This window comes from Strix uralensis, chromosome 2 (assembly GCF_047716275.1).
Source record: "Strix uralensis isolate ZFMK-TIS-50842 chromosome 2, bStrUra1, whole genome shotgun sequence".
NCBI lineage: Eukaryota > Metazoa > Chordata > Aves > Strigiformes > Strigidae > Strix > Strix uralensis.
The window spans coordinates 4,472,106-4,583,924 of NC_133973.1; the positions used below are offsets into that span (position 1 = coordinate 4,472,106).

Here is a 111,819-nt window from a genome sequence, read left to right on the forward strand (position 1 = left end):
GATCTCATGGGAGAGCTCATGGATCTCTCTTCAGCTGTGTCCAAGTACCAAGTGGTTCCATAAAACATTAGAGCTATTGCAGTTGTCACTTATTTCTCACAAGATATTTGCAAGGATGGCTACCAAGGATATATATATATATAGTCTTTTGATGCTTGCTTCTGACTTGTGAAGGGCTGTAAAAACACAGAGGTCCCATCACCCTTCCCAAGTCCATTATTCATGTGGCTGGTTTTTGCACCAGCAGATGAAGAACACCGAGCACAAGCACCTGCGCCTTTGCCAGAGACTTACTCAAGGCTCCAGTAACAGGAATCATGACTTTTGGCAGACTTGTACTGCAATGGCTGAGGGACAGGAAGGTGAGAGGCATTCCTTTTCTGCTGTGCTCCTTAGCCTCAGCCCCTCTCAGTTCATCACAGGCCAATTAATATATATGTCTGTGCTTGACTTTGCTCAGTCTTAATAAAACTGAATGTGTAAAAATCCAGCCCAAGGAAATGCAACAATCTCCCCACTTTTCATGTTATCCAGTGTCTTGCAGAGTAGCCAACGCCTACACTTCTCTTTCCAAATGAAATCCCAAGCCAAATAAAAAGAAAGTAGATCCAACCCAAACCACTGGATTTTCCCCATGCAATGTAATTAAATGAAAACATTAATTTCCTCTCTTTTTCTAGTCAGTACATTCTTCTTATGCCCATGCCAAACAGCAGTCAAAAAATCCTTATATTTATATTTATGTCCTTCCAACCTGCCCATGCTCTCTAAAGTTCAAGTATCTTGTACCAGTGAGTCATTCATCCGCCCTTTTGAGAGAATAATAGAAATTCTTTAAAGCTGCGTTGTTTTCGGCACAACGGCATTCCGATGCGATCTAAGAATCACCGAGGGGAACAGGTTTGTCTAGAAAAAAAGTTTTCCTCATGTGATGGGCACCCTACCAATCACACAGCACTTTCCTCAAGCAACCTGGGCTCTTTAAAGCCCAGCAGAGGTGGGAGAAAGGGACTTTTTCGGCTTTGAAGGTGGGTCGGGATTTCTATTGGGAAGCATCACAAGAAGGGAAGGGTGAGTGCCTTGCTTTGGTCATCGTCTTCCTCTTAATGAGGCGTGTGAGCAATAAGTGTCTGTTAGGAGAAAAGGAAGCTTTTACGTTTAATGTTTTCATTTTAGTCCCTGGGCTGTGTTTAGTATGTGAGAGTCTGGTACCTGGATAAGGTTAACTGCAGAAGATTATTAAGTATTTCATTTTTCTTACCTCAAGCTGTGTCTTCTCTATGGCTGTTTTAATTTGTTTCATATTTTTTCTCCTAAAGACTGGGGAGAAGGGAATGGGAAAATTAGATCTGTTGCAAATATATTTGGGTGTAAAAAAAAAAAATAATAAATTTTTGCAGAGAAAGATGAATCTTGTAATTCCCACTCACTTGTTAAAATAGGAAAGGCAAAAAAGCCCCCTCTTGTTTTGGCTGTGCTGAACTAATGAGGGAGAGAGGAAAAACCTACCTCCCAGCTCTATTTCCGAGGTAATTATGCTTGATGATGATTTACCAGCCACTCCACGGTTCACACAGGCTTCATTTCATAGCAATCTCTCTTGAAAGGAAACTTAATTAGTCTCTGACCCCTGCTTGATGCTGAGCTTTGTTTTTGCTTTATTTTTCTCCCCTGGTAGCACAAAAGGACTGTCTGGATCTTCCTTTTCTGAGTGTGCTTGACTCCTGGCGCACAAGCTGTTCTCTATCAGAGGCAGCTGCATTCCGTGGCCGGTGGAGCGATGGGGAAAGTCCGGCAGGGCAGGAGGAGTATGTGGTTTTGTGTGTGCTGGAGGTGTTTGCTTTAAAATAAGTCAACAAATGATGAATTGACACTTGGCTTCTTACAGCAGAGTCCAAGTGAGTCATCAATAACGTATTTAATTGTATCCTCTTAAAAACCATCTAACTCTGAAGATGTCCCAAGCACTTGGATACTTCTTTTTAAACCCCTTAGGGGCTAAATTTTCCACTAAAACCAATTGGAAAAAAAAAAAAAAAAAGTAGGTTTATGGCCGTCTGGCCCCTCAAGTCTCGATGCATCAGACCCTACAGCAGGTCAGGGTGTGGGCAGGTCTGTGGCTCACGGAGGCTTCCCGCGGCACAGCACCTCCAGCAGCAGTTCCGCCCTGCTGGCTTCCCTCCGGCAGCGCCCCAGCCCAGGCATCTCGCTCCTGCCTGTAGAGACACGCTCTCCAGCCAGGGCTGGGTGAGCATGGCGGGCAGGAGGTGCGATGCCTGGGCTTCTGCACTGGGGGCAGGTACGGGCAAGGAGCGGGTTTCTGCCGTTGAATGGCTGGGTTTGTTTAGTTGCGCTTGAGTGGTGCGGAGCCCTTCAGCCAAGGCGTCTGAAGGCTGCAGAGCCCATGAACAATAAAACAAATGCACCTCTTGTCTCTGCCTCCTTACACCAGGAGATGAGAATGCAACACGCTGCACAGGAATGCTGAAGCAAGACGGGTAGAAAGGGTTGAGGTGAAGCCCCTGTAAGCCCCACTGCCACACTGAGAGGCCTCCAAAAGTAGGATGTAGAAACAAATTATGTTCATGGGGGTGGTTTTGGACATTCCTTGGTCAGAGTGCTGTGACTCCACCATGACAACTGGCACAAAACACAAGGCAATCAAAATGGGACCCCCTTCTGCATAGGGCAACGCCAAACCTATTCTTACCCATTGGCTTTTTTGGCGAGAGATGGAGTAGGACTAGGCTAAGCAGAGGACATTAATCTGTAAGGCTACTGAAATCGTGTCCCAGTCTATAGAAAGAGGGTGTGGAGGCTTCGAAAGATCAACCAGCTCAATGTGTGTGAGGGATGCACAACAGGGACTGAATCCTGCTTGAATCCAGGTGTTGCTGTGAGCAGGGCTTCCTTTGAAAGCTTGCATGCGGTTGTCACCTAAAATACAAGGGCAGAAGCCAGCCTCTGCAGAAAGGAGTTTGCTTTTCAGCTCCCACAGTTGTGCTGCAGGTCTCATGGAGCCACTGTGAGTAGAGGAAGGGAGGAGAGGTCAGGAAAGATCCAAGGGCATGGAAATAATAGAACTGTCTGCAACTTGCGGAGGAACAGGGGGAGGCAGGGCTACCATTGCTCCCAGGCTTTGACAGGCTTAGCTGGACCCCAATAAGTGCCAGGAGTGTTTTGGGGGTGTGAGGGGAGAGGAGAGGGGAGAAGTTGCGGTCTCAGTTGTGACCAGGGTGTAAGGAAGAGGAAGAAGGATGCGCTTCAAGGGGGATGTAGGCTTTTGTAGTACAAGGGGAGCAACAGATGCATTTTCAAAGCTACTTGGAGCATGGAGCAAAGTCTATGGTAGTGATAATTGAATACTGGGGATATAGATGGCTCACAGCTAAATTGCCAGGTGACCGGAATGTGCTGAGGAACCCCAGGTCCATGCAAGCTCAAGGCCCTGACTGCCTTCTCATGCGGAGATTTTGGATAATGGTTGCAGCTGAAGCCCTGGTTTCCTCAGGGATTTCCCTGAAGCCCCAGGAAACTGTATTTGGGGCATAAAATTAAACCAGCCTGCAAGGAAGGCTCTTCTACCTCCAAACTGAGTTGTGTCCACGGGCAGGACTTGCTGGCACCTGTCTCTCTAGGCGCTGGGAGGAGGACTGCCCACCTGTGTCACACCCGAGGGCCGTTCTGAGTCATACCTGCATGCAGTTTGCCTTGGGCAAGCCGGCTAAGGTTTGCCTCCTGACTCTGTAGTCATGCGCCAGCGCCAAGTGCCACACAAGCTGCTCTTGCTCAAGGGCAGCTTTCTTCCGAGGCGGGAGGAGCAGGCAGCAGGTGGAAGGCCCCAGATCTCCTGCGGCTTCTCCTCTGGGCCATGTTGGGGGGTCGGCTCCCCAGCTGCCCAGCTGTTGTTACGGCCTTGGAGCACCTCCTCAGTCTCTCACACCCCCTCACATCTCTCATGCGTGATGCTGATACTGGACCCTCAACCATGGAAAAGGGACCAGGCAAGGTATTCCCACGCATGGCACAGGGGAATGAAGTGGATGCTGAGAAACAGACTCTGGTGCCAATCTCTTGGAGGCAGAGGGAGAATTCATATTAATACAGCAACGTCATTACAGTGTTTAGTTTTAGATCTACAGTAAAGGCTCTTCCTTGCTTTTCCTCTTCCTGGTCTCTCTGCTTCCCCCTGCCCTGCAATCCCATTGGACTTATGTAAGGGAGAGGTTACCTAGAAGCTTGACACTGTCCAGATGATATCTGTGTGGTGGTCACTGTGTCTAGCTTTCCTCCCAGCTATGGTAGCCTAGGAGGTGGGCTTGCCCCAGGAGAAGAGGTTTGCTTTCTCAGACTGGTGTGACTGCAGTAATACCTGCCCAAGGAGAGGCAAGAGTGAGACAGCTGGTGGGGAGGCAAGTGCATGGGCTGGGTAGGCAGCCCATGTACAAGGTGTGAGTGCTGTCATTACACTGCAGGGGGGTCTGAAGGAGGGAAAGGGAGGGAGAAAAAGGTTTCTGCAATGTTAAGGAAAGGGTTGTGACTTTGTTAATCACACTTGGTGTGATCTGTTGTGCTAGCCACATGGCACACTCAACCCTGCTATCTACATGGCAGCTGCTTTTCCATGTAGTAGTCAGAGTTCATGTGCTTGCGTTTGAGCAGGGAAGATCTCCTTGCTTTTTGGACTGCCCCCTGATTTGTGATGTCTCTTAGATGGCAATAACTAAAGGCTTTTCAAAAATCTCTGGAGTTTGCAGCACAAAAATCCATGAGCCAGGCAGTGGTCTCTCCAGCTTTCAGATGAGTAGAGGACCAGTGTCTGTCTCAGCTTTGGCAGACTCTGCAGTGTTGTACTGTAGACAACATATGGCCGAACATTGTCCAGACCCAGATTTGACCTGCAAGGCAGTTTTATGTGGTCCTCTGGGCATGATGGCTGGTCAACAAGTTTGGCAGGGACAGAGTTTCAAGTTGACCTCTTGAGCCTGCCATTTACAAATAGAGAGCCATACAGCTTCAAGTGTATTGGGTAGCCTCCAAACACTTCTCCAGGAATAAAAATGGCTTCTCACCTTGGAAACAATGGCCATCCCCGCTCATGCTATCATGGGAAAATATTTATGTGCTCTGCTGCTGGTATGATGGTGAGAGCACTGGAGATCCTCAAATCAATGCAGAAAGGGTGGTAGGAAATTCTGGTTTTCCCTCTGTCACTGTTGGAAGTCCTGCCTACCCTAAAATGGCAGCTGCTGAGGAGGCTGAAAGTGGCATTGTTAGAGAGGTCCCACGATGCTCTGTTCCTTTCATTGACAGCTGTGTCTGGACTTATTTTCCAACAGCTTCTCTGAAGAATCCCAGAGTCAGTAACCCCAGCAAGAGAAGGCACTAGTGCAGGTACTCTGGCAGAAGAGGGGTGTTCAAGCTGCTTTTCCTATTGTCTGCTCAAGTTGAGCCAGCTTCAGCCTCTCTTTCACAGCTTATATTTTCTTAACCACCCAGCAAACGCAGCTGTCTCAAGGTTGGGGATTTTTTCCTCCCCCTCTCCATGCACACACGTGCTGTCCCTTTGAAAGAAGGACTTGGTTGGTGCTGGCATCTGGGCTTGTTTCTCCAAGAAGTCTCACACCTCTGACTAGTGCCTTTATGCCGCTCTCTCTGGAAGGGGATGAATTCGACACGGGGTGCCGGGCCCCAGCCTGCAGGATATAACGCTCTCAGGAATTTGGTGGGAATGCTACTTGGCCTGGTTCCCACAAGCCAGCTGCAGCCTGAGCTGCTCCCTCCTTTCCTTACACCTGACTGGGAATGGGGGGCCCAGCTCCACTTCCCGGCATGGGTGGGAGATGGGGCTATCCTTAGCAAGGTGCTGCCAAGACGTGTGCCGCAGCCACGTGTGTGGGATACAGCTAAACCGCTGTGGTTATCAGTTTGGTCACGTGGCAGTGCTGGCCAAAATGAAACAACCACCAGGGTGGATAGCATACACTGGGGTAAAACTGTCACCTTTGGAAGAGGAGCGAGGTGAGGGCATTGAACTCATCCCCTTCTGACCTGGGTGTAGCTGGTGTTTCTAGCCAGGTGGAAGTGCAACACCATGAGCTGAGGCTTGCATGGGTACTGTTGTGATGACGAAAACCCTACCCAAAAGGGAGCCAAAGACACTGGCTGCCCCCAGAGTCGTCCCAATCTTCTGTAGCTCAAGTATCGGGGAGAGTTTGAGTTACCAGGTTCACACCCAGGGAAGTTTCTCCTCTGAAACTACTATGAAGCAAAGGGTGGGAGGTGTACAGCCAGGCTGGCAAGTTCTGTCTATCCTTCTCCTCAAGGTTCATTTCTGTTTCTGAGTGAAGCCTATTGTACTGGTCTAACTGAAGACTGTCTTTGTTTTTTCCCAGATTGCATGAAGAATTAAAGATGGCAAAAAGTGATGATGGCATACGCATCTTGCAGGGTCTATTAGTCTTTGGAAATGTGGTCATTGGGGTAAGTGAAGTGAGACAAGTATGGGTGGAGGCTTCCTTCCAGTATGACACTTCCTAAAACAGTAGTTCCCATCCATGAAATCCCTCTTCACGTGTGAAGTCCACACATAAATAAACCAGTAAAGCATGAGAGGAGCGGTAAAGGAGAGCTGCGCTAGCTGATCAGTTGGGTGGGGAGGGGACAGCAAGGGACAGCAGGGACTGATCCACAAGACCAACATGAGTTCTAGGGGAACAGCCCTTTCTGCTGACCAGCATCTTTCCAGTCCCCTCCCTCCATATAGTGATGGGAGAGGTTCTGTTAATTCTTTCTTAACATCCTCAAGTCCTAGGCCTGACCTCTCAGGTCTAGGCTGGGTGAGTTTTGCCTGCAATTCTTCTGTGAAGGCACAAAACAAGAGATTGTAGACTCTGGCAGAGGAGGAGTTGAGTAGCTCCTGTTCGGTGGGAAGTTGAATGAAAGGCAAGTGGTCTCTGTCTTTTTCTGTCTCTGCTATTTCTTTGGGGAAGCTTGATCTAATGGATTTCCCAAACTTGTGCTTCTCAGATGTGCGGCATTGCCCTGACAGCAGAGTGCATCTTCTTTGTGTCCGATCCCCATGGTCTCTACCCTCTGCTGGAAGCTACAGAAAATGATGACATCTATGCTGCTGCCTGGATTGGCATCTTTGTTGGCTTTGCACTCTTTGCTCTGTCTATACTTGGTATCGTCGGAGTCATTAAGTCCAACAGGACCTTGCTGCTGGTGGTAAGTGTAGCAAAGTTTGCCTACCGATTACTGCCAACCTGAAAAAATGCTGCCTTAGTTTCCCTGCTCACCTTGGTAATCATCCACTGAGCAAAGACAGCTTTTATTAGTGATAAGGAGCCAAAGGTTCTTCTTGATTGTGTTTGTGGTGTCCCACAAGGTGAATCCTGTAAGTACACATGCATGAGAAGCTCCCAAACCAGGTTGAAGGAATTAATGGTGATGGCCACAATGGAGGTTTAAGCTGACTGGCTTGACCCTGACCTTGTCCTGAAGCAATGCAGAAGCACTTGTGCAATCAGATGTAGCTGGGATGTGTTTTACATCCTTGTTTCTCCCCACCCCTTACTGCCTTTCAGCTGTCATATACTATTCAGTTTAGGAGCTGATAAGTAATGACTTCTGTACAAGGCATTAGTATGTGTTAGTATACCAAATATGGGTGCAATTGAGATCATTAGACATCAGCAGGCAGGCAGAAATTACAGGGGTGGGGGCAGAGAGCTTTGGATAAGCCAAGGATAATGTTAACATGTGAACAAATGTCTGTACAATTTCTTACTTAGTCTTTTAGATTGGCAGTGACGAAACTTAATTGGTGCTTGCATTATGAAGGGTAGAGCCAAAAACTCTAGAATCAGCTCTCTCTTGGATTAATGTGGGATGGCAGGGTGTCTGTTTTAAACAAGAGACACTTAGAGATCTGAACTCTTGTGCCAGGGAATGTGCCAGCAAACAGCTGACGGAAGAGAATTCCCTTAACTCTGAATTTTGGTGTCTTGGCTGAAACCCAAGGCTGTAGTATAGGAGATAAGAGAGGGTACAAGTGGCAGAAGCTAGAGTAAGAAGGAAACAAACTCCTTGAATCTGAGAAGAACATTATAAAATGTAGGAGGAGAAATAGAGACATGAGAATTCAGAAGGGAATATGGGAAAGGTTAAAGGGATTGTGCTGAGAAGGGAAGAGAAACAGTGAAATAGACCATGAGAGGTGATCCTCAGGATCTGTTTTCATGAAGGATCTTTGCTCACAAAGTAGAAGTGCTGAGGAAATCTGATGATGCAAAATCAGGAGGATCTGAACAACACCCTAAATTACACCTTCTGTTTCCCCAAAGTACAAGCTCTCCTGCTAGGAGTGAACAGTTTCTTGCTTAAAAGCTTATAGGTGGCAAGTGGAGGTGGAAGGAAAAGACATGTCACAAGCATAAGTTGCCAATGAGATGCAACTAAGAAAAGGGCAAATGTTACTCTCGGACATATCAGGCGAAGTGTTTTCCATAGAGGCAGGGTGGTATTAATGCCATGAGGTTCTGATGAAATCTTGTCTGGGAGATGGAGAACAATTCCAGTCATACATCTTCGAGAAAACAGATTGCAAACTGAAACAAGAATAGGGAAGGGCTACATGAAAGTTCAGGGGCATGGAGAGGACTGAGGAGACTAGGATAGCCCGGACTCCTTTGCCTTGAGTAGGGTTTCAGGCTTAATGTTGGAAAAACTGCTTAACTGTTTCTCCAAGAACTAACTCTGCTGTCTGTCTCCCACAGTATATTATTTTGATGCTGATCACTTATGCATTTGAAATGGCTTCTTGCATCACGGCAGCAACTCACCGAGACTTCGTGAGTATTTCTTTCCTCATGTATTCTTGAAACTGCGCTGGGAAACATTGCAGTCCTAGGGCACAAGGTGGTCCTGTTGGGTGTAGTAAATGGCCTGTGTGGTGGTGCAGTGTAAACTCAAAGGACTACTGCTGAGCTAGAATAAGAGCCCACAAGGAAAGTCTCCCATGTAATTATTCTAAACAAGGAAATAACTTTGTTCTTTTTAACATAGTTTTGTTATTTTTAACATTTTTAAATGTTTACAACCTTATAGTTAAGGAAATAAGTGTGAGTTAACTGAATCATCAATACAGTGTTTAGTCTTTCAGCTACGGAGTGATTAATCTATCACACATGCAGAAGACAAATCTTCAGCATTGCCCCAGGCAGTGTTACTAGTGAGGGAAAGATTACGTGGGTTATTGGAGATATTGGTAGGGAGGGAAATGACTTGTGGCACTTTAGTTCTAACCCACATATCAAATGTAACCCATAGCTTCTGCACATCCCCTGTGATCTGACATCTGGTAGAGCCTGCTTAGAGTTGTGCTCAAGATCTACATCTTTGTTGCTCCCGCTCTTCAAATCCTGCTCTTTATTTTCCTGTGTGTAAAACTGGGGGAGAAGCAGCATTCCTGTTCTCCATCAAGACTGTGAAACAAGCAAATAAACCTGCCCCACACAACGCTATATTTGCTTTACATGGGCACTTATTTACATAGTTCCTACATTCTTCTCTGTTGCTTTACATGGGCACTTATTTACATAGTGCCTGCATTCTCCCCTGTTGCTTTACATGGCCACTTATTTACATAGTTCCTGCATTCTTCTCTGTTTTTTCCCTGTAGTTCACTCCGAATCTCTTCCTGAAGCAAATGCTAGAGAGGTATCAGAAGTCAGAGCCAGACAATAACAATGACAAATGGATGACTGAAGGGGTCACAAAGACTTGGGATAAACTCATGCTTCAGGTAATAACTCTGAAAACTCTCACTAATTACTAAATGGTCTGCAGCCCTGGAATTTCAAGTCCTGCTTGGGGCGGCTTGGTAATAAAGAGGATGGCATCTGCCTTGAACCTTAGAGAAAGTCCTGCCACACTCCCCATTTTGCTCATTTATCAGATAGCAGACTGTCAAAGGCAAGCACTTCAAAAATCTCTCCCATAAATCTGTGGTTAATGCCTAACCAGCCATGTGCAGGGTCCAGCCATGTGCAGGGCTGTGACCTGGGCCCATAAAGACCATCCCCTTCTCTCTCCCCACAGAACCAGTGCTGTGGGGTACGGGGCCCCTCCGACTGGCAGGAGTACATGTCCGCCTTCCGCATCACACACAATGACGCCGACTTCCCTTGGCCTCACAATTGCTGTGTCATGGATGCCCGAGGATCTCCCGTCAACCTCGATGGCTGCAAGCTTGGGGTCCCCGGCTACTATAACAGCAACGTAAGATGCTCTCCAATTTTTCCAGTTAACATATGTTGGTCAAAAGCACCTTCCTGGAAGGAAAGGAAACAGTGAATAGCCTTTCTCCTCCACTGTAAGCTACAGGTGTTCAAAAGGTTTCTGGGGGAGAAACAATGCCTGTAGGGTCCTGGCCATGAGCTGAACACAGGATAGGTTGTAATAAAGGTTTTTCTGATGGAGAGAGAACTATTAAGAAAACTCTCCCAATGCCACCAGTAAGAAGTGACATCTCCAACATGTAGATGAACAGTAGCTAAATCAAACAGCCCAAAGATGGGTGCATACGAGTGAGTGAGTCAGCAGTTCTCCTCAAGGTCAAACTTTTCAGTAGACCAGCTTGTCCTGTTCAAACAGATTGACGGGTCATGAACATCAACTTCTGCACTAGCAAGCATTTCTAGAAGGTTTTCAAGCTTCCAAATTTGCCCGCAGCTTCTTGATTCTGGAGATCAATTCTGTGTTGGCTGTGTCTGGTTATATTTGTATACTTGGCAAGTGGATGGCACAGGAATTTGTCCTTGAAGTGTCTGAGATGGGTCTACTTTGTATTTGGAGCTAGAAACAGGTAGGCTATCTGCAAGTTGTCAATAAGTAGCATAGCTCTGGCTTCTTGAGACCCTGTGAGCTACTCAAATTGCAATAGGAGAGGAGCATGCCACCTCAGTGTCTCTCAGAGGTGGATAAGCTTGTTGCCTTGAGGTACAAGCTCAAAGCTGGTATTGATTCATTCATGGATGTCTTACAGGGTTGTTATGACGCTATTTCTGGACCAATGAACACACATGCCTGGGGTGTTGCCTGGTTTGGTTTTGCCATCCTCTGCTGGACTGTAAGTACTTAATATTTGCCTTTGTTTCCTCTTCTCTTTTCTTGCTATTCCACACCCAGTTGGGTGGAGGTGGATGACAGAACTGATGCATTTAAAATGTCTGTAGATTATAGTTATTCATTTGTCACCCATCTGCCTGTAGCCTGTCCCAGTAACAGGACTACATTTACAAGTTCCCCTCATTTCTGGCTTCCACAGGTGAGGAACTAGATGGCCTTCCAGCTTGCTGTGGCCAGCTGCCATCTCAGCAATACAACACAGCAAACACAGCTTGCAGATACTTGTTTGTGAAGGGTATTGAATCATCTAAACTGTAATCATGACAGATAATTCAGTTTCTAGTTCAAAGACTTTGTATGAGTGTTTTAAGCACTCAGGGTTCAGCAGCTTCATGACAGATAATCCCCAGCGAGCTGAGTGATCCAAGTCAAATAGTCATGGCTGCACGTATCTTCTTTCTTCACTGTGAAGCTTCCGTGCAGATAAAAAGCTTTAAGCTTCCCCTGCCTGAACAGCCTTTGCTTATCAAGAACTTCTGTTGCTCTCTCCTACCAGTAGGACTAAATGGGGCTGAGGAAGAGGTGGGGATAAGGAAAAGGGGAGCAGAGAAACTTAGTATTCTTGTCGTTTCAGTTCTGCGTCCTCCTTGGTACCATGTTCTACTGGAGCAGAACTGAATACTGAAGGCCCGGTGTCCTCAGCGCTGTCCTGAAGCAGTGTGTGAAACTGCATTCGTTTGTTTCCTGCTCGATTCTCTTCGTGCCATGGAGGATTTGAAGTTTTCCCACTACCTCTCCCATATATACTTTTGCCTCTCCAAAAACTTGACACACAGAGCTGATGACTCCAGGAAAGAATCTTCTTGTCCTTACTTTGTCCCTTGTTCTGCAGCCTTAATTGCCTCCTAGCTGAGGCACATCCTTCTTTTGCTGTGCAAGAAATCCTTGGAGCATAAGTTAAAAAGTGATCTGATTTGTTCTGTGATGACATCAGAAAATGTCCATATAAACTTGCTCCAGAAAAATCTCTCTCTAAAACTAGGCTGAATGTAAATCGTAATACTAAAGCCTCCAACAAGGGCTATGTGGGCAAAACTCTAACCTCCTGTGACCAATAAAGATGGATGCTGCAAGGGAGAAGACTGCAGATCTCTCTAATATATTTTATTGTTCAACATCTGTTCCTGGTCTCTGTCACCCCTTGCCTTAGAACAAGGCAGATTTTCTAAGAGTTTAAGTGTGTCGGCAATAAAGACATGTCACAGATAAAATGTCTGTTGCTAGTCAAGCCCAATAAAAGGCTAGCTCACTCCTCAGCAATACGCTGCCTATATTCAAGCCTGCCTCCTGTCACTGATGAAACTACCGCATGTGCTCCTACCTTCAGAAGTGCCAGTCCAGGAAAAGCTCCACTTCCTAACAAGCAACTCCTTCAAAAAGCTGTTATGTACTTCACACAAGATTTCACACATCTACGGGCTAGAATTTGTGCAGAATACGAGGGGTCCTGTGCAGTAGTTGGCTTTGCAAAAGTGGCTGTCCCACGCCCCTAGATTACCATGCTTCTTGCTTCAGCTACCTGTCACGTCCCCTCTGTCCTTCCCCTTCCCCATCCCCGCATCATGTAGGATGAAAGGCAAATAATGGCAACAAGCAGCTCTTCTGAAAAATGCAAGCAAGGAGCTAACTGAACCAAATCCAGTCCTTGCATCAGCAGTTACGGTTCTCACTCAGTTCAATAGAGGCTGTTTACTTTGGCCCAGGCTGATCTGGTGTCTTTCCTAGTGAACACTTCAGTAGTTACATGTGTCGTGTGAAATATGCTCCTGTATAGAGTGTTTTAAGGTGAAGCCTCTTCCTAAGGTGTACTGGTTCAGGTCCTGACAATTGCCAGCTGCCTTGATGCTTTGTTTTTGTATATTCACCAAAATACTAATTAAAAAGAAGTGGAAGTGAAATTTTTTTGTTGTTCAAGATTGCGTGTTTGAGAAGGGGAAATGATAAAGGTCTGTATCTGGGACATCTGGGGCAGTGCAAAAGCAGACTTTAAAGTCCTGTAACCCCATCCTCAGGATCAGAGTGCAAGTACCATGATGCACGGTGCTACAGAAACTCTGTAGCTGAATAGTCCCTTGCTAGGGTGCTGGGGGAGAGAAGCAGGCAGCTATGAGGGCGAACAGCTTGAGGAAGAAACAGGTCCCTGCAACACAGAAGGGCTTTTCTGTATGAGTGTGCCTTCAGAAAGGAAAATCCCCATGGATCAGACACTCTACTGATTCAGTGGGGTGGTGACGTCTTGGAGACCCTGGACTCTCAGCAATTTCCACAAGAAAATTAGTCTTCAGCACTTTTTTTGTGAGACTTGAGGCATGGATAGACCATGCGGACCGTGTATGTCAGTGGTCTGGGTTTGTTTTTGAAATGGGGTGGAGTTTGGTGGTAGGGGGTTTTTTGTGTCTATGTTGCTGAAACCTACAGTAATACCTAAATCTAAAGAACTCTAAAGAGAATTAGTGTCTGCCTAAGTTGGGCAGCAACAGCAAAGGCTGGGTTCTCTGCTACTTGCCATGAATGGTAAATCCCTGCCAACTGTAACATCAGAGAGGAGACAATTGGGGGAGGAAGGACAGTGCAGGCACACAGCCTCTGTCCTCGCTTGGCCAAACCCCTCCAGTGACCCCTCAGTCACAGCAGCCTTTGTGGATAGCTGCACTCCTGTGTAAAGGTCTCCTGCTCAGAGTTCTTTCTGAAATTCAAGTAGCTCTGCAAATGGGTGAAACACCTGGCTATGGGACTTCCTAGTGACTAGCAAGGCCTTCTGCATATGGATGTGGCTGGAGATATGGCCTGGAGAAAACTTTAGGACCAAAGAAGCAGATAATGTCAAATATTATTCTCCTCCTCTGGTCTTTTGCTTCAGACCCAGAGGTCTCTTCCTTCCTGCTTCATCTAAATGTGGTGTGATTATAGCACTGTGCTCAATATAGGGAAAATGCTGCAGGATTTTGCAGGAGAAGAACTGAGACTACTCTGAATAGACTAGTGCAGTATTAACTGCTCCAACCAGTTGCGAATGATACCACTGACCTATTGCATAAATGGCAGCTTAAGCCAATTAAGTTTGGGTTCTTCAAATTTGCTTTCTGTTTCTTAAACCTTTCCCTCACATTGCACTTCATGATTTATGTTTTAAAAAAATAAAAGCTGTGATGAATGAACGATCCAGGCAATGGTGGATCTATGCAGAAGCACCAAGCATGCCACAACGCAACCAGAAAAACCCAGCTTTGTCCACCTAAAATAAGGAGGAAGAAGACTGGACTGATGGCAGAATGACGTTGAGCAGGCTTGTGAAAAATCCTGCACAGCTTTTTCTGGTTTTTCAGCTTCTGAATGTTGATTCCAATCTCTGCAAGTTCCCTACCTGGGATGCCAGGGGAGGGTGAGGAAGGGATGGAGTCTGTGACAGGAATGGTGGTGAACTGGTTTATGTGTTGGCTGAGGCTCGTAAAGAAATCCTGGTCATTCTCAGCTGTTCGGTTGCTGCCTGAAGGTATGGATGTATGCGGTCTTCAGAGCAGGCAATATGCATACGTGCATGAAAACTGCTGGACTACAACAGTATGAAGAAAAAAAAATTCTCCAGATGGAAGCTGTGTGGTTTGTTTGCAGATTTACTCTGTGTATTTCCTCTCTGCAGGTGTGAATATTCACAGTTCTCTCCTGGCAAAAAAAAAAAAAAAGCGTGCTTCATTTCTCCCATGGAGAAATACCAACCACATTTTTAGATTATTAATTTATTGTCAAATTCCCAGCTCTGAGAAATCAGAGTCTCGCTGAGAAACATCCTCTGTTCATGCCTGACAGAGCAACGTGGCCTCCAAGCCAACAAGAATCCCAAATCCTCAGCTGCTCCCCTCCCGTACACACACGGAATCACAGAATCACAGAATCATTCAGGTTGGAAAAGACCCTTGGGATCATCGAGTCCAACCATCAGCCCTACTTTACAAAGTTCTCCCAAACAAACATTCTCACACAAACGTAACCTGATGTCTTTCACACTGTTGAATGCTTATGGCGGGCAGTACTGAAGGTCTCTGTTCCTTCAGGCAATGGGGCAAAGCGGGGCTGCCTCTTGTAATTTGTACCTTGCCCCCATTTTCCCAAAAAGCTTTCCTACCCCTTCCTCCTTTCCCGTCACTTCTTCTCCTGCATGAGATCTCTTTGCACAGACTCTCTCAGGCACTATTTCTCCTACCTTGCTGGTTCATACACAACATACAATGCCCACTATGTGCCGTGCTTGCATCTGGCTACCCTGCAAAAACCAGCAACCAAGCTGTCGGTGGCGTTCGGTGTCCTCTGACTCAGAAGATTTATTCCCCATCCTGCTCACTGCCCTGGCATCTTAGTTTTTCACATTCCTTACAACAGAGACTTGTGCCAAGCAAATGTTTATTGGGACCAAGTATGACCTAAAACTAGCTCATAAATGAAGCGTCCTTCTCCCATCCCTTGGCAGCCCTGCCCTCTTTGGCAACTGGGGAAAGCCTCTGCAACGTGTGGTATGCTGGGAACCTCCTGCAAGAACTCTCTCTGTAATCTCAGTCATCTATCTTTAGGAGATCTTGCTGCGTGAGGAGTTGAGGATGACTGCTGAGGGTTTATCCTCAACAGGAAAAAAAGGTGAGGATGTTTCTGGCTGTGTTAGCTTGCACGCGAGGTGAAATTCCAGCATAGACAAGGTCATCTGCAGTTCTTGCACACTCACTAGTTGAGATAAACTCTGCAAGAGAGCTAAGCGATGAGCAGTGAGCTGCTCTGGCTGCTCAGGGCTGTTACTGACTGTGAGTGAACGCAGGACGGAAAACCTTCCCTCTCTCTATTTTTTCTGAGGCGACACTCACCTTTAGCAGAGTGCTGTGGCTGGCACAGAGGCTGGAGAAGGTAAAGGCAAGCCACTTCAAATAACCCCTGAAAATAAGCAGCCTACTCTTTTTACATCTCTCTTCTGCCTCCACTGTCTGTCCCTCAAAGTTTAAAGCAAATTATCTCACAGTACAAGAAAAGGTGAGCACTTATTTTTTCTGATCTAAACTTCTTCCTGACTCTTATGAAGGAGGAGGGAAAGAAGGAGGGACTTAAATGATAGAGAGCTGTGTGCTCCCTGTAGCAGTTGTCCTATGGGAGAAAACAGGTCCAGTTTTAAGATATATCTGGATCCAAATTGCATCACATAATTCCTATGAATTTTCTAGGTTTGAAAAATGTAGTTCATCTCGCACTGCCATTTACAAATAAGACATGAGAAAATAGGTTACCCGGTTCTATTATGGAATGAACCAAATGTTCTTAATACTCATGCTCTAGCTAACTTTGGGGGCGTCAGGACTTGGCCAGGTCTAAACTTCACAGTTCCTGTTCATTTCTAAATCTTAACTCTGAAACTGTTCATCCTTTACCCTTGTGGTGAGACATGTTCTTTGAGAAGTTTATTCTGCTCAGATGGAAAATTAACTCAGAGATCTCACTACCTTTCTCCACCTTGGCCACTATGATCCTCTTCTTTTTGCTGTTGTTGATGTCTTGTGCCAGCTTGGCCTAAGTCTCCCCCACTGGGCTAAATTTCCTTCCGTGCACTACCTGCCTTCCCTTTGCTGCCAGTTGACCTTTAGCTCCATCCACTGGGATACCAGCTACACATGTTCTGTGTCCCACAGCTGCTAGACTCTTGTGTTGCAAGGAGGATGCATGAGACACTGGTATCAAGTGCTCTTTGGTGCTGGGTTAGATTGTTTTCCGGTTAACAGTCAGTTTGGGAATTTGCTTGATCCTGCTTTTGGCTTAGCTGAAAGTATCCAAGAGGTAGCTGGTGCTTCCAATACAACCTACACAGATGTTTGTCCTGAGTCAGACTTGCAAACTCGTAGTGATGGGAAAGTGAGCAAAAGGAATTGATTGGAATTGTGTCAAGCACTTCCACATGTTTGAGCACTCTGATTTAGGTCACGGTGCTGCGTGGAGCATGACTAGGTCTGCAGTGTGCCTTTTGCTTGATTTTTATAACCATGGGAATGCTGGGGGGCAGTTTGAGATTCTCCTCTTGTCTTATGGCCAAGTCATTGCTAGACTCTGTGGCACAAAGAATGCAAAAATACTGTTTCTCGAACAGCACTAATGACTGGCTATGGCTAACAACAATTACAGAGGTCAACAGACATGGTTTTCTCTCCCACATTGTGTGCCAGTTGCCATGGTAAGCAGGAAGCACAGCCCAGGCATTTTCCTAAAGGGAAATTGAAGTCATGAAGGAGGTAGGAAAGGGAGTCAAGCCCTGAATTCAGCTGCTGAGTAGGAAAAAAAAGGTATTTCATTTAACCTAATGATTCGTCTGTTTTTTGGGGAGAACAAAGAGCAGGCTGAACTGCAGGTTTGCCTACTGGGGCTACAACCACAAGAACCCCTCTCAGGTTTTTTTTTCCCCCGAGGGTAGAATAACGGACGGATACTAATAATATTCACTTCCACACTACAGCTCAGAGACTGGATCAATGAGGGCACTGCAGGAATCCAGAGAACCAGGAAACTTAATTCATATTTTTTTTAAGTTCTTGCTTGTCCTTTACAAATCAACAGAAGTGCACGCACAATGCACCAGAGGCTTCGTAATAATTTCTCTTGTTCCAGCTTGTCTTCCACTCTACAAGCATTGGGATCCCCAAGTATTTCTGTACTCTGCTCTGCGTTGCTCTACATTATCACAGGCAAGGCAGAATTCTGCAGGAGATGGGATAAATGGGAGGATGTGGTTGTGCATCACTGAAACTTCAGCCTGGAAGAACTAAAAATGGTAAGAAAAAAGATGAATTTTACCCTTGGAAATTTTAAAGCATTTCAGATAATGGTAATTCTACAGAAGTCTCCAAGCCCTCGCTTCATTTTCAGAGCTGCAGAGCGGCTGCAGCCTTCATAACCTCCCATCAGAAAACTGTGTGAACAGGCCCTAACCTTCATCCCCATAGTCAAAACTCAAACACAACTTAGTGCCCTGACCACTCACACAACAAAAGAAGGCCTCAAACTCCATGTCAGAGGAAGACAAATGCATTTGCACTTCATTCATAAACCAAATCCAGGAAAAAGAAAATGTTTCAAAACATCACTAGGGCACAGGTCTGTTTTTATAAAAACTCCAGTTTAATCTCATGGCTGAGACCTGGCAAAACATCTTTTTTTGGTTTTTTGGGGGGTTTTTTTGTGGCTGTTGGGTTTTTTTCTTTTTTTAAAGCAATAAGGCACAAAGGCAGGCAAGTCCACACGGAGATCAAAGCTTAACAAAAATACAATCCATCAGAGCTAGCAGGAGAAATAATCACAAACCAGGGCCAGTGGGATGGGGACAGTCCTTTTCACAGTGTCTGACTTCCAGCCCTTCCCTTGACCTGGCAGCAAATAGTATTTCAAAGGGGACCAGTCCCTGCAAGAACAAGATCTAAGGTCTGGGCTGCTGCATGGAGCCCTCAGGAAGCACTTGCCTCCTGCCATCCTTCCTTTCCAGGGCTGTTAAAGTCCAGCTCCATCTCCAGTTGAACTCAGTGGCAAGCTTTCCATTCCTTACTTGGAGCAGAATTAGTTATCACCAAGGCTTTACATTGATTAGGAGCAAGCAAAAACTAAACCAAATTGGGATCAGCTACAGCTTCTTCCCCACCCCTAGAGATTTACTTTTTTTATAGAGATGGAGAGAAGAAAAAGGGACAACTGAAAAACCTGGGCATGCTTGAAGGGTACTATATGCTCCAGTAGATTGTTTGCATTTTCAAGGACCGAGGAGAAGCTTGTGGTAGAAAACTAAATCAGTCCTTGCGCTCTGGTCTCCCCATATCTCATCTCTTCTCTCCCAGGACATGATCTGGCTCAGGAAAGCAGATTCAGACCTTCTGCCCACCACAGATTATCCAGAACTCATTAACTTCTCCATGGGCAAAAAGCCAGTTGATCTCACACCCTCGGTGCTACATAAATTGCAGCAGAAAACAGTTCCATGCATCAGCCCAAGTTTCACAGATGTGCAGGATTCTATTTAGGCAATTCCTTCATTTTAATTACATTTCCTTTTTAATATATTTATATAGAATGTTCTTTTATATATATATATAAATTTAACACAATATTCACCACTACAGGCATTTCAGAATTCATAAAGAAAGAAAAAAGTTTGATTGCACCATTTGGACTCTGGCTGAGGGAAAATGTTGCAGGGCTTTATGGATGCTCTCTAATACAGACCTAAGTTCCTCTGAAGCTCTAAAGGTGAAAAAAGAAGTGCTTCAGTCTTTCTGAAGTGATAGCATTGGATGGACAGCCCAGAGGAATGTGGTTTATAAGGTGAAATATAATCCTCATTTCTGTTTACTCTGCCGCCAAGAAGGCAGCTCCCACATGAGCTAACATTATCCATGTCCCTCCTTTCCATCAGAGGATTCCCATCTTTGCCAGCCCAACCATTTCACTCTGAGCTACACTTGACAGAAGCTGCACAAAACCCCTGACTACATGGGAATAATAAATGAAATTTAGTCACTTGTCTCCCATTGGTAAAAGTCCACAAGCAACACATGCTGGTGATACCATATCAAGACTGAGACTAGGGCCATCTGCAAACTTGGGAATGGCCTTTACACTCTTCACAGTCTCAGGAGAATCAACATGTACTGCAGGGTCCCTAAAACCATCTTTGCAGAGCTGCAAATGGTGTGTGACAGTCTATTTAGGAAGGTCCTTTCCATAACGCCAAGAGTGACTGACTCAGCTCTCCTGTACACAAAACTTCAAATTCTGGGCCAGACCCATGTCTCATAAATCTGGTCTATCCTTCTCCATAATGCTTCACACACACAAAAATGAACAAAGCCAAAAAACCAAGAAAAAATAACCAAAATCCCTTTTTAAAGTCTCTAGTGTTGCAGGGTTGTGCTGGAGGGCAGGAGTTTGGTACCCTCAATGTACCACTGCAAAACCCTGAACTTCTGAAGTGCTTCCAGTCTCAGACTCAATCTGCTACTGCAGGGTGGCAGAGGACAACCTAAGGGCTCTGAATGACATCAGGACATCAGCTGACCTCAGGAATGGATTAGTAAAGTTGGATCTCAGAAAGCTCCAACCACACAGTGAGCACCGTTCGATGGGAGATGGCTTCTGTCTTCTGGCTCTGTCCAACTATCAAGCTCCGGTCCTTGAAGCTGACTGCAACTAGCAGTATCAACATGGATCTATCATCAAGCATTACCAACTCTGCAGGAGTCTGAGTCTGGAGCTGGGAATGGTGACTCCTATGCAGTGGTGCACTTTGCAACTAAGCAAGCACTCTTAGCTCTTAGCAGGATCTGGGGCTTTATCTCAGCGCTCTTGATACAAGCCCACTTGGGACCATAAAGCAATAGTGATGCGCCTGCATTAAGCCCACTTGGCTAGGCTCTTGGAAGTTTGATACATCAGCTGAAGGCTGGAGATTAAACTGTAGATAGAGATGGGATCGAGCTACAAAATAGAGATGTCATTACAGAATCTCTGCTTAATTAAAATCCAGGACCTGGATCTGAGTTCAAATTCTGAAACACCCTTAAAAAGTATAGTCTGGATACAGATTTTAGCTGAGGCTGATCTTTAATATTAAAGTAAAGATTTCTAATAATTTTCTCTTTCAGGAGTTTCACCACTTATGCCAAAAGCGCTATTACTTACTGGAACGCTGTTAAGAGTTGAGACAGTGTATTATATACAAATTGCCAGACCTCATTTCTTGCTCATAGATCATCTTATATGAGAATAAGGAGGGGAAAAAAATAAAAGGAACAGTTTTAAGGTGCCAAGGTTTCATCACATTTTCTTTTTCTTTTGATACATTACTTCGTGAGCTTCTCTGGCTCCATTCCAGATGCCTTGGCAGTCAAAACTTCTAGGAACTGAGAGAATATAAATCCCTGTCCAAAGTAAACTGTTTTGTTGACGCCAAAAAAACCTAGGCATCATTTCCACAATTTTTACTTTCTCTAAAGCCTTACCACAATACCTTGTATCGCACCTTCCCAAGTCATTTGCCATTAACCCAGCCATGGTGGTTAAAAGCTTTCGCATGAGGCAGTAAAAAAGGCATTTGGGTGCCATGTAAATGCAGTGCAGAGCTGTGCTAACTATGAGGAGCACGGAGGACTGGCAATCCCCTAGTTTTATTGGGAGGCCCAACAGGCATCTTGTGGTCTGGGAGGAGGATAATACAATTGTCATGAAGCTGCATGTTCTGGACTTGCCATCCACAGCTTGCCCAGGAAAAGCATAGACTGACATCTCTGAGAGAACATGGACCCAAACAAGAACTCCAGGGTCTTGTCTGGTTTAATATTCTCCTTCAACAAAACTGACAGCACAGACCTAGTTCTCTGCTCTGTTCTCTCTTATAGGGCATTATGCACAAATGAGGAGTACAATGGGGAGGATCAAAGACTGCAACTGGTGACAGGGAAAGGCCCTCTTGGTTTTTCATGCTCCCTTTGGATATGGCAGGAGAAAATTCTGCTGAAGATACATTCCTTGCCTTTGTGGGCCCAGAACTTCTCAAAAGTACTCTGGCATCTCTCCCCTTTAGCAATCAAAGAGTGCAGAGAAAGCACCATACAGGCTCTGGGCCCTCCAGCCACAATGACACTAATGGAGTGACACATTCAGTACAGACCAGGAGCTCATGGATTGAGTTTGCTAACAATTTGAAAATGCCAGTAAAAAAAAGTCAGAAAAAAAAGCCCTAAACATACATCCATTGGGAAATTCTGACTGACACTCCTTGCGGTGGCTATAGCACTTCCTACCAGATGCTTAGCTACTGCTTAAACTATAGCCCATAATAACCATCCGAGGGCCTACAGACTCAGACATCTCCGTGAATGATGGCCCCTGCAAGCACCATTACAAGGACAATCTCAGTGCTGGCAGCAACACCTGTGTTCCCGTCTCCTCCGTAGTCACTAGTGACACTTAAATTGCAGAGAGAGCACAGGCTGTACCTGACTTGGCAATCGCCCACAGTCACATACCCGGCAATAGATGAGCCTGTGGTGAATGTAGAGTTAGAGGCTTTATAAAGGAAGCTTTAATTCTATTCCCACAGCAGCTGTTGCTTATATGAACGTGTATTTGCCTGTAACAATAACGGCCCTTCAGGAGAGAGTTTAATTCACTTCAAATCCACCTCTCAGGATATTGTTCATGATCTGTTCTGCAGTCCCACAAATCATCCTCTTTACCACACTCTTAATCAATCTGAAAGCACTGAGGGCCAGGGAGGTGACAACCAGCCATGCTCTCAAAGAAACAGTGTAAAATCAGAAGCAGAGGAAGTTTAAAGGAAGAAGAAGCACCTGGGGACATGCCACACAGTGGCAATGAAAGACCAAGGGTCAAAGATATGTCAGTCAGGGTGCAAGAGGACAATAGCCCAAGGACGTGCAGATCAGAAGATCCTCTTGTTTTTCTCTGCTGTTGGCAGTGTGGAGCACAGCTGGAGATAGTTTCAGAGGTGTCATCTGGCTTTAAGCAATGATGAAAATAGTTGATACTGGCCTTTGCTGTGAACTTATCTTTGCTTTCATTGACACCAGCCTGAGAAGTCTCTACCACTGGACAGCCAGCCGCACACTCATTCCCCAGCCACACAGATCTTGTCTGCCCAAGGAAGGTGTGGCTGAGCACAATAAAACTCACAAGCAGGAATTGGAAGATTAAAAGAAAAACTAGGCGTTTCCTGTCCAGCTACTTTCATTCCAGCTCTTGCACATGCTGGAAAGAGCACATCTTTGATGCAAGGACAGAGCGGGAGGCAGCGCCTTCAGGTTGTACGTTTGTCACTGGAACATCCTTGGATGTCTCACAACCTGCATGACTTGCTCAAGCCAGCTTCGCCTTCCTCTTCAGCTATCCCCAGCCTCCTGCACTGTTTATTTGCACTGTCTAAATCAGACAACAGAGATAGATAGGCATGGTCCTTTACTGGTGTCTGGAAAACAATGAAAGAAGGTCCCAAACATCTGGACTTACCTCCTCAGCAGATACTGTGCCCCTGCACCCTGGGCTGCAGTGCTTTGGAACAGTGTTTCCTCCCAGCCCTATTTTCTAATTATACCAAGATTTATTTTTCCTTTTTTCCATAGGGAGGATGAGACTTTCACAAGGCTTGTTAGACAATAAGTATGAGGAAATGCAAGTTCCTTGGTACTGGCTTACAAAAAAAAAAAAAAAAGCAGACTGTGAGGGACTAGGTAGGGGTAAGAAAGGGAAGGAAAAGCAAGACAAAAAGACTATGACCCTCCGTAGCAAAATGCTTTTCAGGAAACCGTAAAGAATTCGGGTCCATCTTGCACAAAATAGTTATAACAACAGAGGCAGTATAACAACAATGGCAACAGAGTTGGTCTCGGACACTCCCATCCCATCCACCATGGAAAAAGAGTAAGAGAAGCAGTTGCTATTCAATCTGCCTCCCGCTTCGTCCATCCAGAATCACAGAGCGCCTCTGGGGCTGGTAAAAGCAGCTGGTAGAAGTCTCCAGTCTTTGGCCATTCTTGGGGATGGTCATTTTGTTCCGCAGTGTCACCCCCTCAGGTGTTGTCCGCGAAGTCTCAGACAGATCGCCACAAATGGGGCTCGAAGAGGTGGTCTGAGTGGGGCTCCTTATGGGTGATAACAACACCCTGGAGTCTGCTGAAGAGGAGGGGTGGTCCATAATGGGGAAGGGGGGACTGAAGAGAATCAGACTCTGGGGCCTCCCAGGCCTAGATCTATAGGAAGGCTTGGAGAACCCTGATGGCCTCTCCATCTTTGAGGACTGTGGGTTATCTCCAGCTGTCTCCCCCTCAGAGGTGCGCTTTCGGCGCAGAACAGGGACATCCAGAGTGGGGTAATGACTGGACTGAGATGGCTCCAGTGGAGAGCCAAGGCTGCTGTGCCAAGGACAGGCTGAGTCCTTTTGAGCTGGGTCACTGTTTTCTTTCTCTGCTTTGGCTTTCTTCTCTGTCAGCGGGCTCTTGGGGGCTTCCAAGTGGCTCCATGCCACCCTTTGAGTCTGCCTGATGGCCTGCTTGGCTTCTGCTTCCTTCTTCTCAGCTGGTGGAGCGGTGTTCTGAGCCTGCAGGGGTTGGGGGATCTGGGTGTACTGAATCTTGGGTGGTATCACGGGTACCGCTCTAGCCTGGCACATCTTAATCATGAAGGAGGTCCTGACCGCTGACACGCTGACGGGAGCAGAGTTACGACGGCCAGTGGTGGCATGGGCCACTGCCAGGTAATCCAAGTCTAGGTCCACGTGGGCACTGAAGTGAGACCCCCAGGAAACGCCTTTACTGGCAGCAGGGCAGGCAGTCGGCAGGGATGGGACAGAATCACTGCTTTTTACTTCCTTCTGCACGCACAGGAGGTTCCCAGGGGCAGAGGGCATGGACAGGCTCTCGAATGTGAACAAATCTGAGGCTGGAAGGAGTGAATCCAAGTTGAGGGATGATGGTCTAGTCTTTACTTTGCGAGGTGTTTCTTCACCTTTATTACTCAGCTGTGACTCAGTGGCAGAGCACAATGCTTTGGTGACAGTATTGTCACCCAGGGCAGTGTCTTGAGACATGGATAACTCCTCCTTTGTGTTCTTCACCTGTGAAGAACTGCCTGGGCTATTTTGGTGTGGTAAAGACAGCTCAGGCTTTGAGCTCCAAGGGTTTTCTCTGCTCACATTCACTTTCTTTTCCTCTGGCTCTGAAAGAGGGATTCTGGAGAGTCCTTCCTTCTCAGTTGGTGCTTCCTCCCTGCTGAGGGGGTACCTCATCTCCTCAAGTTTTGAAGGTTCTTCTGGAGAACTTGTGCCATTCTCATCTTGCTTAGCTTTGCTCAAACTAGAGGGTGAGATGGGTTGTGTTTTGGGCAGCTCACAAGTCACTGGCAGAATGTCACTGCATGGTTGTCGCTGGTCAGTGGCATCTATGAAAGAGAATGGGATAGTCCACAGACTCATCACTGTGTCTTTGCTGTCCAGGGAGAGGCTGCGACTGAATCGTGGTCTAAGAGAAAGTCCTGTCTCTGTTCTCTGGCTCTGTGGCTGAAACTCCTGTATCATCTTCTCCTGAATGTCCTTAAAGGTGGGGGAATGGAGTGGGCTTGTAACCCACTGGTGATCCTCCCATGGCTCCACAAGCTCTAAGCTCTGCACAATATCTGTCCAGGTATCCTCATCATCCTGGTCACCAGCATCATGGGTTCTGCTAATAGCATTGCCCTCCTTCAGCTCCTGGATTCCAGCTCCACTCAGTGCCTTGGAGGTGAATGTGTCCCTTTCATCAGTGGTCAGTATCTCGGGCTTCTCCCTCTGAGTCTGGACTCTGCTAAGATCATCCTTTTCCCTCTGCAGCTGGCAAGTGTTATCTTTTTCTCTCCCTGACTCTGGACATGCTCCTTTGGAACAAGAAAATTCATCACTTGGGGCAACCTCATTAAATTCTGATTGACTACGAAGCTTCCAGTCCAGTGGAGGAGTGAAGCATTCACTCTTGCTCTCCACCACTGGGTGGTCGTTCTTTGGAGCTGCTGTGCCAGTAGAGAGAGTACCCACTTTGGGTAGGGCTGAAGCACAACTCTGCTGTGCAACCACGTCAGACTGGCAGTTGTGGAGGGTGTCTTGTTCCATGCCAGCAGCACCAAATAAAGGCACCTGAGTTGTCATCTGTGGTGTTCTGCTTGCAGATTTCTGCTGAGACAGTGTTGGACTCTGTCCCGGACCAGAGAAATAGATATCTGTTTGTACTGAAGAAGAGGATTCAGAAATTAGGTCCGTCTTGGGGACAGCTGCTGGCAAGAGCAAGAGCTCCTCTTCAGGTTCGATAATTTTCAGTTCCTGCTGTATCTCTGGCCACAGTGGCTCTAGAAGGGCATTCCCAGGGTCCTCCTCTGTCTGAAAAACAGAAGAAATGACATGACCTGGCAGCTCACAACTTACCAGTAAATACCCCTTCATTTTTCTCAAACAGCCCTCTTAGAATAGACAGGCTCCTGGATGAGCACACTCTTGGGTACAGAAACACAGACATGCATACTACTACCAGTTCAAGAAAGGAAATACATCTATAAACAAGTGGGTTATGGAGGAGAAGATCTGATGTGTAGCCAGAATTAAGCCTGGACAGATATGCTGAAAGAGTGAGGTGAATGAGTAGCTGGAATGTCTCAGCCTGTTTCTCGGCTCTTCCCATTCAGGCTCACTTGGCCTTGCCAGAGGATCTGCATTCCCAAATCACACACAAACTGGAATGAATAATCTATTCAAGGAACCATGCCAACAGATCTTTAAATAGCTGTCCAGAGATGAGTATCGCTGTAAGAAACTTGGTGAAAAAGCTCTGCTAGAGATACAGATGAGGCAAAAATAATAATAATTTTAAAAAAGGATGTAGAGAATGGAAGAAAAAAGGACTGTTCAGGCTGTCCAGGACAAATGGAACAGCAAAAATAGAAGGAGAATTCAGAGACCATGGGTCAAAATGCTCAGACATCCAGACAGTCTCACATCTGGAAAGTCTCAGAGAAGACATTGTACTGACTGCAATCAGATAGTTACAGGAAAAGAAGACCAAAATGGGACAGTATGTAGTTGTGTGAAGGTAAATCACCACATGGTATTTGTAGGTGGTTGTGTAAAGGTAAATCAGTACATGGTCAATTCTTGACCCTGCGTAGCCTAGGTCATAGACTGAGTTTTCATGACTACAAACACACAACGAAACTTTAAACAACCTCCCAGTCACCACCATGACATTATCCCCCATCTTTTTTCTCATGTCTTCTTCCTTACCACATCTCTTAAGCACAACCCTTCTTCTGTCTTAGCTGTCTCGATCTCCTGGTGGTCACAGCTGCCTTCTGAGGAGACATCCTTCATCTTGAGTTGTCCTTGCTCTGCCTTGTCTTCAGGGAGTGGCCCTGTATGAACCTCTGAGGCTGGTGTTTGTTCCAAGGTGGGACTCTGCTCTGAGGACTGCTGGGGGCTGCTGGTGCTGCTCATGCAGCTGCTTTGCTCACATAACGTCTCCTGATTTTCTGCTGCTGGAGTTTCTGCTGGAGTTTCTAAGGACTCGGGTTTCCTGGCTGCCACCAGCTCCTCAGTGTGAGAGCCTGGATCAGAAACACAAATGAACGATGTAACTATTTGTGACTGAAAACATGTGCCCTGAGACAAAGTGGTGCTGTTTCAACCCAATGCCAACTAACAAAGCTAAAGAGCAGCCTCCGGGCACAACAGGATGTTACTGGGAGGCCACCCACCTCCCCAGTCTCATTATTGTAACAAGCACCAACCTGACCTGCTACCATCAACACCCACCCTGCTACAGCTTGGTCTCTTTCTTGCCACAAGAGCAGGCTGGAGCAACCTCCATGCCACCGAGCTGCAGGACACATCCCGTAGCCCGACAGAGGTTCCACATCACCCTCCTTAACACATTTTTACCTCTGGATGCTGCCGCTGGCAGCGTGGGCCCCGGCTGTTTCTCCTTCCGCTCTGGTGCCTGCTCTGTCCTCGTGTGGGTCCCCACTTCCAGGGCAGAGGGGCTCGTGCTCTCGGCCACGAGGGAAGACAGTTCCTCTAGGCTGGAGAGGGAAAGCTTCTCCTTGGCAGGCACACGGCACGGGGTGCTGTTAGTGCTGATAACTGCGGATACCCGCAGGGGAACAGAGACGGCGAAAGGCTCGGAGATGTTCAGGGCTTTCCTCTGGTGACGAGGGGAGGCCTCCAAGGGAAAGAGGCTGCTTGGGAAGCCTGACTTGGCGGCTGCTTCAGAAGTGTAGAACATGCGGCCGCCTTTGGGGGAAGTCTGCTCATTTTCAGCATCCTCTGCCCGGAAGACCTTCAGCTGCTCAGGGGGTGACTTTGCCTGCGGTGTCCGGGGAGGACCTTTCTCCCCACTCAGGTCTGAGCTTCCTTTGGCCCCCATGGCAGATCGTTCTTGCTCCCACTCACTCTCCTTGCTGAGGTCATATGAGCTGCCTGTGCCTCCTGTCCGTATCTTCATCACCGGAACAAAAAACCCTCCAGTAGTCACTGTCCTCTTGAATCTGCTCTTTTCATCCTCCCCTAGAGATGGGAAGATAGGAGAAAGTCAGTGGGAAGCAAAGCACTAGCAAATAACCTTTCTCTGTGAGAAGCCCTCTTCAATCCCTCCAGGGATGAGTCTTGCCCTGGTGAACACCCACATTTCCCCAGAGAGGTGGGCACAGCAGGCACTGGAGACCTTCTGGGCTCCAGCCCAGGGGCCTTCTTTAAACTGGGCAGGCAGGGCTGGATAGGATGCCCTCCGGTGGAAATCACCTAAGACTTTTATTAGAGGCCCCCCTCAATCACACGCAGCCAAGTCTTGGGCTAGCATGCATTACCCACAAAGATCACAGCTCCAGGCTTTGTTGGATTATTGCAAGCACTTTTCACTTATGAATGGGAATTTTGTGCCCAGAATAACCAAGAATGAAATCGAAGGAATCCCACTGCTAATAAAGATGCAGCTAGGGACAGTGGTAACTCTCAGGTGCATGCACCAACATAAAAGACATAGAAAAGGGTTAAAAATGCATGCACACAGAGGTGGGGGCACATGTCAGCAGCCATGGCACAAGCATACAAAGATACACAACAGGGTGACATAGGCAAAGAAACAGACCACTGCAGCCATGCAAGCACAGGGGAAAGCTGAGAACGCAGACGTGCAATCCTTCACCCTTACAGTATAGTCTGTTGGTGTCTCACCTTCAACTGGCAGGGAACACAGCGAATCCATGCTCTTCGCAGGACGAATAGTTGCTTTTTCTGTGGAAAATGAGTTTTAGAAGAAGGCTTCAGTTCCTGTGGCTTTGCAGGTTTCACCCCGTAAAGACCAAAGGCTACATATAGATGGACACACCAGGCAGACATCAAAGTCATTTTCCATTTCCAAGCATTCCCCACTCTGTATCCATGCCACACGGCATCTTACCCACAACACTTGTCCATGCAGCTGGGCATCTGCTAGCACTAACAACAGCTTTGCACCTGCTGGACATGTGGAGAGCTATACTTAACCCAGCCAGTCAACACCATCTCCGCTGTGAAGCAGTTAAACATCCCCAAAGCTGTTATGCGCCACTGTCCTCCCCGATCAAGTCAGGCTATTGGTTGCAGGGACTTTTTAACTAAACTGACACAAAAGCCTTCTCACCTCTCGTTCCTGATAGCAAATGTTAGGTTATTTTTACGTTGCACTCCCAGGCTCTTCTGCTGGCATGAGCATACCCTGCCTCCAGCAAGCACTCCGGGAAATTTATGAGGGCAGTAAGCAACCTATTGTCCTGGTCATCCTCAGTGAACTTGCTTGTCCAGAGACAGGCTGCCATTTGTCACCAGACACTCTACAGGTCTGTTCCTGAGAGGTTTTGGAAGCATGTAGCTGTTACCACCTTGAAAAGGGGAGATGGGAGGAATGTAGCTGGCAAGGAAGACAAGTTAGTCTCTGGCAGCCCAGCAAGGATCCATGGAGCTCTGGAAAATGTCTGGGAGCAAAGTTTGCTGTTTACAGTGTTGCACAAAGTAGGTAAGGCAGAAAGTGAGCAGGCTGGTTGGACTTCATTTGTTTATATAATTGAGGCTTCTGGGACTGACTTTCACGTGAGCATAGGAGAAACTCCAGCTACTTTTTGCATCTATATGAAGTCCTGGCTACCTTTTACATTCATATGGCATGATGTCTTGAGCACTGGCTCCGCTTTCCCGGAGGAACAGAATTCAAGCTGTGGAGCTTGCATTTTCTGTGACTTGCAGACTTGGGTGCATGGACACAAACTGTGTTATAGCATGTGCTGAGTTTCAACAGCAAGTTCATCTGTTTCCTCACATTAGGCTGTAAGCAGAGAGCACACAAAAATACAACATGGCAGCGCTAAAGCACTGCTTCTCAAAAACACTACTTCAGTGCCTAAATCTCTGCACACGTTAGTGTATTTGTGTGTCCTGCTGGAGAAAATGTGCAGCCTCCTGTCACTCGGTACTGTGCTTGGAACACGGCTCAGCCCCCACCATCACTGGGCTCCAGTCATTCCTCGGCATCCTTGGGTTAGCACTATTTTGGGACAGAGTATTCCTTATCAAAGCGAGGAGGTGAACCCATGATCAAAATAGGATGGAGAGCTATTTTGAGGTATGCCCTGGGCACCCTATGTGAGGCCATCTGTACCTGCAAAACATGGGGGAAGGCAGGGGTCCAAAAAGAACTGGATCCAACATTTGGCTTCACACTCACTTCTGATCCAAATACAGCCTCTCTTATATGTGGTGGTAGGTAATGTTGCCAACATTAATTATTTTATTTTAAGTCTTGTGATGTTTGGTAGGGCTCCTCCAAACACCAGCTGCTGGAATCATGAGATTATCTAAAAAAACTTCCAACTTCATCTTCTTTTTAAAAAGTAAATTTCTTGACTTGGAGATACTAAAAAAATCTAGGACATATAAACCTGAAACACTTCTTTAGAACTCAGGTAAAAAAGGGTATGCTTTCCTTTAAAAACTGTGATTATTCTTAAGTCAACTTCATGTTTTTAGAACTTGAGTCATCATTTCTGAACACTGGGAATTGGCACTGCCATGTGATTTTCTAGGAAGCAGAATGTTTAAGAGATTGCTGCTCAGGAGGGGCTAGAATTTGGGATTACAGCCAGGAGAAAAGACTACTTTTTTCTTGTAAATTCTGCAGAAGTAATAGCTTCCCTCAAAGTGCTGAGAGCCAGGAGCCATAGGAACTTCTGGTGCCTTGTTTTTCACAAAGGCACTGAACACAGTTGGTTCTTTAATGCTCTTTAGTGGAAGGAGAGCCTGCAAGGACAGTCATTCACCCAGTGCCATGTAAGGAACATCAGGAGCTGGAATCTGGCTGGGCTGGAAGAGTGGACTAATCCAAACCTACATAGCATTTCTTAGTTCCCAAGCTTGACAGCTGGGCAACAGGAACCTGTTTATCACATACCAAAATGTAATATTTACTGTAGCTGTCTGGCATATCCTCCTGAAAGGGTGCTTCTCGCCATCACAGAATCATTTATGTTGGAAAAGACCCTTGGGATCATCGAGTCCAACCATCAGCCCTACTCTACAAAGTTCTCCCCTACACCATATCCCCCAACATCTCATCTAAACGACCCTTACACACACCCAGGGATGGGGAATCCACCCCCTCCCTGGGCAGCCTATTCCACTGTCTGACCACTCTTTCTGTGAAAAATTTTTTCCTAACATCCAGTCTAAACCTCCCCTGTTGCAGTTTAAAACCATTCCCTCTTGTTCTATCACTAATCACCTGTGAGAAGAGACCAGCACCAACTTCTCTACAATGTCCTTTCAGGTAGTTGTAGAGAGTGATGAGGTCTCCCCTCAGCCTTCTCCTCCTCAAACTGAACAGTCCCAGCTCCTTCAATAGCTCCTCATAAGATTTATTCTCTGATGTTGATGAAACCAGGCAACAAGCATGACCCCGTTAGACTATGTCAAGTCTAATGGTGTAAGTGTCACGTGGATACAGGTTGCCCATGCTATCAATATTGCAGGAAAAAGCTGCAGAGAGAAATATTTAACTGAAAAGTGTGTTCTTACCAGAGAGCTTCTGTGCCCTTACGAAGACACTCCCATTTCGACTCAGTTTAGACTTTGATTCTGAGCCTGAACGGCCCAAGTTAAATATCGACTTCCATTTCTTGGACTTGGTAGATAATTTTCTCCTGGAAGGAAAAAGGGCTCAGAAGGTTTCCAAACCCTAGAGACTATCCCACAAAAGCCTCTGAGCTCTCTCCCCTCAATGCTGTCCCTCTTTTCGTCTCACACCTCTTTCAATTCTAAGGCATGCAAGGCAGAGCTGCACAACCAACTCTTGCTTTTCTGTAAGTGATTTATCTGTATTGCTGATTTAAGCATGTCATGGATGGAAAGACATCTAAGCCAACTCCTCAGAGAATTGGCTCTGGCATCATGCTACAGCAACTGTGATTGAGCAATCAACCATGCTCGTCTCCAGAGAGGAGAGGTTTCCGAGGCTAGAATGATCTTGCAATACAGTAAAGAAAAATTGCCTTTTTAACAGATTTTAATTGACAGAATGAAAGATAAATTCCAGAGAACTGATGGTACTATTGCTTAGTGCCCAAAGCTAATCTTTAAAGTCTATGTGTCTTATAGTTTTTATGAATTTGCAAAAATAAAAGGATCCCTTAATACAAACTAGCTATTAATGCTTCTCAGGCCAACATTAATTTAATCATAGGTATTATATGATCATGTGCAAGTATAATGTACTAGCCAAAAAGGAGGAGGCTTAAGGGAATTAAATCAATTTCTTGTAACTGTCAGAGGAAGTGGGACACCAGTTCCCTGTGACTCTTTGGAAATTCCAGCTTTTAAAAGAAAGAAGTTGGTACTCCTGAAGCCAGTTTTCTTCTATGCATATTACTGCATGAAACTCTGTTTCAGTTCCTTCACATACCCATTCTGACTCCTCCTTCAATCTCCCTTTTTCCAGAGCAAGAAGAACCCTCTTATCTCCTTGTCTTGCTCTCCATAATGGGCTTTCTACCCCCATAGTTCTGCTTTTCTTTCAGATCAGTACTCAGAAGAGCACCAATCAGTCCTACAAAGAGGATTAGTATATTAGGGATAGGACTGTTCCTTTCAAGTGAGAAAGAAAAAAGGACTCTAGAGGGGCAATACACCCTTTTGTCTTAACCTGGTTATCCTCTTGCCAGTATTCTATTAGATGGCTCCTTTTTGCTTTAATATATCAACTGCAAATAAATATCTTTGCTTCAGTGCTTTATAGGTCAGTAGATTAATGAACCTCCTGCTGCAGAGGCTATAATCTCTCAGAACCAGGCAGTAGAGTGGCCATATATTAACAGATAGATAGACCAATAGATAAATACTTATGCTGGGCAGCAGTGCCAACAACTGCAGCAACCTCAGCTGAAATTGGACTCTTCTCCTGGCATAGGCATAGGTGGCATAGGTGCCACTATGTAAGTATCTCTCCATGCTAGGAGTGAAAATTCACCTTACTGCTCAGCTATGAGTGCAGAGGAACCTGGAGAATAATGAAGCTGAGCAGGTCAATGTCACCAGGCGTGCTGTGGAGCGGCCGCCAGCAGGTGGAACTCCTAGGAGAGCTGTGTCTAGACCTGCTCCACCACTTCAGCCCAAGTTTAGCCAATTCCTGAGCTATGATGCAAAGACAATGAATTCCTCCTGCAGGAGGTCGGCGAGGTTCTGCCCTGATGGAGGCATGAGGACTAGTGGAGCTCAACAACGGCAATGCTTCTCAGGAGCAGCTGTGCCTCTTTTGAGAAGGGGACACAATTTCCTTTCGATGGTGGCTGTAGATTCATGCGTGCAGGTGTGGGGGTATCACGCTAACAAAAGTCTCATTCCTGATCATGCTGAGGAACCTGCATTTTTTTGTTTGCACTTCACAGTCCTCTTGGTACTTACTTGCTGTCAGGGAGGTCAACAACTGTGTGGAAGAGGGACCCCGTTACGGGGACAATTTCAGGCAAGCTGTTCTCTCGTCTCTCCTTCCGAGCAGGGTGGGAGGCAGACAGACTCCGTGCCTGCGCTTCTTCCAGGCTCACCAGTTTCATCGGCAGGGAGGCCGAGGGGAGGGTCAGACTTTTCACAACCGATGCGCTTTCTGAAAAGCAAGAAAATACATTCCAGCCCGGGGTGAGGAGAGACGAGAGCAAGAGCTTTATGTCTTTATTTGACAGGAACATCTCCTGCAGAGCAGGGAAAGGAGCAGCACGTGCAGGGAGAGAGGCTTTATGTCAGATAAGTCTTCCATCTCCCCAGCAACCTTATCCTTCTGAGTGCATTCCCAGCAGGGGCCACACTCACTAGCCAAAGGCTGCGTTGCACAGACTTGCTGCCTCTGCTGTAGACACTTCGGTGTGAAAGAGCTGTCTCTGAAAACCACCAGGATTCATACGTTCCCCTTTCTCCTCTCCTTCGCTCCCCAGATTTTGGAGGAGTTCAGTCCCCGATCCAAACCTGGTGCCTAATTCTTTGTCTCACTTCCACATCTTTCTCCTCATCTTGTTCCAGGAAGGGGGACTGTTCTAAAAACCAGCATTACTTTACCTTCATAATGCATTTCAGGGCTATGGAAGGCAGTGTGACAATAGCCCTGGGAACTGAAGGTCTCAGTTTACATGGGCAGTGGCAAATCCAACTTTCCGTATGCCACCCCAACAGGTCTGTCCTAAACAGATCACCTCAAGGTTCATGAAGGAAGCGCAGGCTCTGGAGTCCAATCAGTACTTAGCCCTGCTGCTGAAGCAGGGTGCGAGCCACTGCCTGTGCAGAGGGGCTGGGTGAAGGGGCACTTTCCCACTAAGAAATCAACTGGGACCATCAACATGTTCCTCTCTTGACTTCATACAGCTGTTAAAAGCCAGCGGTGTTCAACTGTCCTGCTTTTGGCTGGGATAGAGTTAATTTTCTTCCTAGTAGCTGGTATAGTGCTGTGGTTTGGATTTAGTGTGAGAATAATGTTGATGACACACTGATGTTTTAGTTGTTGCTAAGTAGCGTTTACCATAACTTAAGGATTTTTCAGTTTTCCATGCTCTGCCAGCAAGCAGGTGCACATGTAGCTGGGAGGGAGCATGGCCAGCACCATGTGATGATCAGTGTATAAAGTGGGGGGAGTTGGCTGGGGGTATCGCTGCTTCGGTATCGGTTAGTGGGTGGTGAGCAATTGCATTGTGCATCACTTGTTTTTTTCTTGGTTTTTCTCTCTTTCTTTTTTATTACATTCATTTTCATTACTATTATTATTGTTATTATATTTTTATTATTCTATTCTATTTTATTTAGTTATTAAACCCACGAGTTTTACTTTTTTTCTTTTTTTGATTCTCCTGCCCATCTCACTGGCACAGGGTAGGAGTGGGTGAGTGGCTGCGTGGTGCTTAGTTGACGGTTGGGGTTAAACCACAACATGAGCACTTACCAAACTTGGGCCAGCTTTGGGCCAGTGACCTGCAGCACAAACAGAAGCCAAGGAATTTACTAGCCAGTGTTTCACTACAATGCTTAAGTCAGTACGGGAGAAGTTCCTCACTCCATGCCTACTGCCAGGGCACAAATAAGAGCATAGGAATGGCACCCACACCACCAGAGCAGAGGTGTTACAGGTTGAGCAGGGCACAGCACTTGAAATGCAGGCTCCAGGGACAGACTAGCAGAGAGTGCCACATGTTAAGGGAAAGGTGGATTGGGTGAGCTGACACAGGGCTGGAAAGCAGAAAGGTGGCTACTCCCTCACTTCCAAAGGTATTATGAGTCTTTCCAGTGTGTAAAACAGAAAGCTGCATATTTCTGAACTTATGTGAGGTCAATGTGGATCCAAGCCCTCTCACTTCCCAGGCTTAAAAGAATCTTGACAACAAAGTCATCACTAAATAACAAAATCAGCATCTCTGAAAACTGTTAATGTCCCAGGAAAAAAATAAACCTCTTTTATAAAATGTCCCCAAATACAAGACATAAGTTTTTAGAACACAAGCTTAAGTTTTATCCTGGGAGTGTGGCCTCTGATTTAGGTGGATATGGTGGCTGCAGGGCAGGTATCATCGGTATGAGGAATTACAACTGGGGGAGCCTGAGAGAAGAATTGAAACTGTGGCTGATGGGCTTAAAGAGAAAGCTTAGACCAGGACTGAGAAATAATCAGGCGGTCTTCCTTTTGTGGAAAGGATTAAACCAGGTGAGATCATGCAAAAGATGAGCCATAGGGCAACCTGGGAGCATGTTGAAGGAGTCTAATATTCAAAAAGAACATGTTGGAGACGTGGATGAAGAGGACAAGAGTAAAGAGGGATTGGGCTCAAGGTGTCTTTGGGGGAGTCTGTGAGGATGTTAAGGGTTGATGTGCTGGAAATATTAGTTGAAGGGGATAGAGTTAGAGCTGGAGTACATGGCAAGTGAGACGTGGAGTGGTTCGGGGAGGTTGTTACCAATGTTCTCTGCAGAGCTGGCTTTTCTGTTGTTGTTGAAGATCTGATCCACGTGATTCAGGATGAACTCGATCACCAACTGCTGCACTCGCACCTCCAGGAAAGCTGCATCCCCATTGCAGCCAACTGCCTCAATCTCCTTTGACCTGCATGAGGAAAGAGCTCTACTAGTAGCCAGCATTGGCACACACAGCCCCTGGGGAGGAAAGAGCAGCTTTCTCTTGCAAGACTTGGAACAGGGATGTTTTCCTCACTCTTGCTGCACCTTTTGCTCTCCTTCTCTCACAGGCCCTCATCCTCTCTCTGCCTTTTCACTCTTATAAAAATGATTTTCCCTGTTTTCTCTGCCACTTCTGTTATTTTCTTTCTTGTCTGTGTTATTTTCCCTACTTAGCTTTTACATTCTTCAGCAGAAGATAAAACTGACTCTCAAACTCCATTCTCCCTCTTTGCTCCTCTTTTACATATTTCAGAGTTGGGTCTGAAAGACAACACAGGGGCCTTCAAACACCGCTTCCCGATCACTACTCAATGCTTCAATCATCTCTCAGTGAAATTCCACAGAACCCTGCTCAGGTCTTCCTCCCACCAATATTTTCAATGCTTTGACGTGTGCCCCAGTAGTCTCGTCTCTGCCCCCCTGCACTGCCACATTCTCACCCTTGCTTTCAGCAGAGTAACATTCCTTATCTTGACATGCCAAAGTGTTGCTGAAGAAATTATCTCTGGGCAATGGATCCTTTGTAAAGTTAATGACTGGTGTGTTAGATAATAGCTTGGGGCATTGCCAAGAGGATAACCCAGTAAGGAGATTGCAGTTGCATTGCTTGCTCCTTTCTTTTCCTCCCTGGAACTTGCATTTACGAAAGATTGCAAAAGGAAACAGACTTCAGGGTTTTTGACAAGGACAGATGCTAGAATGAAAATGTCTCAGTAGTAAAGGTCCACTTTGTGATATTCAATAGAGTCAACATTTGATTTATTTTCAGAACATGCTCTGCGTGTTTTGTGATTTAAAAGAGTGAGATAATTATTTAGAGAATGCTTTCCAGGCCTGTACCTCTCTAGCCAAGGTCCCTCCCTCCTGTCCTCTGCCAGCCCAGGGCTCCCTCCACCAGCTTTGCCATTGCCCCTCTCCTGCCCAGCTGCTGTCCAGGACTTTTCCTGCATAGTTCATTCCTCTCAGTACATGGGGAAGGGAATTTCAACAAGATACAAAATATTTCAATTTACTTTTTTCCAGATACTATTTTTTCTTGTTCTGCTTAGCTCTACAAGATATCAGCCAAACCTCTGTCTGCATCTTAACTGGGCCTCTTCCCAGCAGAGTGCCAGGCATAGCAAACATGACAAACTAACTGGTGGTCTTGAGATTTGACGCAGGGTGCCATCTTAAGCCCACTAAGTTCATCTCACTTTTGCTCAAGCAGATCTGGGCACAGGCCTGTAGTATTATTGCACTGTTGCCCTCCCTTCCAAGCCTTGCTGTCCCTCACCGCCCCACTGCAGAAGCACTGGCGCTGTCAGAAATGTCATTTCCGTTCCACAGTGATGAGCTAACTCCTCATTTTTAAATCTTTGTGCTCAAATTGCAAATAACAGCTTTTTTTATATAAGAAACACACAAAACCACAAGCTTCCTTGGATGCTGGTAGTAAAACCTCAGATTATTCAACCTGGAAGCATTTTTTCTCCCTTTAAAAGCTGTTTTCTTTGCTCTACTGTTCCCTTTAGTTATTCTGCTTTTCCCTGTCTTTGCATTTCCCTCAGGGGAAGGGTCTCCAGGTTCAGGTGCTGGCGCTCCCCTTGGAGCTTGGCATGGTGCTCTGGTTGAGAAGATTCTCTACTGTACCTGAGGAGATTGGGAGCCCACACCAAGGCCAGGTTTCTGGTGTGCATGTTGGTCATGTTGCTGAAGGAGGCCAGGTGAGTCAGGTGCTTGATCAGGTATTCCAGTGTTCTGCAGTGGTTTCACATGAAGAAAGAAAAATACGTCAAGTGACTGATGCCTGCTCACCAGGACAGCAAGGCTTAGACCTAGATCTGGCCTCAGAGTTGTCCCCTCCTCAACGAAGGCAGTGTCTGCAATGGCACAACAGGCCCCATAGGACAGAGTATTTACAGCACTAGCATTTACACAGGATGGCAGCAAACACCTGAACAACTGTGCTCTGGGGTGGCCAAGGATGGGGCATGAACCAAATAATCCTTAGCATGATGGGTGCGAAGAAGATGGCAGACAGGTGGGAGAGGGAGTGAGATGCTGCAAAGGCTTAGCTCTTGCTCAAGCACCTCCACCAGATCATCTTCTTCTCACCACACCCAGGGCACTGGCCAAGCGCGCCACAGGGGGTCATACCTGGGGAAGGAGGATGATAGACTGCAGCAGGGAGAGCTTGTTCGATCTCTAACAATTGGTTCAATAATATTGAAATGCCAGATAAATTGTTGTCAGATTTGGAAATGGTGAGTAAGCTTTTGGGAGCTGACTTCTGGAAATTAACTCCAGCGCTGTTTCAGGTGATATTCCCTGATGGTGAGAGTCACCACACTGTTCCTCAGCACCTCAGTGGACACGTTCTCACCTGTAATGTGATGGTGGGAGTTCCTGGATGACATTTTGAATTCGTGCCAACTGCTCGTCCTCAGGGAAGCGAGATACTGCTTCCTGCAGAGATACAAGGAAACAGTCCGCCCTGGCAATGGACTCAGGGGAAAAGGAAGAGGGATAAGGAGAGTCACGTGAGACAGCCTGTCTCAGAGGGAATGCTCTCTTGTTACCTTACAGAACTCTTGGTAGAAGAAGTTGCTTTGTGTCCTCAGCACAGCAGAGATTTGCTGCGCTGTTATTTCATGTCTCGGTACATCCTTCCCACAGATTGGGATATGGTGGTCAATGTTTTGGGGAGAGAGGCATTTAAGGACTGAGACCTTCAATTAGGAGTTATGTTTCTTTTCTTTTTTTTTCCGTTCTTTTTCCCTTTTTTAACTTGGGCAGTAATGGGTGGAATAGAAAGAGCAGGAAAGAGAGAATTCAAAATAATGGAAAAAAAAGAAAAATAGTGACACCTCCTCCATGAAACTATGTTAAAAATAAAGCAGGTCTTTCAAGCCCAGTGTTATGAAAACAGCTTGAATATACATGTTCCATATTCTTCAAACTAAGCAATATTTTGACTGTCATATGAAGATAGCTATAGGGATTGTTTGTGTGAGTTTACACCTTTTATGATGGGAGAAGCATTAGGAAAATCACTGTCCAGGTAATTTAATAAATTCTTATACTCAGTGTTACACTAGGTTAGACAGAATCAAGGTTATACATCTTGGTCTTGAGCAAGTGTCTACAGACCCAGAGCTTAGAGAGCCATGATAAGCTTTTGTCTGCATTCCTAGGAGTTTGCTGCATTGGTATTCATCTGTTCAGCTATTCCCTTTCAATATTTGTGCTGGGGGAAGACAAACCACTAGCGAGTTCAAACAATGCATGACTGTCTGGGAACCTCCTGCCTACCCTACTGCCACCAGAGTTTGGAGCAAGTTCAAAGAAAGATGCTGGGACCTACGCTGCCAGCAGAAGCTTTGCCTACAGACAGACGTCAGCACTGCTAGGAAACGAAAGGAAGGAAATAACCCTTCCCAAACCACCCGTCGCTTAAACATTATGAACCTGAAATTACCAGCCACCGCTAGAGAAACATCTTCTTGTAGCAGTCACTACAACATCCACACTGATGATGCTGCCATCTCTGTTCTGGTCACTGTCCTTTTCCCAGCAGACCACTTCCCATGTATAACCACCAGCAAAACAAACATTGCCATTTTCAAGGCCAGAGATGAATATGAATCATGTTTTATTCCCTAACACTGGGAATTGAGATCTATGCCCTCTAGATTGAACTTCTCACTGGTGTGGTAGCAAAGAAAAACAAGTGAGCCTACTAGTTTGGTGCACTTGTTTTGCCCAAATTAAAGATACATTAACTCCTTCTAGTACTTTTTACCCACAACTATAGCTCTGGGTTGTTTGTTTTGTTTTGTTTTGTTTGTTTGTTTTTTAAAAAAAAGCCTATTCCCATCAGCACAGAAATCCTAAATATAAGAACTCTTGTGATCTTCATACAAGGTTTCCAGTTGAATGGCCTTGTCCAAAGATGGAGATGGAGACAGATATAAACTTTAACTGGTGCATCTAAAACATTATATTTCAACTAGATTGTATACAGTATTTTCTCCCCCTGTGCTGATTTTCATTCCTATATTTAACTACCAGGTCTCAAAGACCTAATGCTTAGACAGCAAGTGAATACCAGCCTCTCTGAGGTCATGACCTATTCAAACCTCTGAGCCACATTTCTGACCCATACATTGTGCCTTTGATATCTGAGGCCCTCTCCAAAACTCAGGATTATGGCAGCAGAATACAGAATTCAAGGAAGAACCAGTAACTCCATTTATTACATGTCTGTTAATGTATGAATTACTGTAATTTAAATTTTCATCTTACAAGTGGGAAGAGAACACTCGGAGGGTAGCAGAAGGTATGTAAAACAATTTAAAATCTTGGATATTTTTACTCTACTGGTGATTCTGGGAGTGCAAAATTCACAAGCCCTGGTTAACAAGTGGAATAGAGTCTCAAGAGAGAAGGTAGGCTTGGCCTCCTACAGCTGATTTGCTCTGAGGGAATACTCGGTCCCTCTAAGCCCAGGTTAGAACAAGCCAAGCAGATTCAAGTTATCTATCCCATGAAACAAGCATCCCTCACCAGAATACAAAATGGCAAACTGGAGAGCGTGAGAGGGCATCATTTTGCAAAAGTTGATAGCCAGTGAGGTCATGACTGGGATGTTACATCCGAGAACTTGACACAGTAATGACCACAAGGCCAACACCTCCTAGTCATTATGAATTTTACTTTCCTTAGCCACAAATGTCTGAATCACTCTGGTGACTCAAAGTGGAGCCTATCCCATCTCAGAGACAGCTCCAACTGAGTCAGGCTGGGATTAGCATGCATCCTTTACTCCTACCAGCAGTCTTCTGCTGAGGCACAGCTGCCACCACTCCTTGTTCAGACACCCCATGCATACACAAGCTCCTAGGGGGTTTTCTGGTCCTTGGGGAATTGGTCTTTTTTCTTTCTTTCCTCCTGGTATCTGACTGTGCTTCCTGTCAGCTGGGTTACCCATTATAAATCCCTACTGAGTAGACTTACGTGAATAATGGATTTTGTGGCTGAGCGGACAAACTAAAAAGCCGGAGATTAAAAAAAAATCCCTTTTAGGTCAATCCAAAGTGATAATGTTTTAGGGAACTGGCACAAGATTTTAGGAAACAATTGTTCGAGGTTCACCAAAGCATCACACTCAACCATAAATGAAAGAAATCTTCATTTAAATTTGGGGCTGTTTAACCCTTTTCTGAAAGATGTTTTATTTATGAGTTAGATGTGTTGATTTAATGTTGAAATATTTCCTTTAGAAAGTATTCGTAAAAGAAACATTTAGACAGTTAAAGAAATGTTTTCCCTTTTGTTTTTGAATAAAACTATTTACCAAATGTATCTACCAAAAATCTGCAAGTCATCATCACAAAACTGCACTTTTCAGCAAACATTCTTTCCAAAAAAAAGTTTCCATCTAAATCTTCATGTTTCCTTTAGAGCATTTTTCTTTCATAAATCAGTAGCGATAGCCAGAAAGACACCAGCCAAACAGCTTCAACAAGAATGAGACTCATCAGTTACTGTAGTTGAATAATACCCTGCATTCTCAAGATCCTATTCATCCTGACTGTGTCTAGTTTAGAGATCCTATCCTATATCCTCAGGATCCCTGTATCCTGAGGATACAGGTCCATTTTTCAAATCTGCTCAGAATTTTGACTGAAGTTTTGACTATACATCCCCTTGAAACAGACCAATCTTACTCAAAATCTGACGCCGAAACAGCAAGACACCTAACACTATTGCATATCTGTCAAGCCGCACAGCGAGCCAATTCCCACCCCATGTTCCCCAGTGCAGCTGTTGTCCCTAGCAGCTCCCTGACTTCCTATAACAGGTTGCTGTTTGGCTGGTCCCATCTGGCTTTGCCCTACAGCAACTCCCTTGCATAGACATGCCTGGCTCTTCCCATAGCAGGCAACAGAGAGTCTTTGGAGAATGTCTTCTTCTTGTGTGGACCCCGTGGATGTCTCTCAGTGCCTTCTGTGCCATAACAGCACCACTTGGAAGTGATTGATTCAGGATAGAGGCAATGAAGACAGCAATACCTGAAGCTAAGATTGCTTGCCAATTCCCATTTCATTCAGACATGATTTTGCAAAACTTCTCTGCAACAATTGACGTTTTTGGTGATGTCTGTCCCCTCCACCTCCCACCAAATGGGAAAGAGTAGGATGACAGAAATTCTTAACAAAGTATGGATGTTTCTAACACTGGGAAAAGAATCTTTCCCATCCCCTCACCCCAGTTGTTTTAAGAAGTTGGTGAATTCTTTTAGCTGAAAATTCACACCTCTGCCACTTAACATTTCAGTCTGAATGACTGGGTTTAAATTTGTTGGTGTCAAAAACAACTGAAAGCAGATTTAGAACGGTAAGAAGCAGGCAATCTTAACAACAAGCATAGCTTGCTGTGCCACCTTTTAATAAAATATTATCTGTCATCAAAATTAGCCAACACTCTTAAAAATTCAGGCTTTGCGGTCTTATTTTTCTGCTCCCCCGCAGTCTGCTCCTAGGCTCCAACTGTATCCATGTATAATCTATGGTTGTTTTGCAGAATCCAGTAACTACTTGAATGATAATCTCTTTAAAGAAAGTTAGAGATTTCTGCTTGGCCAGCTGCCACTTTTCTCCACCATTTATATTTATGACATGATCATGATGGGCCTGTTATGCCATAGCTGGCATAACCTGTGTCATCATTTGCACTCCGGCAAACCATGTGAAAAATGCTACAGATGCAGAAATGTTGGTGCTTTAAAGATGGGCTGAGCAATCAGTTTGTGCCAGTGTCAGGGACTGTCGGAGGGGCAGGGAGGAGGAAACCACACCCTTATGATTATGATCACAAGCCCCAGGTGATCCAGAAGACTCTCAGTGATGGACAGTAATGAGGAAAAGAAAGAGAATTAGTAATTCTGGGAGGAGGTGCACAGTGGGGGAGAAAGAATAACAACAGGGAAGCAATGTGGTGAAAAAATAAGCAAGATGAAGGGGATGAAAAAGCAGAGAAAACTAGAGAAATAAACATGAAATGGGGGAAAGAAACAAGGACGGGGAAAGAAACAAGGACAGGGAAAGAGAGTCAGCGCAAGACGAGAAGGGAAGAGCACTGAGAAGTGCATGTACAGATATCTGCACCAAAAACCAGGACATTGGAGTGAATCTCAAACAGCTGTCATGGGGGAACATGCAGCACATCCACACTGCTGGAGAGGAACAAGAACAGCAAAGCGTCTCACCGTGAATTTCTTGTAGAGCTCATAAGTGAGGAGAGGGTTGGGCAGTTCCCTGAAGTACAGCTTGCAGAGCGACCCCACGCAGTGGATGTCCTGGAGGTAAACTTCCCTTGTCAGATCCGGGCATTGGTCAGAAACAAACTCTTGTCTGAAACAATATGGAAACATAACAACGTAGGCAAATAAAAAGCTGTAGCATCCCAATACCCCACCCTAAGTATTCTTTTACAGCTAGAAGGAAAAACAAACTGGAAAGCAGATATGTCTCTGCAGCCTGGCCCAGATTCTCTCACGGGATCAGGCCCCGAGGTTTCAACTAGTCTCTGGTTTCCCTAACACAGTCCCATGAGTGGATTGCTTTGTCTTGAAGTGAAAGAGAACAACTCAGCATTTGTGCTGAGACCCTCCATGCCTTTCCCATTAATAGATGCAGAGGGAGATTTTTTTTGTTTTTTTGGTCCCAGACTAATCTAATCCCTGAAAAATTGTATTTCCCTGTTACCAGCTTCAGAGGCAGTTTATCTTCTGCATCAGTATAGAGGTCTGTTGGGCCCAGTCTATGCCTGAGGGTCTAACAGCAAAAGGGTACCAAACCATGTGACCAAATCCCTCTGGCACTCAGACAGATTGCCTTTACCTCAGCTTTTGTATGTTGGAGGTCACTCCTGAGAGGCGGTAGATCCCATCCACAATGCCATGAGTCTCAATGAACTCCGCACAGCTCTTCAGCACGTAGGGAACTAGGAGAGGAAAGCAAGGCAAGATGCCCAATAAATACACACTGAGAACTTCCACAAGTCACCACAGAGGAGAAAGTTTCATGAAACAACACCAAAGGCTCTCTGCAGATGCAGGGAGGGGTACAGCAATGGGAGAAATACAGGCCAAACCAAAAATAAACCCCACAAAGTGGCCGTAGACAATTTGCAAAGTAAGGATATGCTATGGTTGTGCCACGCCACACTCATTGACACATGACAGTAACTGACCCTGAAGTCACAGAAACATGTGGGAAGAGAGGTAGGATTTCTCTCCCCCTTTTTCTTTTCTTTCCAGAAAAAGAAGCAATTTCATTCTAATTGAAAGCATGAGGTAAAACATGAGGTCCTGGGAACCTCCCCCTTCCCCAAGCTAGAGCTCCAGCCTCGCTGAATTGTGCCAAAAGGTCTGATTAGCTTGGATAAAAATCAGAGAAGCATTCGCACTTCCATATAAGCCTACATACCCACAGTTTAGTGCTCATAAACTCCCACAGAGGGGGTATAAAGTTCAAATATTGACTAGATCTGCACACTGACAAAATCTGACGTTGGCTTCAAAAGAACTCCATCAACATAACCAGCCAAAGACTTAACCAGACCTAAAGCTGAGAGGAGCCTGAGGCACAACATTTACATCCAGACCTGGACCTAAAGCATATGTTTATTTTTTCCCCGTTATATAGGTATAGGAAACCCTCATCCTCTTGGTCAGACCAAGCCTCCCTGTCCCCAGTACTATAACAACCCTAGCTATAACAATAACAGTAAGAGAGCCCTTCCTTATTAGGTGCTAGAAACTACTGTGTATTTAACGCAATGCTTCACACAACCATAAGCACAAAAGTCAGTAAATGCAGAAGTTGAAGTTCCCTGCTGTAATGCTGACTGCTGCACTGCACATTCGTAAAGCTGTATGACAGAAGACAGACTAAGCCATCCATTTGACTGGAAAGCCAGGCATAGCAATTACTGCATCTTTGCAACACCACAGAGATAATGCCTCCGGCTGGACCTTCCCTGAGTTCTTCTGCTCAAAGTTCAGGACCATGATGACATATTAACATGTGCTTCATCAGGCGGCATCCGAAGACAGCACTCCAAGGACAGCCTGAACAAAAAACATCTGGTACATTATTGTATTTCTCATGGGTGCCACTGAGGCCAGAGCCAGCTCATGGATGGACTTGTGCTAACCAAGCAGGTCAGGGCACAGGCTCTGGTGAGGAGGGATCACAGGCTGGTGCCTACCTCAATGACACATTATTACTGAGCCCAGGTGGTCAGGGAAGTTTTACCCTTCTGCCTCCCAACTCTTACAAGAAGGAGGTAAAGAGGTCACAGAATCACAGAATCATCTCGGTTGGAAAAGACCTTGAAGACCATCTAGTACAACCATTAACCTCACACTGACTGTTCTCAACTCCACCAGATCGCTCAGCGCTGGGTCAACCCAACTCTTAAACACCTCCAGGGATGGGGACTCCACCACAGGTCCTTTTTGTGGGTCTCTTCTCTTTTGGACAACCCAAAGGCAGGAATACACAAATATACACATATGCCAGTGATTACTTGGAAGCCTGAATGATCCAAACAGACTAATACTTCTCAGTTAAAGGAGCCTCTCCAAAACAACAGGAAAAATTTAACTTTATGTTTTTTTGAGCAGGGACGCATAATGCAGGTACATTAGTCATGCTGTGTCACACTCAAAGCCCTTGGGCTGATTTTTAAGACCCTCAAGTTGTTGGGCCAAGACTAACAGCAGAGCTTCTGGCAGGAGCCCTAGTCTACTACAACAATGTTCATAAGAAACCATGAAATCACCAAGAGAACAGATGTAGTCTACAGAGTCAAAGCTTCATCCACAGCAGTCACAGAGCTATAGGATTCCCTCCTCAAGGACTTCTGAGGAGAAGGTACATCAGTGCCTTCCAGAAGGAACATGGAAAACATTCCTTTCAGTGCCTACAGCACCTGCTTCCTAAGAGGACTAAGTAATGTGGGAGGAGACAGAGCAAAAGAAAAGAATGACATTTCCTTAAAATCCTACCAAGAAAAGCCAAAGTGACATACCAAGAAAGAGGACCTTCCTATCTCTGAATAAGACCTGATTATCTGTAACTGCAGTAGGGAACTAAGATCATATGATGATGAGCATGCTAGAAATTTTAAAAAAAAAAAAAAAAAGGAAAAACAAATTACTTCAGGCCTCTTCATTTCTGATTTCATATCAAAGATGATATGGCTGGTAGGGCTGTATCGTCTCTGTGGCAGGAGCTATGCATACATGGCATATTAAGATTTCCTTCTTGGTAGGGGTCTCTGGGAAAAAATCTAATGCAAATAGCAAAAATGAAAGCTAGGCAGATCCATGTTCACTTCAGATCTATTTGGGTGGGAGAATGGGTGAACCACTCCCTGCTAACTAGAAAAAATAGAATTAATTGAACAGAAAACATTTTTGATCTGGACAACAACATGACAAGGTTTGCTTAAAAATTAAAAAGCCTTTCATATAGACAAACTTCATATGATGGTGTCTAGCTGCCAAAAAGTGAGGTCCATGCCCACAGACCCCTTTATTGGGTACTTTTTAAAACCTTGGTGTTAAGATCAAGCACAGCAACCAAAAATGCATATACTAATGTTTGTTGTGACTAATTTCACAGAATCACAGCACTGTCTAGGTTGGAAAAGACCTTGAAGATCATCCAGTCCAACCATCAACCCAACATTAACAGATCCCAACTACACCAGATCCCTCAGCGCTAAGTCGACCCGACTCTTAAACACCTCCGGGAATGAGGACTCCACCACCTCCCTGGGCAGCCCATTCCAACGCCCAACAACCCCTTCTGGAAAGAAATGCTTCCTAATATCTAGTTTAAACCTTCCCTGGCGCAACTTGAGGCCATTCCCTCTTGTCCTATTGCTTGTTCCTTGGTTAAAGAGACTCATCCCCAGTTCTCTGCACCCTCCTTTCAGGGAGTGTAGAGGGCGATGAGGTCTTCCCTCAGCCTCCTCTTCTCCAGACTAAACCCCCCCCAGCTCCCTCAGCCGCTCCCCATCAGACCTGTGCTCCAGACCCTGCACCAGCTTCGTTGCCCTTCTCTGGACACGCTCGAGTCATTCAATGGCCTTTTTGTAGTGAGGGGCCCCAAACTGAACACAGTAATTGAGGTGCGGCCTCACCAGTGCCAAGTCCAGGGGTAAAATCCCTTCCCTGTCCCTGCTGGCCACGCTAATTTGACCTCTTGAAAGTAAGACCTATTAAATCACAGTATTTTTTTGCTGAGTTTTAAGTTTCCTTGGGATAAATTAGGTCAAGAGGCCTCAGGCAGGTAAGCAAACCTCTTATACACACATCAGAGAAGGTTAGATCCATCTGTTGAGGACTGGCAAGCAAAAAAAAAAAGGGCCAAGGGGAATAATCTTTAGCAAATGTACAAAATTCAACCCATTTTCAAAAGTGGGTGAAGACTTCATAGTAGACATAACCTATAGGCTGCAGATAGACAATATACACTGAGCTCTGCCAGTATCTCTTATCCAGTCCTGCAGTCTTCCCTGCTTTTCCAGCCCTGAGCTTCTCACATATCTCTGCCAGTGCCCTTCCCTCACGTACGTGATTTCCTGCCACACCAGGTCTTTGGCTGTTATGAAGAGGAACAGCCAGTTACACCAAAATGTGTGGCAGTTTTGTGATGTCAAAAAAAATCCCACATAGGACACATTTCGCTTGCAACCAAAAATTATGGACTTTGACCTCAGATCTCTGGAGGTGAAGGGACTTCATCAGCTTCCTGCAAAGCAAGCCCCTAAATGCAACGCTTGTATGAAGCTGGAGCACAATAAATGTTTTCTTTGAGCAGAACCTGCAGCTCTGAAATTCCTGAGCAGCTCTGATCTCCTACAAAGCTGGGCACTTGGGGGAGGTGAGGTTAGAGGGGCAGCGAGCAGCTCCCTCCCACTTCCAGGCATTTCTGAGGTGGTTTGATTATTCCAGACATGGCTCCTGATGAACCAAAACAAAGGCTGTGATCAACCCTGAATGCAGGGAGGTACAGACTCTAGCATGTGCTTTACAACAGGACTCTATCGGTGTTACAGGGCACATGTAAATCCGAGAGCCGGGTCTCTCCCAAAGGAAGATCGGACATAGATGGGAATTTGTAGCAGGGGCTGTGAGTGTGCGTGCAGGCACAGAAAGGGGTGGAGGGTGGGGGTATCCAATCTTGACACTTCTATAATTAAAACTGTGCTGGAGGCTTAGAAGTTGGAAGAGGCAGCTGGTGTCACACAGACCCCGCTTGTTCTGCCAGACAGCCAAACTGTCCTCATTTAAAACTACAATAGAAACCAGATGGAGGAGGAGAAGAGAGCGTGGAGCAAGGCATCAGTCAGAAAGGAAATTGAGTTATAAACATACTGCACACAAAAGACAATACTTCTCTTCCCCCAGACAAAAATAAACGAGAAGGGCAGTCACAGTAACTCATTCCACTCTCACTGGGTATCACCTCTAAGCTCAGTGTACACAGACATTCACCTTCACCGGGGTCTTTTCCATGACCACAGCTCATGCCACCTACTTTACACGTGTGCTTCTCCTGCTAGGTCATCTATCGTGCCTCCCTCCCTTTCTGATCCCTCTGGCTTCCAGTGCCAATGATGGGCGCTGAGCATCTCATCTCCCAGCATTGCTGGGATGGAGGGGGGCTCTCCCTTCTCCTGTCCCTTCCCAGACATGGTGCTACCACCCACCAGACCTTCCCACCAGCGAGCAAGGTGGTCCCTCTGCCTGCCTGACAAAGGCTTCGTCTGGCACAAGGCCGAGCAGTTTGGACCAAAGCCGGGGAGACCTATCAGCATGTACATAACTAAATCACCAAGCAGCCCAAGTAGGAGGGGACACTAGGAAGAGAGGGAGTCACCCATCTAACAACTGGTGGGAAGATGGCCTCCTGGTCTCCCACCAAAGCCAGCAAAGAGCAAGAATGGCCCTCATCCAGTCGGAGCTGCAAGCAATGCACTGTGCCCTTCAGTGCCACCTTCTAGAAGAAACTCTCAGTCTCCATGGGCTACAGAAGGACTGTAGGGAGGAGGTTGTGAAGTCAGCCACCCTAACCAGTCAGTGTGAATAATGTCCAGTGAGACTGTGTTTAGATAACCTGGACTCAGACATGTGTTTAGGGCATGCTGTACTGAATAGCAGCAGGCTTCATTTTCGTCTTTATCCTTCTGATGTTCTCTCAGAGGGCTCCTTTCAAGGATAAAAATTAGTGGCAGAGCTACTCAGGTCCTCCTTAGTGGTTGGTTTATGTCCCATGGAGAAGGTTTCATGTCCTCTCTAATTTTATTTTAATTTTAGTTCAAGTAACGGGAGGATAAATGAAGACCTTTCATTTCACCTGAAACACCAACTTTTTGATGTTTGACTTGCAGGAAATAGTTTGCCTTTTTTTTTATTTTAATTTCTCCCTAAAATGAATCCTGCACCATAAAAAAATTGTGGGCATTTTTATTTCACCATTTTGGCTTTGTTACATATTCGTATTTTTTTAAATTGCCTTCCATTGCCCACAAGAGCTATGTCAATAACATGACAATAAAGGTCAAAATAGTCTCTTGTTTCAATTTATATGACTAAATTAAGAAATATTTCCTCCTAAAAAATAAGTGTTTCAGTGTGTACTAAGCAAGAGTTGTTGTTTTGTACAAAAATAACAAAACAGTACACATTTTAGAACATACTAATATATTAACTTGGCCTCCTAATCACAGGAAAGGAACAGCATTGTACAAATGGCAACATGCTTGCAAGTCAATATCTCTGATGTGACATTTTTCTGCATTTCCTGATGCTTCCTACTTTAAATCACGAGCTTTAATGCTGATTCACTAGTTTTCTTTTTTTTTTTTTTTTTTTGCTGATCTTGCCTGATTTTTACTAGGCGTAAGGTTGGCTGAGAAACAGATTCCAGAGAAGATCAAACTGTGCTCTCCTCCCGGCAGCAAACCCGAGCCCTGGTCCAGCACAGCAGTCACAATCCCAGTTTGTCTCCAGTGCATAGCCCTAACCCTTGGCAGTTAAGGATAAATCCTGCCTTGCCCCCAGGGATCGTCTCCTTTGCCTTCCACTCTCTCTTTTTCAGCAGTGACCGGGAATGGAAGGGACCACAGCATCCACAATCGCTGCAGAGGATCCCTCCTGCTCAGAGATGAAGTTGGCAGTGCTAGGGAAGGGGAGGGTTTGCCCTGCTTGGATGTAACTGCTACAAGGACAAACAGAGGGCTCCAGTCTCCACAACGTCTATGCACACTTTTCACCAGCACTAAATTCATTTTACAGAAGAACAAAAAACAGTCTCACCATCAAACTCCAGTGTTTAGTTTGGCTGAGCTACCACAACCCCCCATGCACACACACACCTGTGTTTGAACAGTGTGAGACAGCTAAATAACACCAAACAAGCTTAAAAACAAATCAAATTGTTAGAGTCCTCCTCGCCTCTTCCCCCTTAGCTGCCATAAACACAGTTAAAAAAAGACGAATAGCTGGCGCCGAGGTGATCCTGTCTGCATGGACAGCACAACTGAATCACCATATAAGTCACACGCTTCATATTTTTTTTCCCCTCTACTTCTGTGGGAAATGTCTCTGCAATGTCATGAAGGTTAGGACAACAGTGCTGTTCCCTGTGATGAAAGCACCATCCTGAATACAGTTGTGATTCTGGTGGGCAAAGACGTAGGAAAAACGGATCTCAAATCTGTCAGATGCTGTGAGCCATCACCCTCCATGTCCTGAGCGGGAAGTGGAAATGCTGAGCACTGTTCCGGATGTGGCATGATGATTTCAAGCAAATGCATTTCAACACAGCCTGCAGGCCCAGTGTGAGTTTGACTGAATTCGATGGCATCGCTACCAAGGGGTTTCTTCCCATTGATATTATACCCAGCTTGCACCACACATATCTAAATAAGACATGTAGGAACACCTGATTTTCCAGAGCAGCTCTGACAACTGTGATGTTCCAGGCAGAAATTAAAGACCCCGTGGCAGACCTGGCCAGCTCATCAACACCACACAGCAAAGAAAGCCTAAGAGAAAGCACTGCACAAGCAGACATTGAATGCTGACTCTCAACCCCAGGGGTCACCATGCCCCTCTGAAACGTGACTAGTACCTTGACATAGCTGGCAAATTCTGTCATGCAGGCACTTTTGAAAAGAAGTTGTACTAAATACTGGAATAGTTTTGTTAGGAAAACATCCTGCTGTGGGTTTCCTGCAAAAAAAAAGACCAGATAACTGAACAGGATATCTCCACTCCTAACTTTTATGACTTTGTGGTACAGCCACCTCGGAAAAGAGTGGGTTATGTTCTGCAGAGCAGGTCAATGAGCTGTGCACATCCTCAGCTAGCCCTATGGATCCTAACAACTCTGATCTATGGCAGGTTAGGGTGGATATTGTACAGTGTTCTGTTCACCACAGCACAAGCAATTGGGATAATTAATTCTGGAGGTAGGAGTAACAGGACAATTTATGCTGTGTCAGAAAAGGGACTCCAGTATAAGTATAGAAAAGATGAGAATAGTTTTGAAGCTGCATATAATAAGTTGATTTTTGTCTTGGTAAATGCCTAGAGACTGTGAGGATAAGCAGGCTGTGAGACAGGAATTCTGCCATTAACCTCGTTTCTAATGACACATACTAAAACCACTACCAAATCCAAAGGCTGCGTCAGCACAGATGGAGCTGCAGCTCAAGGGAGTTGGGAGGACAAGCCTGCAAGGGAAGAGTGCAGGTAAGTGTTGAGTGCTGGGATGGACAGCAGTGATGTAGGCTCCATTTGAAGTCTCATGAGTGCCTGTTGATCAATAAACAAGCTTATGGACTGCAGGTGCCACACTGTATTATGTTTTCCTTCCTTACTCCGCTTTTTTCTTAAGCATGGACACCAAGGTAAGCCATGCTAACCTACTTAACTGCTGTCAATAAAGCAAGGAAAATATATAGACTTCATAATTTTTTTCCACCTCTCAACAGATTTTGACCTATGTGTTTTCATTTACAAGGGCTTCAGAAACAAGTTAGAAAACAGTGCACAGTCCCCATCTTTTACCTGAACCTGCTGGCTGATGCAGACTTGCTCAGTTTCCTACAGTCCCAAAATTACTCTAGAGGTGACTTGTGAGCTATTATACCCATTACTCAACTGTAAAAAGAGTGTAGAAACCAACATCTCCCTTGACACATGGGAACTCTTACACAGGATTCTTAGGATCCCAGAATCTGGAGGAAGGCTATTCAAGGGGATCAAGGCATACTCCCTGCGTGGCTGTCAGTGTTAGTTTGTTCCTTATTCCTCTTTGACTCAGACTTTAGTGTGCCAGGCAATAGGGATTCCAGGTTTCTCTTTATAAGAAAGTCTTTTGGGACTGTTAAAAAGAAATTCTGGGTGCTTAGATCTTGACATGCATCCAAAAAATACCAGCTACTAGTTAAACAGTTTTGAAGTCCCTTGTACCGTGCCTTTCACAAAGACCACCTCCACACACTGAAATCTACAGTAATCTCTATAGGGTATAGAATTTGACTGTAGTTTCTGTGCTGTTCTGTCATGCTATCTCACTCTTAGACATATCCTTAGTCCATTTTCGTAGTGATGGCATGCTGCTGACAAAGCAACTAATTCCCAAATAAATGCTCTTGGGAGGCTTCAGGAAAAATGATGTTGCTGTTACCCTGCTGGTGAAGAGACAGGGTGAAGCGAGGAACGGGACAGTTGTGTCATGAACTCTGGTGCTGTAGCGAAGTGGGCTGCTCTGCAGTTCTCCCTGCTGTTCTTTCCCAGGAAATTTCTGTTGTCCCTCTGAACGTGAAAGGATAGTCTGGAGGTCCATCAGCACTCATGGTTCTCCTTCCACTCTCGCTGCACAGCAAGTCATTTACAAGTGTATATGACAGCCATTACCAAACTTTAAAGTGCACATCCAACTGTGCTGGCTAATGCAGATCGGCAGTGCCAATGTGCTCAGGTGTGTGAAAGGGAGAGCAGGGACCAACCATTTCACTGAGAGCCCAGGTTAATGTTTGGGAGCAAGGTACGAAGTAACTGAGAAGTTGGTCCTGGACCAAGCTCTCATATGGATGAAAAATTTGCATGGCTGAATCTCACAGCACATACTTATATCTTTTCTTTTTATTTTGCCCTCTGTCACACTGATGGACTGATGCAGACTGACACTAGATTACGCAGCAATGTTCTTTCACTCAGGCTTCTCAGTGATCTTACCTCTAGGGCTCTCCTCATGAAGAGTGGATACAGCAATTTCCAGAAGTTATTCCAAATGGGCTCTTTTACGGATAGTCAACAACTTGGGGCAAAGAGCATGGAAAATTGCTGAGGATCATTATATATCACAGACAGACAGATGAAGAGCCTAAATACAAACCCGTAACGGCTGCAAACGAGAAGTGAAAGGCAAATGAAAACAGACTTTTGAGAAAAAGTAAATAAGGCTTTATGATGTCAATCTGATTGAAAACAAACATGCAAAAGCACTTGCAATAATCAGTCATTATAGTTCGAAGCCAAGCAGCACAAAATCCATTCCATCTTTGCTCAGTTGCTGAGCATATATTTAGACTGAGTGTTTTCATTGCAAGGCTGCCTGGGCCTGACCCAAAGAACTGCACTCATACAAAAAATCCCATTGAATTCAGCAGTATTTTCCACAAAGAGAAAAAAAATAAATCTGTTTGTTCTACTCTCTCTTACTTCTTACCGTGGCATGCAAATACTAGCAAATGAGGTGTAGGGATGACAGAAGCATTTTCACTAGCTTTACAGGAGCATAAAATGATGGTGTGAGGTTCAACACAGAGTGGAGAATTAAGACTCCTGCTGGCAGTGGAAGGTCACCTAGAAATGCTCCTCCCAGCCCTGCTCAGAGGAGGCTGAAGACAGGTCAGTCTTTATTTGAAGAGGATTAAGCTGTGGGTGAGTCAGATTGCTGATGTTTCTCTGGTGAAACAAGGTGCTGTTCATCCCAAGTAATGCCCAGGGCATACAATCACCACAGCCTGTGAGCTTGGTATCTGTGTCCAAGCAGCATGGAGAAAATTCTGCCAGAAACAGCCCCTGGACAGACACACGTATGTCTATACATGAATAAATATATATCTACATATATATTAGCATATATATGTGTGTGCATACATACACATATATGCATGTATTTTTACATATACAGTTATATTCATTTACGTATGTATATATGTGTGTGAGAGAGGTTTCATGTGCATTGCCAGGAAGTTCTTCTTAGAGAAATAGCTTTATTTTAATAAGGTGTCAATCAAACCTAAAGGTGGTATTTCCAGAGTCAAAAGCTGCAGAAGTCTTGTTAGGCTGATGTCATAGGTCTGGGGGATACATCACTACATGCTGATGCTTTTGCTTGTTGAAGCTTGCTCAGCCAGCCAGAGAATAAGCCATTGCCACAGACATTTTCCGTGCTTTCCTGTCCCAGGCAAAGTGCATTTAGCTCGTGCATTGCCCTGCCTGTTGCTACTGCACTGAAGGCCTTTCTGAGTGAAATACTCTCAGCCAAGGAAAGCTGTTGGTTTGGGGTGGATTCCTCAAGCATGCATGGATTTCTACATCAGCAAGTCCAGAACCAGTCTCAGTGGACTGGTTTCACTCGGTAGCTTAGTTAAGAAGGGTAGCCCATGGGATATGGGTCATTTAGGCTCCACCTTTTCATCTCCAGAGGATACAGTCCTCTAAAGTGTACCTTACAGCCTTGATCGCAGGGATCATATTTTCCTTTCCATACACCAGGAAGGGTAAAGAGCTCTAAAAGAGGCTAGAGCAGCCTAGCCCCAGCATCTGGATGTGGTGCTGCACCTTCAGGGCTTCCTTCGGAAACAACAGGGAATACAACACTGCTCCATGTGCCAGCCTTGTGGCAGATCAACACTTCACATATGTTGCAAGAGGGCAGCTCCCTCGCTCTCCAAAGCCTGCGAGAATCATCAAGGACAGCAGAGGAGGCAGAACAGCGTTTGCAGATGGTGTCACACAGCCTCCCAGCCTTCTAGAGGCTGATGCTGGGCTGGGATTGTTTAGAAAAAAATATTTCCTGCCATGTTGTTTATGTCTACCTCCACCCCAGGATGTCGGCACGTAACTACTGAGATGCATCCAGAACGTAGGACATGGTTTCTCCAAGGCTGACCTGCAGGGACTGTAACTCTGCAACTGCTTGCCAGAGGGATAAGGGTATCCAAACCAGAAACTGGTTCTCTCAGAAGGTCAGTGATGAGAGGAGGCATGGTATGGCTTTTACAAGCCCTAATGAAAAGGGAAAAGAAACAAAGCTGAATAAAATATTACAGCATGATGGTATCTTCTTATTTCCCAAAGAGGCTTCTATCCCCTCACCTAGCAGGGGCAAGTCAGGAGAGATATCTATCTGTGACTCTTCTTTGTATTCCCAAGGCTCTTTTGCCCCCAGTGGGAGCCATTGTCCCCATGACTTTTCTCTCCCTCAGAAAATCCCCACAGTTCAACGTCAGATACAAGCCTCTCCCTCCCTTCATCTCTCAATAAATTTGCATGACAGGGGTTATCAAGCTGAGGGTCATTGCTAACAATGGGAAAAAAAGCAGTATCCAGCTGTTAATGAAGTAGTAAATCTAGCCACTTTGCATTTGCGCTCCTCAGTTTCCAAGCCCCCCAATGGATTCCCGATATATTCCATATTTTGCTCTTTATTTTGTTTTCCATATGGCAAAGGACAGGCTCCAAACCAGTGTGAAGAAAAACAACCTTACCTACCCCCCCCCCTTTTTTTTTTCATATTTTCACGGCACTATCTCTGTTCCAAGTCAGGCCAGGTAGTGCTTATCATTTCCTCTGCACTGCAAACACCAGTGTGCATGCGTTTCCTGGCGGCGAGTCCTAAACCACAAGCTGACATTGTTTTCAAGGCCACTCTCTCTTGGAGGCAGGAGCAGCTCTGCTGCACAGCTCTTCCTGTTGATGTCAGGCCCCTCTTCCTCCCAAAGCAAATGGGCTTCCTGCCGGCATCTGTGTCCTTTTCCATAAGGACTAGCAGGAGCCATTTTCCTACACAGCGGCTGGGAGAAAAAAAAAAAAAAAAAGGTAGCGGAGACAAGGATATAATTGGGAGGAGCAGGGGTGGATGTTTTTTTTTCCTAGCGGTGTTGAAGAACATCTGGGGCCCCTCTCAATGAGAAGGAGAGAGAAGAGATAAGAGGTCAAAACAATAGAACTGTGTCTCAGGGATGCCGGCATTTGCAAGTACCAGAGAAATCACTTATTAGCAGAGAACATCAGAGACTAATTACAGCTGCTGATTTCCCACTGCTAAGGAATGTAAGCTCACAAAAGAAAAGCTACAGCCATGGCCCCCGTGCTCCAGCGGCGCTGTCATAAGCTGTGGGAGATGCCAAGACCTTTACACCAGACCATTGCCTTCATTTTTATTCTTTCAAATGGAGGAATCTCTACCACTGCCAGCACTGTTTCATCAACAGTGGAGAAACTGGACGACATTTGCAGAACACTGCTTACGCCAAGCTGAAGCACTTCAGTTCTGCAGACTGCCATTGCATGAGCCACTGCCCCAGCAAAGGGAAAACCTAACCAGACACCATTCCAGACCTCTCCCAGTCCATGGCATTCAAGGTTTGCATTTGTCCCATTAGAGAAGCTGATGGGCTTGCCTGAGCTCCCACCAGGAGGTTATCAGTTTGCTGCATGGTGTAAGAAACAACCCAGGAACGTCCGATTACTGTGGTACCATCGTAGTGGGGACACACAACAGGGCAGAGCGCCGGGGGCACAGTCAGCCATGGCAGCACTATCGTCTGCCCTCCACAGCGTTTCAGCCACGCAGCTCCCATGGCCTCCCATGCAGGGCAAGGAGCTGGCTTGTGTTAGGACACGTTCCTCTGCAAGCAGAGGTTTCCCATGACTGGGGAAATAGAGTCCCCCAGCATTTTCTATACCGCACCTAAAACTGACCAAACAGGTGGGGTGGGGAGGGGGTTTACTAAGGGATCCCTAGCAATCACCAGAACACGACTTGTCCCTTAGAATCTCAACTACTGCTCCTAACGGTCCTCTGGGATGAGTTTCATGTATATTTCAATAAAATATATTGCTATAAGGTGATTTTCTCCTTTTCCTATCTGTTGCCTGGTCACCTTCTTCTGTCACTGTAGGAACTAAGCAAAGGGTTACATTTCCAATCTCTGGGCATAAATTGCCACAGAGGCTGACAAAATTACTCCAGCTTTATGCAACTGTAGCCAGCAGCAGATGTGGCCCCAAGCCTGGCAGAGCCGGCAGAGTTGCAAGAGAGTGAACTGGGGTTTAGTTTTCCTCACAATAAGAAATTCTTACTCAAGGTGCAGTTGCAAAATCTTGATGGCTGGTGTGGGTGTAAGATGCAAAGGAAAAAAGCCCACCTACATTCTCACAGCAGAAGTTGGCCGGTGCTGCTGAAATTCACAGCGCTGACATTTAGGCAAGTATTCCCAGCCGCAGAAGATGCACCCTGCATGGCTAAACTCAGCCGGAGCTGTGCTGCTGCTTGCACACAGGGACGGGGGACCGGGAGAGGAGACGTCCCTGTGCTTTTTAGGGAGCTCCAGCCTACACAGTGCCAGTGGCTTTTCTGGAAGGCGCCTATCAGCTGGCAGCATCAGCTAAAACCTGTGAACGCTTTGCAGGATGGGACCCCATTTCCAAAGCTGCTCTGGGAGCAAAACCGCACTTTGACGAAGGAGTGCGCAAGAGAGACAGGCTCCACCAAACTCACATTTTCCCGTCGTGCTCTCTCTCTCCTTTAGTATGGCTTGCTATTCGTGAATGAATTACCTCAATCCCTCTTAAGCAATGCACCGACCAGGAAAAGGGCGTGGGGATTATTAATGGAAAAATCCTTGAATCTTTTAGCCCTGTAGCATGGCTACAGTTACAAGGAAAACAGGATACCATGCTGCATATGGGGAGCAGGAAGAGAAAAGGAGCAGAAACTCTAATGATCTACAGGGACTGACTTGCAAGGAAGAACAAAGTGGCAGTGGTAAATAGGCACAGCTGTCCCAAATTACCAGGAGAGAAACAAACGCGCGCAATACGGGGTGCAAATACCACCGCGGGAAAGGGTTTGTTCTGGATGATCAAGGGGTTGTAACTAGGAGTGACTGAGTAAAATTATGAGGGGAAATTTAGGTTGAATGGTAGGAAAAACCTCCTAAGAGTGAGACATAGGATCATGTAAAATTGCCTTCTCAAGGGAGGGGGTGGGAGCCATGCTGCCTGGATATTTAAAATTAGGCAGGAGATTACTCTGAAGGGAACAGTCCTGCACCGGTTGCTGTGACAAAGACAAAACAATTTTGTTGGCCTTCCCATGTCGTTATCAGGCGATGCCTTTTAAGCCACGGTGAGATCCCCTGGAAGAGCTTGCTGTGTTAATTATAAAGGAAAGCATATAGTGCCAGCGCTCACTACAACAAGGGACAACCACAACCAGCAGCTGGAGTTTAAATTGGGTACTAAAGCATGCGGGAAGAAAGGCTACTTGAAAATCTTCCAGCAGAACGATTTTCCAGTGGGAAAGTGTGCATTTCACAGAATCAAAATGTTTCACCAGAAAGCAGGGATTCAGTTCGGTTTTTCAACCAAAGAAACACTTAAATACATTGTTTCTAGAAAGTGAAATATGTTCGCTTCCATACCATTATTTTCAACGTAATATAACCTGTTGGCAAATTTTTATTTAGGGGAAGTTTCTACTTTTTTATTCCAATTCCGGATGAAAGGAAGTCTTGCAGTAGGGGAAGATGGAGCGCAGTGCAAAACAGGAACTCTCTCTAATGGCTATCAAGTGATATCATCAATGACTGGCTAGTGTTTGCTCCTCTCTGCACACTTCTGAGTATGGCAGCACCATTCCTTGCAAGCTGAAGCCCAGAATATTGTGTGTGTTTCTTGTCAGTGTATGAGAGAAAAAGGAGGCGCGTGTCCTAGGGTTTGCTTTTCAACCCTCGGGATACAAAAACCCTCATTTGAAATCTTGCTTGTATCTCACGTCCCCCATTGTGAGGATAAAACCCCAGCACAGTCTCACAGAATATGCTTTGCTTCTGTCAGCAAAAATCTAACCCCTTGGCAAAGAGTCGTGAATTAACAGAGGATAAGTATCGTTCTCATCCCATAGGTGCAAAAAATGAGAAACAGAAATGAGTTGGCAGCCTGAGGTCATGCAATGACTTAGTGGAAGAGCTAAGGTTAGAGCCCATGGCTTTGATCCCCGCTCTGTAACTAAACCACATGGCCAGTTTTCTTGTATCTGAAATGCTGGTAAATAGAAACTTACCTTCAAAAGTTCAGGAGTTGCTAAAGCATGCAGAGATTGCAACTGGCTTATCAGAATCACTGCCCCAGAAAGTCAAGTTGAAAATCTCACACAGATGTGTTTTTCTGGGAGAGGCTCAATTCTTCCCAAGCTTCTACCAAACCAGAAAGACCCTCCCTACCCAAACTTCTAGCCAAAATCTGGACGCATGGACTAAAACCTCAGAAGGAGATTTGAGTCAGAGATTGCCGATCAGATTCTTGGAGCAAAATTTGGGATTGGTGGTCCTAAAAGTTAACCTTGTACCAAAAGACCAGACTTCAGTACCCCTGTGCCTGGGAACGTTTGGAACTGGATCCACGTTTTGTGGCTTGGTCTTACTTCTAATTTTTTTTTTTTTTCCTTTTGAATGGTTCTCTCATAACTAAATACCACAATAATGGCAAGAAGCTACCCAGAGGCCATCTGGGGAGAAACTGCATTATTTCTGATCATTTCAGGGAAGGGAGGTTGGTGGGGGGTGGGAGGGGAGGCCTGAATTCACTGGAAAAGATGTCCTGTCTGTTCACAGATCAGTTACACCAAACTTCTTGTATTCCCTGTGTTTTGACTTCTTCCGTCTCCTCAACTATCCATTGGTTTCCTTTCTTTACCTTTCATTTTCATTTCACAGGGCACTCGGTTTTCAGCATAATTTTCTTCCCACAGAGACCAAACTCAAGCCCCACCTTTGGGACCTGGACTGAGGTTTAAAATCCCTTCCCAGCAAAAAGACACTTGGAGCTGACATTTACGATTCAGGCCCGTATCTTCCAACTGCAGCTCTAAATTGGATCAAAGACTTTTGTTCCTCGCTTTTATTCCCAGCTTTTGTTCCCTTCTCTGTTCCCTTCAAATGTCAGCAAACATGATGGCTTTGTTGATGCCGTCAGGGTGGTCTGACCGCTTCCCACGCTGGGCATGCAGATTGGGTAGTCGTGGAGCAGTCGGCAATTCACTGGGTGTCTCCTCTAGGATGTTGTTGTTCCTCACACCAAGGCAGTGGCCTGAAGCAGCAACACTGCCATGAAATCAACAGAAAACAAATCCACCTCCAGCTGCCCTGGCTCGCACAGGGACATGCAGACTGTTTGTTGCAAACCAGCAGCTGCCAGTGCTGCCCAGGAGGACAGGAAACCATGCTGGGAACTCAGGGCTGTCCTTGGATATTAGGATGGATATCCACCCCTTCAGACATTCCCCGCTTTGTCTGGAGGAAGGCTCAAAATATACGCGTTACTGCTGCCTCCTGAGCCAACACGCTGCAGGGCTGTCAGAGCTCACAGCCCTCACGGCTGTTCTAGCTCTCTGCTGGCTTCCAAGTGTAAATGGTTTCTCTCAAGTCCAAGTCGGGGGACATGGGCATGCCCTACACCAGACACCTCCTGTCACCTCCCCAGATGTCCTGGGACCTCCCTGGCTACCTTGGTCTGCACTGGCTGCACTGCTGGGTAGGGGCAGACAGTACTGCCAGCCACCCTGACCCGTGTCGTTCCCTGCAAGCCCAGCAGGCTCTGCCTCAGCCGTGGGAAGTACCCACAAAGCATGCCTGCCTGCTGTCACAGCATCACAGGGCAGTTCACAGGAGGGATGGGGAAAATGCCAACCACAGACCCCATCACAGGAATCACTTTTAGCGGGCACTGCCCAGTAAGAGTTGCCTTAGCATCACTTCTCTTGCCCACCAAGGGGGATCCTCAGGGCCTCCAGGACATTTGTCCTGCTCTCTCTGCTTTGCCTGCCAAGATGCTGCAAATATCAGTTGTGGCCTCTCAGCTGTTATGAAATAACATGTTTGGCTTCAGCCTGAAGAGCCTGAGTAGTGCTGCTCTACTGCACGTCCCTGTTAGCCATCATGTTAAGGATGTGATTTTACTTAGGAATGAGCTGAGCCTCTTCTTGCTGTCTGCTCTGCACCTCTCAGGTTCAGTCGATCTTTTACTACAACAATGCTTTTTGCCACTGTTTATTATTAATTCATTTTCTTCAATTATAGCAGAAAAGAGCCCTGGCCAAAGAGGAATTTTGCAGCATGTCTCAAGAAAGATCATATTTGTCTGCAGCTTGGTTTCATTTAAGGAAGGTCATTCTATGGTCAAGCACTCAAAACAGACAGTGCCTTGTCTCCAGGTCTCCAGAACCTCCCATCCAGGCACTGTCATTGAAGCTTTCGACTTGAGTGCTCCTCTGATACATATCCAACCTCACCAATACTTTCTCAGCAGTCTGTCCTTCAAGAAATTTAGGCCAACACAATCTACTTCTCTTGAAGTTGACGCTACCACCATCTTCAATCCCAACTGCAGTAAATTACAACAGTGCTACCTGCTGTTGACAAATTCTCCTAAAATTTGGTTCTTTTTTCACTCTTGACACCAGTTGTGTTCTGGTGCATTCCTAGGACTTCTCTGGAGCTAATTCTTGGTTCTCTCTGGTGGTAACAGGGAAAGTATGGATGTTGCAGAAGCATTTTGTCACAGGGGAGATTTGCAAGTACCCACGTCACATAGACGTTGCTTTTGTTCTGCTGTTTCACCAACCTAAATCATAAGCTTCTTTACAGCTGGGAACACTTGCTGTATATGCCGATTTGAAGTACTTCCACACCAGTTGGCTGCAGCATCTCAGATTTATACTAGTGTCACTGAGGTTAGAAGCTGGCCCGATGCCATGCAGCCTGTGCCTCTGGAGGAGCTCAATGGTAAAAGGCAGTATGCTGAAATGGAGGCAAGGTGTCAGAGCTCTGTGAGGTGCTGGAAAAACATTTTGGAGCCGCAGAAGGCACCCTTTCTCTGCCAGCATGTGAATCCCTTATACTTCTTGTGTCCCACTGCGAGAGATCCTCTGTGTTGGAGCACTTGAAAGGACACATGGGTCACCAAGAGCTGCGTGCTAGGGAAGGCCTGTGGTGTGACATGCAGCCAAGGAGTATGTTCCTAACCAGATCCTTTGGCTTGTACAGCCCGGCTCCATCCGACTTTGCCACACATCCCTGCACATTCCCTTCTACTCCTTAGCTTCATACACCAGAGGACAGCTGGGCAGGGGACATTCAGCCAGGCCTCTGGCCCACCTGAGCAGAGTAGGAAAGGGGCTGCAAGGAGACACACTGATATGAATGCTCGAGGTGTAGACACAGCTGCCATGGAGTACAGACCAGTGCCCTGGTCCCCTGGTTAGAGCCTGGTTTCACATGCAACGTTCAGGCCATCCCAGGTTTTAAGATGGCTCTAGGTAGAAACGGGAGTCAGTTGTATGAATCCCACACATAATGCACGACCCTTGATGTGGAATTCTGGGCATAATGGTGTGATTTAGCAGCATAGCCTCTCTCATAACCCCCTTGGTTTTGCAGTATGTAAGCAGACATTTGGGTGGATGATGTCTTGTTGGACTCGGGCTGGAAGGGGAGATGGCAAAGCGGAAAGCGGCTGGAAGTCACAGTCAGGTGTACATCAGCAAGTCTGTCCTGCTCAGAAGAAACAAAGGAAACGTTGCAAAAGATAGTGGCATTCCCAGGGAATCCACTTTTGAATCTGGGTTGCCTGGCCGCGACCTGAGACTCCTTTATAAATTGCATCAGGAAGGCAGCATTGGCCAACAGAACACAACAGCTAATCATAAAATCCAAAGAATATCCATTATGTGCTCAGCTAGTGACATTTTAAAGCCTATAATTTTTTGCATCTGTAGTCTCCTGGACTATAGTATTTACTCTCCCTTCCCTCGGAGCCAAGCTAGAGACAGACTTAGATAAAAACCCTGCAGCTGAACACCCCAGATTTTAGGGAAATTAAACTCAGGCATCTGTACTTCAAATTCAGCCCTGATCACAGCAATCTGAGAAGAACCAGTTCAAAATGAACTGGGCTCCAACAGCCATCTTCAGCTCCCACCTTGGGCAGGAGACAGCAAAAGGCAGTGCCAGACCCCCTGAGTGTAATCCAAGCAAGCTCCAGAGATATGCAAAGCTGAGGTGCAACTCAAATCAGCTTTGTAGACCTCTAGACCTTTGTAGACAACAGACACAAGGTCTTTTTCTTCTGGTTTTAGGTTTTGTTGGGGAAATTTCTTAACTTTGATTTGGTAGCACTTTGGTAACCTCAGTCCTCTTTTGCACAACAGCCTGGGCACTCCTGACAGGAATGTTTATCGAGGCTTTGAAAAAGAGAATTGGAAAAATATGAATTCAGGAAACAGGAATGTTACAACCTTGCTAGCAGAAAGGCAAAAGCCATTGCACACACACAAATTTAGAAGCAGCAACAGCAAAATCCTTTGAAGGAAAGCAGCAGTGATTTTTATTATTGCCTTATATGAGTTCAAAATGTTGCAAAGTTAAACAAAGCAATTATAAAGCTGGGTATTTAAAAATACTTAATGTTTCACAGCCTCCTTTGAGATGAATCAGGTATCCAAACATCTGGGGACTGCAAAATCCATCAGGAAACACAGACAGATGAGACACATCAAGACAGGAAGGTTCATGGCTGCCATTGGAGAGACAAGGAACAGCAGGAGATTCCCGCAACTTCTTTTGGCTAAGAAATGTTAGTACTACATGGATGTGTACACTAAACAAAAAGAGGAAGAAAAAGAGAGGGCTAAAAAAGGTTTTTGCAAGTCTCCTGCTGTTCTGTGTCTTTCTCACTTTGCTCTGATCTCTCCGTACATGTCACTGGCTGGCAGGATGACTGCTTCCTGATTCATGATTTCATATTTAATTCTTTCTATATAAAAGGAATTTAAAGGAAATTATTACAAATGGTTTGGCCACACTGCATCAAGTCATTGGAAACTATTTCATTACCTCTGACGTTTTCTTTTTTTTTTTTTTTCTCTTTTAAAAGAAAAGTTAGATGCTTTCCTAAACGCTTTCCAGACTTGAGCTATTCACAGATTGCATGTGGAAGGCAAACACAGCCCAGGCCTGGAAGAAAGAGGCTCTCATACTGGACGCCCCAGTAGCTTGGGGCGTTGCAGGCGGTGTCCTCGGCAGCGTTTCCTTTCAGAGAGCTGTTGCTGCATGAAAATGCTTTGGGTGTAGCAATCCTGTGCTCATCCCACAGGCACTTCATGAAAGAGGCAACTGTTCCACGTTGGGAATTCAGAGAAACCTCTGGCCAGCAGCGGCTGCTGGAGGCGCCCTGATTAAAGCCCCATTGTTTTGCCCACTCCAGCAGTCCTGCTAAACTGCTCCCTGATGAAGCCCCTGTCTGTCCAGTGATTTGGGAAGAGGCAAATAAGTAAATGCAAATAAGTAAATATGGTCGTTGCTGGGAATAACAAATATTGGGGGAAGCAAGGAAAGGGGAAGCAAGGAAAGAGGAAGCAACAAAAAAATCCCTTAATGCACTGTGTTTCGTCAAAGGAAAATACCAAGCAGTTGGATTTCTGGGCTGTTTCTTTTGTCTTTCTGACTCCTGGATCTTGCTGTACTAAGGGCTTTGAGACACTAACAAACACATTGCAAACACAAGAAGGGGTGTTGCAGGAAAAGGGCGTTGAGATTATACTTAATCAAACTTCCTTACATTTTGATAGCTACAGTACTGCCATATAAGTCAATCATCTCTTTGCTTTTGCTCTCCGCAGCCAACACAACTGAGCCACACACTTCAGGCCAAGGCCTGTATCCTGATGTTAGTACATGGCTGATGGGTTTCAGAGGGAGAAAAAAGCCAGGCAGAGTTTATCTTCTTGCACACGTCTATCTCAAAGGGGGATGAATTACATGATCTAAAAGGAGGAACTTATTGGACACTAAAATCAGAGAAGTTTTGATTCACAGCACAGGCTTCCAAAGCAAAGGAAGCTGCGGCACTGCATGCCCTCAGCAGGCAATGAAGCTGGGCACATTTAAACATTAAGTATTGAAAGCTTATCCAAGCAAGACAGAGCTGCTCTTGCTCACACCCATACACTCTGGAACTGATCAGAGACTGAAGCTCTTTTTAACTTGAGTTAGGCACCAAAGGGGGAATGAAAGAATGTAGTTTGCTGAAGAAAAGATGCATCACTCACAGTGCAGTAACTCAATGGCAACTCCTTGCATTTTCCAAAACCAAGCTTGTTTCAAGGGCTGAAAGGAGCCAGAAATAATTCCCTCACCTCTCGCCCTGGATCAGTTTGGGGTAAGAATCTGGAAAAGGAGTTTTGGATAACAAGAGTTGTTGGCACTGTGAGCATCTTCCTTTGCTCTCCACTGTTTCTGATGAACACTATTCCTGTCTATCCTCTGGCCATCTGTACCCAGAAAACCATGTCTTCATCTGCTCTAGCCTTACTATCAAAGCTTCCAGGATTATGAATTTTTCTCCCACCTACAGCTCTCTCTCTTCTACTATTCACTGGCAGCCTCCAGTTGTTCCAATAAGGTCAGTTTTGCTCTCAGACTAGTTTTTCCAGCCTTCCCCTCCTCCGTTTCAAGCATTTGGAATTTCCTCACATGCTGTCTCCACTCCACCTTTGCTCTTATTCCCTTTCCCCATTTGTTCCCTCCAGTCTCCTTTTTCATTTCTCTGCCACACTTCTCCCTTCCTAGCTGTTTCTTTGGATGCATTGTCATTAGTTTCTATCAATAACCTAAGGTTGGGCCTTGTCCCAAAACCAGAACCAATGGAAATTGCTGTCGGTGACTTGTAAGGGGCAGTCCTTTCCATGAGCCAATAATGAACCATGTCCCATGGTGTGCAAAGAGAATGCCGTGTTATTGCATATTCTCCCTTCTAAATCAGAGACTATAAAATGAAGATTGCAGTCTTGCAGAAAGTCTTTGTAGCACTTTTTTTTTTCCCTTGGTTTTTTTTTGCAAGATTAGCAGAACTAAAGACAGCATCCTGGCCAAATTCCAGTTTAGGGTAATCTCTTCTGCTATTTCAGATAGATGCTGCATTGTTTTTCCATTTCCTAGACCCAGGGGTTAGGTGGTAAATGGTTGTCATGTTCTCTTCAAAGCTAAAACGTCACGTATCGGGGCAGAGGCCTCACCTAACTCCGAAGGAAGAGCTAGCAACCTTCCTCTCTAGGTATGTAATGCCACCCTGATGTTCCTCACAACTCCCTCTGAGGCTCTTGGTATGGGGCCTGCCTGAAACATGTGAGATGGACAAGCAACATCCTTTTCTGCCCTCACTGTCATCCAAGGCGGCACTCCCCACAGCTTCGAGTCCACTTTTCAGTGGTGGTGAAAACAGCTGGGACTCTCCACATTTAATAATAATAATAAAAACAATAATAATACTGAGAACTTTGTACCAAAAAGAAGACAATACCAGCATCATTTAATCACTGAGGGGAGTAAGATGTGGAAAAAGGAGTGGTCTAAGGTCTCTCACTGAATCAAGCAGTGGCAGCATGCCACCAGTGTGACTCCTACCACCTCCTTCGCTCTACGCAATTCAAACTCCAATCTGAGCAACTCAACCTTCATTTGTGTACAAACACTGGAATGTAATGAGAAAATAAAAAGGTGTGCTTTTAAGCTGCTTACACCTCCACCAGGTCACCAAACCGGAAGCCAAGCTGAGGGTGCAAAATCTCCTTTCACACGTGAAGGTCCATGCTCCCTTTTAGCCTCATCACGGGGCGTGGAGTGGACGGCACTGCCCAGGGGGTGTGTGGAACTTTTCCCAATATTTCAGACAACTGTGCTGCTGGTAGCTCGCAAAAGCACTCAGCCAAAACTGCTGACACGTGTCAAATCCCCCAAGCAGCGTTCCTGGCCCAGCCAAGTGAGTTTGAGGAGCCATCTGGCCAGGGACGCAGAGCCCATGTGCCGGGGGCCAGCCTCTTGCTTCCCAGGCCGGGATAATTGGACATTGTTCGGCTGCTGAATCACCGCTCTGTTGGGCTGCGGGCTTGTCTCGTAGGGACAAGCTAATTAACATGCAAACTGCCAAGGAAAGGAGAGGGTCAGAGATGGCCCTCACCCCTTCCTCTCCCCCATAATAAACAAGAGGTTTATGCGAAACTACAACGCCCCGACGCAGGGAGGGGAGAATGGGTGGGGAAGGGGTGGGGAAGGGAGAAGTCCTTTGAACACTTCCCATTCAAACCCTAATATGGGAGCCCTCGTCAAACACGGGAGAGGACACTGAATGTCCCAGCCTCCAGACCAGCGTCACCATGAGGTAAGGTAACACTATGGCTACCAGCCTCTTTCCAAGGAGGCAGAAGTGTGGGGAAAGGGAGAGAAATAAGGCACTTTACAAGCTAAAATATCTTTCCTTGAGCACAAGAATTGATGACAGGTGCACCTGCACTGTCCCCTGAATCACAGTTATGCAAAATGTTTTCATATCCTGCAAGCATTCTGTCAAGAGGCAGAACACATTTCCCTGATTTTCCCATTCTCCCAAAGAAAACACATATGTCTCTTTCTCCTTTTTCTACCAATGCTCACTTAAATTTGCCTCATAGGTAAATAATGTTGCAAAGAAAAGCCTTGCTGTCACCCTTTGTCCATCTGCTAAATTCTTTCACCATCCTGCAGTGAGTTCAAATCTGTAGGAAGAGATGCATGAAAAATCCAAAGTAGGGAACCATTATTAGGGCAGGGATAAGCCTCCAAAGCCCTTAGGATCCAGAGCTGCACTTCACGTCTGTCTTTAATGCCCAAGAGCTAACATCAATAATTTAACAAGCGCCTTACATCCTGAAATATTTCACAAACTGCAAAAACAAGACTCACTCCACCCACCTCTAGGCTGGGAGGTGGCAGCTGTTGAGCTGGGCAGAGCAACACTACGTGACAGTTTAGGACGCTGAGTGAAAAAAACAAGTCATGGCTCCAGCTGAAATAGCTTCTGGAAAGGGAAAGACGCAGCACAGCATGTACATGTGTTAAAAAGTCCCTATCACCTAGAAACAAAAGATAAACCAGAGCTCTTTTTAAAGGATTGGGACCTTTGTTTTACCTTGTGCCCAAATGGCAACATTTCCCTAAATGATGCCAAGGCAGCACTGAACTGATGATACTACACTTGCCATCCTCTGAATCACCCCGTTCCTGCAGCAGATTTTTTTCGGCAACTCCCATGCAAGCGCTAACCAGACATAAACCTGCTTAGGGTGTAATTGCTGCAAGCACGGCTTAAGGCTGAGCAGCAGCACACTTACTGAGCTGCCATGGTTAGGAGCCTAAGTAGTATCCAGTTAATCTTCTCAAATCTCATTATTGCAGCAGAGTGACAGATGGGTATTTTAACAGGCTAGAAATGAGGACTAATTAGGACTCCTAGCCCTTCTTTGTATTTATTGCATTAGTTCCTTCCCTGCCTCTGAAGCCCATTTGCGAGCAGTGCCGAGGGGCTGCCTCCACGGTTGCTGTCTGCCTGCCACGCCAAGGACAGCAGGTACGGGGTCACCTGGGCCTGGCTGATCGAGCGACGGGGCTGCAGGAGGATGTCACTCCTCATTCAGGTTCTGGCAAGTCTGAAGGGGGACCTCAAATTGAAGCCATTGGGATCCAGAATTGGATTTTCTGACTCCGACCCCGTTTGTGGCTTTACATGGCAAACCTTGGGCAACAGTATGTGACTGGTGCTCGCTATCGAGCCAGGAAATAAGAATAATGGACTCAACAGATCAAAACCAGCTCTTCCCATTTACCGCTCCTAAGCCCGCCTTAGGCGCAGATGCTTGATGTATTGACTTTGGCAACATGTGCATACTGCCATCCTGGCAATAAAGTTATTGAAATGGAGGGGGGAAAAAAGCCAACAAAAAAACCCAACTAAGTAAGGGGAACTGAAAACACTCGAGGGAAGGGAGAATCCCCCACACCCCATCTGTAACCCTGAGCTGTTGCCTCAGGCCAAACCCCATGCTCCTTTTAGAGGTTCCAGGACATTTGTTTTAACTTTTTTTTTTTTTTTCTGCATTCCTCTACCTTGTTGTACTTTTGATTTCCAGCTGGGACTGGAAGGGAGAGAACAGGATTATAGAAGGAAGTCTGTTGCTCTATTTTTCTGGCTTGATTAGAAGCAGAACATGCAATAAATCTCACAAGAGAGTTTGTTCTCATTTAGCCTCCCGTCTATCTGAAACTACCTGACCAGAGCAAGGGTAAGGAAAATGTAACACCAAATGGAGCACACTAGGAAGATAAAAAAAGAAAGCAAAATGGTGAAGCTGTTCCCCTCTCTGATTCTGCATGAGGAAAGAAAGCAATTCAGTCCCGCTGACAGCTTATTTATTTCACACAAATTGCAGCACAGACGCAAGGGATCCAGAAGGAGGCTCACCCTGCCTGATCACACCTCCAAACCTCTTGAGGTGTGACTGTCATCACTACCAGCAGCACCGTAATGAGAGATGAATAGAAAAACAAGCACTAGTTGCACATGGAGCAAAGGGTTTTCCACAGGCTGGTTGGCCCTGTTGTGCTGCCAAGCTGCCTGTCTGCAACAGGACTGACAGTCACATTCACTGCTGAGATGGCAAATATAGAATACTAATGGTATCAAAAATATCCCAGCTGAAATATTCAGATCCAGATAAACACACACACCCCCACACACACCTTTTCTCCCCGTGTTCTGGGTTTGCTAAATCAGCATTTTTTTGATGAGCCAGTGAATATATACGGTGAGATCAGGCACAGATCTAACCTGGATTCTCAGCCCCGCATCCCACGTGTAGAGAAAGTTTGCAAACACACCGACACCTTTCAGAAAAGAAAGGCAGTACCAATGCTGAGTGTTTGGTGAAAACCAGCAGCGGCATCCTTTAAATGAAGTTTGTGCTGGAGAATCGGACCTGGTCGCCTGTCTAACACTCTTTAGGAAACAAGTTACACAACTTAGTTACAGCAGGAATGTCTCCTGGCCCTTTGTATGTTCGATCCCTACTTTAGAGATGCAGGTATATCTCCTCTAACAATTTCACCATGTGACAGTATTTAATGACATTACAAAACCAAATGCACACACGTTCCCAGATGGAAGAGAGCAAAAAAAGGACATGACATATAAAGAGAGCTTTGCGTTTGGTTTGCGGTTTAGGTTTGTTCTGTCTTTAACTGTTCTGTGCTTTACAGAACTAAACAAAGCCTCCTGTTCCAGACGATAAATCTTCAAGCTGCTCCTGGCCCCAGAGAGCACAGGAGATAATAGCATTTCCAAAGGCATTTAGTTAGCTGAGTCTTGAGTGTAGAAGAGGGCAGAGAGAGGAGCTGGAGATAAATGGCTATGAATCCAGCTCAGCTGCTCAGGGCATATTTCTGAGAGCAGCAGCCACAGCTGAGAATCTTGCACGGGGATGCACGTTTCCCCTCCCCTTGCCCGGTCACTGTGCTGGAGAAGGACACGTAACACAGCCACCCCAAAAGAAACAAGTCCGGCCACAAGCCCCCGATTTGGTGCACAGTGCCTTGGGGGAGGCTGCACAACCGCCACCTGAGAATGGTGTGCTGCTTCATAGCATTAATTGTAGGCTTTCTATTAAGCCAAGGCTCTGCACAGCTTTCATAAGATGCAGCGTATCAGCGTATTATATAAAGCATACATTAATTCATTTGAGCTGGCCAGCAGAAAAACTGCAGAAACCATTAAAAAAACAGGGGCCCTCTGTGAAAAGTCAATTCATTTTCAGCATTAACCAGAGCAGCAAGGATCCTTTACACCGTCCTAATTGCATGTTAGTTATTGACTGAAATTGCCAGCCTAGGCTGGAAGACCAAGGCTGATTTCTGACAGAAACTGTATAAATTACTAGAAATATCAGAAGAATTAGGAAGAGTGTTGCCAGCAGGTCAAGGGAGGTGATCCTTCCCCTCTGCTCAGCACTGGGGAGCCCACACCTGGAGTCCTGTGTCCAGCTCTGGGCTGCCCAGACAGGCTTAGTGGAGCAAGCCCAGCTCAAGGCCAAAAAGATGATTAAGGGACTGGAGCACCTCTCATATGAGAAGAGGCTGGGATTGTTCAGCCTGGATAAGAGAAGGATCAGGAGGGATCTTATTGTTGTGAACAAATACTTGATGGGAGGGAATGCAGAAAAGGGAGCCAGGTTCTTCTCAGTGGTGCCTACTGACAGAAAAAAGAGGCACAAATTAAAAACCATGAGATTCCATCTGAACACAATACCTTTTTAATGTGACAGTAGTCAAAGGCTGGATCGGGTTGCTCACAGAGGCTGTGGAATCTCCATCTGTGGAGATATTCAGAACTCAGCTGGACACAGTCCTCGGCAACTGGCTCAAGCCAAACCTGCTCAAGAAGAGGGTTTGGTCTAGAAAATCTCAAGAAGTCCCTGCTCATCTCAGTAATTCTGTGATTCTGTAACACGTTCTACTGCTGTTAAGGTAACTCTTCCTATATGGACATTAAATCACCTAAGTCAAACCAGCCATCCAGCCAACCCAGAACTGCTTGGAACACAGCATCAGCTGCTGGCACCAGGGTGGAGGTAGGCTGGCTTGAACCTAGTCCAGGCTGCTGCTCCCACATGGGAGGACAGCACCTGAGGTAGAGGAACTGAAGGCAAGTGCTCTGTCCCTTTTGGTCCCCTGTTAAGATCAAAAGTGCCTCCACCACGCTGAAAATGGAGAATCTAATCCAGCTGCAGGGTCATGTTCAAGGCGGGAGGGTGAGACAGAAGAGGACTGGGATTTCCCTGTCCATTTACGTGGTGTGTGCCAAAAGACTTGTAGCGTTAGGGACTGAACCCCTTGCTCTCACACACAATGATAGCATTGATCTGGCACTTGAGTGAGGGTGAAGTTTAGTATTGGTATCTGTAACTTCATTATATGCAAGGGCCTAAACATCCGACAACAGGCTAGGTCTTAAGCCCATGGTAAGTACTTTCATATCTGCAATCACACTGGTCCAGAAGACCAGAAAGTCTGCTTGTGGTTTCAGATAAATATACAAACCAGAGGGTTACATTATTGAATTAAGCATGAAAGTTAATAATACAGTCAGCACAGTTGCCCCATATTATTTAATTTAACACTAAATTCAATTTAAGTTACACTGTTCTCTGTCTGTGTCCATTGTAAACATGCTGCAGGTGGTTTTTTTGTTGTTGACAATGCAAAACACATTCACTGAAGTTATCAGCAGAAAAGCTGAAGGCTCTGGCATACGAACAAAGGACAGCTGGGGCTTGAGGCTCTGGGAATGTATGGAAAGTAGACACTACTCGGCAACTAGCAACACTAGTTGCCCTTAAAACAACCAGCAGTGGAGCCAGTTAGCAGCCTTTGTATTGTAATGAGGTATGTGTAGGTTTCCATGTCAAAGCTCTAAGTGCGTCTGGCATCCTGTTGGTGGTTCAGGACTGGAGGCAGATGCTGGTAACTCTCCATCCTTTAATCACCCTCCATTTATATTTCACACTTAGGAAAACCACATCCAGTGCAGATGAGAGATTCAGTCCAAGCCATGGTGTGGGCAGTCAATCTGACAGCCACCCCACCCCAGGCCCTTCAGAGCTGGACTGGGTATACCGTTACTGACAGGCTGTTTTCATTTCCACTATTACCGTTAAAGGACAACCACTGGAACATAAATCTGTGGCATAACACTGACTGCCAGCTGCTGTGGAACTGCGTCATAAATGCAAAGCCCGAGTTACAGATGCAAGGTTTCTAGCATTTTGTTTGTGTCACAAGCTCTCCAAACTAGAACCAGGCCTACAGCAAAATTTTGGATCCAAGCACTTCAGACAATTGGGGATCTCCCAGATTACGTGTTCACATCAGCCTATGTTGTACATCCACCCTGTGCAGTGCCAGCATTTCATCCACTGCAGTTATTTCTTTGAACCTTCGAGAGCTGTGATACCACAAGCAGTGAAGTCCCTACTCCTTGGTTTCCCAAGTTCAGCTGAAATCAGCTGCTACCAACAAAGAGAAAACATTTGCTAAATCAAAATACGTTTTCTAATCTAGAATCTGCAGGCAAGCCATGTGATTCATGCTGTTTTCAGGGAGTGGGGGAGAAGGCAGGATCAAAGTGGGGCTTAGTGCATGCAAACAACATGTGTGCCTCCTGCAGTTCTTGGTTAAGGGAAATGTAAAGCAGGAGGCAGCGTGGAAGAGCTCTCTGCTAATCATACAGTGCTAGCAATGGAAAGTCAATACAGAACAAGGAGCTGAGCTCGCAACATGAGTGTTTAACTGCAGTAACACTGTGCCACAAAGATGCAAAAATCCAGCTCCCAGGAACCAGAAACAGATTGAGGAAGTAGCATAAACATCATCCAAAACAAGGAGGAACAGCACAGTAACAGAAGCAGACAGATGGTTTCTGCTCCCATTGTTCCCAGTGTCTTTTTGCTCTCACTTTGTTGCCATAGAGGCTGATATCTGGGACTCATAATGTGATGCTCCACTTGTGAGAGTGGGTGGAGAAAAAGCAACCTTTATGTTATTAATAATTTCCCACACACTATCCATTTTGGCAGCAGAGTTTCTCACTCCCCTGTCCGCTGGACATGCCTTGGCAGACCCTGAAAGGCCAAGGAGCTGTTTTCCCCCAAAACCCAGCCCAGCTCCTCCACCTGACAATTCATGCCCTCCCAGGGCTCCTCTGTCACAGCTCTCCTCCACTGTACAATAACACAGTCCCCCATTTTGCCCCAAAACTTCAGAGCCCAGCTGTGCCTTTTGCTCCCGTCACAAAAGTTGAGGGGATGCACCTTATGTATCCACGCTTGACTACAGCCAGGGATAGACCCCACAGAGCACAGGTCATGGGGCTTCTTAGTATATCAGCAGTGGGAAAATGTAGAGGAGACTGCAGCAGCACATCAGACAAAAAAAAAAACAAAAAAACAAAAGAGGACTAATGCATTTCAAGACAGCCCAAAAGGATGTTCTTGTCCCATTCTCCTCCTAGCTCCTGCCGCTTCCTTCCTTGCAGGGAGACAAGTGTTTGTATAGCCTCAGAGGGAGGTAGGTCAGGGAAGAGATCTGGATTGAAAGCAATCTGGCTACAGAAAGACGAAAAGGTTTCTTTTCAGCTCGATCAGTTCTTGAGACAGAAATCCCCAGTGCCAGTTTCTAATTTTGAGAGCGGGATGAATGCAGCTCTTCAATCTTCTGCAGCAGATTAAATGAGCGTGTGGCATTTTCATTTTTCCAAGGGGACTTAAAAAAAAAAAAAAAAAAAAGGCCTTGTCTTTTTCCTACACATTGCTATTAATGATCCTTCAGCAATTTTCCCAGGACTTTCTGCATGCATTGCTAACCAAAAGCACCTACCCAAAAGCATGGGCATACATTCACTTTGAAACATCAACACAGGAAAAGCACTTAAAAAAATATACACTAAGTGGACACATCTAATATACTAAGTGGCATCTTTGTGTGTACACACTTACATGTGCTATGGACTTGCACGCACTCTCACGCACATCCCTTCATGCTCTTATCCCACAAACACATGCAGCTGCACCTACAAGTGTGAGGAAGGAAAGCCACACGACCCAGAAAAGTTGTTCCACATCTGGGTAGCAGGTTCAACGATTGGCTCCAAAGGGAGTCTGTTCTCAAAGCAAACTACTTTCTTCCTGAGTGACAGGTCTCCTCATCCCTCTGAGGACAGACAAGGCAGCTTCACAACAAAACACGTAGCATCAAAATCAGGCGGAAGATAGCGTGCTAAGGGGCTGTACCGAAACAGCCAAAGAGTATCCAAGGCCACTTTTCCTTTGTACAAAGCATATTACTGCTGAATTATTGTTACTGTTTTCCCTCAGATGTACCTGCCTACCTTAGAGTAAAGTCTTCACAGAATCACAGAATCATCTAGGTTGGAAAGGACCTTGAAGATCATCTAGTCCAACCGTTAACCTAGCACTGACAGATCCCAACTACACCAGATCCCTCAGCTCTGGGTCAACCCAACTCTTGAACACCTCCAGGGATGGGGACTCCACCACCTCCCTGGGCAGCCCATTCCAACGCCTAACTACCCGTTCTGTGAAGAAATACTTCCTAATATTTAGCCTAAACTTTCCCTGGCGCAACTTGAGGCCATTCCCTCTTGTCCTATTGCTTGTTACTTGATTAAAGAGGCTCATCCCCAGCTCTCTGCACCCTCCTTTCAGGGAGTTGTAGAGGGCCATGAGGTCTCCCCTCAGCCTCCTCTTCTCCAGACTAAACAACCCCAATTCCCTCAGCCACTCCTTGTACGACATGTGCTCCAGACCCTTCACCAGCTTCGTTGCCCTTCTCTGGACACACTCGAGTAAGTCTTGACCTACTGCAGCTCTCAAAAGTGGTTAAGATTGTGCTTGGGGAGCCAGCGCAAGACAGAATTACCATGTTTTTATGAGACCACCAACACTAAATGAAAACTTTCCTTACTCTTTCCTTCAAATGCAGCTGTGACAAAGCAGAAGCAGTCATTGCACAGCCCCACAGCATAGAAAAATATCATATTGGCTACCCATGTTTTCTCCTTCCCTGTATTACAATCCAGGGGCTTGTAAGGGCTTCCTCACCCGTCTCCCTGTGTTACATTTGCAAACAATATCTCCCTTTCCCTCCCCAGCCTCAGGGAGGGCTGCTGGTCAGCCCTGCTCTCTGCCATGGCAAGAAGGAGCCTCGAGTGGAGAGCACAAGGCAGTTGGTGGCCTTCAGAGCTCCTCAAACGAAGCAGCCCTATTTCTACAGCAAATAACAAACAAAGCCAATAAGCAGCATTAGACAAAGAGGTAGAAAGTGCTTTGGGTGCTACAGGCTCAGGATGAGAGTCATTGAGGGAGCTGTGGGGAGTGTGGGAGTGGGTTAAGGGGAAAAACTGAGCTCATTGCATCCCAACCAGACAACATCAGGCAGGAAACAGATGTGCAAGAAACCACAGAAGGGTACAGCAACAGCAGAATTAACTCTCCAGCAAATAGGGGAAGCTTGGACACACAGAGCTGACCTGCACCCTAAGAACAAGGTGTCTAATCTGTGATTGGGCTTTTTGCAGTCCTGGTAGCACCTCTTATCCCGACATCTAGACATCATCATACTAGAAATGAAGGAAACGATTCAGCCTTTCTCCAAGTCCTACCTGGCTCTAAGCGAATGAATCCAAGGCAAGTCTAAATCAGTAGTGGTTCCTATGCAAAAGACTGGATTATGTTCTACCAGTACAATCCATTTTTTGTAGATGCTGTGTGTATTTCCATTTTAAAATGTGGAATTTGTACCTGGTTGTGTACCTGAAATCCCAGCTGGAATCTCCCACATTTAGAAGTATTTGGAATATTAAACTCCATTTTGACTTAGTCTCTCTCACTTTAACAGCTTTGACTTTTTCAGCCCCCTCTTACAACGCTTCTGTGGTGTAACCAGAAGCAAGACTACCCTTCATGACTGTTTTCTTAAGCAGTTCAGACCGTCCTGCCCCAACTAAGGTTTGTGCACAACCTTGCCTCTTGTCTTCTCCACTGGCCCATCCATCACTTGAAAATTATACTGTTGTTATTACAGGAACTGGGGGTCTGATGTGCAGCTGCCATTGACTTCATTAGGGACACTACACGCTTTTCTCCTCTGGAAACCAGGCTGGTTATCAAGAGACCAAAACATGGCTCTAATGTTAATCTTTCAAGGCTAATATCTGTTAGCTCCATTGCACCCGTGCAACACTTTAATAAAGTTTGACACAGGAAAATGTTTTAGTAGAGGGCATTAGCACTAAATTCCTCCTGCATGGGTGCCTATCCGTGCCCAAAGCCTGACACTGTTTTCTAGTGAAGCTCTGACACTCCAAAAGGCTCCACTTGCCTCCATACGTGGATTCAGTGCTGGCAGAGACTATATGAAATCAGATGACCTTTGCACATTGGTATTGCCAGCCACCATTCTTTTATGTCTTCTGTGAGCTTTTCCTCAAATCCACTGTTATTAAAGTCATTGTTTGAGAATTTTAGTGGGAAGGAAGAAAGGCTAATTTTTCCCCAAGTTTCTAGCCCTCTTGCCAGGAGAAGGACTTGAAAACCTAACTCAGAAGCACACAGATGTTTCAGAAAACAGAAAGAAGAAAAAGAACCCAGCTCTGATTTTATTTGATCTCATGATTTTTGTGGCCTGAGTCATGATTTTAAATGCTTGAGAGCACTGATAGCAGTCTGCCCCCATAAGGAGCACAACCAGTCTCTGTGTAGAAATTGCCAGCAGGAAAAGGCCAAGTAGGGTCAAATGCGGTAGTGACAGGAACTGACTTGAAATACAGAAAATTCAACACATCTGAGCTTCAAACCAGCTACCAGACAGCAACATCTGTCCATCACCACTGACCTCGGTCAGATGTGAAGAATCAACTTACAACTGAAGGCTTTGTATCACATTTTTAGTCTCCTGAGCTACCCCTCCGTACCTGCTAAAGTGTTTCCATCTACACCGCTCTTAAATACTTTGTAGTTTGGCCACAGCTTTTATTGTATTATCATAAAGCTCTTTATAACAGAGCCTTAGGTACATCTGTCTGGTAAAGGAGACAGCAGGATCTTTTCACCCGTCGCTGAAACGCAGCCATCTCTGAAGCAGACCATAGCAAGTGATTAAACAGTTAAACGACAGGAGAGGAAATGCTGATACCTTAAGCAGAATATAATTCTCTCCACTGGAATTTGGCAACCACACAAGGGCTAAGGTCCTTGAAGAAAGCGCAAGCTGCTCTTCAACAACCACAAGCATGTAGGGACTCAAGTTTTGCATCTCCTCCACAAAGCCTCACACAAGTAGTGCAGCACCCCCTAACTGTAATGGCCATGTACTCGTCTGGAGGGAAAAAAGCCAAACTGAACCATCTACACTAGCCTTGGCCATCCCCTGTTCTCCCTTTGCCATCCTCAACACCAGCCAAGCAGATCTCCACTTCTCTTTGCCTGTGCAAGTGTGCAGGACCAGTCACACAAAGCAGCACTGCAGGATGGCGTAAAGCAGGCCTGAGCATGAAAGCACAACCGATCTGACTAGTGTCCTGACTGTCCTACAGCCTCCTCTTCTTTTCCAGTTAACCCTCTGGGTGCATTTTAAAACCTTCTTTCACAAAGATCCGCAACAAAATGTTTTCTGGACAGCAGCCAAAGTGCTCTCCCCTTCCTCCTCACTCCCAGATACCGTGAACTGTCTTACATCTTCATTGCTTCCAAGTAGGGAACACCCAGAGCATGCAATCCCAGCAGTTAAACACAGAGTACTATCTAAAGCAGAGAGAAAGTTACTGCTTTACATCTCTACCAAAGCCCCTGCTTGCCGAACCACTGGCTTGTCACTGGAAATAATTCTTAGCAGGACAATTCAACTATCCTCAAATCAATCATCTCTCATACCTCAAACGCTCTTCTAATTTTGTTTCATAGTTACAGGTTGCAAGTTTGTGATGTCGTGGTGACATCTGAACCTCCATTTCTTCCCAGGATGTCACTTTGGCATAGTTGGTCACATTCCTATTGATCCTGAGAGCCCTACTGGCAACAAAATTAGTATCTCTAATACTCTCGTTTCTTCTCCCCCTGTCCTGACAAATGGAATTGTACCAATCTAACTTACACCCTTCCCAATAAACCTATAACAATTGAGTCTTTCATTTCTGGATCCCACGGCACCGGGCAACAAGATGTGCTATTCAGCAAATAGCACTACAGCATAAAGGGAAAGGAACTTCATCTTCTCCCCCACTTCTCCTCAGCATGGAGAGATAAGTAGGTTGGAACTGTGAACCATCCCACAAATGAGACTTGAGACAATGTCTTTCTTTCTTGTGCCCAAAAAACTATTTAAAAAAACTATGGGATTTCGGGTAATAAATTTTGCTGTTCTGGCCTAATTTCAACTGCAGTAACTATGTTTCTCCCTTTAAAATCCCCCTTGCTGCTTCAACAGAATATACCGCCTGTGCCTGCCTTCCTGGCGTTGTTTCTCAGTGTTCCTGTAAACAGCTGTAAATTTTTCCTCCACCACGGCAGCTCACGTTAGCACTGGATGGAATTTATCTATCTGTACCTTGCACTGGCAAAGTGATACCAGTTCATTAAGTCTGTTATTTTTGCTATTTCAATTCAATTGCTTTTAAGGGCTGTATGAGTTAAAAGATACAGTAATTGTTACGGACAACTCACAATGAAATTGAATGACTGGTTTTCCCTGTATCTAAGTAAATGCACATACAGAACACTTTATCTTAGTGATATATGTACTGCCCTCTTCACTGTGCAACGGAAAGGACTACTGCTATGTAGTCCATCCCTCAGCCAGTGCGGTTCCACACTGTACTCCATCAGCCATACTCATCAGCAAATGAAAGACCTGATTGTACAGCCCTCCCCGTACAAAGCTGGCATTGCTGCTAGAAGCCTTTTTTTTTTTTTCTTTTTTTTGGTCAGAGTAGACTGACATTGCTAAAAGTTAGTTAATTCAAATTATAACATAATGCTAACATCAGGGATGGTAACAGGCATATATTTATTTTTCCTCTTGCTAAACTGCAGGTCTTTCTGCATGCCAAACTCACAACTGTTTCTCTTGTCATCCAGCCCTCTTTAAGAAAAATCGTTCTGCTCCTTCCCTTATCAGGGACTGACCCTTTCAAGCTCAGGACCCTCTGATCTTATTGGAGTTAGCTCTTGTCTGAGCTACCATGTTTTCATCTGATACCTGGGGGCATGGAGGTCAGGGGGAGGAGGAGAGGAGAGAAAGATAACAGTCAGGGTAGTAAAAATATTAGCTCAGCTGACCCCTACACCTCACACCCATCCCTTACTCCATGCCCTCCCCCCAGTCTCTGTCCTGTCTCCATCCTGCAGTGAAAGGACAATACGGGAAGTGTACTGGCATCCAGAAGGGGCAGATAGGACATTCCCAGTTCTTCCCTACAGCCCTGCAACGCTCTAGTCTCCTGGACTTCAGGAGGATTTTGAATCCTGGGAGGAGGCAATGCTAAGTGCACTTTTCATTTCTGAACGTAGTTCCCTAAAAGCCTGCTATTCCCTTCCACGACCAGGAGGATAGGAACATACATCTGTCCACCTCTGTCCACGCTTAGCACTACTCATGCAAGGGTCACGCAAACGCGTCACCAAAGCAATCTTCCGATCGTTCATTCATTGTGAGTAACTGGGCAGTGACTCCACTTCCCAGGGATAAACGAGCTCCAGGTTGTCTACCCTCAGCCTTGGGAAAGGTCCGTTTTGCAGTCCTACCAGTAAAAGAAGGGGGACGCGCGCTCTGCTCCTCCACAACCAGAGTGAGAATAAAGAGGCATTTACCATCCTGCCCAGAGCTCTCCAGATACTCCGTCAGGTCGCAGCCGAACGCGCTCGCGGCTCCCTTCCTCTTGAGTTTCTGTTTGGCTCCCTTGTTCTTCATGAGGTTAGTCCCAAAAGAGGTTCGCCCCCCTCCTGCCTTGCCCCCCTCCCCCCGGCCTCACGCTGGGCGACAAAAATCTCTCTCTTCTCCTCAGACCACCGCCCGTGTCCCGCTCCCAGGGAGCAACATCGGGGGTCCCGTACAGCGTCCAGCCAGAGAAGTAAACATTAATCCCCACCAGATGTTGGGCTTCTCCTGTGGCAGAGGAAGGTCAGGGTGAGAGGAGGCTCCCCAGTCGGCAGCAGCAGCGATCATAGCCCGAGCCCGGAAGGGTTCTCATCAGAGGGAAGTGGGTGGTGGACGGGTGCCCACATCGGAGCTGGCAAGTTGGGGGAAGATGATGGTGGGGGGGGATGTCTTTCCCTCAGCGCGGTCCCGGGACCCTCCACGGCCACCTTCTGGGTTTCGTCAGCTGTGCTGTCGCCACTTCCAGCTGAAAGCGTCCCAGTCTGGTTGTTGTCCTTCTCTTGGCTTTCAGAGGAGACTGGAAGTTCAAACGGGCTAATGAAAAGGGACCGGGGAAGAGTCTGCACAAGGCTCCTCTTTGGCTCCCCCCCTTCCCCTCCTCCTGCCTTCGGACAGTTAGAGGAACGAGAAACCAGCTTCCTGTCCTGACTCCCGCTCGCTCACTCTCTCCTTTCCCCCGTTTTACAAATCCTAGGATTATCCAGCTCAAAAAAATGCTGAAAGGAAGTTAGCCGAGGAGGGGGGCGGAGGACAGTTTTTGGCAGTAAAGTGCGTGTGTGTATGTGTGTGTGTGTGTACAGGAGAGGCTGAGAGAAGGCGGGGAATGGAGTTGGGGGACGGGGATGGGGATGGGGAGGGGAGGAAGAGGGAAAGCCTGTCCTGACAGTCGACAGATAACGGACTGCCTGAGAGGAAATCACTGCGAGCCGATCCGCAGCCCACGGCGCGGTCAGACGCTTCCTGCGCTACCAATGCTCAGCTCTGAAAAGGCCCAAGGAGGGGCCGGCAAGGAAGAGAGACACCAGGAGCTGCTTCAGTAAACCTCTGCCTCTGTTCATCAAGTCCTTCATCGCAAGGCAGCTTCCTGCCCTCGAACATGGTTCTGTCACTTCAGGATTTGCCTTACTCTACAGAGGCGCAGGCTGGAGCTACCGAAGTGCAAGAAGGGGGCAGAAAGTTGGGAAACTAAAGAGAAGGGGGAGGAGGGAAACGAAGGTTTCCCTCCTCCCCGGCAAGCAGAAACAGATGCTGTCCGGGCACCTAAGTTCATGTACTTTCAAGTCAGCTCCCAAAAAATGCTCCCCTTGACCAACAAAGGGATTTAGAGATAAGGAACATAAATCACCCAGTAGCGGCAAGAAGGGAGATGGGACGAGTCTGCCCTCAGGCCCCAAGTCTTGCTCCCCCCTGTCCCAACACCTTGCTAGTCTAAATTTCAGTACATGCATATCTCTGCTCGTAAGAGCAGTCACTTGCACTTACTCCACTTTTTTTTATCCCAGAAATTCAGACCTCTTCACAGGGCTGGGTGTGCTGGCAGACCACATGCTTCACCTAGGGAGGCAAACTTAACGCTGCTAAGGCTTCACTGCCCCCTCTTGCTCTGTGCCAGATATAACTGTATGGGTCTGGGTGAAAAATAAACAAACAAATGAAAAACAGGAAATTGCAGCTTTTCACCAAAAATCAGACCAAAGACAAGGAGAGTAGTTTTGGTTTGAAGGAAAATTGGCCAGGAAACAGCAAAGGACTCCCTTAACCCACCTTCCCCCTCAACCCTGGGCTCTGCACCCTCACACAGCAGAGAAATCCCATCTTCTTCCACAGACATCTGCAAACCCACCACCTCACGTCTTTATTTTGACAGAGTCGTTTTTCAGAGAAATCAAGCCTCCGACTGTGATCCGACTGCTGCCAAAAGCAAGTCGGGTTCTGTCTGTTGATATGATGACTTTTTTTTTCCTCAAAAGTGTTGGATGTTACCACTTCACATACAAGAAAAAACTCCTAGCCCTAGCGAAGGACCTTGAGCAATTATAACTCCTATTGTGTAGTTTATCACTGCAATTATCATCATTATCCCCATTTTACAGCTTGCTGGCTGATGGGTTGAGGAGAAAATGATTTGCAGAAGGGTGCCAGAGAGATGTCTGGCCTGTCAGCTCCCAGCCTCCTGTTCCTGCTCACAGGCTAAGGGGGAAAACTCGACTCTTGTGACCAGACCAATGGCTGTTCTCAGGGACCCTAGGTGCTCATGAAACACTTAAAACTTCCTTGAATTTATTCTGGGCTTCTCACAGCACCTCGATGTCAAGTCGACGCATTGGATCCCTCCCTGTGCCGGCATGCTGCCAAACCCATCGCGTGCTGTAGCGCATCCTGCCTGCCTGCCAAGGGGCAGACTTCAAACGGGTCGGACAGACAACAGGACGCTCAGACCTGGATGTCTCACCAGCCCGTCCTCCCGCTGCCCGGGTGGCTGGCTGCCTTCTCTATGAAGAGAAAGCCTTCTCCTTGCCCCCTCAGAGAGGAGGCATGTCCTCCTGTGCATGCCAGCCCTCTCCCGCAGGGCTGAGCCCCAGCACTGGACTCACAGCGGGGAACAGCTTCACCGTGGCACATAACCACACCATCTTCTTCAAAGTCCTGAAATCCCCTTTGCAGACACCTTCCTCCCTCCACGAACCAAATAGGACGTTTAAATTTCCCACGCTGGTCTCCTCCATCATCCTACATCAGACAGCCTCACTAACAGGGTCTGTGTCCACAGCCCTCGCCTGTCCCCTCTGCCTGGTGACCCACGGTGTGACACTCCTGCCCTCTCCTCCATGCCCTCCTTCATCTTAGATATGCCTTCCCCACTCCTCCCTTGAAAGTCTAACCAAACAGGATGGCTACAGAGGAGGATGGCTTCATTTTAAAAAAAAATAAATTCAACAAATAACATCAACCCCTGCATGGATAGACCTTCCTCATGTCACCAGCAAGGGAGCTACAGCGCCAGGCGCAGCGGGTAGCACCCTGACATGGCTGCCATGCAGCATGGGCCCCCTCCTTCCCCTTGGTGCAGCCTCGCTCCAAGGGACCTTTGTGGCCCATAGGCCCAGAGTACAGGGACTCAGCAGCGCTGCTGGGTTAGCCTGTCACCCTCTCTTCTTGCTGTTTCTCACAGGCTGGTAGGCATTTTTAGCTGAAAGCACCATTTCTTGGAGTCGGCTCTGTGGCAGTTCCCTGCAGCCACTGAGGGAGGTGCCATCTTTGGGACCCATGCTACTGGGTCCCATCGGCCGATGAACACTGCAGAAATTGAGCACTGCCGTCTGATTTTGGTTATCTAGGGGCTGTGCTGTGCTGCCCTGACCCCAGCCAGGCCATGAGTGGGTGATGGCTGTCCAAGGCCTGGCCATAGGACCACCATCAGCCATTGTCACTGGGGTGGGGGACAGGGAGAAACTGCCACCCCCATGCCAAGAAAAAACAGTATTTGAAGTACAAGTGCATAGAAGAGGACCTAGAAACAATCTCACTTTATTCATAGAGTATCTTTCAGGCGTTGAAGTTTGCTGCCTTGCTGCCCCGTGCCAGGTACCCCATGGAGGGAAGAGGGAGCCGGAGAAAGGAAATGGTGTGGCAGGTGGGGTGAAAGAGGCACGTGCTGCGGCGAGCGAAAGAAGGCATGAGGAGCTCCAGGAGAGCCCTTGCCAGGCAGGCTGGGCTACGGGGGTGGCATTCCCCATGCCAGGATGACGTTCAGCAAGAGGACAGAGGGGAGGTCATTGGGGGATTGCCCGAGGAGCTCTGGGCCGGGAGGAGAAGGTCAGGCAAGGTGAATGGGAACCAAACAAGGGAGGCTTTACAAACAAAGCGCTTCGTATTGGAGTCTGAAATCAGTGCTGAGCCAGAGGATTTTTCCGAGGGAAAGGGGCGACGTTCTCCTCCACAGAGGAAAAAATAAAAAATTTGGATTTGTGCAGCCCGGGAGGCAGGGCAGGTCGCTGCAATAGTTAGGGTGAACAGCAGGGCTAAGGAGTAAGCCAGTGTCCCTCCTGGAAAAGCTTTCACAGAGAAGAACAGGCAAAGCTGGAGAGGAAAAGAGGTTGGGCCAGAAGCATGGAAAGCAAAAGAGTTCAAAGCTGAAACCGCTGGAAAAGAAGGGGGAATTTCTCTCCCTCCTAAAAAAAAAAAAAAAAGAAGAAGAAAAAAGTGACTCTGCAGAATAAAAGCAACACCAAGCCAAGCCAGAGCTCTCACAGAAGCAATCTCTCTGTAGAGATTACTTCCTTGTCCCCGCTGCCATACAAACAGCCTGATGGCCAGCTGCCCCACGGTACCACAGCCCCAATCAGGAAGTCATGGCCCACGACACTTACTTTAAATCCTTCCTTTTGAACCTGTAAAAATAGGTCAGGATTTGAAGTTAGTCACAAAGGCCTCCCTGTCAGAGAGGGCCACAGGTTCGTGCAGGAAGGTGGAGCACCTTCCCACCCTGCTTCGCTGCTGATCTGCGGTGCCTCACCCTTCGGCTTGAGAGCGGATGTGGCAAACCAGGGTCTGTGTGTGAATGAACTAGGACGGATAATGACTTCACAGTTCTCTCCGTTCTCACAGACAAGGTATCGGTGACCCCAGAAGCAGTCAGAGAGCCTGGGGAACAGCTTTGGCCATTAGGCCTAAGTCTTTCTTCCCCTTCTAAGAGCCGTGGGCTGTGGCAGAGGCGTCACACAAGCTATTTCTGGGCACCCATCTCTCCCCTCCCTGCTGCGTTTCCTTCATTTTGTTTGAGCTCTTTCCTATCTGTGGCTTTAAAATCTCCACCAATCTGCCAGGCGCCACTCAACACAAAAGAGCAGTGGAGGTGGGGAGTGGAAGACCCGGGGGGGGGTGGAATCTGAACCCCTAAAAATAGCTCTGCCGAGTACGGCTGTTTTCCTGACACAGACAGTTCATTGTTAGACCCTGACACGCTACTTCACCCTCCCTCCCCACCCCTCAACATACTCTCTTTCCTCTCCTGCCCCTCTCCAGCCCAGTTTCCTGTCTACTCCCATCTCTGTGGCCAAAGCTGGAGCTATGTATTGTGAAACATAAAGCCTGGCGTGGAGGCTTTTGTTTCTCTGAGTGCATGTCAGACCACAGACTATGGGGAAACCCTTCAGTGCCCCTTGTCACAGGGCACCCACCACTCTTGGTTCCTAATTTCACCTATTCCCAGCCACAAGCCCTGTCTCCCCTGGCTCTCACCTCCCTTTCTGCTTTCCAGAGGACCCTCATGCCACATCTTCTTCTGTGTGTCTGTCTGCCCCATGCAAGCTTTTCATTAGCTGCTTCACAGATCCCAGCACTTCAGCTACAAATGAAGGAGACACACTTGCACACTACCAATCCTCCTCACTGCTGGCTGTATACCCATGACATGACAGACCTATGCCCAGAAGGCTCTAGTTTTGAGGCCGTATGATGGTGTGATGTCATCACAGAAGAGAACAAATGGAACACCGCTTGTACCAGGAGGGTACTTTTCTCCCCCTTTGCTGGTTAGGGCATAGGGTGAGTATCTATGGCCGTAGGACCAGGTGTAGTCACTGACGTAATAGGAGCAGACATATATACTCCTGCCCATCCCACCTCCTTAAGTATCATCCCAGATGCAGCGAATTCTGTAGTACATAAGTAGCTTAATATAGCATGATACTCAGTTATTGACTATACACAGTAGAACTACAACACATGCAACCACGTTTTTTATCCAGTCATTTCAGAAGTGTCTTGCTTACAGAAAAATGAGGAACACATCTCCCTTCCCTTACTCAAAACACAAACTTGTCTGAACAGTGACCGTTGCTTAATCCTGTGTTTGTACAGCATCTAGCACAGAGGAACCTGAATTCTTGACTGAGGACTCCAAATTGTTCTTTAGTTAAAAAACAGAAAGAACATTATAGAAAGGCTTTATGCCTCCCAGTGTAAAACTCTACTGATAGCGCAATAATATGCGATAGTATTATAGAACAAACATTCAGAGAAAAACTCTACCAGACAAACCACACAGCTAGCAAAAGCTTCCTTCGTCTCAGAGGCACATTCTGAACCTTCTCCAAGCATCTTACCAACAAGATGACCCATTTGGTGAGGCAGGAAGTCCACAAAGCTCACACCATGGAGCCATTCCAAGCTCACACAGGCCTTTTCAAGAGCATCCTGCCAGCAGCTTTTTGGATAACATGGAAGAGGCAGCTGGCAGCCCTGTGCTGAGTACAAGCAAGACAGCATGTTGCAGAGAGAGACGTGATTTCCTCAACACATTGCTTCACTGCAAATAACAACAATAAGGATTCCCACCAAACTAGGAAATGTTTTTGCCTCCTTTTTCCCCCCCCGATCAGGTAACCAAAGAGACTGACAGAAATTAAATGACTTGCTTAGAACTATGTTGTGACTCCATAGCAAAGCAAAAAGCTAAATCAACAGAACCTATGAATTTAAGAAACGCCTTAACCATAAGCCCATTGCTTCTCATGACTTACCAGCCCGTGAGCACAAGCAATAACCAGATTTTCAAGCACAGCCAGGATCCCTAGGAGCTGAGAAAACTTAATCAGAGAAGAAAATCCTGAGGAGATCAATCTATCACTTCAGATACCCATTGCTTAGTCACTATGTCCAGCAGCTATGCTACCACAGCCTAAAGGAGAGCAGAAGACTTTCAGTATCTGTTCCTCCACATTTGCACCCCACTGGTTTTGTAGGAGTTTCCTCCACCCTTTATCCTATAAACCTTGTTCTAGCAGAAATGAGAAATCTGTTGAGCCAGAGGCAAAAAGATAAACTATTTAGTCTTTCCTGCTCTCAATTCTGCCAAACAACAGCATGGGTAGTGTACTATTAAGGATCCTACGTATATAATTTCTAATTAGCCCAGCTCACCATCGCTCAGAGAACACTGACACCAACACCCACTTCACTGCCTGTATTTCCACCTTCAGGTGTCCCTCTCTTATTATCCATTCTGCTAATCAAGTTGCCATGGGAGAAGGAAGTTGTGGGTTAACCTGACTGCATAATAACAGCAGTCATTTGTTCTTGTGTTATTTTAACAGTGATGCAAGGCTAAGGACTGAGAAAGAATCTCTATTATAAGGACTAAGCTGGAAGGGAAGAAAGAAATGAGATTAGGGGTTAACTCAAGGAATAATCTATTTTCTTCACTTTCTGTAGAAGATAGGGCTGTTTTGTAATAACCTTATTTGCTAAAAAAACCCCAACAAATAGCTCAGGGGTTGCTCACTATTTTAGGGATAAAAGCTAGCCTGTTACATGCTATTTTTAGAAGTCTCTTAAAACCTGACTTCTTTTATTCTGGGGTCTTCTCTTGATCACTTGTGAAAATAATTTTTTCTGTGAGACAATTAAATCTTATTTTAGCACAAGCTTTCAACTAAGACTCCTTTTATTTTGTCCGAACGTCTAGCACCACAAGGAAGAGTTCCTACAAAGAATTGCCAGCTATGATGATGGTCTCCAGCTAGGACAGACTGCTGCTTCACCCCTTCTCTCTCTCTCTCTAGCAAGGCAATATATGGTTTGGTGGCAGGAAGGGGGAAGAGAACAAATACAAATTTGCAAAAGCCACATGTCCCCTTGCAAACACCTCTACAAGAGGGCTGTCAGCTGTGATGGGTAGAGTGCTAGCAGCTGTGGCAGGCAAGGCCAGGTGTTATTGCAAGCGGGAGGCTCCAGCACATTTGTTGTTTCTTATTTCTACTTGCTGAGCTAAGTCCCTGTAGGGAAAGCACCGGTGGGGCTGCACAAATGATCTTCTATTGTCTTCTCTACAAGGCTGACCGTATCCCCTCTCTCTTCTAGGCTTTCTCTTCCTGCCTTGCACCACGTCCCTCTTCACAGTCAGGCATGTGCCTAGGTTAAGTGGAAAAACAACTTGCCTGTCTACTGTGCTCTCAAATGCTGAAGGTACCAAGCAGGGAAATCAGCTACGTGGGCAGATTCCTTCTGCCTGAGATTTGAGTGTCCCCTCTCTCAGGATGTGTAATATTAAAGCTCTCTGTATACTCCCTCAGGGAAGGCCACATTTATCCTTTAACATTTCCGTACCTGCACCCTGGCTGTTCTAGCGGGAGGTGTTTTCTGTGGGGATGTGCCACGTTGTGGAGGATTTTTTAAACTTCTTTGCCACACTTGCTTTCTCTTTTCCTTTGCTTTCAGAAATGTCACCAGCCCTGCAGTGCTGTCAGCAACAGTATTTAGTTTGAATCCTACTAAGTCTCAACACCTCTAGGCAAAGGTGGCACAGTTATCTTCTCTCCATCGCAGGCTGAAAGGCTTGGTTTGCCTTCACTCTGACACCTCATTGACTGAATCTGTGGTTCAGATTATTTCCCCACTCCTGCTGAAGTTATATTGGGTGTGAATTACAGCAGAAAGTACTCAGAAGACTTCAGGCTGGAACCAATAATATTCTTTCTGTGCTTTGCAATTACTTACACAGCTTAACAGCTGTTTTCAACTTTTATGGCTAGTGTAGCATCATTGTAGCTGGCCAGTATGATGGGGACATCTGGGGAGCCCTCTCCTGTGTAACTGAAGTGGCTATAGCAGGACTGGTGTCTTTTCTGCGAACTAGCAGAGGGGTTTTGTTATCTTTAGCATAAGCTTTGGCTAAGAAGCCTGGGTCCCTAACGCTGCCCTGCTATATTTAGACCCTCTTCTGGTGTGCCCACCCAGTGCTGTTCCCCTTGTTTGTTTCCTACCAAACAATGAGACCTGAAAGAATTGCTTGGAAAGGGGCCAGTGCTCATGCAAACGAAACTGTCAGGCAGCCAAGCTTTGCAACGGCCCTTTGTAACATACTGTACTGGGAAATGGGAAGCAATTGTCCCTCTTGCTTCAACCTCCAGCACGGGCTTTTTCCCCATGCTGAGCGCTCTGTGGTGTGGCCCTGCCCCAGGGACTGTCTTTGAGAAGGTGTCAGAAGACATGGGGGGAATGCCAAGAGGCAGCAAATCAGGATGGCAAGGAGCAATGTAAGATCTGCTTTCTGTTACCCTCACCCCTAATCCTGTATTCCTGCCAGAGCGTGTTTTAGCAGCAGGTTGTTCCTGGAAAGCCTTTGCTATCTGCCCTGATTGCAGCAGAAGCTGCTCATGTGCATATAGGGTTACAGGTGCGGCCAGATGCCCTTTTCACTCACCCCCTGGTTTTTTTCTGTGCTCTTGTGGTGTTTGGCTACCGTTTTCTACAACCTCAGCACTACAGGGGGAGAGAAAAAGCAGCCCCAGCCCTACCGGTGCACAGAGCAAGAATCAAGTTAAGATTACTTTTGCTTGTTTTAAACAAATGGAGCCAAAGGAAAAAACAAAGGAGAAGGAAAAAAAATCCAGACAGGGAGAAGAGAGAGAAGAGAGATTTCTCTAAGACAGAGGAGTCTGCCTGATCCACAGTAACCTAAATGATGAGAGCCTGGAAATTGCAGATTTTCATCCAAAACAGATTTTGTTCCATTACCTTAGGTTCCAACTTTGTTGCTTCTTTTGGCCTCCTAAGTCAAACCCTCTCTAGTCAGAAAAGGACATGTGTATCCCTGAGGGAGATTCCAGGAACATCCTTCAGTTGGATCTCTTTTGGGTTTTCCTTTAAGCCCATAAGCTTTAGAGAGGTCAGGGCATTAAAGAGGTCAAAAGAAAAAAAAAAAAAAAAAGATGTCAATATTTCCAGCAGGGAAAGAAAGGTGCTGAGTATCATAGCAAAATTCAGGGCAAGAGAAAGATCAGCTAAAAAAAGGTATCTGTCCAAACCACACAGGCATCTGCTGGTCCTGCCTGAGAAGAGGAGTGTAAATCTCATGTGGGGAATATGGGGAGCGCATGCGCCTCCAGTGCCAGTGTCATACTCCCACTTCACTTATCACCACTGTTCTCTGGCAAATTTACGAGATGCTGGGACAAATCCAACGGTTTGCGTTATAGTCACGTAGCATCTTTTTTGTTATGATACCAAGTATTTACAACTTGAAAATGGAACCAGCTTTTAAGAACAGCTTAGGAAAATGCATGCTGGCAGGAAAAATGCAGCTGGGGGAGAAGTAAGCAGATAATATTTTGACACCATGGGCACACAGCACCAAATGACAGGTATTGTAGGACAACAGTCTTAGGCAGAAATTTTGTAGATGAGTGGAGAGTACAGGGAGCAGTTGAGGGCAAATCAGGTAAAAGGGAGAAATTAATGCAGCAAGGAAAGGTTGCATTTCAGACTGATCCCTAGCAGACAGTGTCGATAAGGTACAGTAAGCAGGACCCTGCACTGTTGCACTTCAACATATCACAGAAGACAACCTGAATAACTCAAATGTCACTAAAAAACCTGAAAGAGTCAATAGGGCATGGCCCTTGTCATAGGAAATAAGGCAGTTTCATAAGCATAGGGTTTTCTGGGTTGTAATATTGTCATACGTAGCAACTGTCTTTAATTCCCAACTCCTGGAGTCGGGGCATTTCCTGTAAAAATCTCAGCTTTCAGTATAAACCAGTACAAAAAACCCTACATCCTTCATTAGCGTACAGGGAAATATTAAAGATGCAGACCCTAAAAGCTCAGAAAATTTTGGATGGTGGCCTAAAAAACAAAGGCCTGTCTCTATAGCAGCTTCTGATTTGGTGCACACAGGCTGGCTGAGAAATTTGGGATCCTCTTGGTTCACGTTGCAATAATAAAGGGGGTTATTTCATACTTGCTGTTTATTGCAGAACACAGATCCACTGTGCTCGGTGACTAAAGATCATTTGTGGAGCCTTAATAGTCAACAGGAAATTATATTCTCATTTTGCCAAATCACTTTATCATGATGCCATTATGAAAAGACTGTTCATCTATTTTAGTGGTTGCTTAGGAGATGCAAGAGGGATTGGCCTGCAGCCACTTCCCTCTTCTGACTCTCCCCAAGATAGCGCTGCAGCCCCTTACCTACCCTGCCCAGCAGTTACTGGGCAACTGCTTGAACGGCCACGGAGATTTTACACTCAGGTTCCTTTTGTGACCTGTTGTGGCAGCACAGCCAGGTGGAGGAAGTCCTGAACTCCAGCTGAACGGGAAACAGAAAAGCTTACCAACAGGGAGGATCAGGGGAAGAAGGTGGATTAATGACACTCTGAGAAATCCAGGGATGGTGAGGAAATGGCTGATGAGGTCGTGCTAATTTTCCGAGGAACCTGTGGCAAAAACTTGCGTTTGCTCGTTGCATGGTGGACCCTGTTCTGGGAGGAACGTCTTGCAGAATCTTGATGTAAAATGGATTAGGAGGACTGCTGGGGGAGGAATCATAGTTGCCTTTGTGTGTGTGTGTGTGTGTGTGTGTGTGTGTGTGTGTGTGTGTGTGTTTTTAGCCTTTGGAAGAAACGGCTCTTCCTTTTGGAAAGTGAAGTTTTTTGAAAAATGAATGTGAACTTTTGACACAGTGTATTGAAGGCCTAATCTCACACTAGCAAAGTGAGGCAAGTCACCAGCACAAAGTCTAAGAGAAGTTTGCTGAAGTCAGAAAGCTTCTTTCTCTACAATTTGCAGCCTTTTCTGGAAGTTCTAGGAGGTTTTCCGAAATTTATTCTTTTTTTGATTCAATAACTAATGTTCTGATCAGCACTAAGAAATTCATAGCAAGTTTGAAAACCAAGGAAGACTAGATTTTCTTTTTTTGGTCTCAGCATAAACGAGATTAGAAAGGCTGAGATCTATTAGTTCTAAAACCTTGTAAGATATATTGACCGAAAAGAAACAATTCAATTCACTACCTACAGATAATATGCCCTTTCCTTGCTTAATCAGTTTTGATCAACTTGTCTTGTATATCCTGCACAGCTACTGTGTACCTTCATTATCTAATAAAAAGCAGAATTAAAATGCTGGCTTTCTGCATCTTAATTGAATTCCAATTCTCATCCAAAAATAGCTTGACACAAATCAAAGTAAAAAAATAATTATCATGTAAATAAGCAAAGCCATTCACTATTTTCTAACATAACTAAATGCAAATTATGGATCTGAATAAATGTGAGCGATTAGACTGTTCTATTTACATGTGCAGAGAGCCCGGGCTAGCAAAAAGTTACCAAATTTAGTGGAAGGGCTATATTTAGTTTCAAATCAGGATGCTCTAATTACCAGCTAACAGGAAGCAACCTTTTTAGTTTAGTTTAGTTTTGTTTTCTGGTAATTTCTATGAGGTTTTGGAAATAACTACAAATGTGAAGCATAATTAAAATAGATTGCTCCAATCATCCTTTTTTTGCTATCTGATATTTTTAAATCGCACCATCTTGAACAGACATTATCACACACCAGTCTTGTGGAAACTTTACAAATGCTTTTCTAAGATATCCCAGTTCATGCCAACTCCCATATCCCTATGTTGTCTCCCTTATAAACTATCTGGGCTATCCACAAATGAGTTTGAGCTGGATCATCTCCTCTCTTCAAGTTAAGTTTTGCAAAAAAGTAACACAGTTCCTCATGTGCTTGCTGGTTCCATTGGCTCTTTATGGCCAGAGCAGAAGTGGATAGGAGTGGTGACCCTCAACGCTTTGTGCTTAGCAGCCTCCAAAAAAAAAGAAAAAAGGTAAGAAAACAACACTGTTTCTGTTCACTATAGTCTAACACTAGATACTGCTTATTACAGGCGTGTGAAACCACAGTCACTCAATACCTGAGGGTTATAGAAGTTTTTTTGACTTGCTGCCTAAGCTCTGAAGTGCCACTGCATCTGAGGACAGCTCTTGCATCAGGGGTATTTAGGCGCTGCATATCCAGAAGACCTTGGAGTCTCTGTCACTCCTATCAGTCCTCTTGCTCTGCCCTTTCCTGGTGCAATGCTTCCCATACTTCAGCTTTTCGTGCCGTCCTTTGGTTCCCAGAGCCTGTTTGTAGGCTGCAGAACAATAGCAATTGCTGAAAATATGAAATGGGAGAAAAGAAAACATCTTAGTAAAACACTCACACACTGGGAGTAGGATATAAAAATAAGAAGTGACAGCTCGGCTCTGGGGCCCCAGGATCTATGGGTTGTGGATAAAAACTGCTTCTATTTTTCTTCTAGAGTCTTACCTCTTGTTCTGCTTCTGAAAAATGCCAATAAGGAGACAGATCCTCTTTGTCATCTCTCCTAGGAGGTACATTCCTCCTGTGCCAATACCATCATACCTTCTATTACTGTAACATATTCTATATCCTTCTCCTTCCTTTTATTTGGCTCCTAGATCTCAGCGAATAATTTTGCAATGAATTGTTTACTCAGCAAATCTCTCTTCTTTTCCCATTTTCGGAGTATCCCAGAGCAGATTGCAATTTCCTCAGGTTCTTTATTATCTTATGCTATCTGGCACATTTTCTGCAGTTTCTTCCTCTCCTCCATGGGTCGACTGTGAACTTTGAGGGAGGTATTTGGCCAGCTGTGGTTTCAGGCATATGGGCCAGTTGCAATGAGTGAGACTGCATGGCTTGAGAAAAATCAAGAGCATAGCCATGTGCCAATGTTTGACAGCAAAAAGGTCATTATTACTTTAAGTTGCTATTAACATTTACACCTGTATCTTTCCCTTAAGGAAAGTGAAGATGAAAGAAGGGTGCTGAAGGGAGAATCTTTTAAATACAGGACTGCATGTCATCGAAGGGGAATAACTTTTTCATTATATTCAGAACAGGATAGGGCCTCAGATATAAACTTCAGAGAGACATGACGACTGAAAAATGATACTGTCAAGCTGCCAACAGCCTCTTCATTTCATTGCTATCCTGGGGCACCCTGTTGTTTCCCATGTCCCCATCCCAGCCCCTGCCAATTTGCTGTTCGGTTGAAGGAGATGACTCTGAAAGCAAGCGGAGCAGGTAGTCACACAAGAAAAAACCAAAAACGTCCTTCCTCTAAACACTGTGTGGGTGTGTGTTGCCATAGTAAGGAAATCCCATGAAAGGGTGTCCCAGCGTTGGTATAGTATGAAGGAGGGCCCTTGAAGGGAAGTGCTTGTCTTGGCGGACCTCCTGGGTTGTGTGCTGGCCCCACCTTGCTGTAATGAGAGGGTTGGTGGAAAGCGCAGGCTTGCTGCAGGCGCCCGTCATCCCTGAATTCCTTAATTTACCTTTCCAGTGAGGGAAGGAGAGGCAGGGAGTAGAGAGGAATAGCAACGGTTTCTTTGAACAGGCACTGAACAAGAGCCAGACTACTTTGGGGAAAAAGGAGAAAACAAGGGAACTCCACCCTTTTACCACAGAAACGTCTCAACCACATCCCAAAACCCGGCTAGCTACAGAGTCCTTCCTCACATTGAGAAGCAGGCCGGAAAGGGAGCCAGGAGAAGTGGGATGTACAGGGACCCAGAGATATTTTTAAACATGCTGGAGGTCTGGTTGCATAGTTTTGGCCTGGTTTTGTTGGCACAAGGCCCTTTCTTCCCTGGTTTTGATAGATCACACTTGCTGAGGAGGCCCTCCTCGTGTGTCAAGATGAAATTTTCTGGCTGACGAGATAGCTCTGGGGACGAGTAACCAGACCCAGCAGCTTTTCTAACTGTGCTTATTCTGCAGTCTGTTTGGTTGAGGAGACCCTTCTCTCAGACATGCTGCTCTCTGCACAAAAGCAGGACTGTCAAGGAGTACCTGCTGTGAGCCTTCAGACAATGTCACAGGTTTGACTGAAGGACTTCAGGCCAAGAAAGCCTTTTCTTCCCACACAGCTTTTCAGAGATCCAGAGCCTCTGTTCCCCATGCAGGAGGCAGACCACCACCATGCCATGTTTGACAGACCCTTTGTCCTTACAAGCTGTGCTTCAGGGTCTCTTACTGGCTTGCTGGTCATGGAAGAGAACCACAGGAGCTTCTGGGGAGCACTAATTCAATAAGGGACACGGGCCATGACTAAATGTTGTTTGCATACTCAGCTTATGTGGAGGATGGACAGGGAAAGGATTGTAGCTGTATGCAGGGAGGGGAGCTTGGGTGCCTTACACCTTTCAGAGGTGTAAGGCACCATTTCTAAACAAGAAGGTCAAAAAGAGGTGATGAAATCCTCCCGGTTAGGCTGTGGAAGGAGCACGTGCCTGTGCTGGCTCTGCACTCGGTGTACCTGGTGTACCACCTTTGATCCACTGGGAGATGATGAGGAGGAACTGCAGCCACTTCCCCGCGCAAGAGAGGGCTGAGCTGATCTCAGCCCATGTCTTGCTGCGGTGATGTGGTATGTTGTGGTGATGTGGGACATCCTGTGACACAACTTGTGACAAAGCCAAGAAAGATTAAAAGTGCTAGAGGAGAAAAACCTTGGCATGTTTATTTTTGGTAGAAACAGGAAGGATGCTGGTGAGGCTAAAAAGAGCCAAGCGGTGTCCTTTCAGAAGCCTACACCTAAAAAAACGATGTATTTTCCTACACATGTTAAAGGCAAGATCTCATCCTTTATGTAATATCTTTCGTGGAAGTGGCATTTAGTTAGATGGGAATTTCTTCACCTCCTGCTGAGAAGAAACCCCATCTGGGTGGGAACAGGGCTGTCATTTAGCCATGAAGGTGATGAAAAGAAGCACATATCTGAGAAATCAAACACGTGGAAAGTAGTGAGTTCAAACCTGGCCAGAGTAACAGTGCCACGGCCCTTTCCTGAGGAAGGAAACACAGGACTTCTAATAAACACCCTTCGTTAGGGGCTTCAGCGTTCAGCTTTTCTGAAAGGGAGCACCTCCACCGCTTCCAAACTAAACCACTCGAATGAATCAGCTTCTCTTGCGGGTTTTGTTGCATGCTGGGGAATCCTTGATCCAAATGCCGATCACGACTTTGGTGCTTCGCATACGAGTGCTGCTAGAGCTGCAGTCCTAAGCTAAAGGCTCCTCAGCTTTTTCTCTTACTGATTTTGGTTTTAAAGCAACTCAAACTGGCCAAGAGGGAACAAAGAAATCACCTAGCCTCTGTTGCTGATAAGTTCACTTTTTCTCTGTGGACCTGTATTAATTGCTTCTTTCATTAATGGTGTGAGCAGGTAGATTTAATTTTTGAACAAAATCACTTAGTAGCTGTTAGTAACACCTGAGCTTGCCTCTCTGGGCAAAGTACCCCTTTAGAAATCCCTGTGTCTGCAGTAGCTAAAGCCCTTTAAACATGTCAATCATTTTCCTCTGAGGAAAAATTAAAATCTACCCTGACACTGTTGCTGAGATGGCTGCAGCAGGAACAGCATGTAGCGGCCTCCACACTTGCCACTGGAGGCATTTGTGGGACTTGGGACAGAGTTTGACATCTAGTGGTAGCGTGTGGTATAATCCGAGCTCACACTACAAAGTGTAAGGGGTCAGAGTCCCAGATCTGGCAAGCTGAGGGAGGATCCCTCCATCAGCCAAGTACACACTTGTATGCTGCATGTACAGCCACACACCTTGGTATTATGCATCTTCTCATCCTGCAGTGACATTTGATTATGGGAGAAAAATAGCTAAGATGTAGGTCCAGGTCATATTTCATCCAGAAAAGCAATATCTTTTAAGATCTGTGTTTTGATCTCTTTGCTTATGATCTCTTACATCATTATGCATGCTTTTACCATGCTAATGAAGCAATAGCAGGAGGGTCTTAACCCAAGTAAAGCAACAGAAGATGTCCAAATAGTCAATTCTGAAGTCTGCTAGGAGACTGAGTTTAAAGAAATTTGGGATATTTCAGCTTCAGGTTTGATTGGTGCTATTTATGATTGCAACCAGGAGAGTCTTGTGGAGCTGGTCTGCTTCTAGGAACTGAATAATGAATGCACAGAGAGAGTTATCTTTGTTAAAAGAAAATGTAGGGAAGAGAAAAATTGTTCAGGTGATGTGAGCAGCAGTCCAACCTAACACTTCTGGAGGGTTACAAAGAGACTGGAATCTTCCTTATTTTTGTACTTCTCTACATTTCCTACAATCAGAATGAGAAAGTATCATTATCCCTTCAGAAACATGATTTTAGCCCAACCTACACTCAAAATCTCATGGGGAAATCACACGATCTCACTGCAAGGGTGAGCAGCTCCTCTGAACTTGCAAGATCTGCTTCTTACTACTAAAATCAGCCTGTGCAGATAGACAGTGGTCAGGCAGTTGCTCTGAAATCTGCCTGGAAATTAAGTTATATTAAGTATGTATACAGGGATTAGTAACAATTTACCAGCGTGAATTTGGCCCATTGTGTACAGTTGCCAAAATGAAAAGAATAAATGCTAATTAGAAATTATATTAAGAGTTCTGGAGCATTTAGGGCAATTGTTTTCTTTCTATTATTTTTAGAGAGAGAAAATAAAAATAATGCTTAAATCAGAATAGCAATTATGGGTTAGAGCTGATGAAATCACACACCCTGTCCTCCAGATGTAGCAGAGTAGAGAGACTCCATTCCCCCTCCCTCTCTGGGAAGTAAACCCTTCTTCTGTGTGCATTAAGGCGGGGATAGTGCCCAGTCTCTGTAGTATCATTACATGAAGCCTATGTCTTACAGTGCAAACCACCTTTGAAGTCCACTCTGTGGTGCAGTAAAATGGTTTGCTCCCTGGGGAGAAATTTCTCAGTCTCTGGAGTGTGTTGAAGCGTGCAGTTTTATCTCCCCCCCCCCCCCCCCCCCCGGGATGTAGCTCTGCCAGTTACCTGAAAATTGCCTTTTCAGCCTTTTCCTGACAGAAATAAACCCAGGATTTGTGAGTGTCCAGCAGATACATGTGGGGATGTTCAACTGAAAAGGCCAAAGCTTTGGCCAGCTTTATCAGTCTGCTTGCTTGGATGTATTCCTCCATTTAGTAAGTCAGGCAAAGGGCCTGGCGAGCTGAAGAGGCAGGTTGGGTTGGTTTCCCCTGGCAGGTGGATGGGAACCAGGCTTCTCCTCTGAGTAGGTCTCCAGGTTGCAGAAGACTCCAGGTGCAAGTGGTGGAAAGGAGTAAGAAGCGCTAGTGAGCACTGGTTTGTGGTAAGGGAAATCTTCTGTTTGCCCTGCTCTTGCTCTGTCCCATGGCCCATTCACACACCATAAACAGCCACAAGTTCTGAGTGTAAGAGTATCTCAGTTAAGGCTTCAGACCCTGTTCGCAGCCCGGTTATGCACTTCACGGCTTCTTGCTTCCTCAGACAGTCAGATGAGCTGGTATGTTTTCCCTAATTTTCAGGAGAGATACAGAACAGCCCCTCCCAGCATGGAGCAATTCCCTAAAAGCCTTGTATTTCCCTCTCTATCATCAGGGCAGGAATTACCTCTGTCTGTCTGCCAGGAGGGTGCCACAAACAACGTAGTAGTGTTGCCTCTAGAAACCAGGCACTACTACAGAAGGAAGAGAAAATCCAGCAGTAACAGGAGATCCAGGGCAAAAGAATCATCATCCTGGCCAGCGGCAGCTCTAGTGTTTTCTAGCCGGTGGGGATCTTGAAAGAAAATTTTGTAGATATGCTTATGTATACATAATGTGATAGAGGTTTAAAGGAAGTATCAGACAAGAACAGTGAAAGATTATTCATAATCAAGATATTGCTATCAAGGTGAAAGTATATAGAGTCCCTTTGGGGGGTGGGGGTGAAAAACAGAAAAAAATGGCCATTACTTTGGAAAAGACCTTCACACAGACACAGAATCACAGAATCATCTAGGTTGGAAAGGACCTTGAAGATCATCTAGTCCAGCCGTTAACCTAGCACTGACAGATCCCAACTACACCATATCCCTCAGCGCTATGTCAACCCGCCTCTTGAACACCTCCAGGGATGGGGACTCCACCCCTGCCCTGGGCAGCCCATTCCAACGCTTAACAACCCGTTCTGTAAAGAAATGCTTCCTAATATCTAGTCTAAATCTTCCCTGGTGCAACTTGAGGCCATTCCCTCTTGTCCTATCACTTATTACTTGGTTAAAGAGGCTCATCCCCAGCTCTCTGCACCCTCCTTTCAGGGAGTTGTAGCTTTCAGAACCTTGTAGCATTCTCCTACGTGTCCCATCTTTGCAGTCAGCCTGTGTTGCTGCATGTCCATCTCCCAGCCTGGGGCCAGCCAGTGAAATCCCCACTGAGAACCACTGCACAGGAGCACAAATGCAGAATAACTCTAAAATGTTTAAGCATTATTTAGAAAGTATTAGATTTATATCTATGGGAACTCATTAGGAATACTCTTAACAAGTTTCCATGGATATATTTTTTAAAATAACACTTTATTTTGGAGAGTGGCAGCTCAGATGAACCCAAAAAAGCCTGCGTAGGAGAAAGTTGCAAAGGTTAGCTTTTTACAAGGTAATGGCCATGTCTTCTGTCTTCCAGCATATGACAACAAAATGTTCTTGTCTTGCTAGTATTATCTCGATAATGATAACAAGAGCTGTTCTTGCTTTGTACAATATTGGTCCCTTAAACACTTGTTGCATTGTGCTGCAACTGTACCTTGCATTAAAACAAAATGGCAAGGAAAGATTTTAGTGAAATTTATAAAATAATGGTGAGGCTGAATGCTGCTGTCCCCAGTGTAAGAACTGTCCTGGTCTTGGCCTTCAAAACAGGAGGAAGAAATAGGATTTTGATCCCTGTTCATGGAAGTTCTTCCTCCCCCTTTCTCCTCCCATCATGTCTCCTTTAACATCCAGATCCAACAGTCCTCTCCAGCCAGGAAGACAGACTCCTGAATAATCACAGAATCATTCAGGTTGGAAAAGACCCTTGGGATCATCGAGTCCAACCATCAGCCCTACTCTACAAAGTTCTCCCCTACACCATATCCCCCATGCTGGCTTCTGCTGTCCAGAGAGGGGATCCTGGTCCTGGTGTTCTACACTACAAGTCTCAGCCTGAAGGGCACGCTGTCTTGCCTGCACAATATCAGCTCTCTAAGCTCTTGGTCCTCAGCTGACCCCTCACATCCTAAAAAGCACAATAAAACAAACACCAGTTTATTTGCTATGGAGAAATGGCTGAAAGAAGCCATGTGGTCAGTGTGTCAGCAGCTCTGATGCCTTTTGCAGGCACAACAGAACCCGGGCTTTTGCAATCCATTTCTGGATATTGTTCCTATTTATCAGTAACGCCCCTTCAGCTTAGAGCTGTGCTGACTTCCTTTTACTGCCTCAGCCCCCCCCTGAGCCCACACAGACAGTGCAAAGCACAGAGCTGGGATGGCAGGGTACACAGCAGCTGGTCACCACTACCCATTGTCCTTCCAGCATCCCCCATGGCGATCCCAGCAAGAGTCCCAGCATCACCACAATTTAAGCCCAAACCAAACAGCCAGGTTAAGCCTGCCTGCATGTTTCTGGGCAACAGTTCCCTTCATAACCCGGACCTCAGACACTTACTCTCTGCAGCGGTGCAGCTCACGGGCAGAGCCCACGCTGAGGCACTGGAGGAGCAGAGCTTTCCATGCTCTCTCTAGGTGTGCTCCTTACGCGATGCCTTCGCAGAGGAAGGGCCATTACTGTGCTGGCTGGGACCTGTGCCCGCCATGTGCCCGGTGGTCCTTCCCCTGAGGTCCCATCTGGCCTCATCTTTAAAAGAACTAAATTGCAGCAGCTCCAGGGCTGGAGCTCAAAACGTTTTCCCGACAGTTTTTTAAAGGAGCTGTCAGGGGAGGCTTCTTCTCCCCCAGCTGTTCAATGCCTGCGTCAGAGCTTGTCATCTACAATATCTCTTTTTATGATCAGCTGAAAGGAACAGGCACTTGAAGGGCATGGTTCATTTCTTTTTGCTGACTATAAAGGGAGTCCACGATGACAAGCCTAGCTGCAAAGGTCTGCATTCAATCAAGCTGAGGGAGATGAATTCCATCCCAGTGCCCAAAATTTTTGGAGGCTCTAAACATTTAACCCCATTGCTTAACATTCAGAAATTATTCCACGTTTTTTAGCTTGGAAGCATTTCTCTTTTCTTCTGGCAAGCTCAGCCTCTCCCTTCTTGCACGCTTTAAAAAAAAACCCCACATCATCTTGGCATCACCTCAGATTAAAACAGTGGATGCTGGTTAATTGTCTAACAAAATTGATTGATTAATTTTTTATCTACCTATTTATAAAACTCTTTTAACACTATGAAGTGCTATAGAAATGCCATGTTGCTGTCAATAATTAATGAAGTAACATCTGGTTGGCGCAAAGATGGATCACTGTCCCACAAATTAAGGTACACTGTGCTAACTTGAACACTATTTTTAGGTGAGTGCAGCTCATTACAAGCCTTCACAGAACAGTTTTGCTGAAAGAACAGTCCTTGCCTCTGACAGCTTTTATTGTTGTTCTTGCTGCGGCTGAAACAAAATAGTAGCCCAACACTTTGTTTTCATCAGGATTATTATAGATATTCTTTCCTCTCGCTCCATTCTGCTCAGTTTCTGGAGCCACCCCAGCAACTGGGATACCTGGTCTCCTGCCAATGCTCCACCAATCATCTGTCCTGTGTGCCTCTTCCAGTACCCTCCCCAAGAGGTAACTTCTGTGAGCGTGTGTGTGATGGTAATGAGAGGCATGTGGCTTCATTTGATAAGTCCAGAGAAATGTGTTGTGCATTTGGGTTCCAACCGATCCCTCCTTTTCAAGGCTGCAGGAAGTAAATCAGTCATGTTTTAAATGATCCCACGCTCCAGCTGCTGCAGATTTGGAAATTGTTAATGAATGCTGCTCACAGCGTTATCTGCTTGTGGCCATATGGCTCTGTAGGGAGAAACTTCCATCCTGAAGTATTCTGTGCACCTTTCTGCTGTAGCTGCAGCGCCGCTGGAAGGCAACCATCACCAGGCTGGGGGGGTGACAAACAAATTGTGTTCAGTAGCCAGTGCATTGCAGCTGGGTGTGAGGGAGAATTTTTTTTTTTTTTTTTTTTTTTTACACAGGCTACTGGGGCAAATTTTGTTTTCTGTGCCAAGGCCTTGACTCCTAATGATGTGTGGACAGCATTCTGCCTGGCATACTAATACACGAAATGAATACTTTCTGAGCGCATATTCTGACTTGGAAACTCTCTGATTCCCTTCTCAAGGCTCAGCAACCTTTGGAACAAATGTCCATTCCTTCTCCCTGTATTCCAGTGCCAAAATCCTAACCCTGTCTGTGGCTAGAATGAGGCTTTATCATATTGATTGTAGACTAATAAAAAAAGCTAAAAGGGACCTCAAACATTCATTTTATCCATCTCCTGCTCAAAAGAGAATTACCTATATCTGAGCCATTCCTTGCAGATATTTATCTAAGTTTACCATGATGGAAACTCACCCATCCCAGACAATCTTCTTCAGTGCATCAGTAGCCTTACCCATAAAACTTTAATGTCCAGGTTGAATTCCTCTTGCCACAGTTCATTATGTGTCCTTTCTCCAGCACAGATATGAAAAAAGGACTATCCCCTCACTTTTTGCAGCGGCCTTTTATGTGTGGAAGACTGTGGACCACATCCTCCTCCTCAACCAATGTCATCATCTCTAGATTAAGTGAGCCCAGTACTTTCTGTCTTTTCTCACAGATATTGTTTTCTTGACTGTTGACCTCTGTTGGCACCCTCCTCCTAGACTCTGCCTAGCTGATCCACCAACATTTTGGAGTGTGATGCCATTTGTCAAGCTGAGTTCGTACCAATACTAGTGCTGAAGAATTACTTCCCAAGTCTTAACAGGAGTCTAGCCATACTTCTTAGTATGGTCTTACACATTTTCACAACAGTGTGACATTGATGATTCACAGTCTCATTTTGATCTGGTGGAAACCCTTCCCACCCACCCTTTTCTCAAGTCCCTCTATACAGGTCTGTTACATAGATGGCAATAAACAGTTGCTTTTCAGTATCTAAGGGACATGCTTCTCTTTGAATGTTACTGACTTTCCCCCTGGGAGAGATGAAAAAATCCCTTGTGGCTCCCAGATATATCTTAGAAGAGCCATCTCTAATATCCTTAAAATGATTACAGAGATTTGCATAGCTGTTCAAAAATAGGCTTCTCCATGTGAGGTCCTTTTAACACCCATATGAAGCTTTCACCCTCTTTTGACTGACACCAGCTAGGTCTTGGCCCTCCCTGGCAGCAGAATGGAGCTCCCTCCAGAAATGGGCAGGTCAGGAAGGGCTTGGCTTGAGCTGTGGCATCCCGTGAGTATGAAAGAAAGTTTTGTTGCCTGTCCTGCTGGAAGGGAGGACTCGGCATAGTTTAGAGGAAGAACACTTATGAGAGCCCTTTGTTAGAAAACCAGTAGCACAGTTAGAGTATTATCTTCTCTCATTGCTTCATCATTCAATGGAAAGCTGCAACGGTCCCTTTAACATTTCACTGAAGCTTCAAGGAAAGGCCCTTTTGAGTGTCATTCCAAGGGCGTCAGAGGAGGCCAACAAGAACAGTCAGGGATGATTAAACTACAGACCAGCTGAGGTGAGCTTGACACGACTGCTGATGTTCAGGTCAGCCAGTGCTTGTCTTCCATCCAGACATCTTGACAGAGGAGGGTCCTGCCTCCAGTCACACAGCTTTGCTAGGCTGTAACGGGGAGACAATGATTAGAGAGGAACTCCTCAGTGGCCCAGGGGAGGCAGATAACATCCAGTGGGCCTGCTCCACCATTTTCATGGCCATTAGTGTGCATATGTGACGGGAGGTGAGCACTCAGGGGAAGCTCCATAGCAAACGCTGACTTGATGGCTGTGTGAGGAGGACACAGCAATGCTCTGCACAAAGCAATAGGTGGGTTACTCCTCTTCCCCACACTATCATAACACCACCGAGAGCTTTCTACCTGCCTGTGGCCCCCTTCTCCGCCTCCTGTTGCTCAGCCAAGTTCTTTGTCCTCCACACTCCCTTTCAGCTGAGAAGAAAACTGCCCTGCAGCAAGACCGAGGACAACGCAGAATTGTCAACCTCCACTGCTGGTGTCAGGGTCAGGCCAGCTGGCAGACAAGGAATTATTTGAGCTCAACTCTTCAGCAAGCTAAATGAGCGGTGCTGGGATTGATCACGCACAGGCCTGTAGATATTCATCGTGGGCTAGATGCACTGTTCCCAGAGGATGGTGCTTCACATGAAGGGCATCCCTGTCTCAGCCTCTGTAGTTAAAGGCCTGGAGTTGGGGTGAAGACCTGAACTGTATGGAGAGGCTTCAGGAAAGTTAACGCCCTTCTATGTTTCAAAAAAACCCTTTTTTTCTTGACAGAAAACCTCTAACTTTTTTAAAGTGAGGCTAGTTGCTGATCTAATTCCAAATGCTCTCTGCTTCACTTGAAAGTGATTTCAGCAATGCTTTGATCTACACCCAAAAGCCACTGGGAATAGTACCAACTGCTCAAACAGGTCAAAGCCAAGAAAGGAAAGGATACCTACAATAAAAAAAAAAAAAACATCCTGGTTCCTAGGCCTCCACCAGGTCTACCCTGCACCCAGGCAAATTCAAGGACTCTTGGGAATGCTTCTGTTCAAAAACAACAATGCCCTCTGGAAGGTCATGTGCTGTTGGGAATGTTTCTCTTCTCTTTCTAGATCACTCTATCCAGCCTTCTAATTACAGCTGGCTAGATTATTTTTACAAATAAATTATCCGACTAATTCAACCCTTTATCCAGCTCATGAATCATTAGCAAACAGACTTTGCTTTTTGTTGCTCTTGGTAATTATTTCATGAATGGTTCATGCAAATAAACTTCAGTCTGTGGGAGGTGTCTGCAGCTTGCTTCCCTCTCCTGTTTAGGCCATGTAAGTGGCTCCCTCACTGATGTGCTGTGCTTTACTGCTCTCGAACTGCATGTCAGAATGCTTTTAATTACAAGATTTCTCCTTCCTCATGCAGAAAATACCCCTGCCACAGCTGTGTCCCAAACATTACATGCCAGGCAGAACCCCATTCACACCAGTCCTCATGAATAAGAAACAAAAGAGAGTGGGGGAGGAGTGGAGATGAGCAGCTGTGCAGAATCTGAATAAATATTCACTGATTCTCTTTTCTGCAGCATCTGCTGTCTAAGTCTCCTTCTCATGTGCAAATAACACATGAAGTGTGTACAGGGAGCTCTAGGAGAGAGTGGTATGCCACATTTTCCTAGGGGCTGACCCACATAAGTTAACAAGTCCCAGTAATGTTTCCAGACAGAAATAAAGATCCTTCTGATTATTAGGATCCTCTTCTGATTATTAGAATCCCCGTCACTGCCTCATCTTCACACCTTATATTTTAGGGTCCACCAGCCCCATCTCCCTGGGGCATGCAGCTTTCAAAATCCAGAGGAACCAGAAGAATAGCAGAAGTTTTCATGCTAGAGCAGCTCTGTTCATCATCTATCATAGTACCCTCGCCTGAAAAATGATCAGACAGATGTGTTCTGAGACGTAGTAAAATAGCTGATGACACATCTCATGTTTTCATGTATACTTTGGAAAGAAATGCCTTTCTGATGGTGATCCACTTAGACCTTGACACATGACAATTGGCAGCCATGGTTGTTTTCGCTTACTGGTTGGCCCTGCAAACTCTGCTCTTTTGCATGGGCTAACTTCTTCCTCTCCCCACCACCCTTGATTTCTCCCTAATATGTGTTGAATCCACAGCTGTTCTGCAGAGTGATGTGTATCCCTTGTGCCTGTGTATTGCTGTCTGTAACCCAATGCAAAAAGAAAAAGCTTTCTGCCCTTCACACAAAAAACCCCAAAAAACAACCAAAACCCAACAACTTAGATTAATCAATTCACACTTAGCCCTAAGGCAATTGTTCACAAGATGCTATGAGCCACCTTCCTGTGGTTCTGTGTTCACGTTGTCTGTTTAATGGTGCTCCCCCTTGTTTACAGCCTTTTATTTGCCAGATAAAACCTGGGCTTACCTGGGCCCTGCATCCATGCACCCTCTGCCCATTAGCCCAGGCCTGAGCTTAAATAAAGCTCCTGGGCTGTGTTGCCTGTGTACCAGCGCTCAGTTCTCTCCTGGCTTAACTGATTGTTTTTCTGGAGAGATGTTGGATCCACCTTGTAGAAAGCCTGGGTTTGTTTCCTGGAGGGACCCTGGACTTGACTCATGACCCTGCCTTGCCTGGGGCTGTCAGGGGACCCTGTCTCTATCCACACCCTGCCTGGTGCTGTGGGACTGTGCCTGGTCGTTGAGGGGACCACCTGTGCTTGAATCACCCTTGTCTACCCTCTTGTACTCCCTTGTATTATGCTCCTGGTTGCTTTATGCCATGAACAGCATACTCCAAGGGGTTGTCATTTACTCTCCGTGTTGCACCAAGAGTTCACAGAGAAGATACAGAAACCTGCATATACATCAAAATGTGTGAAGGCTCTGGCTTCAAAATAACTTGACTACCTCAAATCTCTTCGACTCAGCAGTAACCATAAGAGGCTACCATCTAATAATGGCTATTTCTTGTGGATGATCCTGTCCTGCTGCTCTTGAGAGACTGTCCAGGTCACAAAACTCTCACCACAATTGTCCCCCTTATACCCAGTCTCATCAGAAGGGATGAAACGTTGTTGGAGCCTGTGCTACATTTGGAGTCATCTCTCCTGTGGAAGATGAGAGATTTCAGCCTCAGCGGTTGTCAGGCTGACATCTTTCAGCAACAATAAACTCAGCAAAGAGCGTGAAGGGCACTGTTATAGACAATTAACCTATATATAGCTCCTATATGCATTGCAGCATTCACAGAGAGATTCCTGCCATGCTATAGGGATTTCTATTGCACAGTAGCCCTAAGCTGGAGGTGGGAGAGCGTCTTGTGGAAACAGTGTAGGAGCTTGCTGTGCCAAGCTCGTCAGTCCATAAAAAGCCATCACAGGCAGCTATATGTTTTAAGAGGCTATTTGCTCTTTTTGCTTCCAGAGGGTTTCATTTATTATTGTGGTTAGAGTGAGCTGCTAATATGTTCATCACAGGCTTGCTTTTCTTTTTTTTTTTTTCTGGACAAAAACTGAGTTTTCAAAGGAACGGATGCTCATGAGAAATGTTTGTTCCCTTAGAGATTTTAATTCTTCAGAATAAAAAAAGCACTTGATTCTTCTCCAATTTTTTGTTTGTTTAGGCTGAGGAAAGGGTATTAAAACAAACAAACATTTTTCTGTTAAAACTGAAATAGGATTAAATTGCTTGATATGACTGAAGAAAGGGTCCAACATGAAATGAAACAGAAATTATGATTCAGTGTTCATTCCTAAATGAAATAAAGTTGGGGGTGAGGGGAACTTTGGAAAAAACTGGAAGCTGTATATTTGTGGGGGGCCGTCATGTGTGGAAGACAGCCACCATATTTTGCTAGTCCTAATGAAAGGTAAATGTGTTTGGGCAAAGTAATGGGAGTTTATAGTTACTGTTCATCAATTTTAGCCTGACCTCTGGCTGTGCATTTCACAGCCACAGACTCCCTGTTGATATTCTTTTTCTAGACCTTTGGCTTCAGTGAATGCAGAATGCTCTCAAAGTGTACGTTGCAAGGACTGAAACTAATAGCAAGATTGCAGTCAGCTAAGAAAACATGCCAGACCGTGAAGATGTTCTGGCATCAGAGCACTGATTTGGAACCCTGATAATGGGATCTGTCAGATTGTTCTTACTGACTTGTAGGCTCTCAGATAATGCAGATCATTCTTGTTAAAAAAAAAAAAAAAAATCATAAGGTAATTTAATTCAGGTGGAAAGGGACCTCAAAAGATCATCTGGTCCAATCCCCTGCTCAAAGCAGGGTCAACTATGAGATCAGACTTAGTTGCTCAGGGCTTTGTCCAGTCTGATCTTGAAAACGTCCAAGGATGGAGACTGCACTTAAACCATCAACCTAATGGTTAATGACGTGAACCATACCATCCTGAACCGTATCATCCATTTTATGCATCTGTTTATCTACCCATCTTCCCATCACAGCAATATATCTGATCATAGCAGGAGAACGTGATGCCAAAATAGCTGTTCAGAGAGAAACTGTCTCTAGCAGATAACTACCCTGCTGACTGACCACCACTTCCCTGCTGTCTCACTGCAGGATCTGCATGCATTCACTGTTAAATATTCAGATTCTTTGGTGATAAACATGAGCAAGATCAAATAACAGACTGAGTGGCTCTCCAGGTCACTTTAAAATGCACGTCTAGCAAACTCTCTAAGATGCTGTTTAATCCACAGGTGTTTGAATGGAGTCCTAACCTCCTTAGGCATTACCTTTTTAGATCCATGTCTGTTAATCACCTGTGCTGCTTGCTGATAGATAGGCTGACATCAAATATGTGCTGTGTAAAATTCAGAGGCACAAGCGTTCTTAATCCCAAAGATACACTCAAAGTTAAAGATTCACATTTCATACTTGCAAGTCCATTATAATAGCTCAGTGCTTGTTATAACCACCTGGGGAAGATCTTTGTGTATAGGAGACCTGTCTAACACATGTGGTGTCACAAGTGAATGGTGAAGTTCTGCAAATTCCTAATGTTCATTTCTCTAGTTACAGCTATAATGGAAGCTGGCGTTATTCTCCAGGAGTGGATTGGTTCTCCACCAATACTGATAACTTCAGGTGACTTTCAATAGCCAAAAAAAGTAAATTAGGTGTGTCATTATTCACACAGCTGCCTATTTTTATTAGGACTAACTCCAGAACCAATTAGTGGACCATGCAGTATGGTTATACAGAGAGAAATTGTAGTATTTGACATTGGAGAGGACAGTAGATGGAAAGATAGATACAAAGTCATCTCACTGCCTATTTCATTACACACTCTCTGAGACTGGGCTCCTGCTCGGTGAAAGTGATCCTTGTTGTCTAGAAGACACTTGGAAATAATGACAACAGTTACATTTTTCATTTATTTCTTGTCAATTAGCTCTAGCAGACAGCTTCAGCACATAGCCACATACTCTTTTATCTACACTGGCATATGCCAAGATAGATAGAGTCTAACTGCCTCTATGTCTAGGAGTTTCATCCTTAAGTCCTTACAGGAGCAGAAAAATCTCAGAGTCAGCAGGAAGGCTGCCAGCACTCAGTCCAAAGCTGCCTGTGAGGGTGTCTGCACCGCTGCTTTAGGGACACAAGGACCCTGCTCCCCCTACTCTTAAAGTCCAACCACACCTTTTAGGGATCCAGGAGATGGTGGAGAACAGCATGCCAAGAGGTGGCCAGAAAAAATCAGCGACTCTTGGCTTCCTAAAAGATTTTTATTTCCCACAGGATACAGGGGAGGGGTTTCTCCCTCCTTTAAAATTATTTTTTTAGGGCATAACAAACTTCCAGTCTGATAACGTGTTTTGTTCCAGGGGCTGGTGTAATCACAGGGATGATTTTTACACAGGCAGAAATTTCAAAGCAAAGGCCCTAAAGAAAAAGAGGTTTCTAACACTTAATCTGAGTGCCTGTGTACATATTCTGGGCTTGATTTCAGGAATGTAGTTTTGGTACGTATGTTTATGCCATCATATTTATAAGACATCATGTTATGGATGACCCATGTATTTTATATGGGATGACCCATATATCTTATATGAAAGAAGAATCCTTTGTTAAAACAGTTACAGATTCTTAGTGCTAAAATCCACCTGCAGAAATGGTTACTGGCAAAGAAAAGTCCTTTAGCATCCCCTTCCCTAACATATCTCAGCCCAATAAAAGATATTCACATTTTCAGCTAACTGAATCCCACCTCTATAAATAAGAGACAGATACTTTGAAAATGTGCAATAACACAATAAATGTCAACTTTCTTGAAAGTTGCACTGAAAGTCAAAAGTTCACCTCTCTGAAGAACCAAGATGGATGTGCACTTTCTGCAGCACAGAGGGTGTCAGAAGTGTTACTTTCCCAGGGGGAAGGAAGAGATTGTACTTCATATTTTCCATTTTAGTGCATTTGAGAGACATTTTTTATCCATTTACTCTCCTAGCATCAGTAGCAAGAAAGCATGCATGAAAGAGATTACTGAAAATATAAAGCCATTCAATAAATCAATAGTATGCTTTCACTTAGAATATTGTGTTCAGTCCTAGTCACCAGTCATCAAGTGGTTGCAGAAGAAATGGAAGAAGTTCAGAGACGGGTGACATGAATGATTATCTGCTTGGGAGGCTGCTGTTAAAGAAAGATTGAGAAGGATGTGATCCCTTAGTTTAAAGAAGAGACAAATAAGAATAGTTGTTAGGGGAATATAAAACAGCAAATGAAACAGGAAAAGTAGAGTTAGCATTTCTTGGAACTCTTTCTATTAAGACAAACACTGTGACAATTCCTAGCCTGGATCGTTATTGCAAGTGATTTATTATATATTATTATAATAACTACTGTTTAATACAGCATCATCTAAAACTGTGTTCTTTACAGACTTAAAGACAAGAAACACCCACTCAGCATTCAGACTCACCATCCTGCAAGACAGCTGTAACCACTCTCAGTCAGCACAAGCCACCACAGAATGAAAATTCTGCAATCATAAACATAAGTTTCAATAAATATTTCTACCAACATGCGTAGAAGCCCTGTACCCTTCCTCCTTCCTCTGTCTGTTTTTGACTAACACTGCAATGAAGCACAAGTTCTCAATAACCTGATCGTTAGGGACAGCTAATTTAGGTCCTGTAACATTTAAAGCTCAGTGAGACGATTCCTTTGAATGCGTCAGTGTTCAGCAGCTGAACTTTCTCTGACACCATGG

The 111,819-nt window shown here is 45.7% G+C and overlaps 2 protein-coding genes across 5 annotated transcripts; one reads left to right on the forward strand and one right to left on the reverse strand.

Moving 5' to 3' along the window:
- The first annotated feature begins 1,014 nt into the window (after positions 1–1,014).
- On the forward strand, positions 1,015–13,094 carry UPK1B (uroplakin 1B). Its single transcript, XM_074860837.1, has 8 exons — positions 1,015–1,071; positions 6,396–6,483; positions 7,030–7,230; positions 8,781–8,855; positions 9,686–9,808; positions 10,105–10,284; positions 11,051–11,134; positions 11,768–13,094. The coding sequence occupies exons 2-8, from the start codon at positions 6,415–6,417 to the stop codon at positions 11,816–11,818; spliced, it is 783 nt and encodes a 260-aa protein (XP_074716938.1). The 5' UTR covers positions 1,015–1,071; positions 6,396–6,414; the 3' UTR covers positions 11,819–13,094.
- A 5,218-nt stretch (positions 13,095–18,312) lies between these two features.
- On the reverse strand, positions 18,313–81,820 carry ARHGAP31 (Rho GTPase activating protein 31). Of its 4 annotated transcripts, XR_012626698.1 has the most exons (13): positions 81,133–81,820; positions 44,344–44,446; positions 43,710–43,854; positions 38,823–38,905; positions 38,090–38,197; positions 36,238–36,383; positions 33,713–33,911; positions 31,832–31,956; positions 28,961–29,020; positions 27,671–28,294; positions 27,017–27,336; positions 23,227–26,119; positions 18,313–23,139 (listed from the first exon to the last, which is right to left on the reverse strand). XR_012626698.1 is itself a non-coding variant. In XM_074853018.1 (12 exons), exons 1-12 carry the CDS (start codon positions 81,230–81,232, stop codon positions 23,654–23,656), a joined length of 4,479 nt encoding a protein of 1,492 aa, XP_074709119.1. In that variant the 5' UTR covers positions 81,233–81,820; the 3' UTR covers positions 18,313–23,653. The 4 variants fall into 4 exon arrangements, 3 of the variants coding, with proteins under 3 accessions (XP_074709119.1, XP_074709131.1, XP_074709139.1); XM_074853018.1 differs by having other exon boundaries at positions 18,313–26,119; XM_074853030.1 differs by lacking the exons at positions 38,823–38,905; positions 44,344–44,446; positions 81,133–81,820 and having other exon boundaries at positions 18,313–26,119; positions 43,710–43,809.
- Between the last annotated feature and the right edge of the window lie 29,999 nt (positions 81,821–111,819).

Excerpts from the sequence above, each read along its gene's own strand:
- UPK1B (XM_074860837.1), top strand. The coding sequence starts at position 6,415 with ATGGCAAAAAGTGATGATGGCATACGCATCTTGCAGGGTCTATTAGTC. Across the intron at positions 8,856-9,685 it reads CAGCAACTCACCGAGACTTC|TTCACTCCGAATCTCTTCCT; the intron begins GTGAGTATTTCT and ends TTTTCCCTGTAG. Across the intron at positions 10,285-11,050 it reads CCGGCTACTATAACAGCAAC|GGTTGTTATGACGCTATTTC; the intron begins GTAAGATGCTCT and ends GATGTCTTACAG.
- ARHGAP31 (XM_074853018.1), bottom strand. The coding sequence starts at position 81,232 with ATGAAGAACAAGGGAGCCAAACAGAAACTCAAGAGGAAGGGAGCCGCG. Across the intron at positions 44,447-81,132 it reads GGAGAGCTCTGGGCAGGATG|TTCCCTACGTGCTGAAGAGC; the intron begins GTAAATGCCTCT and ends TTCCTCTCCTAG. Across the intron at positions 31,957-33,712 it reads GTTGACCTCCCTGACAGCAA|GAGAAAATTATCTACCAAGT; the intron begins GTAAGTACCAAG and ends TTTTCCTTCCAG.